At 52.2% G+C, this 137086-nt stretch overlaps 5 protein-coding genes and 4 non-coding genes across 34 annotated transcripts in view; 5 read left to right on the top strand and 4 right to left on the bottom strand.

Annotated features, from left to right (window-relative positions):
- The window catches only part of LOC104011740 (mucosa-associated lymphoid tissue lymphoma translocation protein 1 homolog), a 28099-nt gene extending 4669 nt beyond the window's left edge, over positions 1–23430 (bottom strand). The window contains exons 1-14 of one of the 5 annotated variants that reach the window (XM_087738245.1): positions 23296–23430; positions 22412–22512; positions 21996–22114; positions 21514–21667; positions 20686–20864; positions 19099–19195; positions 16963–16989; positions 15955–16158; positions 10241–10418; positions 6461–6535; positions 5732–5859; positions 5342–5473; positions 5045–5196; positions 2030–2101 (exon numbers count right to left, since the gene is read on the bottom strand). In XM_087738245.1, the coding sequence (XP_087594371.1) occupies positions 2030–2101; positions 5045–5196; positions 5342–5473; positions 5732–5859; positions 6461–6535; positions 10241–10418; positions 15955–16158; positions 16963–16989; positions 19099–19195; positions 20686–20864; positions 21514–21667; positions 21996–22114; positions 22412–22421 (1527 nt within the window). In that variant the 5' untranslated portion in view covers positions 22422–22512; positions 23296–23430. The other 4 variants (XM_087738243.1, XM_087738247.1, XM_087738246.1 and 1 more) reach the window with 4 other exon arrangements.
- A 5133-nt stretch (positions 23431–28563) lies between these two features.
- ALPK3 (alpha kinase 3) lies at positions 28564–62477 on the top strand. Of its 3 annotated transcripts, XM_087738224.1 has the most exons (15): positions 28713–28850; positions 36408–36519; positions 37980–38018; positions 41227–41348; positions 49508–49625; positions 50950–51982; positions 55541–57389; positions 58206–58353; positions 59795–59922; positions 60195–60230; positions 60353–60627; positions 60949–61037; positions 61285–61502; positions 61702–61750; positions 61921–62477. In XM_087738224.1, exons 5-15 carry the CDS (start codon positions 49552–49554, stop codon positions 62240–62242), a joined length of 4221 nt encoding a protein of 1406 aa, XP_087594350.1. In that variant the 5' UTR covers positions 28713–28850; positions 36408–36519; positions 37980–38018; positions 41227–41348; positions 49508–49551; the 3' UTR covers positions 62243–62477. The 3 variants fall into 3 exon arrangements, with proteins under 3 accessions (XP_087594348.1, XP_087594349.1, XP_087594350.1); XM_087738222.1 differs by lacking the exon at positions 36408–36519 and having other exon boundaries at positions 28564–28850; XM_087738223.1 differs by lacking the exons at positions 36408–36519; positions 37980–38018 and having other exon boundaries at positions 28564–28850.
- Positions 62478–63852: 1375 nt separating this feature from the next.
- Positions 63853–74540, bottom strand: LOC104011720 (sodium/nucleoside cotransporter 1). Of its 3 annotated transcripts, XM_009464014.2 has the most exons (18): positions 74521–74540; positions 72728–72857; positions 72558–72655; positions 72009–72100; positions 71370–71559; positions 70863–71004; positions 69960–70073; positions 69485–69562; positions 69029–69109; positions 68628–68708; positions 68366–68491; positions 66977–67107; positions 66599–66767; positions 66206–66403; positions 65673–65754; positions 65046–65144; positions 64484–64595; positions 63853–64390 (listed from the first exon to the last, which is right to left on the bottom strand). In XM_009464014.2, exons 2-18 carry the CDS (start codon positions 72794–72796, stop codon positions 64267–64269), a joined length of 1986 nt encoding a protein of 661 aa, XP_009462289.1. In that variant the 5' UTR covers positions 72797–72857; positions 74521–74540; the 3' UTR covers positions 63853–64266. The 3 variants fall into 3 exon arrangements, with proteins under 3 accessions (XP_009462289.1, XP_087594351.1, XP_087594352.1); XM_087738225.1 differs by lacking the exons at positions 63853–64390; positions 64484–64595; positions 65046–65144 and having other exon boundaries at positions 65180–65754; XM_087738226.1 differs by lacking the exons at positions 63853–64390; positions 64484–64595; positions 65046–65144; positions 69960–70073 and having other exon boundaries at positions 65180–65754.
- Positions 74541–75644: 1104 nt separating this feature from the next.
- On the top strand, positions 75645–75716 carry TRNAH-GUG (transfer RNA histidin (anticodon GUG)). The gene has a single exon. It is a non-coding gene; the product is annotated as a tRNA-His (tRNA).
- A 305-nt stretch (positions 75717–76021) lies between these two features.
- TRNAH-GUG (transfer RNA histidin (anticodon GUG)) lies at positions 76022–76093 on the bottom strand. The gene has a single exon. It is a non-coding gene; the product is annotated as a tRNA-His (tRNA).
- An 11604-nt stretch (positions 76094–87697) lies between these two features.
- Positions 87698–111862, top strand: SHF (Src homology 2 domain containing F). Of its 2 annotated transcripts, XM_087738241.1 has the most exons (7): positions 87702–88356; positions 95822–95951; positions 97022–97240; positions 98871–99008; positions 102244–102415; positions 102793–102912; positions 106427–111862. In XM_087738241.1, the coding sequence occupies exons 1-7, from the start codon at positions 87877–87879 to the stop codon at positions 106611–106613; spliced, it is 1446 nt and encodes a 481-aa protein (XP_087594367.1). In that variant the 5' UTR covers positions 87702–87876; the 3' UTR covers positions 106614–111862. The 2 variants fall into 2 exon arrangements, with proteins under 2 accessions (XP_087594368.1, XP_087594367.1); XM_087738242.1 differs by lacking the exon at positions 98871–99008 and having other exon boundaries at positions 87698–88356.
- Positions 111863–115445: 3583 nt separating this feature from the next.
- Positions 115446–128496, top strand: LOC148051252 (mitotic-spindle organizing protein 2-like). Of its 17 annotated transcripts, none has more exons than XR_015700232.1 (5): positions 115448–115633; positions 115703–115848; positions 118023–118057; positions 119070–119934; positions 120024–122680. XR_015700232.1 is itself a non-coding variant. In XM_087738229.1 (5 exons), the coding sequence occupies exons 1-5, from the start codon at positions 115494–115496 to the stop codon at positions 128379–128381; spliced, it is 594 nt and encodes a 197-aa protein (XP_087594355.1). In that variant the 5' UTR covers positions 115448–115493; the 3' UTR covers positions 128382–128496. The 17 variants fall into 17 exon arrangements, 12 of the variants coding, with proteins under 12 accessions (XP_087594356.1, XP_087594355.1, XP_087594359.1 ...); XM_087738229.1 differs by lacking the exons at positions 118023–118057; positions 119070–119934; positions 120024–122680 and adding exons at positions 123466–123586; positions 127087–127112; positions 128221–128496; XR_015700231.1 differs by lacking the exons at positions 118023–118057; positions 119070–119934 and adding an exon at positions 122687–123459 and having other exon boundaries at positions 120024–121409.
- Positions 128497–134702: 6206 nt separating this feature from the next.
- On the top strand, positions 134703–134774 carry TRNAM-CAU (transfer RNA methionine (anticodon CAU)). Its single transcript has one exon. It is a non-coding gene; the product is annotated as a tRNA-Met (tRNA).
- A 162-nt stretch (positions 134775–134936) lies between these two features.
- TRNAI-AAU (transfer RNA isoleucine (anticodon AAU)) lies at positions 134937–135010 on the bottom strand. Its single transcript has one exon. It is a non-coding gene; the product is annotated as a tRNA-Ile (tRNA).
- Between the last annotated feature and the right edge of the window lie 2076 nt (positions 135011–137086).

Genomic DNA, 137086 nt, shown 5'->3' with positions numbered 1-137086 from the left:
TGCCTTGACCAATGTTAGAATGTGGCGGCCTGGCTTTGGCCATGGCAGCTGAGCAGCCCAGGTGGGCTCACTGCAGCCAGACATAAAGCCAGCAGCACGTAAGGCGGGTTTGACCTTTGCAAAACTTTCTCGCTGTTGGCAGGAGAAGTTGTACTGGGTGATGAAGGAGGCTGTTAGGACATTGCAGGGAGGCAGAGATTAGAGAAGCCCTGGGAGCTCTTGCTAGCCTTTACAGATCTTCCCTGAACTGCTGCCTACAAGCGGCCAAAGCAATTTGTTTCTGGCCAGGAGAATATCAGGAGTAGAAGCTAAAATGTTGGATCCCAAATGCTGGCTTGGATCTGAAGGCATCAGGGTCACCCCTGCTTGCAAGGCTGGCAGAACAGGAGTAAACGCCATTGCTCATCCAGTAGGTCCACTGGAGGCAGGCTGAAGAAATACCATTTATCTCTGTACAAAACAAAGCCAAATCCCATCTCTGTACTTGGCAACTCATTACTGGAAAGATAAACTGGAGGGAGCTTAGGGAAGATCGAGGCAGTGAATGGAGCTGGCAGAAAGGGAGATAGGTGTGCCAACAAGTAGAGGACACGGCTCACAGGGGGACGGAGCAGCTCTCCTGCTCAGGGAGCCTCATCCTGGTTCCTTCCACCAGCCTGAACTGTGCTTGGAACAGGAGACAGGCTGCAACACAGAGCACCTTCTGCAAATGAACACTGCTCTCTCCTGCTCTCTCCTTCCCTGACTCATTGCATCAGGTACCTTCTCCCAGCTACCCTGATGCTGTCACTGCTATGCTGAGCCCAGCAGCCAGGTTAAACTAAACCTGGAGACCAAAGAGAGAGACACAAAGCAGATCAGCCTGGATGCCACTAACACAAAGCTTTGGCAGGAGGACTGCAATAAGGAGCAGAGTGGCCCTACTGTGTCAGCCAGCTCCATCCTCCAGCGCACGCTTAAGGGAGGACAGGATGCACATGCCACCAGCCCTGCCCAGGGTGAGCCTACCCTGCCAGCCTCCTGCGATGGGAAAATCAGTGACTTTCCAAGTCAAAGCAGTGTCTGTGCTTTCAACAGCCCTTATGGACTTTTATGAATGTGTCAAAGTTATTTCTGAATGCTGCTAGACTTGTAATACCCGTGACATCCTAATCACTAGGAGGAAAACGGTCCATGGCCAGAAGTCCTCCTCATAGTCACCCACCACTAGTCCCCTCTCTTCCCCATATCTGATGATGCCGTAGTGCTCTCCTCCAACCTTCTCCATAGCCGACTCATTGCTGTTTCCACACACGTCTTTTGACTTCTGCAGTCCTGCCTTCCCCTGGTGCATCCCCCCATCTGCGACCTCTCCAAGAGTGGCTCCTCCAGGGATTCATCAGCCTGTCGTAGCTGGGGTTGGGCCACATCCCCTTTTGTCTCCTTGCAGGCACGGATGTGCTCTGGATCAGATGACCTCTAAGTACCTGCTTTTGCAATTGTGTTAGCAGCCTTTGCAGACACTGTGAATCTTCAGCAATTAACATCACAGCTGGGTTCATGCTAGCAGGGCAGGGATGCTCAGATCTGTGCTAATGCACTGGACTCTTCTCCCAAACATCTGTTTATTGCTCTGCAATTTTGAGGCCCTTGAAGTTGGGCCACCCTTTTTTTTAGCCTAAGAAGTACCCAGTGTACTACAGACATGACTAGCACAAATATAACAATATTACATCACAAGTTAAACCATAGCTCATGAAAAGCCAAGCAGCATCAGGAAGTTTGGATGGGGTGAAGCACACAGCCTCCCCAAGTGGAATGTAGCCAGTCCCAAGTGCTGAACAACCAAAATAGATGTGCCATTTCTCTCTGGCATAGACCTGGGAGCATCCCGAAGCGAAGGAGCAAATGCTCAGCACTGTGGGGAAATGCCCAAAGTCCCTTCAGCATCCACACAGGGAGGATCTCCCAGCAGCCCAAGAGATTAACTGATTAAATGACTGCATCATTAAATGATTTTGTATTTGACGGCCAGCCACATGCTCCTTACCTGCTTCTGCACATGAGGTTGAGCCTGCGTCCTGTTCCTGAGGCTAGGACCCTCACCACCAGGGTATGGACCCTACAGGAGAAGGGACCAAAGGCATTGCGTGGCCCAGAGCACACAGATTTGGCGACACACGTCACACCTGACACATGCATGACCAGATGTTCTAAGGGATCCACATAGGTGGTGATTCTGCAACACCCTTAAGCAAAACCCCTCCTAGACATTCACTCTTTTTACCATGAAAATGTCATGGCCAACCTGGATCTTCCTTACTGAAATTCAAACCATTACTTCCTTCCAGATTGGAAACAACTTTTTATGTCTTTGAAGGCCCCCTTACCCACCAATTTTTGCTTTTCTTGCTTAAACCACAATTCTCTTGCTCCTTCCTTGTATTACTTTGGATGTGCTTTAGTCGTCTCACTTTTTTCCATGAAGCATGGATGCGAAGCTGGACTCAGTGCTGCAGCCTCAGCAACAGTGAGGAGAGCCAGAGAGGATCTTGTACAAATCTCAGAGCTCTTGTTTACAACCTTGGCACAGTTTTCTGCCCTGCTTTTGTTGCACTAGCTATTGTGGACTTTGACCAGAACTGGTACCCCAGTTGTTTCACATCCTGTGTTTACACTACTGCTTATTCCTGCCCACATGCAGGAAGTTGCATCTCCTCCTAATGCAGCCCAAGACACCATTCCTCATCTTTGCTGTGAGGGCACATTGCTGACTCATGGTCAACCTGGTGTCCACCATGACCCCCAGGGCCTTTTCTGCCAAGTTGATTACCAGCCTGTCAACCACCATCTGTATTTGTACATGGAATTATTCCTTCCCAGGTGCAGGACTTTGCACTTCCCCTTGTTGAACTTCATAAGGTCCTGTTGGCCCATTTCTCCAGCCTATCCAGGTCCCTCTGGATGTCAGCACAACCCTCTGGTGCATCAGCCACGCCTCCCAGTTTTGTGTCAGCAGCAAACTTGCTGAGGGTGCACTCTCCCCATTATCCAGATCATTAATGAAGATGTAAAACAGTATTGGTCTCAGTACTGATGCCTGGGGCTCCCCATTAGTGGCCTCCAGTTGGACTTCATGCTGTTGATCACAACCTCTTGAGCCTGGCAGTTCAGGCAGTTTTCAATTCACTTCACTCACCATCTACTTATCCAGTCTGTTATCTCATCAGCTTGTCTATGAGGATATTACAGCAAGCTAAATCAAGATAAACAATATCCACTGCTCTCGCCTCATCCACCGAGTTAGTCATTTCAACACAGAAGGCTATCAGATTATCAGGCATGGCTTCCCCTTTGTAATCTATGCTGACTGCTCCCAGTCATCTTCTTGTTCTTGCTGTGTTTGGACATGGCTTCAGGGATTATTGGCTCTGTCACCTTCCCAGGGATCAACGTGAGGTTGACCAGCCTGTAGCTCCCCAGATCTTCGCTCTTGCCCTTCTGGAAGGCAGGAGTGACACTGACTTTCTTCCAGGCCTCAGGAAGAACACCATGAGCTGATGGAGAGCGGCCTTGCAGTCTCATTGCCAACTCCCTCAGCACTCATGGGTGCACCCCATCAGGTCCCATGGATTTCTGAATGTCCAGTTTGTCTAAGTGCTCCCTGACCTGGTCCTCCTCCACCGGGTGTAAGTCTTCCTTGCTCCAGACCTTTCCCCTGGTTTTAGGGGTCTGGGAGTCCTGAAGGCTGGTCTGACCAGCAAAGCGCAAGGTGAAGAAGGCATCAAGTACTTCGGCCTTTTCCATGCCCTGTGTCACCAGGGACCCTGCCCCATTTAGCAGTGGGCCCATATTTCCAGATCCTGAAAGAAGCCAGGTGCCCTCCTGCAGACACCCATGCATCTCTCTGTGGTCCCACAGGCAAGAGTGGGTGGCCTCGCTGTGGATAGCTAACATGAGGCAGATGCTAACATGCGGCACATGAATTGCAACCGGGTGGGAGGATGTGCTGCCACATCAGCAGACACCACTGGAGGTCAGTGTGAGCTAGCACTGCTGTGGAGCAGGATAGGGACGGCGATCCTACTGCCCTGGTTCCACTGACATCCCTTTTTGGTCTCCCCAATCCCTCTTGAGCCAGCTCCAGATGCAGGAGCAAGCAGCTGGGTCCCCCTTTCCCCACAATTGCTGATGTACGGTAGATGCACACAAACACATGCAGACACAGACACAGAGACACACACACGATTTTCATGCATAGTTAGGGAGCTCACAAGGGTAAACGATGCTCCAGCTTGGTAATGGGCAGGATCAGGCTCCAAACCTCCTGCTGGATGCACCACTCTGCATCAGTGACCACAATGTACTTAGGGGCAGTGTCCCTCCACGAGCAACAAGGGCTGAAAAATCCACCACAGTCATGCTATGCTTCAGCAAAAGGACTACAGAAAATGAGGAAGATGGTTAGTAAAAAGGAGCAACAATTTAAATCCTTAGAGGTGGCATGGAGACCACCAGAAAAGACCACAGTGGGCACATGGTCTGTTAGGAAAAGTGTGAGAAAGTGTGCAAGGAAGCTGGCATGGCTCAACCGGGAACAAGTACAGGAGGATAAATTGTTGCATTCAGATACATTAGCACAGCAGGCTAAGAAGGCACCATTCAAAAAGCCAGATCTGCTTCCAAACACAGAAAACAGAAAGGCTCTTCATCTCAATCGGATTAAATGCAATAATTTAACCAGGCAGGCCAGAAATCAGTCTGAGGAGTAACTGGTTAAAGGCATCAAAACTGACACCAAATCTATTTTGCAATGCAGTAGGAGCAAGGCAGGCAGTCTGCGGGGCACTGATATGTGGAAGGAGCACTCAAAGCAGTGTTTGCAGAGTGGATTATTTGCATCAGAGGTAAGAAAGAAGGGGATCCTTTTCCACGTGGGTTCAGCCTTTCCCAGCCCTTGGGACCCCTTGAGCTTGCCATAACCCCTCTCCCTCATCTGCCCTGGGGAAAGGAGCCAGTCAGGAATTGAGGGGAAGGGGATCAGCATCTCTGCCAGAGGACTCACGGGAGGCTGGCAGAGCAGGAGACGGGCATCAGCGACATGGGCTGGGGTGGGCTGCAGCTTGGCACATACGTACACGACGTTGGAGAAGAGCCGGTGGAAGCGGAGTTCCACCCGTACCCCGCAGGGGAAGGTCACCATTTCACTCACCAGCTCTGGAAGGGAAAGCCCAGCAGGGTCAGCTCCTCAGAGGGTCCCACCAACACCTCCCCACAGATTTTTGTCCCTGAGGGGCACGGGGACCCCTAGCCCTCTCCTCCCCCTCACCTGGTAGCCCTCCCTGTGCCCTGCATGGCTCACCGTGGCTGCATCCCCAGAGCTCGGCAGCTGCTCCCAAGGGATAGATCGGGTCTGTCAGGGACCGGGCTTCCTTCAGAGTGTGTTTGATCTCCATCACCTGCTTCCCAGTGACCAAGGGATCCCGGCCAATGTCTGGGAAAGAGATTTTGGAGGCGCAAGGGTCACTCCAGGTTCCTTATTTATCGCCCTGCCTTTCAGATGTACATGAACATCTTGGTACTGCTACTGGATTACTCAAAGCTTGCACAGGGCATGGCCTGCAATTTGTTTTTTAGGGATGGATGGCTGGCTGGGGTGGCTGGGATGGGGTGGTGTGGAGCCACTTGGTTTCTGCTGATATCTTTTCTCACCCCTGCTACTGAAGCAAGTGGTTTCTAGCTCATCCCTTACCTTCTAAGACATCCTCCAGCATGTGTGTAACTTTCTTCTCCTGCAGAATATGTTTCTTCAGATATTTCATGAAGATCCCAGAGCTGAACTCTCCATCCTGCAACTCATAGGCTTCTGCATCTTCGCTCCTGCAAGAGTAACTTGTCCTCACCTTTCTGCGACAGAACAAAGCCCTGAGGGTGACTCAGGGCTTGCCGACTCCATCGGCTGAGTCCGAGTTAGCTCCTCACGCAACAGCGTGAAGTGCTTGGTTTTGGCCCAGGACAGGGTGGGAAGGGATGGGAAAAAGCAGTGGAGAGGGACAGGAGAGGAGAGCACAGCCTCTTTTGCCAGCCTAGGTGGGTGACAGCAGTTGAAAAGCCAGTGGAACTGGCACTGAGCAGTAAGCAACACTCATCCTCATCTCAGGAGGCTCTCAGGTGACATGCTCGTGGCACATGTGCCTTGGGAATCAGGCTCAGGCATGGAAGGACATATTACAGGAGCTGATGTAATATGTCCTTCACACATAACCTGTAACTGATGCACAGGCTGCCACTAGCGATGTCAGAAAGAAGAAAAGAAGTGTCTCAACGGGAAACACTAGAGATGGAGGGTAAGAGCCAGAGGAAACATGAGCAAAGCTCTCTCAAGCCTCCAAAGACACCACGCATGAAGGGATGTGAGGAGATACGGCTGTGCCAGCATTTGGTCCTGTGTCATGGTGCGGGCACAGCAAAGTGCACTTACGTGGCATAGCCGTAAACGGTATTGCCCCAGGGCTCCAGAGGCTCTACCTGGGAGAGGGCACACTCCGGGTTGTACCTGGAAGAGGAGACGAAGGCATGAGTCAGTGTCGAGGATACCCGCTGGTGTGTGCCTAGAGGGGACAGAGCCCATGTGCTCCAAGTCCATCTCCTATGGATGGCAATAAGATCAACCCTCACGTCAAACCACCCATGTTACTTGGGCAGCAACAGAGGCTAAAGCTAGGAGTCCTACAAAGAACCCACACCACAGGAAAATCAGTAGATAGGGCCAGCTTTGACCTATCTGCGCTGGTGAGCTGCTCCCTGCCCTACAACCGAGCCTGGAGCTGTGGGTGCAACCACGCCTCCTCACTCCTGAGGCTGGTTTGTCACAAATCCAGGCAGCAGCACAGTGCAGAGCACATATGGGTTCACTGTGACCCAAGGGACGACTGTCCCTAAAGAACTCAGAGGTGTGCACATTGCATGGCTACAGCTCAACCGCCTGTCCCAGGGGTCTGGGGTGCTGCACAGCTCCCTTCCAGACCATGCACACACCTTCTGCCCCAGGACACCAAAGCACGCTACAGCTGATACACCTCCAGACCTCACTGAGAGATGGGATCAGGACACGCACCCATGTCTCGAAGCCCAAAACTGGTCCTGGCACCCTGGTCTAGATATAGCTCAATGAGCACAGACCCTGTTATTTTCAAGATCAGGTAGATCTGGGGTGACAGTCCTGGTTTCCACCAAAAAAGATATCATGGTTGCACTTAATGGCCAAGCCTTGCCCATCTGACTGCAGCCAGACTGAACAGCATGGGGACCAGCTGCCTCCAGTTTACACCAGTGACTTGGAGCTGTTCCCAGTCGCACAGGGATAAGAACCATGCACAGAGGCGTCGTTATTTGGTGTTATTCAATTCTAGCACAGTTTCCTGGGGCTGAAGCTGGCATGCTAAGGAGAGCAGAAGGGATGGTTGTATCACCAGCAGCCAGCACATTACCAGTAGGTAATGTGCTGGTGGCAGTCTGGAGAAGTTTAATGGCAGTGTTCATGTGGCTTGTGTAAGTTTTCTAAAGATGGTCAGAAGAGAAAATGTGGAAAAGGAGATACGCTTCTAAATATGAACATTGAACAGAGATATTTATCTGCCCCTCAGCTACTCCTAAATGAATGCAGAAATCTGGATTCCAGGTCCGAGGAAAAACAAGACGTGGGATCCTGAAATAAACTGAGGTCCTGTTGTTCCCCTCCTGGGGACATGCACTGGAGGCTGTGCAGACACAAGTTGATGCAAACCTTTCGTGATGGCACCAGCAGGCATCCACAGCTCCAGCAAGGCTGGAGCTGCACACGGCAGAAACGCTGGCTATGGTCCCTGGTCCCCTGCCCCGGCAAAAGACAAGCATCAGCAGGGGCTTGAATTTCCAGGGGCATTTCCAGATGGTGACTGAGCACAGGGAGAGACCTGACAGCAGAGAAGCTGGCAGCGCTCACTCCTGCTTCAGGCCCCCAAAAAAGTCTCATTTGTCCAGTACATTTCAAGCAACCCAGTTCTGATCTGCATCCCAGATAGGAGATGACGTGCTACTGTCCTAAGCATTACACGCTAGAAACCCTCATAAATCAGGGAATTCCTGGAAGAAGCTATCGCATCCACCCAAAATCAGCACATAAATGTATGAGGCTATACACAGGCTCTGTGTTCCTCGTTCCTCCTCTGCTGAAGCTGAACATCTGCTACCACTTGGCAAAGGAAGATGTGTTTCTCATCGTCTTGGCATTTCTGATGCCGACATATGGGGTGAAGAGATGCTCCGGGTGAGATCCCTCTTAGAACAGACACAGCTCCTCCCAGTTCACGCACAGCTGAGTGAACCGTCGACAGACTCACAGCATCAGTCCAACCAAAAGGGCGTTGGGAAAGGAGGCCCCAAGAGCCCAAGAGCAGTGTAAACACACACAACTATGAAATCCAGACTCTTTACTGAGCTGAAATTGTGACTTCTCAAGGAAAATGAGCTCAGAAAAGAGCTTCTACAGCAATCCCCCACAAGCCCGGGGATAACACCTACTGCACTAAGTGCTGTGCTTGCCATTTGGAAAGAGGAGGAAAGAAGTGTGAGAGCTTGGGGTAAGAGAGAAAAAAAGAGCCACACAACCATGCCTAAACATCACAGCAGATCTCACATTGCATCCTTTTCCCAAAGCACCGTTAAGACTCCATTAAGCACAGAAACCACTGGTGACACAAAGAAAGGAGACATCAGCTCAAAAGCTATTTCATAGATCATCGCCATTCATGTTAGCAATCCCCATGCAGCCTCCACGTTGCCACACTGCCCTTGGATGGGCTACCAGCAGCCCAGAGGCACGCTAGCCTATCATCTCCACCCGTGCATCCACAAAAACTACATGCTCCTGCTCGGCTGCAAGCCGTCCCCTGCCTGGTATTGTGCTGGGGAGAGCAGCAAGGTGCTGCCGCATGTGCTGGTGGGGTACTCAGCAGGGCAGGGAAGCAACTTGCTCTGCTCTCAGCAGCAGCAGTGAGCCAGAGGGAGGAAGGGGATGCTTCGTTATGGGGCGTTCAGGGCAGGTATCAAGACACAGCAAGATCCAGCAATGCCAGCAATTCAGAGCTGCAGCAGCAGGGTAAGTCCCAGCGCAGCCAGCTTGTAAGCTATTCAAAGTGAGCATTCCCACCTCTGCAGCTAAAAGGCATCAAAGATTTAACATCTTTCCAGGGGCTGGCAGCTCCTTCAGGGCAGCAGTATCAAAATCCCTGTCATCCTTCTGGTTCTTAGGGCAGAAACCACAGCAGGAAGAGGAAGACTTTTCTGCATTTGCACTCCGGGTCTTTTCTGACCTGTAAATCTGCCTCAGGAGAGGCAAAATAAATGAACTAATGACAGCTTCTGCTGTAGAATACTCTACCTGCCTTTGCTGAAAATGGACAAGTAGTAATTTTCTGCAGCCCACAAGCTGCAGGATAGAGATATGCAGGCCAAGGGATTATGATGGGCTTTTCATAGACAGAGCGAAAAAGCTGATCCCTGACCTCAGCAGCAGCCTGGATCCCACTTCATGACATGACCACTTCAGAAGCATTTAAGGCCAGTAAAAACCAAGTAGTACGGCTTAAAATATTTTCCCCATCATGTTGCACTCTTCTCACAGAGACGTTAACAAAAACGCATCTAGGAGAAGAGAAGTGAGCTAAACAGTCCCAGCCTGAGCACATGGGGAAACACGTACCGTGAAAGCCCAAGGTCAGCGAGATGCTGCTACAGCCTGCCAGGGCCGGGAGGTTTGGGGCAGGGCGTTGAAACACAGAAAGACAAACCCTCTGCTGAGTTTCAGCCAACAATTTATGCCAGGGCACAGCCAGCCCTCTGCAGGCTTTAGGCAACTTGCCTGTATTTGCCAGGCTTCTTCACCCCAAAAAATCAAGGGAGGGTCTCCATCCCCTTCTCTCCAGCAGATCTCAGGCAGCATCTGATGCTCTCTGCACCTAGTACGTGACCGACTGGGCTTCCCAGGAGATCCTGCAAGACCTGGCAGTCTTGCTGATTTTATGACACAGCCCGATAAACTTTGACAGAGGCCTGGGCTCAGCCACACAATGGAGGATGTGGCCCCAGCAATCCACGGGAACACCCCACGTGGCTGTGTAGAACACCCCACGTGGTTGTGAGGCTGGCAGCTGTTTCCCCCAAACCCTTGAAACGCCATGCTCTGCCCATCCCAGGCAAGGAAAGGAGAAGAGTACCCTACCATTTCCTACAGGTGTCCAGCAGGATGAGGTTCAGGGCCGTCTGCTGCTGCTGCATCTTCTGGAGGATCCTCTGCACGCTGATGCAGTTCTCAGGAGCGTAGGGTTGTGGAGCATCAACAGGGACCATGTAGTTCCTCCCTGAATGTTCGTACCCATGACCAGCATAGTAGAATATAGCTGGGAACAGAGAGAGAAGAGGATGAGTCACAATGCGAACATGCAGGTCTGTAACCAGCTCCCCATGGCCATGTCCCACCCCCAGTTCTGAAGGGATACTGGTGCAGGGCAGACCTAGACCAGTAGCACCTATGAAACTGGAGCTATGTGGACCTCACAATTTCAACTTTTTTCCAGTCCATTCCCTTCAGCAGAGTTGGAAGCAGCCCTGAGAGGCTCTCCTGTACCTGTGGTTTCCAGCACTGTTCATCAGGAGACCTCAAAGTTACTGGGTTTACACGTTTCCATAACCATCTGTACTACAACACCCAAGCTCCACAGCTGCCAGGCTGAATACCACCTTTCTTACAAGTTTCGGTTAATCATCAGCTCTTTGCAAGAATATGACAATAGATAAAGTATTTTACCATGATGAAAAATACATTAACAGCCTTTTAAATGAGAAGCTCCTCAGCATCCTAGTTTTGGAGGAGAGACTAGCAATGGATTAGGTGAGGAGAAACACTCTCCAGCTTTCAAAGGTCTGCCTGTATTTACACACATGTAAGCGGTGAAAAAGGAGACAGAGACAGAGAGAGATGAGTTCTCCAGATGTCCAGAACATGTGGACCACGTCCTTCAACAACCCCAGACCGGATACCACCCCTGTAAGGCAGGAGAGGAGTCAGACTCATCCAGGTGTTGGTGGGAAGTCCAATACCCAACAAGAACTTTGGTTTCGAGTTTTACTCTTAAGCACGTGAAACTTAGTAATGGTTTCTGCCTTCACAAGAGATGGCAATACAGGGACATCCAGCTTGGAAAGCCAGCAGTGAGGCGCTTGGCATGGCCCAAGCTGGTGCTTCTCTCTGATCCCTGTGTTCAGCAAAGGCCTTTCCTTCCACACAGGGATGCCCACGTGGGCTGCAGCTTCCTGAAAGGAAGCTGCACAGTGGCTGGCTATTCTTTCCCAGCACCAATACAACTGCTTGGGGGATGCTGGCGAAAGCCAACTCGGGGAACTGAAATGCGTTAAAAATATCTCTGTGAGGTGACGCAAACAGTTGCACTACTGCATTTGAGGGACAGTGAAGAATGAGAGGTCAGAAATGGGAACAAGTGGCTAAAAGGCAGAAGCAGGAGAAATTCTTCAGTCAGATTCGCTGCCAAAGCCCACGCCTCATTGAGTAACCTCCCCTCTGTTTTCCCTCGACCGTTCCTGCCCCTGTAGTTCGCAGGACACTCACTTTGACCTCTGATGCTGCAAGGGATGCAGTGAATGGGGCAGAAGCTGAAGGACTGAAAGCATGGTCTCATAGCAAAAAAGGTCTCAAGTCACCTTTGGTTTCTATTCTCAGGGGACAATGGAAAGTTACTCAAATAGCTGTTTTCACAAGTGCCAAAAAGGTTTGGGTTCCTCTTCTTGTGGATTGCCAGCCAGAGACAGTGGGCTCTGATTTGCAGAAGTTTTAAACTTTCATAACTTGCAAATCAAAGCCACAAAAACGTCCCCTGAGACTATAAAAGAGTATAAAATAGGAAGCCTTCTGGAAAAATCAGATGCAGGCACTTCAGGTTTGGCCCCTCAAGTCATCGAGCACTGATGGCTTTCGTCCCTCTGCCTCTCCTCCTGTATGTGAAAGGGAGGTGATGACATCCATTACCAGGCAGTGTCACTGACACTTGTTAAAAACTAAAATGATACAGAAAAGCCCACAAAGAATCATTCAGTCACTAAATCTTCTAACTTTTGAGGTCTTGCTGTGCACCTTGAATGCACTGCCAAGTGCTCCCCATGCTATATAAACCACAAAGACTCGCATTCAAATCAAAAAAGATGTGAGTTTCACATCAGCTGAGCAACTTTGCAAACCTCTCCTGGACTTAATCTCTCCTCCTGAACAGGAAAGTCAACAATTTGCCTAGAGAACGAAAAGGTTTTTTTATTCCAAACTAACATTTCAACGCTCTTCCAACATCTCGTGAGTCAGAACTGCTGATCAGAGACAAACTTCTAAGTATGAAATTAAAAAGGGGAAGCTCCAGGCACTGCTTATAATACAGGAAATGTCAGCATGCAGCTTAATTAAGGCATGACGGCATATTCCTAATATTTCACTCATAACTTTCTGCTCTCAGTGCATTTCTGACTTTTTTTTGACTCGGGACTTTTTAGGACGCTCAAAGTAACATCTGGGGGGATTCCTCGTTTGCCTGAGGGTTGCATAATTAGACCATTCAGGGGATGTTTGAGGCCTTCAAAAATCCTCTGCAGCTGTTCTAAGAGGAGATCTGGAGGAAAAGCAGATGAGCCACCACCTACGGTGAATTAGAGAAGCCTTTTGATCACCTTGAACATGCAGCCATACAATACCCGTGCCTGAAAACAAAGCCAGTTTTTGCTTTGGGCTTGAGAAATCTCAAGAGAAGGTCCAATAATAAGAAGGACAAAGTCCTGCACAGGGATAGATAACCCCAGGCAGCATTTTGGCTGGGGCAGAGCACTGGTTGAGCAGCAAGCCTAGGGTCACAGCGGACATCACACTGAAGATGAACCAGTGTTGACTGGGGACAGAGCTATGCTAGGAGATGAAGGATCGCCAGGGAACCTGTCACTACTCTCCTTGGCCCTAAGTAGTCCCCACTTAATCCTGTGTCCAGTTTTAGGGACCTCAGTTCAACAGGAAGGTGGAGAAGCTGGAAAAAGCAGAGGCTACCAAGATGTTGGGGCCCAGGGCCTGGGAGGAGAGGAGGAAGGAACTGGGTTGGGATGGGCCAGAGATGTGGAGGAGAAGGGAGGTCTAACAACAGCCTACAGTTCCTGGAAGGGCAGTTACAGAGATAACAAAGCCCAACTCTCCCTGTTGGTGTGGACCATACAACATGGGGCAACAAGCACCAGCCCACAGAAGGTCTTGTTTGACAGGAGGAAAGACTTCCCTCAAGGGTGATGCAGACCTGGGATGGGCAGGTGGAGAAGTGGGGGGCTCCATGCCTGGAAGTCTTCAAGACCTGATAAGAAGAGCCACAACCAACCCCAACCTTGTGTTGATGACTCCAAAGTCCCTTCCCACCAACCCCTGTCGGAGTGTAAATCACAGACAGGTCAGTAAGGACATGCAAGGGAGGGCCAGCCATCCAGAGAGCCCCACAATAAGAAAGAGGTCTAGGGAGGTCAGATACATCTTCTTCAGCTCTCATCAGCATCCTGATAAATAAAACTCTAGCAGCAACAACAAGCACTGTGCTCAAACACTAAGCCACATGGCTATGTCCTCTCTTCTGGTCTGCACCAGCAGAAAGATGCATGAATGCCCCAGCATCTCTGCTGCTGGAGTTAAACTTCAGAAGACAGCCATTATGCTTCTCTAGCATGCTGACAGGTGTGTCTCTGTTACACCAGTCTCCCACTTCAGTCCAGTTGACAGTCTTCACCAGCCCGACCTCTCCTCCCAGCTCCCTGCTTTGCTCTGTACATCTCTTCTGATTTCAGCTGTGGTGGTTGCAACATGAGAGACAGCACCTCCAGGTTCCTTGAGCAAGAAAAAACAGGTGGAAGCATCAGGATGCCTCTGCGCAGGTGCGTGTCTGAGACACTCATGTGGATGTACAGGACCGGCTATCACAGCCATCCCTGGAGTCTCTGCAATTTTAACAAGGCTGCCTAGGTTTTTCCTGGAGCTGCTGTCTCACCACTGTCTTGCCATGCATATGAGTTATGTGAATCCTAAACCTCTCTCAGTCAGTTCTAGATGCTTATCCTGGAGCTAGTACCTCAAAAAATTGATACGTAGGGCTTAGGAGGAGTTGTTAACTTCTTCTACATGTGTGTTTCTATTAAAAATACAAGTTAATTTCAATGATTTGCACTTCATCTGGTTCTTTTAATTTTATGTAAGGAAAACAGCTGAAGAAATGCTGGAAGATGCATCACAGCAAGAGGCAGCACACTTCAGATGGAGAAACCCTGGGGCAATCAGCAGGCAGACCGACCCAACACCCCACCATTAAGTCTGGATGCCACCAATTATGGCAAGAGTCCTCAACTCAATCATGCTGCTGGGACCAGCCTGCGCTGGGGTTCACTGCCTCCAAATAATAGTAGACCACTCAGCTTAGAAAGCTGTAAAGAAAACCACCATCCGGTGCAGGCTATGCCTAGCAAACACTTGAGGCTTATCAAGGTTCAGTAACTCAGCTGTTAATGTTTTCCCTGCCAGTGCACAAAATCAATTTTGCCAGGAAGGATCAGTGGCCACGAATGCAGAAAAGCACTAGAAGTTTAAGTAAGGCATGACAGCATGAAAGGTTTACCGTTTCCAAACCTTTTTTCTCTCCAGTGCTTATGAAAACAAGGGAAGGGCCATGGACAAAATGCCATTGGTCCTCACGCACTATGGATAGAGGGTAGGAACGGCAGTGCCATGCGAAAAGCATAGCAGCCCCCCAGGGATGACTCTGGCCTGGGAAAGGAGGTAAAGCCTGAGATGGAAGGGGATTTCGGAGAGCAACCACAAGAGGAAGCTGCAAGTGAAGTCACAGGAATATGCTGTCATCAGATGACGTGCTTGGCCAGAGTGGTGACAACGGTGTACTGCCCTTCCCTGCCAGCTCAGCCTCCACAAGTGAGTCAGTGCTTCCTGGAACGAGGTGGCTTTGCAGCATTTCACTTGTGGCCATGTCCCTATCCATTGCACAACCTCCAAACCTCATGCTGAGCGACAGGCTGGAATTGGCCTGTGTTGACTTTCGCTGTCTGAGTGCCCTGGTATGCCATGCAGCTGGAAGGGCACTGAAGATAAGTCTCACGCTAAGGTTTGGAAACAAAAAAAAATCTGCCAGATGTTTTCAGGGTATCCATCAGGCCGGGAGAACCTCAGAAACCCCAAAGAAGCCACTTTCACCACCAAAGCTGAACACCTGCTTTAAGACCCACAAGATCTGCCGGTTGGTTTTGTGTTTGAAGAACGCTTCCTGCTGAGGACAGCGTGCAATAAGCTCAAAGCCCAACCTCAAAGCCATCTGCAGCTGGGAAGGTGCTTCTCCAAAAAGGCTGTCAGAGGCTCAAATTAGACAATCAGGAAAGAGAAACAAGGAAATCATGGCTGGCTGTAGCAGTCACGGCTCAAAAGGAGCTCCTCTCCTCACAAAGGAGCATGGTGGGGACAACTGACAGTCAATCTCCTCAATTTTTCATCTAAGGAAAAACCAAAATACCTTGTCCCATTTGCCATCAGAAGTGCTGGGTCCCCAAAACCTCAGCATGAGACCATGCTGTTGGAGTTGGAGGTGAGCCACGTGATGGAGAAACACCTACTTTGCCTGCCTGTAACCTGACCAAAACTGAACGTTTACCTGGGGGCTTCTGCCAAGCCTGGCACCGCTGCAGACTGTGCCACAGGGCTCCTCTGCCCACCCCCCCCCCCCCAAAGGAAAGTTCAATTTCTTCTCTTTTAATTCAACAGCTGTCTGGAAAATTGCCAAATCCGTGCTCCTCCCTGGCATTGACTGCTGCTACCCACACATTGGCTACCTTACCTTACTGGCTTTGCCTTACCATAGACTCCCTTCCCTAGGAGCTGCAGGAACCGACTGACCGCTGTCACCATCTCAGCCTTGTTCAGGTCCAGAAGGGACACAACCTGGAAGCCCAGCTGCTCCAGAAGAAGACTCAGCTCAAACACATCTGTGACAGGAGCCATCAGGTTGGGATGATGCTGGTAGCGGTTGTTGCCCACTAAAAGCGCTATCTTGCCTGTAGCTAATGGAAACACCAAGTGACAAAGCTGTAAATGCTCAGGAGGCCAGGTCTCACCTCCTCTGGTTGAGTGAGGATACGGGAAATCTAGGCAGAAAGGATAGACCCTATGCTGCTACAAGCCTGGAGCGCCCTCCAGAAAGCCCTCAGCTTTCTGAACACTTTGACAAAATACACAAACCATCATTTTGAAAGAAAGACTTGAAAAGTTTTCACTTGACAACCAAAATCCCAGGAGTACAGGAGGATCTGCACTACCAAGGTTATTTAGCACCTGCCCTACTGTGACTGCAGGTCTTGCGTGCCAGTGGTGCCTGGGACGGGGATGCACTAAGCCAGGCAAAGAGGTCCTTTTCCCCACAGGGCTGAAGGAGAGAAACCGTGGGCTCCTGCTTTCATTTTATCCCCACCTTCCACTGCAGGAAAACCAGATTTATGGCACTCAGTAGTGGTGGGAGCAAGGAGCTTTGCCCTGCTCCGAGGCAGTATTTCAAGGAAGGGAAAAGGTGTCATGTGAACAACATTTTTAAGCTCATTTGGCAGGCATGGAGGTCAAGATTGGGTTACTCATTAGGAATAATCTTATTCCACTTGCTGAGACTGATCAGGGCTTGGCAGGGGATGGGACTCATCCTGTGCCTTGCAGCTCTGATTCCAAAAGCACAGAGCCCATGACAACGTGGGCATGAAGGCTTGAAGCGGTCTCTGCAGGAAAAGCACTCCTGTGCCCTGTCCTCCCATCCACCCTGGAGCCTGGCTATTAGTTAAGGGAATAATTGCTCCAGAAGAAAAGATGACAGTACTCACCAAAAAACTTTTCAGGGTGACGCGTACCTGGAAAAGAAAGAGGGAAATGATAAACCTATGCCCAGCAACCAGTGCCTCAGTGCCAGCTCCCATCTCAGGTCTGAAGCCTGCCCCAACATCCCCAAGCAATGCAGAGCTGGATCAAACCCCGCAGAGCATCCGCACAAGCAACACTCCTCGTGCAAGTTCTTCATAGCCTGATTGCTAACCTTAGAGACACTGGTCTGGTGATTTTGGGAAGATTTATGAAATCCTGAGCAGCTGGAAAGCAAAGCTTGGAGAAGGGGCAGGCCAGGGTAAGGAGGGCCAGCACAGAGGAGCAAGTCTGTGCTGCTTGTACCAGACCTGCCTGGGCTGCTGTGCTTCCCGAGATGACTTGCCTGCTCCCTTGCTGCAGCAAAAGCAAAGGAAACACAACAACTCAAGATCAACATAGCTTCAAAAAAAGAGAGCTTCTCCCCATGAGCAGTCAGCGCAGAGGAAGCTGACTGTTTGCTTTTGATTGTGGTACTATTCCCAGAGCCTTTCACCACTCTGCTTTTCCTTTCCCTGCCTTTTAGCAGTTCCAGCTCAGAAAAGCCACCCTATGTGACTCACTTTCATGAGCTCCACAAGCTCCCCTGCCCAAGCACTCCCAGCCTCCTAAAATCACCATTACCCTAACAGCTCCAGCTTTTCCTATTTAAATTAAAAATAATTTTAAAAATCCAGCCCAGGAGAAAACCCTAAAGCCCTACAGGCTCTAAAAGAAGAAATTAAGGGCGTATTTTTAATTGCATAAATCTCATGGGTCTGGAAGACCTTTAGCACCTGAACCAGTGTTGCTAATGCTCCAGGGATGCCTGGAAAGCCATCAGAACAAGCCCATTCATCCTTTTCTGCCTCTGACAGGGCTGACTGTTGCACATTAAAGCTACCCAGCCACAGCATTTTGAACTAAACCTAATCCTGTGCCCCCTTCTCGCTGCCTGTCCCCCCTGGATGCTGTTTTGCCAGCTGTGAGGAGGTAGGGAGAGTGCTCTCTGGCTATACAGGACCAATTTGCACTCTGGAGCAATTTTAAAGCCAGCCTAAATGGTGAGATGAGAAGCTTATGGCATAGAAAATTCTCTAGATGGAGTAAAGAGCCAGCAAAGCTAGCCTGTGCTATTCCTGTCTCACAGCAGGGCAAAGGTAGAGGGCCAAAGCGGTTGTCACACCAAAGGTGGAGCATGCCCCAAGTTCTGGGGACCCGCCTTCTCCCTGGGATCCATCAGCTCACGCAGCATCAGGCCTGGGCTGCCAGCCTGAGGGGCCTGAACCTTCCCGAAATAAAGACCATCCTTTCCAGTTCTATGCGTCTGAGCACATCACTTCATCTCGGCAAGACTGTAAATGAGTTTTAGCAAAGGACCCCACTGCGATTTGGATGGGGAGCTAATAAACCAGGACCTTGGCAAGGCAAGAACACCGCAGCGAGCATCTGAGAGTGCTCAACCTGCTCTAATGCAGCAGGTTTCCAACAGACTGCAGGACCCAGCAGCATCCCATGCTGCAGTACAGTGGATCACCGGGTTTTTGGTTTTTTTCTTTTACAGATGCTGCTTCCCTTCCTACCTCTGAACTCTGTTATGAAGGAATCCTGTTTATCACAGGGCTGACAGATGCCTGTGCCTGGCACTCGTCAGGGCTTGCGCAGCTTTGCTGAGATCATTGCATCCAGTATATCCAGGGTGTGAAACTGTGCTCTGCAGGCTGTTCCCATGACAGCTGCTGCAGGACTGCCAGGACACTCCAGCTTCCCTCCAGAGCCCCATGCTGCTTTTCTACTCTGAAGTGTCTTACCTTCGGCTCCCTGCAGAAGTGGTATTTAAAACCAGTGGCCTTTCTTTTTGTTAATAAAAGCATGCAAGATCCATCCAAGCCAGGGGAAGGTGCAAGCGTCAGAGCCAAGCATCCTACTACTCCTAATCCCACACCCTGGAACCCAGCTTCCCCTGCACTGATTGAGCCACAGGGTAACATGCCAGCACTGGGCTCCTTGTTCACCAGCCCGGCACTTGCAGGCAAGAGCACTAAATTCCTGTCTGCCCTCTAATTACTTTTCACACTAGAAGGTGATTTGCAGCAAAGCAGACGTGGGTTGGCTCTGCTCACCTATATGAATATCCACGGCGTTGGTCCAGTGCTCTCCGTGGCTATTGGAGGCACAGCAGAGGTACGTGCCGGAGTCACTGACCTTTGCGTGGGTGATCTAGACAGATCAAAAGTTAAATCACATTATTTATGGTGAAAGTTTGTGGACCCCTGCCGGTATCTGCCAAAGGCACCCATGTTCCTGGAATAAAGTCTTTTTTCTTGCTGTTCGCTGAGACCTCATTCTTTGCCTCACAAAGGTAAGAGATTTCCCATGACTTTTGCCTTTCTAAGCAGCTCAGTAAGGCCACACACTAAGGTCTGCTGCTGACTCCAGCTTCTAGAGCACAAGAATTCTCTGCCCAAATGCCTTCCCTTCTTTTTCCAGCAGCCCCCAAACCCTGTGTCATAGCCATACTCTGCCCCAGGAGCCATGCTGGGAAGACAGTGCAGGGCCAACATCAGAAGGTTGCCTGCTTTTCCTCTTAGGTGACATTTTCTAGATTCATGCCCATTGCTCTCTTCTGGCAAATTTTCAACTCTTATCCATCTGTCTTGATGTGGGACAAGAATCAGAGCAATACTGGCTGGCAAGGACCTCTGTGGTTCTCCAGCCCAGGCTCCTGCTCAGAGAGGAACTAAAGCCACCACTGGGTCAGGTTGGCCATAGCTTTGTCTAGTCAAGTACTGAAAAGCTCCAAGGACAGAGATCTCGCTGCCTTTCTGGCTCCAGTGCAGCACCACCCACTTCCAAATGAAGAACTTCTTCCTAATCCCCAGCCTGAACTTCCCTGTGAAAAGTGCAATCTGAGGCCACTGTCCCCTATAATATCAGCTACCACTACTGAGAAGAGACTGGATCTCTTGTCTTTGTTACCCTTCGTGATGCCCCAGAAGAATATCTGCCTTTCTTACATCAAGGAGACACCACTGATTTACATTCAGCCAGTGACCCAAAATAAATCCAGACCTTTTGCTGTCTCCCTGACTCTCTTCTGTTGGGACTAACCACTTTTCCTTCTAGCTCTCCCACAGGCAGACAGCACTCCTGGAGCTCCATCACTCCGCAGTTCCCTGCGCAGACATACAATAGCTATTCTTGTGCCACTGCTACAAAAAGGCATGAGAGACATGCTGAGAGACCTTAATGGATCTATGGATCAGTTACTTCTTAGAGAAACATCCACAGGTTTGAAAGAAGCCCATAAAACTTATTCCTTCTTCACCTGGAGTCCTTCAGTCAGCTATCAAAGCAAAAACGGTGATACGTGGAGTGCTTTCTCACAACCCTGCAACGCAGCAGGGAAAGATAGCTGAGCATGATGCTGCTTCTCAAAGGCTGGAGAGATGGGGAGGACAGGCAAGGAGAGACTGCTTTCTGCTGGCATTCACCTGATCACACAGATCAAAGCATGCCCAAGCCTTGACAGGCAGATATGAGCCAGGCTTAAGGACTGCCACCTGTCATGTCCAGGATGACAATAACACAATTTTCAGCAGTCTCTCCAAGGCTTCTGAGGCTCTCCCACACCCACCATCCAGCAATGAGCTTCTCCCATCACCCACCTCAGCAGCCAAAGTTTCTGAACTATCCCAAGGCAATGTTACCCAGAGTTTTTTTTTCTTCTGGTGTTCCAGCAGGTTCCCATTCCGGTACCACTGGTAGCTGGGGGCTGGGACTCCCATGGCAGCACACTGCAGCTGTAGTGGCTTCCCCACCTCCACCCTTTGCCCAGTGGGGTTGAGGACAATGACCGGTTCTCCTCGCCACAGCCGAGGCGGCAGTCCTGTAAAGCAGTGGCACAGAATTGGTCCTCCCTCCACAAGGACAGCAAACAATGGTGATTTTCCCTCCCTGTATAGGACTCTGTGCGTATTGTCAGAAAAGTGAGCTTTTTCCACCCGCACCAAGAGATGCCACCCCACAGGACGTCACTGCTGTGCCCTTCTGCTCTGGAAGCAGGGAATCCTTGAGAGCGACGCCCACAATAGTAAAGAACACACCAAAGCCCTGCCTCTGGCTTCCTGACCTGATGCTCTCCGTTTCCTGCCAAGGGCACAGTCAACCTGCTGAGGTCAACCACACCCGGAGTTATTTTTGCTCAGATTTGAAATAGGCAGATTGTCTCTTCCAGTCCCTCTGCCCAACTCAAATGGGCAAACACTCAGTATAACTCTGGGAAACCCACAGCAAGTAATCAGCAGGAGGAGCAGGTACATACAACCAGGGTTATTGGGACCATGACAGTGACCTGACCATCCAGAAGATGGACACAGAGGTCTGGCTGAGACCTGCAGGCTGACATTGCTGGAGCAATCCTTCTGTATTGTGATTTTTGAGCTGGGAGGACACACTGCCCCAGGAACTGCACAGGATCACTGTTGCAAGGGTAGGCAAAGCATAAAATATAGAAAAGCTAGAAGACATGCTCATACCTCTGGCGACACACTGATGGACCTCCACCTTCACCCAGTTAGAGAAGATGGCATTTTTGTAGAGGTCATTGATTCTGCAGGTGTAGAGTTGGGTCTGCTGTGCAGTAATGGGCAAATCTTGATTGGTGGCACCAGGAATCTGGTGGCAGACAGACTAAAGGGAAAACACAGGCAGTGGGCAGCGAGTCCCCCCCCTCATGGCTGGTAGCAGAAGGCACCAGCAGGCTCCTTGTAAGAGCAGGAAAAGTGGAAAGCCCTGGTTTCCTCCCCTCCTCCAGCCACAGGGATGCAGAAGGAGCTTTTCCATTGCACGCCCCCTCCCAGCACCTGCAGAAGCCCTTGGCATGCACACACATCCTACCCCCGTCTCCTTCCAGCCTCATGGTTCCAACCAGGTCTGCCCACCAAGGGCCAGGTCCATCACTGCGGGCAGGGACCCAGCCTGGTGCCATACCCAGGGCCACCTCTGCTCCCACCATTACCTGGTGCTGACAAAACCACTGGTACTGCAGCGACGTTCGTCCCTCAGCTCTGCACCGCAGGGTGAAGGAGTATCCCACAGGGACGGAGACAGAGACTGGCTGCTCGGCGATCACAATGGCTGTGGAGAAACAGGACGCGGAGGTGGAAACAACCTGGCATGTGCAACCCAGAGGTTCGCTCCCACACGGTGGCCGGGCACGCTGGGCTGCAAGAGGGGGCCCCCAGCATCCATCCCGGGAGGAAGGGAGATTTGGAAAAACAGGGATGCGCGGCCTCCCATGCCCAGGGGATGCCACGAGGCTTTTTGGGGTGGTCTCTTGGGGTCCAAATGCAGGGGCAGAGGCACTTCTTGCGCTGCAGGGCAAGGGGGATCGCCCACGCCGAGGTGTCCACCGACTCCCAGGTGGCCGCTCACCTTCCTGCATCGCTTTGCCGGCGGCTTCTCTCTGGCCTCAGCGGCTGCCGGCCAGGCCCGCGGCGGCTCCTCTCCCGGGGAAGCGGCAGTAACAGCAGCACCTGCGGCGGGCGGGAAAGCAGCGCCCGGAGCTCGGGGGGCGGCTCGGGCCCGTCCGGCGGGGCCGCTCACCCGGCGCGGCAGCGGGCGGGCATGGCGGCCTCCGGGGCGGGGTAGGCCAGGGATCCGGGCTCCGGCTCGCCGGGCCGGGGCCTCGGCGGGCTTCCCCTGCGCGGGGCCGGCCCGCGGCCCCGCACTCACCTGCCGCCGGCCGCCGCCGCTCGGGGAAGGCCCCGTCGGCCCCGCACTTCCGCACCGCCGGGCCCGCCCCGCTCCCACAGCGAAACCGCGCGGGGCGGTGCCGAACGACGCCGGGGCTGCCCCTCGGCCCGGCGCGGCCCAGCACGGCCCGGCCCGCTCCGACGGGGGCGCGGCGGGAGGCGCCTCTCGCTCGGGTACCAAGGCTGCCCGTGCCTTCCCTGCCCACGGGTGACCTCGCTGCCGTCCCCACGGGTTTCCTCACCCCATCCCTACAGCTGTCCTCGCTCCCATCCCCACAAGTGTCCTCACCCCATCCCCACAGCTCTCCTCTCCCTCTCCCCACAGGTATCCTTGCCCCCCATCCTCACGGGTGTCTTCACCCCCGTCCCCACGGGTGTCCTCACCCCCCACCCCACAGATGTCCTCACCCCCATCCCCACGGGTGTCCTCACCTCATCCCCACAACCACCCTTGCTCTCATCCCTACAGCTGCTCTCATCCCCATCCCCACAGCCACTCTCACCCACTCCCCACAGCCGACTTCCCCACCGCCCTGGCACCCCACTCCCCACGGCTGCCCTCACCTCTTTCCCGGGGGCCGCAGCCCCAAGGCTCATGGTGGAGCCACAGCTCTGCTGCCCCTGCTCCACCAGGCGGGTAGAAACCTGCCGGGCTGCTTCCTCCGAGAAATCACTGCCGGCTGGGCCGGGCATCACGAGGGCCCCAGGGGAAGTGGTGCTGGGCTAGCCCGCCGGAGGTTGCACAAGCCGCTCCGGGACGGGGCAGAACTGGGACGGCCGGGACAGCCTGCTCCCGCAGGGGAAACGACGTGGTGGTGAACGTCAGGGCAGGTTACTGCTGTGCTGTTACTTTCATTTACAAAGTTAGGGCAAGTAAGACCAGACTCATTACACCAAAACTCGTCACCTTTCAAGAGACAGGAGGACCACGTGAAAGGAACTGGAGGTCTGTGAAATGGCAAATGGAGAGGACAGAGGGTGAACAGGGAGCGACTAGTTGTCGCTTTGCTCCGAAGTGACTGGGCAGGTAGTGTGACAATGCGCATGAAGCAGGTCGGAGCTCAGGACCTGGGAGGCTCTGCTGATGGGTTCCCAGCCCCATGGCAGACAAATTCCCACCAGATGGGCTTCTCCCCAAGCCAGTGGTCCTGCGCAGTATGTTCCTGCGGTGCCAGGAGTGATGAGGACCAGGACTTCAGCATGAGGGGGACCACGGACTGTCTGGAGAAGAAGCTGTAAGAGACACCCTTGCTTCCCTGCTGATATTTCTCTTCCCTTGGGGCTGCAGCAGTGGTTTTCACAATAGCGATGATGGAGGTTGACCAAGGAAAAGTAAGACCACCAGGGATGTCTCTCCCAAGTGCCTTCAGGGGCAGAGTGGAAAGGTGCAGGCAGGTTTCCGGGATGACGGAGAGAAGCAGTCATGGCTGAGAGCAATCATGGATCACCTCCATGGGAAACCCAGGTCAGAACTGAGCCATGCCATAGGGTCAGAGGGACTAAGCAAGGCTGAGGGATGCGCCTCTACCTGCTGCTTTTCTCTTATAAAGGATGGTGAAGAAGATGGTAGGAAAAAGCCAAACCCAACACAATTGGTGGATGGAGGAAGGATTTTCTCCCTCTATGTCCTTTCCTCTGTGTAGGATGGGACAGTCACACTGCAGTCCTGCAAAGGTAGGAAAACATGCTGCACCCTTTCCATCTAATATGATCCAGAGCAATCCCTGCTCCTACAGAAACTCGTCCTATCCTTTCCTTTCCTGGATACAGGGAAGGTGATGCTTAGCATAGACTCATAGGACCTTTCTTTGTGCTCATCTCCCCAGCTGTCTCTGAGATCACACAGACTCTTCTTTTTCTTAATTTCTAGAGGGTCCAGTCAAGCATTTGGAAATATTCCCTTGCAGGTTTAAAATAGACATATTTATGGATTGCAAAAGAAGGTTTCAGCTGAATATGTGCCAGTAGCTCTGTGTCATGCCTGTGATGCAGAGTTATTATAAATGCAATGCAGGTAGCTAATAAAAATGATCATTAAATTAACCCCAGCACTTTCCTGGAGCTAAAGATGACACTTCTGGTTGATGCAGCATCTCTTCAAACAGCTGGAGGTTGCTGCGTTCCCCATAGACGGCTTCTCGGGGCTTCAGAGAGAGTATCCTCCATTAAATACCTAGACAAAAAGTCCGTTGTGCTTGTCCTCTGTAAAAGCCCTGCCCTTGTACAGTCTGCATGAATATTTGGTGAAGAACCAGGGGTGAGAGCTTGTTCACGTCACACTGGAGAGCAGGAAGAAGCCTGTGATTTTAGAAAGGAAGGAACCTATGGGTATACGTGCAGGCTGGGAAAGGGAAGGATATGTTGTGTGAGAGGAGTGAGAAAACATCTGCTACTCTTGCTGTGAATCAGCACTGGATTTGCAGGCAGAAGACGAAAGCTTTGCTAACACGGATTGAAGCCTTGTGGCTGACTAGCTTAGGCTTCAAAAACTAAGTGGTGAGAGAGCACGTTTCCAATTAGAGACAGGAGCAGAGGGCACTGTCACTCTCTGCGAACAAAATGACGGGAGAGCAGATGCTGTAAGAGGAAGCTCTGTCTCAGCAGGGCGACGGGCACAAGAACCATTCAGACCCTGAAAGGGCAGAAAAAATACATCCACCGTGTCTCGGGGAAGGATCCAATACGACAACAGGCCTCGTCTCACCACATTTGAGCTAAACCTGCACTCACCATCCAGGCTTCCCTCTGCTACTGGGGTAAGGCACAGAACCATGGTACGACTACGGTGGGAAGGGACCTCTGGAAGTCTCTGGTCCAGCCTCCCACCCCGAGCAGGATGTCAATCAGTTGCTTGGCACCTTGTCCCATCCACAGCTGACCATCTCTCAGGATGGAGATTGCTCACCTCTCTGGGACCTGTTGTACTGTTTAATCCCCCTCACAGGGCAATTTCTTTTCCTAACATCTAATCAGAACTTTCCTCCTTGCCACTTGCATTTGTTGCCTCTCAGTCTATCACTCTGCACCTCTGGGAAGTGGCTGGCGCTGTCTGGTCTGCACCCTCCCATGAGGTAGTTGAAGAAAGCAAGGTTTCCATTTAGCCCTCCCCTGAAGACTTAAACCCAGTTTCTCTCATTCTCTCCTTCTATGTCATGTACCTGAGCTCCTGTAATCATCTTGGTGGTCTTCACTGAACTCACTCCAGTATATCAGTGTCTTTCCTGTACTGGGCAGTCTGAAACTGGACACAGTTCCAGGCCTGACACAGAGACCCACCTGTTCTGGACACTCTTCTCAAGATGGTCTGGGCTCTATTCTATCAGATCAACACCCCAAGAGATAGGGCTCATGGTGATGGGATGGTAAAATAACATGTAATTCATATGCAGGGACTTGAATTCAGGTTTCCTGAAGCTGTGGGACCTGAAAGTCCTCTTTCAGCAAAAGAGATGGGAGCAGCAGAATGCCACCTTGGGTCCTCCCAGCCTGCATTCTGCCTCCCACATGGGGCAGCAGCTAGGGTGCAGCGAAGGGTGTGAAATCAGGGCATGTGCACATTGAATATTCTTTTGTAGCTTGGAGACTTCTGGAACCAAAGGTAGTGTCTTTGTCCTGAGTAAACCTCAAGAGATTTTCCTTCCACAGATTTGTCCTATGGGGTTTCTTAACCCCTATGGACATTGAGCAGCCAGAGCAATGTGTGGAAGCAGCTTAATGCCAAGGTGAGGGAGGAAGCATCTCCCTTTCACTTATTTTACGACCTCCTAATTTCTCTTGATGCCCCTGGTCTTGTTCTCCTTGTCCCTCACAACTGTGTATACTTTGGTCATATGCACCTCACTTGTTTCTTCCAGGCTGAAGAGTCCCAGTCTCTGTAGTTATTCTTCATGCAGCAGCCAGTCTGGACATCTGGTCATCCTTGCTGCCCTTCTGTGAGTTTTGGGTTTGGTTTTTTTTTCAGGTCTACTGTATTCTGTTTGACATGGATTATTCCTGAGTGGCATTAGCCCATGCAGAGCCCACTGCTGCCTATGGAAAATGAGTATCGTTATTTCCCCTATAGATCGTTATGTTTGTTTTATGCGATTTCATCTGCTATTTTACTGCCTGGTGAAGGTGAGATCTTCAGTCAGCCCCCTGAGACCACCTTCTTTCCCCATATTTCCTAGGACTACATTCAAATGTCTTATGAGGTCCATCTCCTTTGCATTTGCCAAGACCAAGTATCCTCTCTGGTATCACAAATTTACATGCCTGATAATGTAATCACCTGCCATGGTAGCCTGCAAAAAGCAAATAAACTCCAATACCTACATGTGAGATGACAGAAGGCTCCTTCCAAAACACTGGTTTGAGTGGACAAACTACAAGTCTGATCAGATCACTCTCAACCAACTGGATAAATCTGGATTTGGAGTGCTTAGGACCACATGATAACTACTGCAACCATGAAAACCAAATTGTTGACCCAGTATACACTGACTCTGACAGGTCAACAGGATCCAAGAAACTTTATATGAGAGTAAAATTCACTTGGGGGTCCTGGCTTTAGATCTGGTGGTGTCTGCAAGCACTGCTCTACTAGATTGCATGGCTGAATCCCCCCCAGTCACCGCCTCTCCCTGCAAACTTCTTCCCAAACCCCTGGTCCAGAGATGTCACTGCCCTCCCTTATGCCCAGGCTTGGGCATCTGCTAGGCTTGGCAGTGGTCTTGGTAGATATGCAGGTCCGGCTCAAGTTGTAACCACCCCTTCCATTTGGACTGAGGTTTGATATACCAGTGACAAGAACAGCTTAGGTCAAGGCTGAGTTATATCAATCTGATGCGCACACTGTGTGCGTGTCTGTGCACACACCGTGTGTGTCCATGCACATCCCTGTGCTCATGCGTAGGTGGTGCACACACTGTGTATCTCTGTGAACACCCCTGTGCCATCCCCTATCCAAAGTCACCTTCCAAATCACAGTGTTTGCTGGGGAAGAGGAATCAGGGTGTCTTGCACCAAGTGATCCACATGGCCATCACCTGCCCCACTGCTTGCTGCCACATTCATTATCTCTCCTGCTCAGGGAGGATCAGCTCAAAGCCTGTTGTCTTTCCCGGTCTGGAGCTCTCTACCATCATCTTCCCACTTCTGCAGCAATCGCTGCTGTGCAGTCATAGGCAGACAGTCGATCCACAGCAAATCTGTTCCATCCATCAGTCCTGTGCCGGAGAGATGCGATGCCACCAGGGACGTGCCCGTGGCGCACGATGCAACAGCTTGACAGGCAAGACGAAGGTAAGAATAAATTCAACTTTATTACGCGTTATGTTTTCATTTGGTATTAAATCACTGCTGGTAATAGTTTGTGACATGTACCCACCTTTTATAGCCCTCTTTTGTGCTGTCCTTTTCATGGAGACCGAATAAATACCAGCGCAGACGTTCTCCTGGGCAGGCCAGGATAAAAACCAGGCTGCCGAGGTGTGAGATGCTCCTGAGGCCGACACAAGGACGTGACCGCCGTGACTGCACTGAGCAGTGCTGCTGGCCAGGGCGGGAGCCTTGTGCTTTCAAGAAATAGGGGAATGTTTTAGCTGATCCCGAGACATCTTTGAGGCACGAGAAATCCCCCAAATCGAGGTGGGGTGTGTGGAGGTTATTATAAAAAAAAAAAAAAAATACACTGTCTCCCAAAAAGATGAACTCGAGCCGGCAGTGATGGAAGGAGGAGGAGGCCAGGCACCCAGCCCGGGGGCAGGCCGGGCCCCCAGCCCCGGGGAGGCCGGGCCAGGCCGGGCCGCGTCCGCCGCGTCACGTCGCCACCGCCCCCGACTGACAGCAGCATGTGCGGGGCGGCTATAAATGGCCGTGGTGACTGACAGGGCGCGCAGCGGCGGCGGGGCCAGGGGCAGCCGCAGCCGCAGCCGCAGCCGCAGCCGCAGCCCCAGCCCCAGCCCCAGCCCCAGCCCGGCCGCCGCCATGGGCTCGCCCCGCCGGGCTCTCGCCGGCCTCTACGGGCGGGGAACGGACAGCATCGAGGGGGCGGAGGAGGCCGAGAAGGCCGAGAGCGCGGCCTGGGCCTCCCGGCCCGACCGGCGCAGCTACCTGCTGAGCATCCGGCCCCGGAACAGGTGAGGGGGCCGGGGGGCCGGGGCTGGTGCGACGTGGGTGTTCCGCCGCCCAGCCGCCGCCGCCATGGGTTCGTGGTGCCACCAGGCCCTAGGCCGGGGACACAGCCCGCGGGTGACATTTCAAAGGCAGGTGGAGGAGTGAGGCGCAAGGGAAGCGGGGACAAGCTCTCTGGAGGTGAAGCGGGAGAGGAGCAGGCTGGCAGCGTCCCAAGCTGTAAGGCAATACCCGGCCCCAAACGGATCGAGCTGGAAGCAGCATGGCCACCTTGGCCTTTGCCTCCCTGGAGATGTCCAGGGTGGAAAAAACAAGCGATGGCTTGGGCTCTCCAAAACAGCTTGTTCGCTGCGGGCCAGCCCCTCGCTTCCCAGGAAAGGGATGTGTTTTTTTGCGGTTGTTGCTGGAGCAGGGGTTGTCAGCATCGCACATCGTTTTATAGCAGGGCAGGTGTGCAAGTTGACTGCCACGCTGTGAAATCCTGATGGACATGCACTTCTGCGTCTCTTGAGTTAAACTTGCGTGCAGGATACCGTGCTGACCTTCCTGCCTTCATTGTAGCGAAGCTGCTTGTGTTATCGACACCAGACTCCAAGCAAGGGGCCCGCTGCGCATGTGCCTTATCTTATTGCCAAAAAGGTATTTCTACAATGTAGATACAGGCCGAGCAGCAATGAGAATGGCATTCCTGGGTCAGAAATGGCCTTAAGCAGGGGGTCTGTGGTAGGAATAAGGCTTTGTTCGCATGGGGGAAGGTATGATAAACATGTTGTCCACTGAGACTGGCTGAGGTTAGCAAATACGAGGCAACGTGCCAGCAAAGGCAAAGGTGTTGATGATTGTGTTAGTCATTCAAAATAAAGCCTATAAATTACTTTGAATTCACTAGGAATGCTCTTCAGTCTGTAAGCTCTTGAAATGAGTGTGCTTCGTCCCTGTTGATGGTTTATAAATGATCCATTTCCAGCGTGTCAAGGGTTGATGCCTCAAAGAATCTGAGATTTGTAAAAATAAATACAGGACCAAAACAGATAAAAGCGTGCTGCCTGGAAGTCAGATGTTAAAACTGGGGTAATGCCAAAGTTAAGTTGCCTTAATTCAGTTCTTTTGTGCTTGCATCATAGAGTGCAATCTAATTGCAGTCAGTCTGCATACCGTGGCATCTTCAGTACCAACAAATGCCCATACAGCATCCACAACCAATCTGTGACCTCAGACCATACCATGCAAAGGAAATCTGTAATCGAGTCTGACAATTCCATTCAGCCAATTACAAGTAGAGAGGCTCTTTCATAAATAAGATGTTGAGGTGTTTTGTTTGCCTGCAGCTTGACTTTTATTCCCCTCCTGAGTATGTTCAAACTGCAGCTTTAATCAGTTCAGCCATAAAGGAGGGTTGTCAGTCCTGCAAGCTGGCGTTCCCGCTGGCTTCCCCAAATCGCAGAAGTTTTGCTCAAGGCTGCTGAGGAAGGCACAGAGCGATGTAGCACTTGCATGCAGTGAGCTGGCTGGGTCAACACTGCGGCTCAGGCATAGTAAATCCAGCCTGTGTCTGGAAAGGTCTGAGTCCTGAACACCCTGAACTTGTCAGGCTAGTGCTGTGGGTGGGTGCACCCCAGTTTCTATCCACTGGAGCCTAATGCTTTTGCAGGCAAAGGGACACTGTATTGCCACGCTTAAATCAGCAATGCTTTTGTTTTGCACAAATTGTCTAATCCCTTTTTCAACCCACTTATGTACTTGGTTGTCAAAGCCTATGGCATGATAGTTTCATTTTGCCTGTTGACTTAAGTGGCTGCCCCTTCTGTTCTAAGAAGCAGTGAATAAATGTTCGCTGAATAGCAAAACTGAGCTTTCCTTGTGTTCATGACACCTTCCAGTTTCTCTAATGAATGAAGGAGGAGTAATATAAAAGTCTCATTCCCCACACAGCCCTGAGTGTGCTGAAGACTTGAGCCAGGGTGTGTGGAAACTGTGGTGTTGTCTATGATGCAGGGCAAGGGCTTGAATGAAGTGGGGCTTTTTGTCCTGTAATTAAATAATGTATCAAAACAATTCTGGAGAGCAAGTGAGTGGAATGGTGTAGCAAGAAGACTTTCAGAAAGTAATTAGGAGTTTAATTAAATCCAGGAACATCTGGAGAGCTTGCCTGGGAGAACTTGAAAAGCAAGATGAGCGACATGCACAATGGCAGATAATGTTCAGCAGTTCTCTTTAACGCAGAACATATTTGAATTTGGTGAGTTTGGAGCTAACAAAAGTATGGGTCAAGTGATACAGACACAGAGTTGTGGTGGGAAGCTGCTGTGGTGGTTAGAAAGCAAAAATGGGTATTTTGATCCAAAAATCAATGTGTGCGTTTTTTCAGGCTTCTCTTTATGTGTATTTATCAAGTGTGTTTAACTGAAATATCTGCCTGCTCTCTTCACCCATTTTTTAAAGCTGTAGAAAGTATAGTGACATGATAGAGGTACTTACAGACATGGAAATATCTTTATGAAAAGAAACTGAGGTTAGGAATCCCTGCTCCTGGGGTGATTCATGAACATGTTTCACCTATGTGCTTGCATTCATGACCCATGTAGAGAATAGTCTGGATCATCTTACTAGGTCTCCCTAATCCTATAGGAGGAAAAGGATGTTGTGTAAATTGAAGGATACTAATTTAGAAACCAATACACTTTTTTCTGTTTTTTTTTTAACTTGTAGAATTTGTCAGAGGTGGTGCTGCAGGGGCCAAGAGAATAGAGGTGTTGAAAATGGCCGTAGAGAGAACATCATCCCTTTATTAAACAGAGTATTCAGGATATTTAGTTTTTGTGCCCTTAGGAACTGGTCTTTAGGAAGAATCTTCCCTGTGAGCAGATAGCTCAGTGACAAGAGATTACTGGCTTTCCTTTGTCAGTCTTTTAACATACCTGATAATGGACAATGTGATGAGCAGCTTACGGTCATGGTGACTTGCCTTCTGCCCTGGCAGCTGACAGAACTTTTTTATTTTGGGGTAGGTGTTGTTTTTTTTTTTAAACTCTTATGCCTCAAAGCACTTGACTATAATTACTTCACAAAGTGAGAGGAGAAGCTGTCAGTCCTGTCCAGGGTCTGCCTTAGCTGCATTCATAAGCCACCTCTTTAGGTGTCCTTTTTGTAAGAACTAGCTGAGTCTGGAGAATGTCTTGTGCAGAGAGATGCAATTATATGTAAAATCTTACAGCAGAGGCTTCATCCGAGTCCTAGGCAAACACTTCTGTTGGAAGTGATCTGCACCTCTCATCCAATGCAGATGTCTGCTCCTCGGTCTCGTTACAGCATTGCCTCCTTGCTTAAATGTCTTTCTACTGTCATAGCTTCATCATATGCAGATATTTTAAGAGTAGAGTGACATTGCGTCTGATCTTTTCTTGGATGGTTCTCTCTGGTTGTCGTGGCAGTTGAGCTCAGGAGAGTGCCTTGCCACCTGGCTTTTCTGGCTAGAAACCATTCCCAGTCTTGTACCTCTTGCTTTGCACATAATATCAAATTAAGGTGAAAGATCTGTTACTATAATAAAGTCAGCTGAAAACGCAGGAGTACTTTGTTCCTGAAAAGCATGTTTAGCTTTTTTAGTTCAGAGGAGTTCCCTCTTCAGCACCTGTAACTTCTTACAGGACCTTGCTTTTGGCAACAAGTGGTGTAAATCCCTGATAAGAAATGAGCTGTGGCATCTGGGGAGTTCAGTGCATCCATCTTGTCTGACAGAAATGTTCCAAACTCTGAAAGGAGGGACATCCAGTACACACTTGAAAGGCAAAAGTAAAGGCATTGGTGGGTTCATCTCCAGGGTCTCTTTTCTACCAGGGTAGAGGTATCTTTTTCCTATTGGTGTAATTATCTGCACAGTGGTGCCCTGTTTGAGTGGGGCTCCTTGCCAGTTGTGCACAGTGAATAATAATACCAAGCTGCATTTTTTGGGTCTGTTTCTAAAGCTTCCTGTCCATATCTCCTAGAATGTCAAGTGGAGCTGAGTATGTAGGCTGATTAACTGATAACCTAGGCTGGAGCTGGACAAACAGTGCCCTTCAGGACCACTGTTAAAATATAGAATATATCACATGTGTGAACTCTGCTCTTCTCTGGAAACCTTATAAATGGAGACGTTTCCGTGGCCTGGGATCCCATCTGATTGCATGGAGGGGAGAGCCTGGTTTCCTCTGAACCACACACCTCTTGTGCCACAGCAGAGGCAGCTTCCAGGAGATGGATTTAAAACCTGCTCTGTCCTCGCTCTGTTTCAGCAAGGGGAGGAAGGTCTTGGGCGAATGAGGCTGTTATCTTACACTGACTCAGTCTCACACTTTACAGCATCGCCTGGTCCAAGAAGAGAAAGGCAGAAGAGCTGTTAGGAAAAACTATATATTTTCACCTTGCTGAATAACCCACAGCTACAAAAATCTTCTGTGCACAATGAGTTACCAGGAAGATGTCAACTTTCCTGGGCATCTATTGCCCAATATTTGCTTTGCTTTCTTTTGTCCTTTCTCATTCCTTGATGCCTTTCAACTAGCTGCCAGTTTCGTTTGGACCATAAAGGCAGCAATAATTCAGGGTTAAAATACACAAGATCTGAGCCATCTTCAGAGTGTTACAGAGGCTGATACAGGAACATGTAACTTAATTTATTGTTTTCTGCCTTCTCTGTTAATGAAATCTAGCTCTAAATTGTTATGTGCAAGTCTATGTTCATCTCAGCTCAAAGTAAATTACCTGCAGAAAACATGCCATATTTCTCCAGCTCTGACATCAATTTGTTCCATGACCTTGACAAGCAAAGACTCAATACATCGGTTTTCCAGTCTGTAAAATAACAATGTGTCTTGTGCAGCTCCATAGCACTCACAGCTGCTTTATCACAGGATTGCTGATAATTACTGCCATGGTATATGAAACACAAACACACTTGCTCTGTGTATGCATGAAGTGCTTGATAAGAAGCAGGACACATGGCAGGAAAGAAGCCTTAAGCATAACCATATGTACATGAAAGCTTCATTGTTGCCTTTTAAATGTTGAAAATGGTTGGCTTCTGACAGCTGAGAAGACATTCAGTGAGGCTTGTATTTGTCTCAAGTAGTATTAACCTTGGAGGCAGAGAAGTTCATATGAAATCTTATACTTGGAAGTCTGCATGTACAAAACATGCCCAATAATATCACAGGTCAGAGTGCCAGCAAGAGGGAGTGTCTGTAGGGGATTGCCAGGGCCATCCCTCTGTCCTGCTCCTGGGATGGAAGGGCTGCCCTCTTGTCAGTGGGATCTTCTGAGGAGCTTTTGTGCAATGCTGTTTCCATCAAAACTTAACTCGGAGGTCTCAGCTTTGCTGTCATTGACACGTTTCACTATTTACTTGCTGCACTGGACAGCTTGTGTAGTTTTCATGCTGTGGAAGAGCACTGAAATATATTAATGACAGTTGCAGCTCAAGCAGATCAAGTCCGTGTACTTGTACGTGTGAGGATGGAGCCACTGTGAAGCCTATTTCAGGGTCTCCTGAGCTCTTGTCGACTTTCATATGAGGACATGAGCTGGAAGGAGAAAGATCTCTTTATCTCAGGAAGAAGAAATACAAAGAGAATTTCATGCAGTTAGAAAAGGTACTAGATTTAAAATCTATGTTTTTCAAGCAGTTAACTTATCAGTGCCAGTGGGGTACCAGAAGTACCAGCCTAGGCCGTCAACTTGAGCAATATTTTTAGTGATTAAAAAAGTGAGTGTTGTTGACAGTTCTGCCTCCTGCCCTTGCAGCAAGACTGAGATTTGGCAAGTGCATGAAAAATGGGGAAGATTGTGTTCACGTCTGAAGAAAATTATGAGTAGTTGAAGGGATAAAACCTTTAAGTAGATGATAAATGTCTGAAGGAGTTTGAAAGCATCTGATGAAACAGAAGTTAAAGAAGAAATGAGGCTGGTAGAAGGTACATAGTAGAGGGGTTTAATTCTCATGGTCCAGTGCAGCAGTGGTTAATAACCAAACCTGTATTTTCAGGGCTAGCTTTTAACAAGCTGTGCTTCATAGATGTGAGATACCTGAGGATGCTTCCTCCCACTGATGCTGGACATGCCTGGAGCAGACCTCTCTGAGCTCCTCTTCTCCAGTAGAGAGAAACCAGTACCTTTAGACCTCAATTCACCTGCTTTAGATGTGTTTCTTAGGATAAGATAAGCGTTTGCCTTCATCCAGTAGCTATAATGGTCCCAAGCTTGCTTGGGGGAGACACATCTGCTGCCAGTGCTGCATTTCATTAGCAGAGTCCTCTACTGTGTGCACAAACAAGTCTCTGGAGAGCTGAGGACACAGACAATCCAGTCCCAAAGCGTATCAGACTAGGCACGCTGGGGTGTCTATTGTGCCTTGCTCAGGAGTCCCATGTTTCTAAGTGGATAGATTTGGTTTAGAGTCTGATGTAGTTATGCTGTTGCAGCTCTATGCAGGTATGCTGTGAATGTAATTAAAATGAAGTGAAATGCCAGCTGCCTGCAGGCAGGACTGTTCTGGCTGAAGTGTTCAGAATTTGATCTTGCTCTCTCTGGGCTTAAATATCTAGTCTGTAAAGCAAATTTTGCTTGGTTCCTTAGCATATTGAGGTTAAACTTTAGTTAATATGTGGATCTTTGTGGTGATGGCCTTTTTCTTTTGATAATATCAAGGCTCCTCAAGAGACCCTCAGTCCGGTATTCAGCACTGTGTTTCAGGATGTGCAGTGAATAAAGCCCAGGTTGTGTGCTCAACACTGGAGATTAAAAAAAGTACTGATGATGCTCGGTGTTTGATCACATTCATGAGCACAATGAATTCGTGGCACAGGCATCCTTCATTCTGGCTCTTGTCTATTTGAGTGATTTTCTTTATGTCCAAGCCAAGACACCTTCCCATTTGTCTTATGAAAGAAAGCATGATTAAAACCACATTTTTGCCTATGCTAGCGTTCTCTGGCAAGTGTTTTAGGATCTTTGCTGCTGGCTCCTCAAGCGATGCCCACGTCCTTAGTGTTCCTGGAGGCCAAAAGGACATTTTTCCCTTGCAGTGGTATGCAAAATGTTTTTGGGTTCCTTTGCTGTTGAAAAGCTGGGAGATGAGACATAATTCTTACTTATGCCCATGAGTTGTGTTTCCAGCTGGACAGAGCTGCCTGGGGGCAGCCCAGAGCACAGGGACACAGTGCATCAGTGCCGCTGTGCTGGGATCACCTGGGGTGGCTGTGCTTGGGGAGGGTTGTGGGGAGGAGGAAGCTCGATCCTCTTGGGAGGTCAGGGCAGGGCAAGAGCAGCTGGAGGCGGAACTTGAGCTCTTCAAGCTGGTAGGGTGGCTGGGGGTGATGAGGACAAGGTGACGCACTGGTCAGTAAGGCAGGTAATGCAAAGGCATGCCTTGCAGTGCTGGAAAGGACATGGGGCTCAAAGGGATGCCCCGGGTGGTGGGGCTCAGCTGGAAAGACAAAGTTCCTCTGTCTGACTTCTCCCATGGGCCAGCACAGCACATGCAAGATGATCCTCAGCCTGTTATGGTTAGTGTTTGATTTTTCCAGCTGGATAACGCCTGATCTGCTCATCCCCTGGCTGAGTGAACTGCAGCTGGCACTGGGGAGGAATCAGGATTGTGCGGCTGGGGGTGGAGAGGGTGAAGCTGCTGCCAAAAGGGTAAGTGCCACCCATGTTTGTTGGGTTAAAGCTACTCCTGAATGGCTGTCTAAAACATCTTCTGTCTTTGCTCTTCTGATCTGAAGGAGAGGAGTCAGTGAGCTCTTAAGTGCTGGGTTTTTTTTTCCCAATGAAAATGTGCAATTATTTGTGTAATGTGTCAGGTCTTCAGGCTGAACTAATTTTTAATTATTATTCGCATGGAGATTCTGCCTCCACAGGTGGAAGTGCTACATGGTTGGCAGGAGTAGTTTTGAGAGACCCTCTCTGGTCATTTTTAGGGCAAGGCTTGAAGTCCTGCTGACTTCTGTGCGATTAGGACTTGCACAGAGCCTGGATGTGGTCATTTGAGTAGGAGACCTGAAGAGGTGCACCTTTCTTGGTTCTTCTTGCTGTCTTCTGTAGCATCATCATAAAGTGCTGAAGTTTGGTTGTTCAACAGTGGTCTTCAGTGCACAAGGCTGAGAAGGTTTGACCTGTGCGAGTCTGACTTCTTACATCCCAGAGGGGGTGTTTACACTGCAGTCACTTCTGAGGCTATATGGTGAGGTTTTTGCGTAGGCATAACTTACATGTATCTCAGTGTGATTAAATCACTGAGCTTACGTGCTGTTGACTAGCTGGTACCTAGTTAGTTTTAGGCTTTTGATTGCCATGTGGGTGAGCTCAGGGTCTGAGGAACTGCTCCTGACTGCTGCGGGTCAATGCCAAGAGGTTATTTCCTACAGCCTGCAAGGGGCTGGTGCCACAAAATGGCAATGTGGCCTTTTGGCTAGAACATGAGTCCTTGAAGACAATTCTTTGGGAGAAGTGGTGGCTGCTGGTAAGTAGTGCATCTGGGTGTCCCTTGTGTAGGACTTGGGTGTTTGATTTTATTCCCTGAATTGGTTAATGTTATAACATGTTCCTGCAAAGAAAGCAAAACGTGTAGACTCTTGTAAAGTCTACTTCTTTTATTTTATTTTAATTTTTTGCCGGACCTTAGTGATTTGGTTGGCAAGCTGGAAAGCAATGTATAGTGACCAGAGAATTTGTCCTTGGAAGCACAGAGGGTGACCAGCTCAGGCCATCTGCTTGCCAGCAGAGAATTGGGCTTGCAGCAGTCTGTACTCCTGCCTGCCGTTTAATTGAACATCTCCTGGGGTGGAGTTGCCTGCTTTGAGCACAATGCTGCGGATGGTGCATGGAAGGCTCAGGTGCTGCTTCTTGGAAACCTACTTGTATAAATGTCCTTACACTTATTCTCTGACCATTTCATTTTTACAGCCTTTGATTTCAATTGACAATGTGGCTTGCTCGTCCTGGCAGTCAGCCTGAGTAAGGCAGCTGTACCTTCTTTTAATAGGAACTCTGACCTGTGCAAAACAACTCATCATTAATATGTCTTTGTAATGGTTTGTTTATTTCAGCTCCTTTCCATGCTTCTCTGTCTAATGGTTTTTATGCTGTTTTTTGCTTAGCTTATCAAGCAGCAGATACTCTCCCTCCAGTTTAGGAAGGTAAAACTATGTTGCATTAAACTGCTCTGACCAAACACTTTGCTGAATCTGACTGCACATGATTAATCTGCAATGCTTTGTTACTAATTAATAGAGAACCCTGAAGTGATTGAACAGCCTTATTCTGCATGATTGGATCCCTAATACTTGCTTGAACTGCAGGCAGCAAAGTGAATGTTCATCGTAATTCCTGTTAAGGTGCAAGAAATATTCCTCTTTCTTAGCCAAAGGATGGGTGTTCAGCTACTTCTTGATGTTAAAGTGAGACTTCCATACAGAGACATTAAAAATTAGATGTGCCTGCCCTGAGACTTTCAAAGAAGAAATTTTCTTTTCTCCCTGCCATCCTGTGCTTTATTGTGAAGATCTTAATTCATTTGGACTGCACTGAGATGCACTTGTAGGGCTGCACTTTGCCTCTGGCAAAATAACACATTTGGAAGTCAGTTGGCATTACTGGTTTGCTGCAGAAGCAGGTAGAGGAATGACCACGGAGGGAAAAGCCTCTCCAGAACGTCCCTATAGCTGTGGGATTGCTAACCAAAAAGTAAGGAAAAGAAAATCATGATGAAGAGGAATGCACTTCTCACATCTCCTTTTCCTGCAGACTGCTTTTGTATGGAAATCCCTCTTTAATGTAAAAAGGCTACTGAATTGCCTGTGTCCTCTTCCTAGGCTCCAGGGCTTTTTCTGCAACAAAGATGCAGCTTCAGGAAGGCCTGGAGGAAGAGCAGCTGCCACCTTGTATCAGATTTCTTGAATGTGCTGAATTACTGGTTTAGAAAGCAATTTAAATTGGACAAGTCTTGTTGCAGCTGGAGTGAGTCAGCTGAGAGCCCCATAGAGCTGCAGTCCCTAAAACCCCCCTGTGACTAATACAATGGTTTCTTTGAAAGATTAAATAGACCTTCCAGGACTTCCTGCCAAGTGTACATTGGGCAAATCTCCTCTGATTCATCTGCTGTGCCTGTGGAGCCCCCAGCTTCTGGTGACGCTGCTTTCCTAAAGCATTCAGTAGCCTTTGCTGTTATTTCACCTTACTGTGGGATTTGCACTGAATAGACCAGACTTATTCCTTGTGTTGCCTGTTGATATCAATGGCATGGTACTGGGATTAAACTTGATCACGAGTGTCAATATGTGTGTGCGCATCACTTTTTTTAAGATGCTGATCTGGTTGCTCTCCTGCTGCGGTAAGAAATGTTCATTGATGCCTGGGAAGTACCTTATGTGGATCTAAAAGACATTTATTGGTCTAGGGCTGGGGATCTGTATTGAAGGGGCCATCAAAACCCCACCAGTAACTGCCTTGGTACTGGATTGTCTGCCTTGCTCTTTGGAAATGGGATTTTTTTCTCCTGGGGTTGGAGTATGTCAAGGTTTCTCTGGTTTGAAACAGCTGTTGGTTCCCACAGCCCTTTCCTGGCCCTGTGAAGAGTTGCTTGCCAGGACCAGTCTCTCCTAGGGACCACTGATTTCCACAGAAAACACTCTGAGCTGTGGCTGGTTTTTACCCCATCCCACACATGTTTGGATATAGACAGTAGATGCAACAGCCCTAGTTGCCCCTGTCCCGTACCCTTACACAACACGAAGTGCCTGGGAGCTAGATGAGGCTCCTCCTGCATCCCAGTTGTTTGTTGCTCAGGGATTCATCTCCCTGTGTATCTTACAAACCCATTCTAGAAGGAAGCCAGAGTGAAAATCATAGAGCACTGCAGCCTCCAGGTAAGTTTTCTGGGTGGATGAAACAGGCAGCTGCTGTGGCTGGAGCTATCCTGGCACCTTCAGCCATGCATGCAGTTCAGTCCCTGCTACAGAGCCTGTCAGTGCACCTGACCTTACTGGGTTCGTGCTAAATGTGAGGTTTTTTTGTTTTTCCTGAACAAGTCTTCTTCCTCAGCAGGTAGAGCATGAGTAGCAGCAGCACCAGCATCCTGTCTGCAAGCCAGGGGCTGCTTGTGAGGCTGGGGTCCTCCTCATGGAGCCCTCAACATGTGCTATGAGCCCTTCTGCTCGTGGTGGAGCTGTGTCAGGAATGGTTTGGGGACTTGTTCCACCTCTTGCATGTCTCTGGAAGCTGTTCACTTCTTTAAGGAATGTCTTTCACTGGTGAAAATGATATAAGCAGAGCTACCAGCTACCAGTTCTCTTGCAATATTTGCTATTTCTCCTAAGTTCCTTGCATTTGAGACCTTGGGGTCCTCTTTCCTAGTGTAAATGTGTAGTGTTTTAATTGCAGAGGGAAAAATGAAAGAAGAAGCTCTTCCCTTCCAAGAGCCCCAGAGCACTATCCAAATGAAGACCCAACTTGGAATGAAATAATTTTCCTTTATTTAAGAAAGCCCAGATCTTCTGCAGTGTCTCTTGCTGGTGCTCCAACAGGGTTGGCAGTGCTGTATGAATATACTGATTTATTGCTACCATTGGATAGTGCTTAAATGACTGGAGAATCTAAGGTCTATTTTTGAGCTTTACAGATTGCACTATTGGGATAGTTCTGGCTATTTGAGTGTCCCAGCCTGAACTTCGAGGTCAGTGCCTGAACTCATGGAGTATGTAGTGTGAGTGCCTACCTGCAGCAGTGAGAGGTTAAACAGGGAATGGATGTCACCTTCACATAAAATTCCTGAGCTCAGAAAGCTGCAAGCCAGGCTCAAGGTCTCTTTCAGTGAGCTGTCCCTGCAGCAGGCAGCTTTTCTTAATTCAAAGCTTTCAAAGAGGGCCGCTGTGTTTGGGAGGCATGTTCAGTTCACACTTGGCCTGAAGTTACAGTGTGAAGCCTTCACAAATAAAGTCAAATCCCAGTGAACAGAACAAGACTTGAAACACTGATGGTGCAGTACCGGGAACATGAAGCTGACTTTGTTAGGGCCTTGCTTTGAGCCTGCTGGCTGATCAAAGAAATATTCTGTGTCATCAAGAACTAAAATCGTTCTTGACATTCATTACCCTGATAGCCATAAGGGCTAAGACAAAGGGAATGTCTCCCAAATGACACTTTAAAGTGACAGAGTCATCTTAGGATTGACAAAACAGTCAAATACCCTGATACTGGACTGGACTTGTGAACAACCTAGTGTAGGGATGATGGGAGGGAAGGAGGGCATTTACAACAAGAACACAGGCTTCTGAGATGAGATAGGAAGGGGACCCTTTGATTTTTCTAGTACTTTCATCTCTAAGAAATGCTTCTTGAATCTTCCAGGAGCACCTTCTGCGCAATCATTTCTCAGCTGACGGAGGAAACCCAGCCACTATTTGAAACCACTATCAAATCCCGTTCTGTGTCCGAGGACTCTGATGCTAAATTCACGTGCATAGTGACAGGTAACAGTGTCTTCAGTGAATAACCGGGTCCTGCCTCACTTGCTGGACATGTGCTAGTTAAACTCTAAAGCAAGTGATAACAAGGCAACACGTTAACAAGTCTGCTGTTGTCAGACTGCCAAGTAAAGATTCAGCAATTGCATAATGATTTCAGATTTAATTTAAGGGTGGGGGGGGAGGGTGGAAAACCACCTGAGATTGTAAAGAGGCAAAGGCATAACCTAACATCTCAAACAAAGCAAATTAAAGACCAGAAAATGGAATATGCTGGTTACTGCTTGGGCCAGCTACATTTTATTGTCCTAATCTCTGCTAATCCTGGACTCCATAACTCAGGAATGTGCAGTTTTTGCTGGCTGTAAATGGTTAGAGTGCAGCTGCATTTGCATCAGTGATAAACTTCTGTGTTTGTCAACATCTGAAATAAAAGCCTCTTTCTGCACAATGAGCTAAAATCTAACCTTGGGCAGGAAGGGGTTAGGCCAATAAGAGGAGAAGGGGAGGCTGAAAAAGAGGGCATTGTTGTGATGTGTGGCATGGCAATGCAGTGGTGTAAAGGTAAATGGCTCCTTTGCTGATGAGCTTTTGTCCTTTAAATATGGAGACTCTAAAACTTCTTTTTTCCATAATATGTACTTGTTTACAACTCTGTGATCCTTCCTGATGTTGCACATGTTTTTTATTCTAACAGGTTACTCAGTGAGAGGCATTAAACAAGTTTGTAAGCTTTGGGAGGAGGAGGGTATCTCCAGTGAGCCTCTTAGTCACAAGAACCAAGACTTTCTTAAGATTTAGAAAATCTAGTTTGCCATTAGAAACTTGCTGTAAATAGGCTGTGCACCAGGAAACACAAACTGAGCCCTTCTGAGAGTTGCTGGCTTTGAATTCTTGGCTCTTCTCATATGGATTTACTTGTTTTCCAGGTCTGACTTTCTGAACTTGCAGGGATACAACAGATACATTGATTTTATTGATGCTTAACTTAGCAGATCACTTCCTGCTTCTAGGGCAAAAGTGGGCTGCTAGGGAGATACCTTCGAGCCATGCCCCTCAGTGATTCATTAGAAGAGTTTTTTTTAGAAGTTTTCTAAAAGCAGAAGCTTGACATGTTGTGCAGTAGCACAGAACTCACCATTCTGCAAGCCAGGAGTGTCAGAGGTCAAAAAATTAGTGATGTTTAGATATGCTAGGAAATCCTGAATAAAAGCAGATACAACTCTCTCTTCTACCTCCCCTTGCTGGAAAGTGTAGAAGTGCTGCAGACCCACAGCATGACTGCTTACTGCAAGGACAGGGGGTAGTACTGCTTTCCCTTTCAGGATTTCTTGCCCCTTTTAAAATGCCTAGTCCTGGCTTCTCCTACTGGCTTGAGTCTTCACCAACTGCACCTTGAGGTTGACAGTTCCTTCTAACAAATGTCATCATCGCCTACAAAGTCCAAATAATACTATGTCGTGGTTTAACCCCAGCCAGCAACCAAGCACCACACAGTCACTCACTCACTCCCCATTCCCTGGTGGGGTGGGGGAGAGAATCAGAAAAGTAAAAGTGAGAAAACTCATGGGTTGAGATAAGAACAGTTTAATAACTGATATAAAATAAAGTAGTAGTAATAATAATATACAAAGCAAGTGATGCATGATGCAATTGCTCACCACCCACTGGCCAACACCCAGCCCATTCCTGAACAGCAATCCCTCCCTCCCAGCCAACTCCCCCCAGCTTATATAGCATGAGCATGACGTCATATGGTGTGGAATAGCCCTTTGGCCAGTCTGGGTCAGCTGTCCTGACTGTGCCCCCTCCCAGCTTCTTGTGCACATGGCAGAGCATGGGAAGCTGAAAAGTCCTTGACTAGTGTAAGCACTACTCAGCAATGACCAAAACATCAGTGTGTTATCAACCTTATTCTCATACTAAATCCAAACCACAGCACTATACCAGCTGCTAGGAAGAAAATTAACTCTATCCCAGCTGAAACCAGGACATACAATCAGCTCCAAGTGGGCTTTGTCAAGATGAGAGATGCATTTGTGCAGCTGAGCTCTAGTTCACCATTAGACTGGATGGCTGACAGGGTGGGAAGTGCCCTGCGTGTGTGATGCCAACATGCTCAGTTTCCACTCAAGAGGAGACAGGAGAGATAATTCAGTCAGCCCTATCAAGGAAGCCTGGTAAATGCCATGTCCATGTCCTTTCCAGCACCTAGAAAAGCTAGAGAAACTCTTCACTGTATATTGTGCAGGAGACATGCTGCCAAGGCATAACCTCCTCTGCTTGTACCAAAATCAAAGTATCAACGTCTAGAGACAGATATGCTCTCTGTCCAGTTTGTAGACCTTCCTGCAGTCAACCCTTGCTCTTGGTAGGCAGGATGCTGCCTTCCAGTTTTGGATGACCTGCTGTTGCTGTGTAGCACAACTTGGTGTATTACACCAAGGTAAAAACTTGACCTGATACTGGTCTCATTTTCTACTCAAGTGAAGGAAACTGTCAAATGAGCATCTTCAGCATGTAGCCTATTGCAGTATTTTGGTACCTGGTAAACTAGACTGAGGGATGTCTTTGTGCACTTAAATTAATAAACCTACAAAATTAGGAATTTTCGTGGAAACATCCTTAAAAGCAGCCTGGACCACCTATGGTCACGTCTTGCATGTGGACTGCTTTAGGAGCTCAGGATCTCTTTGGGAGAGAGGGGCATGAGGTGGAAAGCAAACTCTGACTGCAAAGTCTGATCAGTAGTTCAGATATCTCCTGCTGCCATGATGTTTACATTCAAGTGGGAGGCATTATGGGGAGAAAGGAAGTGGTGGTTGCATCCCTGGCAAGTGACCAGAGTGGAACCAGCTCAGTCCCACTGCTGTGGCTGGAGTCCAGGGACACTTTGGTTCACAGACTTGCAGGAGGCAAAGGGCAGACTGTCAGCTGCTCATGTTTTGACTCTCAAGCCCCAGATATGGACATATGACCTACAGTAACATCTTAATATTTTTTTGCTGCTTCTTGACCAATATTGAGAGTTACAGGGTAATCCCACATCTGTGAATACCAGTGACTTGCTGGATATGTCCTAGGAAGGCAGCAAGATGCAAGTGTTTGAAGAGCCAGTCTCCAAAATGTGCTGGGTGGTGCAGGCAAGGAAAAAGCAAATCAGGCAGAAGCAGACTTCCTGATGCTCTTGGGTGGTTGCACAAATCCTCCTTTCCTCCTGTGGCCTAGTTCTGCCTGCTACCCGTGTCCCTAGTATGTCTGATTTGATTGTTTTGGGTCAAATCCTGCATCAGTTATGGCATGTTTTCTTTTTTAGACAAAATTAGTTCATCCTTTGTTCTCTGAGAGACGTGAAAAAGGGAACGAGAACATTTCCATTTACTGTGCAGTTTCTTACAGAGCAGAACACACCCTGTTTGTCTGCACCAAGTGTTTTCCTTGTCTGGACTTCAGAATCTCAAAGGTCATCACAGATCCTTCCCAGTGAGTGGATATTGGGCTCTTCTATTCAGAGTGGCCCTTATTGGAGGTACTGCTACAAGGATTTTACAACTTTTCAGTCATTTCTGTATAGCGTTGGCTGGGAAGAGATGTCAGCTGATGAAATGTGGGGGCTTGGATGAAGGGGCCTAGGTCTGTGACTGCTTGTTAGGGAATGAGGCCAATCGGGAGAGATGATGACTGGATCTAGCCAAGACCATCATATGTCAGTACCAGGTATTGCCTGCTGTTGTACAGCTGCCTCTTCAGCACCATTTCAGCCCTCCTGAAAGGAAGGTTCAAGCCCTCTGACCTGGCTACCTAAATCATCAGCTCAGGAGCTAGGTCCCATCACTCCCTTCATGAGTCAGTGCTTGTGCTGAAGAAGTGTCCAGCCTTGTACCTCTCCCATGCTATGCAGGTGCTCGATCAACATGGGCTTCTGCACTGTGTTGACTAACACATCCGCAGAGGGGAAGTGAACAAAGCAACATGCCCGGAAACAATATGGTTTTATTGTAGGGCTGTGGAGGGGAAAGGGCTCTGCTCACGGCTTGGGGAAGAGAGTTAGGATAAAGGGAGTAGATAGTCTCATGCTTAGTGGATGAGGATTTTAATAAGCATAAAGGAGGTCAACTTGTTGCATCTGTGGTGGCCCTTTTAGGGAAATGTTTGAAGGACAAGAGTGAAGTGCTTGGATGAAGGATGTCTGGAGAAATGCAGGGGCTGCGAGAGGGGTGGATGGGTGGGTTTGGGGATGGGGTAGTGAGTACAAGAGCAGAGAGCAGGCTGGTGGGAGATGAGGGTGCCTGGGTTTGGGGCAGCCAGGGCAAGAAAGGGATGGAGAATGAGCACCGCTTGCAGGCCAGTGGCATGGGGAACTGCTGCTCTTAGTGAGTATCTGTCCCTCCTGTCAGCATTACTGGAAGTTTCCTTGTCTTCAGGTGATGGGGAGGTGTAAATCCATAAAGCCAGAAAGGATGAGATCTTACCATGACTTTTCCTCCCAAAACTGCCTGAAGCCCCCACTCCACATAGCTTGTGTAGAGCAGAAACAGAAAACCATGGAGATTATGTGTAATTGTTCTAAATTGTTTCCACTTTCCCAAGTTTCAGAAGACTAACTCCCCCCACCCCTGCCTCAAAATATCAAAAAAAGTAAGTTCCTTTAAACAGAGTTTCTCTGGGTGATTTTGGATAGTTATTGCAAGAACTGTTTTGGTTAAGGTCATCAAAGCTTTGAAGACTTCTCAGACTTTAACAGCTTTGGGAAAAAGAATGTTTGATCTAAATCTGGCAATCTCCATGAAAAAAAATCCTTGCTCAGAGAAGTCTCCTGGGTCCTGCAGTGGCTGGCCATCATGCTGGAGCAATGCTACTGGAAGACATGCTTCCCAAAAAACTTGTGCTGGGCTCGAAGATGTGCAGTGGACGCCTTACCGGCTCCCCAGGAACGCCTGGCACTGCTCTGTCTGTAACTGCAGGGCACTTGCTGGTGGATGCAGGGGACCAGCTGCTGGCGAATCCCTCTCGGCACCAGCTGCACAGGGGGTCCGCAGAAGTGACAGGTTTTGGAAGGACGAGTGCCTGATGAATGGCTGCTCTGTCTTGCAATGCGCTTATGCTAAGGGTGGGCAGCCGGCACCCTGCAGCATGGGAATGCCTGCCCATGGAGCCCTCGGCTCAGCCACCCCATCCCACCCGGACCCTTGAAACTGGTCTGTTGCAGCAGCTGGGCAAGCTGTGGATGTTGTGGCTGCAGGGGATGTGTTGGCAGTGATGCCTGCCCTCCACCCCACCCTGGACCAGGGGAATTTATTCACTCAGCAGCCTGAAGATGAATGCCTGCAGTGTCAGCAGCAGCTCCACTCCCCATCGAAGTGCAGGGCATGCCAGGGAGCCTTGTCCCTGCACAGGCATCTCTCCATCCCCTGCTTGGCTCTGGTTACAGCCCCTGGGGATGGACGGCTGGTGTTTGAACAGGCAGCTGGGGCCACTGTTTCTGTGTGGGAGGTGGGAAGCCTTTCGGCCTCCCTCTGCCTGTGGGTTTCCAGCCACCACTTGCCTGTAGCTCCCTCTCACTGCAGGCTGGAGCATGCAGCAGGGGCTAGTCCCTCCTTGCCTGCGCTGGGCTGGTACGGCAGTAGCCCCTGGTAGAGAGCAGGTAGCCTCAAGGACACAAGTGCTACAGGTCAGAGAGTTTAGGCTTAACAGGAGAAAAAGCCTCTCATCGAGGTACATCATAGCTATAGAAATTGCAGCTCTTTCTGGCAGATGTCAGCTGGGAATGGGAATCAGCTGCAGAGGCCATGGGGGGACATCACAGGGCTTCTCGGAAATTATATGCTTGCAGTTCCCAGAATGAAGTGCTGTGACTGCTGTTCGCAGGGTATTAGGAAAATCTACCTGCCAGCTCTCTGTGTCACAAACCGTGGGGGCCTCCTGAAGAGGCTGTCTCTGCAGGCTGTCTCGCCTGCAGAACAGCCCTTGGGAAGGGTAGGATTGCTGTGGACAAAGTGTGAGCTGTGTGTGGAAATTGTTTTGTTCCTCGTCCCTGGAGCAGAAAGAAACCCCCACAGGCTCATTCAGCTCAGGGTCCTGCTGCCAAGTACAGTCAGTAGCTAATATTTATGGAAAATATAAGCAGCAGCGGCCTTGGTCCCTGGTGATCCCATCTCATGGCCTCCTCCAGTTAGCAGTTTAGGGCTCATTTGCTTCAGCCACAAGTATCTGAGGGCTTTGCACTTCTAGAAACTGGTTTGGAGGGCCAGAGCAGCAGCAAAGAGCAGACTGTGGTGAGACAGGGACTGAAGGCGAGGATGGAGAGCCTTGCAGGAAGGGCTTCAAGAGAAAGTAATGACTTGGCTTCCTGCAAAAGAGGAGGAACGAGGCACTAACCGACAGAAAGCCAAAGCTGCCGATGGCAGCAGTGTGAGGGGAATGAGGCAGCAAAGGATGCGACAGATGTACCGGCAGTGAGGATGGAGAGGGTAGATGCCAGGGACAGTGCAGAGTAAGAGACCTCAGTGAGGAAAGGAAGATAATAGAGTAAAATCTGTTCTGCAGGGGTGTCTGGGCTATGGGGATGGCTAGTGTTCATGGAGGAGAGCAGGAAAGGAAAACTCTTCTGAGACTCTTTCCCTAACCCTGTCTGGTTCCAGTGGGCTAAGTCCCTCGAGGGGCCAGAGGACACTGGAGACCCCCAACAAGCAAGGGATGGGGACAGGGAGTGTATCAGAAGAGCAGATTGGGGCAGGGGGAACCAAGCAATACATGAGGAAGAGATTTGACATATGCTGCTTTTCTGATCAAAGGCATTTTGAATTGGCCAAAATCAGGGTGAACTCCTGCTGATGAGTCTTTGCTCCTGGTCTTTTGCTCCTGCTATGGGACCTTCATGGGAACAGGGATAATGGGGTCAGGCATTGCTAGAGGCTGCCAGCATCTCTGGCTGGTGCAAGTAGGAGGCTTCTCACCCCAGAGATGAAAAGGGTCCTAGTGAGGACCTATGGGTTGACAGCTGGGAAGTATCCGGGACAGGTGGGTAGTGCCCTGTCCCTGCCCTCGCGCTACTTCAGAGCCATCGAGTCTGGACGCTTTGGGTATTCCTGGAGAGCCCTTGCTGGCCCCATGCCAGGGTTGTCCATGAGAGCTGACCCCCTGCTGCATTCGGGAGTGCCAGGGGCTGGTGGGGAGACCCTTGGGGACTGGTGGAGGTAAGCAATGTGCCGGACTCCTTCACTTCGGCAGCACAGAAAGCCAGCAGGGGCATTTGCAGGAGATAAGCTTCAGATATCTACCCTGGGGCTTTGAACAACTGTTAAGCGCATGGACTTAAGTGGAGGCTTGACGCGATCATTGAAACTTTTATCCCATGCCCTTAGGGTCAGCTTGGCTGTGCCGGGAGCCCCATGTGAAGTACGGGAACCAGTGCTGGCCACTGGCTCGAGCAGTTTTCAGAGGAAAACTGCTCTTATTCTGAGCTAGAGCCACTGTCGGTGGGAGATGAGGGCTATGGCTATCACTGGTCCATGTGGGGCACTCATGCTGATCCACTACTGCTGTCAGTGGTGGGGAATGTGGCTGCGTGCCCAGCTTGCTAGCCAGCCAGTCACACACATCATGATGTCATTCTACTGAAAAGGCAGGTGGCATCTGTTGTCAAGTGACATTTGTAGGACACCAATCTGGCTGTGATGCAATCAAGGTTGTTTCTGTTCAATGGAAACTTTTGGATCAGCTTACAGGCTGTGACACTTAGAAAAATGCTGTGAGCTCCATGGAGGGGTGAATGCCTTTTTTCTAACCTTAGCCTTAGTCTCATCAAAACATGCCTCTTCATATAAAGGTGACAGTACGCTCACCTTCTTTTCCCAGCCAGTGTTACAGGAGACAATCGTGTGATCCACTCCCCTCTGTTCAGGAATGAAGTGCTGGGATTTTTTTCACAAAAATAGCCCTACTCCTAGGAGTGATAAAAGACTTGGATAAGTCCATCAGGTTTCCACTCACAATACTTATTCTGCTGTGTGATTTAAAGAATGCAGTGAGCCCAGAATAACATGTATCCTATTCTGCCGGAGCGTTTCGTTTTGCTGTTGATACCTTGTCCCCACGGGAGCAGGCTTGCTGTGCTACTGGTTGCAATGTTTCACACCCTGATCTACCATCCATCTCCTCTCCAGGATACCCGCAGCCGGAGGTGACATGGTATAAGGATGATGAAGAGATGGACCGCTACTGTGGCTTACCCAAGTATGAGATATTCCGTCATGGAAATCGCCACACCCTGCAGCTGTACAAGTGAGTAAAGAAGCTGAAGAGTGGTTGGATTTGGTGATGGGAGCTCTGAGCATGTTTTCACTATTTGGAGGAGCTGGCTGTCAGCAGTGATCTTCCCCCAACACCTGTGCTGGCCCCTTCTGCTCCCCATTGTGATGTTCCCAGCTGTCCCTTCCCCTTCAGCTCTTCGCTCTGATGACTCCCTGATCACATCAGTATGAGATCCATTACTGCATCCAGGGATAGCTGCCATGCTAGAAGCAAGAGGAAGGTCAGGAGAAATTCCTCTCTCTGCAGCCTGCCACCGCTGGTAGCAGTGTGTGCTATGGCTGCACCAGACAGGAGCTGATCATTAGGGCTGGATGAAGGTGAGCGAAGGGAAAGCACTGGCTGCCTCCAGGATGCGGGTCCAGGGAATCAGACTTGACAAGGACAGAAACAGTTCACAGGAGTGTCCTAAGCAAGACCAAAGAGGGGAAAGGGCTGCAGCCCTGTCCCAGCAGGGTCTTTCCTAGCTCTCACCATGAGGTCAAGGAAGGAAAGGGCGGCTTTGGCACTTGGCTGATGGAGCCAAGGGTCTCCTTTATTCAGCCCTGACTACCAGCTTCTTTTAACTTTAAATGAGGACTGTGTTTCTGGAGAGCCAGGCACACTGTGTCCCCAGCAAACAGAGACCTGTTGCACCTCAAGTCCTGGATTTGGGATGTCAGACAGGTGCGGCACTGTCTGAAAGTGCAGAATATCGGTATTGCTGGTAGTTAGTCAAACTCGTGCTTCTAGCCTGGGTTTTTCTGCTGCCGCAGGTGTGCTCCAGGTTTCCATCAGAGGCTGGCTCACCTCTTGCAGGAGCAGGGATCTCCATGGGCCAGGCATCCCCAAGGGGTGACAGTAGAGACAGCATGCATGTGCTTGTGCTGGTGCCTGTGAAGCGGGGCAGGAAGGCTTTGGTAAGGCAGTAGGGTGGAGGAAGAACAGAAATGTCATGTAGGCTGTGAAGAAATGAGAGGAGAAGTTCCTGCAGAGGAATGTGGCCAAGAACAGTCAGGAAGCCTGGTGCTAGCTGTTCCTCCTCCAGCACAGCCCTCTCTTATCAGAGTTACAGCCCAGAGGGGAGCTGGGCACTGATTTAACATCCAACTTGCTTATCTGTTAGAGCTGAGAACAGGCAGAGCCCGGGGAGGGAGGCCAGCCCCAGGCCTCCAGACCTACTGCGGGCACCTCAAGGGTCATGTCTTCATCTTCTGGCCCCTCTGGAGCAAGAAGTGGGAGACCGTGCATGCCTCTGTGCCCAGTGGTAGTGCCTGGGGAGGACGGGCAGGTCTCATGCAGAGCTTTTGGTTTCCAGGTGCCGAGAAGAAGATGCAGGCATTTACCAAGCCTCAGCTAGAAACAACAAAGGCATCGTGTCCTGCTCTGGTGTGCTGGAAGTGGGAACCATGACGGAGTTCAAAATCCATCAAAAGTGGTTTGACAAAATTAAGAGAAAAGCTGAAGAAAAGCTGCGAGAGATTGAACAGGGCAAGAAACGAGGGAAAGAAAACGTGGAGGTGGAGAAGTTGCAGGGAATGAGTCCTGATCGGCTCCAGAGAAAGCGGAGGCTGGCCAGGGATCTGAATCTCTGGTCGGGAGCCTCTCTGTGGGAGAAGGAGGATGCAGCAAAAGTGCATGTTGCCGATTCTCAGTCCAGATTACATGAGGATATTGCTGAGCCAAAGGAGCAGCGGGTCAATGCAATGATGGGCTTTCCAAACAAACTGATAGCACCTTTGAAAGCAGAAGTGACCACCAATGGAGATGCCTCTTTGGAAAGCGTGGAGGAGAACGGGAACAGCTTTCTTGCGTACATCTACGAGACAGTGGAGGACCTAGCAACTAAGCCAATGGTGAAAGACTCTGCAGCTAAAAAGAAAAAGAAGGTGAAGGCTCCTCCAGCAGCAAAGCAGGAAGTTTCCAAGCGAGAAGAAAGTGGGCGAGACAGGGCCAACCCCTCTCCAAATCCAAGGTTTGCCCCTCCTGTCCCCTTACGCAGGAATGCACGTTTGAGGGTGGCAAATGATCAAGAAGTAGAAAACGGTCCAAAAATCAAAGAGCCCGGGAAAGCTGTGAATCAGGACACTAAAATCAATGGCGATGTGCACTTCTCTTTGAAAGAGATGTATTTTGATAAGCAAGCAAAGCCAGCAGCAGGGAAGGAGGAGGCAGGAGCCAAGGAAGAGGCTGCGAGCGAGGCTGCCCTGCAGCCTGTGGCAGTCAGCAGACAGACGGAGGATGCTCCGTCGTCCTCAGAGGTGTCGGAGGCAGGACCTGTGCCGTCTGAGGGACAGAGAGGCCAGCACCAAGCACAGAAGTCAGAGGAAAACAAAGCCATCAGTCCAGAGGTAACTAGGACAGAAAGCAGCCAACGCAGGGGTTGCAACAAGAAAATATTTGTGCCGCACAGTTGTATTGTGGCAGCAGCCTTGGGAGGCTGCGTGTACCCCACAGGATCTGCTGCCGAGGCTTTGTAGGTCTCCACTGGCAAAAGCACCCAGGAAAAAGGGCTTTCTGGACTTTGTGTGCCCAGGCAGCAGAGCTTCCACCCCATCTCCAAATAAATGTCAGATGAGGTGGTGAGGAGAGATGTACGTCAGGGCCCTCCGGCTGAGCAGCTGATCTCCGGGTGGCCTGGGGCATGCTGTGGGCTCTCCTCTTTAATTGGCAGGCTGACCTCATGCAAAATGTTTCCAAATCAGTTAAGCAGAGAGCACTGAATGGCTATTTAAAGTTGGGGGTGGATGCCTTGTGCATACAACAGGCAGCGAGACTGATGACATCTGTTCAGTTTAGCAATTGAGCCTTAGCTTCAGCCGGTGTTTAATGAGCCCCCCATGCAAATGAGTGCAGTGTGCCAGGTATGCCACATGAGCTGTCCTGGGCAGGGCATTGAATTTTGTTTACAGTGCAACATGTATACAGTAGATCTGGACTATTTTTTTGGCTCTTCCCTGTTGGAAAAACTCTGTTGCAAGACTCATTGTGGTGGTGATGCAGCGCCAGGGCACAGCACCTGCTCCTGACCCTCACTGCATCTTTTAGTCAACTTCTATTTTTGTCGCTTAACCTGAAGCATTTTCCATGAAAATACTAGACTGGAAGCTACCAGACTTTTTTTTTCCTTTTTTCTTTAATGACCCTTTCTGTGGTAAAAGGTTGTCTGAGTCCAATTTGCAGGTGCCGTCAGGATTTGGCATTTGAGCTATGGTAGGTGCACGCTTTCAGTAGAGACTGAGGCTATCAGAGGAGGCACTCCGGGTGCAGCACGTCTCCCTTGGTAGGTAATGCAAATACCTCAGGATGTGGGAACATCCATGATACGAAAAGTGGGACTGCTGGGTGCTCCAGTTAAAAAAAATTCCTTTCTTCCTCTTCTAGATTTCTTTAGCTGTACGTAGGAGCACCATTTACTGGTAAGAAACCTGCTGTTATCCAGTGAAGTGAGCATCTGGGTCCTGGCCTCGCCACAGTGCAGCGCCCTGAACCCATCTTTAACCTGATCCATCAGCATCACATATTGCTGCAGAAATTATGGCTGTGCGTGCAGGCCTATGGCAAAGCAATTCTTTTTCTCCCTCTCTGCTCATTTTTACACCACTTGCTCTTAAGGAGGGTGGAAAGTGCTGGTGTGTAGCAGCCAGGCTTGGGCTGTCATCCCTGAGCCTTTGACATGCATCAAGGTATTTTCCTCTTCAAAAACCCACTCACAGAGGGAAACCTGTAACTTGTCAGCTGGTGTGCCTTTGAGTAGACAAAAGAGAATGCTTTTGATTTGAATTTGAATGCTTCAGCTAGTTGGTGATGCTGGGGAAAGTGCTCAGGCTTTTGTGTGACCAAATAAGCTATTTTAAAGCCCTTTAAAGCTGACTCCCGATGTGTTTGAGGATATTTTCACTCCCCAGGACACGGGTTGCTTGTCTTTTTATTTTTTAGTCTTTCCCTTAAACAAGACAGGGTCGTAGCATGAGTGTTTTCCTGGCCTTGGGACCTTGCTGGGCCTCATGCTCAGGACTTCTCTTTTGAGCTGGATTTATCTGTAGCAGAAGGGCTTTGCAAAATGCCAGACCATAGCCAGGCTCTGAACAACCTCACGCACAAGAGCAGAGAAGAAACTGGATTTGCGTGATGATCTCTCTTGCCTAACTTTGAAACTGATGATTTTATTATATTTCTTTTATATGCTCCTAGTTTGAGTATTTTCCGATTACTTAAGGACAGATGCTTTTCTGAAAAGCTCCCAGAAAGCTTTTCTGAATAAGCTTTAGTTTGTGCACGAATGATAAGCAAATTTCTCCCAAGCCCCAAGTCCTCTTCAGCCAAAGAGGTGTCCCCATTGACCAGCATCATTGCGTAGAGCCACCTCTGTGCATCCATCTGTGAACCACCAGCCCTGGTCCACCTCCAGCCCCCTTGGGCATTGTGCTGCTCAGCCCCCCAAGCAGAGGGACCAGGGCTGGCCCTGCAGTTAGATTGGGCTGTGTCCATCCCCATCCCTTTCCATGCTACGGAGGACCAAATACTGTGGTAAAACCCAGGGGGGTTTCACTGCATGAAGCCTGTCTGTCTCTTAAAATAAAACCTTTTAAGCCTGAGCGCTGGGGTCCTCTGTGTTGACACTCAGCCCGTCAAAGCAGGCTAGGTATGTGGCTCTAGGGGAACAGCAGTAGGGACGTGTGGCATTTGGGGGTGCCTGTGCAGCCCTGTGAACTGGGGCCCTATTTCTGCATGTCCTGTGTGCAGAGACAGAAACTGCCTGGCCTTTGGCATCCTCTGGAGTCTACCAAGGAAGCAGACTTGAATTTTGTGTGCAGGAATGGCCCCTGCTAATGCTGCTCATCCCACCCCAGTCCTCTGATACTCACATTGTCATAACAGTTGCTTGGGGAAGGGCTTGCTGAGAGGCTGCATTACCTTTCCTGTTTTTTCCAAGCATTCAAACGAAGCTGAAGTGGCACAAAATAGAAGGGCTAAGTGCCACAGCCCTCCTTTCCCATGGACCTCATTTTGGAGGCTTAAAGCTCAAGTCAAAGACCTCAGGAGAAAATCCTTAGCAGCAGATCCTCTGGGACAGAAGGGGAACCTGTTGTGTGCATGCCTTGTTCCCATGCAATTGTCCTGATGTTGCTAGCTGAGCATCAGCCAGGCACAGCATGTATCAGTGGTATCGCTGCCTCCCCTGAGCCTTATCCTACAAAAATAGATAGTGCTCCTTGGCTGGAGGATTTCACCAGATCTTCTTGGGATAAAGCTCAGCCGTCACAGCGGGCAGCTTGCTGAAACGTCTGCTGGTGTGCAGCTGCAGTCGGAAACATTTGAGCTTCCCGAATGTCAAAGAAACAGGATGGTCGAATAGCGCAGATAACGTCACGGTGTACAGTTTCACTATAAATCACTTGGACAGCCTCACCCAGATAGTGTGTGACATACTGATCGCCCCATCTCAAGGTGGAGATTGCAGATATAGTATAGGGGGAGCACTGAGTCTTAAAAAAGAGCAAGGAAATTATACAAAGTCTCGGCAATGGCTGGTGAAAATGGGAAAGTTTTGCTCCTTGGGAAGGTGCCGTTTCAGAGGACATTGAATTAAAAGCCACTGAATGTTTTAGAGAGGCAGATATCCTGCCTCTTTGTGCACAACCAAGGCATTGAAAGGCAGAAGAGTTGGAGCCAATTAAAGGAAAAAACGTTTTGCGCAGCATGACAGGGGGCTGTGGGACCCACTACCGTGGGACGATGGCGAAGCCAGGAGGTCCTCAATGAGTGAGTATCAGTGATATCAGGTTAATACTTAGGATTCAAGCAGAAGTTGGGCAGTGCCGTATGGTACAGATGGACCACAAGCACCGCTGAGCAGACCCAGGCAGTAAAATGATGCTATTTTTCTATTTTCTTTTTTTGACTAGGTTGCAGCAACAGTGGGACAGTCTGCTAGTGACCTAAAATATCCAGTGTCCACTCCAACTGTAGAGACTGGTCAGCAAGCCAATAAGTTAGAGGAGCTCAGGAAAGAGATGCCTGTCTGCCAGGAGGCCAGGGGGGCTGGGAAAAGGACAAATCCTCGGCTGAGGCCTCAGGAGCCACCAAAGCCATCACCACCTTCTCCAGCCCATGTGCAGTCCAGCAAGGAGCACCCTCCCTCTAGGAAGCAAGCAGAAGGATGTTCCTGTGCTCTTGAGGGCAGAGAGGCCCAACAAGGACTGTTAAATCAAGAGGACAAAAGCCAAGGTGAGGAAGAGCCATTGCTAAAGAAATTGAGTCCTCCAGAGCCTGGAGAAAACGCTCCTCTTGAGCAAATCACCCATCAGACAGCAGTCAAGGATGGGAAAAGCAAAGAGGCAGGAGCAGAGCTGTCCGGGAGCCATCCTGGTGCAGAGGCAGGAGGGAGTGGTGAAGCAGAGCCATCTCCTGGGGCTGCGCACAGGGAGGTGGAAGGGACACCTTTGGGACATCAGGAGACCGAAACGCCAGCTCCTGCTTCAGTTCGACTTGCCAAGGAAGAGCCACTTCCTGCTCCTGCAGTGGAGATGTCAGTGGCTCAGGAGGCACCGCTTGCAGCTCACAGTGTCCCAGGGCTGGAAGCCACAGCAGGAGAGGTACTGTCTGGAGCCCAGCTGCTGCCTCCTGCAAGCAGAGAAACACAAATCAAAAAGACAGATGGATCTGCCCTGCAAGAGAAGTTTTCAGCCAGTGTGTTAGGGGAGGAAAGTGCCAAACCAGTGCCTGTGGGACCTCAGGGGAAGGAAGGAGGAGAGCAAATAGCCACAGCTCCGCTCCAGGAACCAGCAGCACCTTCAGGCACTTTTGAAGGAGGTGCTGAGGTTCAGCCACGAGTACCACTGGTCCTGCCTAGCCCTGAGAGACCTCAGGAGATGTCTTTGGAGGAGAAGATGCAGCACAAAAAACTTGTTTCCTCCTTGAAGAACTATCTGCTGCTGCTTTTAAAAATGTCAGATAGCAGTAAGGATGCCACAAAAGAAGACACTGATCCCAGAGAGAAGGAGCAGCCTGATGCAGAGGAAGTCATGCTCCCAGAGATAGGCATTGCAGGCCTGAGCCCCCGCACCTCAAGGAGAGTTTTGGAAAAGGTACAAAACAATCAGCTCTTCCAGACAGCAGAGAGCTTGCCGCTGACCCCCAGGACATCCAGGCGGATCACAGGCATGATTAACGAGGAATTCATTACCAGCAAGGAGATGCTGGCTTGCAGGCCTGTGCCACCAAAGAGACGTACCCGGGTCGCTCCTGAGGCGGAGGAGCAACCCCAGCTCTCTGTGCCCTCCATCGTGGTGGGCAGCATGCTGACAGCAGGAGCAGAGCAGCCTCCTAATAATATTTCTGATTTGCCTCCAGTGAGCCCTAAAAAAGACAGCCCTGGTGACCAGGCAGTGCTACCTTGTGCCACACCAGAGGAGCTTGCTTCCGGGGCCCGGCGCAAAATATACCTGCCAAAAACCAAACAGGTGGGGGAGGAAGAGGAGGCAACCCCAGAGAGCCCAGGGCATGTGAGAAGTCCTACCGTTTCACCACGGCAATCCAGGAAGAATGCAGCCCTGTTGCAATCGCCTGCCCTGGTTCCGTCCCCTCCCGCAGAGCAGCACTCTCCAACCCTCACAAGGAAGATGGCCACACTGGAGGTTCCTAAGCTGTATGAGGAAACAACAGGTGACAGCAGTGGTGACCACGAGGTCCCTGAAGATGCAAAGCCAGAAGCACTGCCAGCAGAGTCCAAGAAAGCAAATAACCCATTTAAAGGTAAGGGAAGAGGTAATCCCCATGAAGCATGTTTCCTTGGTCCTTACCAAAGGAGCCTGGCCAGCTGAGCCGGTGATAGTCAGCTGAGGCCACGTGAGTTTTGTGCATTTGCAGGGTTTTCAGCACCACCCTTTGGCCATGTGAAAGCCAAAAGTCTGCCCCAAGACTTCTTCCCTAGCGCAGGGAGGGCAGAGGAATGCAAGAGGCAGCAGCGCTGAGACTGGCTGTCTCCACAGCCTCAACTTCCCTGGCCAAAGGAATCATATAATCCTCTTGTTCTCAGTCTGCATGTCCTGGTCCTTACCATGCTTCATGCTGGTCGAGGGTCCAGTGGGCATCAGCGGGGTGCATGCTCCTTTTCCGCCTCCATGGTCAATGTTAATTTGATCCTTTGTGGCATCAAATTAGAAAAGACATAATCCTGGTGTTGAAGTGCTTGCAGGAACCAGGTGATACGCTCACAGAAATCAGCACTCTTGGAAGAGTAAGGGTAACCTCGATAAATCCCTACTTCAGTAGAAAAACGTTTCCTCCAACATTGCATAGTGTTTTTCTGCATTGCCTCTGTCCAAGCCCCAGTAGATATTGCAGCGCTGTGCTGTTGAAGAAATTTGTGCCACTTGTATCCCACTGTATGTATCCAAGCGGAGCTCTGAGACCTTCCCTGGGAAGGTGATGTTATACTAGGCTGTGCTGACATATGTGTGATACCCAACACCAAAGTCCTAAGCAGCAGCACTGGGGTAGGCTGGCCTCTCCCCGGAGCTGCAGCCAGCACTGTGTCTCACCATCAGTCTCTTTGTACCCTGTCCTTAGCTCCACAGGTGATTCGTAAGATCAGGGCAGAACAATTTTCCGATGCATCAGGAAACCTGAAACTTTGGTGCCAGTTCTTCAATATTTTGAGTGATTCTAAGCTGCTGTGGTACAAGGACGAGATCCCTGTAGCAGAAGCCCAAAGGAGGTAATCTGCCAGCTCTGCTTTCTTGTAGTCCTTGTGCATAGCCCTGGGTTTGTGTGTTAAATCCAGCTCCTTGCGTTTACTGGGTTGAAGGTGCCCCTTCTGTTAAGGCTGAATGGGAAGCTCATTGCATGGCACGGTATGTTGTGAACTTTATCTTCTCAGTGTCTGGAAAGGGAGGTGATGGGGAGCCTAGATGGGGAATTGCTGCCAAATTTGTCCTATTGATGCTCCATCTGGAGCCTGGCTTAAGGGCCAATGCTTTGAGTAGCAGAGCCCTGGGGAGAGCAGGGGCTGAACCTGAACCTCGGGGAGGGCAGGGAAGGTGCTGCACCCATCTCAGACTTTGCGAGCTGGGTGTGAGCTGCAAAACCGGGACCCCAAGTGCTGGGAGGGTCTGCACGCTACACCCGAGCAGGCACTTTCATGCAACTACCACTGGCAAGCACCAACAGGGAAAAAGCAACTCTGGCTGTGCCCTCTCTATCCCTTGGCACTGCCCTTGCACAGGGAGGGCATGTTTGGATAACTGGGTGGCTTGTTGTATCCTGGATGCTCCTTTGGGTGCATTATGGGGAGCAACTTGTTCTCAAGCCCAAGGGAGCTTGTGTGGGAACATCATCCACATGGGATAGGACTTGCCTGGTGCCTTTGAGTGTCCCTTGAGCTCCCTTTATAATGAGCAGACAGAAAGAGGTGCTTCTGGGGCAGAAACAATCTCCTACGGCAGATGTTTGAGCTGGGGCAGATGGACCAGGAATGGCCATTGCCTTCTAGCTGACCAGAGCAGAGCCTGCTGAGCCAGCACATCTCAGGATGAGGGTCCCACCTCTTCCCTCTGCAGCCTGTGATTCCCTTGCTGGTTCACATTGGCCATGCGGGCCAGAAACAGGCTTTTGGTTCTTGTGGAGACCCATCTGCCCGGTGTGTTGCCACCTTGGCTAGAGGAACTGCCAGCCCAAAGCTTGGTGTTGCCAGCTCATACAGAGCTTGTGCTTTGCCGGTCCTTCAGAGAGAGGCAGGCTGCAGGATGGGGAGTGGTGTCTGCCCTCACTCATGAACAGCTGAAGATGAAGCTGGACACCTCTGTGGCTGTTTGGCTTCCAGCCGTCCCAGCCAGATGTGGGTCTGTTAGCCCAGGCACAGCCCTGACCCAGCCACATTCAGAGGCAAGTACCTTTACCAGTCTGTAGCCCAATCCTGGCCAGATATTGCAGGGCTTGCCTGGAAGATGAGCATCTCTGTGAGTACAAACTGCAGGGCAGGACTCCTAATGCCATGAGGTGCCAGGGGACCAGCAGGGATGCCTGTGGGCTGGCTTCCTTTGTAGCCCTCTTCCAGCCCTCCAAGGGCAGCACGGTGCCCACCCGCAGTGCCTGTGATGGGTCTCCCATGTGCCCCCACGCATCACACAGGGCTGAGGCCATGCTCCGGTTTCTTCCAGCGCTGGCGACGAGGGCCAGGCAGCCTTGGCTGTTGTACAGGCATCTCAGAAGGACTGCGGAGTCTACCGGTGTGTGATCAGCAACGAGTACGGCACTGACTCCACTGATTTTCTGCTCAGCCCAGAAGGTGAGGAGCCCTCAGCAGCCTGGCAGCTTTCCTATCTGCCTGGGTGTGCTGTGGGGTGGCGTGGTGAAATGCGGAGAGGGTTTGATGCCAGGCTGTGGAGGGGGAGCCTTGCATGCCCCATAACACCACCTCTGTGATGTCCACCTGCCTCCATGTGCTAATTTATGAGCGATTCACACCATCCTCCTTGTCATCCCTTGGTGTGGAAGTGCATGGGGCAGGGTGGGATCCTGGCAGGACCTTGACAACTCTTTGCTTTCTGTCTCCTCTAGTGCTGTCAGGATTTATCTTACGGGAAGAGATTGAAGGTAAGGGCCACGTGCTGATGAGCTGCAACTGCTGCCCCTTGCTGCGCGGGGGGCAGGCAGCTGTGTGGTGGGGGCAGGACGTGCCTGTGTTGTCCCCTCTCACCAGCTCTTCCCTCTGCCAGTTGGAGAGGAGATCGAGATGACGCCCATGGTGTTCGCAAAAGGTTTGGCTGATGCAGGGTACTGGGGGGATAAACTCTTTGGGCGCGTGGTGAGTGAGGATGTGGAAGTGGGTGCTGGTTTCCTGCGCAAAGCCTGCCGTGCCAGAGCCATCTACGGCCTGGAGCCCGTCTTTGAGTCCGGCCACACCTGCATCATCAAAGTGCACAATTTCATTGTCTTTGGGACCAAGAATGAGAACAGCCTCATTGAGAAGAACTACGATATCACCATCCAGGTGGGCATCCTTGTGGGTCTCCTCCCACACCTTCCCTGTCTGTCTGTGCCTACTTTCTTTATTTCCTTCCACTTTTTGAATGCTCTGGAGGGATTGAGCCATGTTCCAGTGGGCTGGCAATGTCCTTGTTATTCTTGGCTTCAGCTCTTCTCTCTGAGCAACATGGAGCTGCTCGGAGCTTTCCTGTCACTTGTCCTTTGACCACTAGGACAGGGAAACAACTGGCAGTGGTCCCAGGGGATGCCTGGCCAGGCGGGGGGTCGCAGGGAGGCGTTGGTGCAAGACAGGACAGGTCCTTGACTCTTCTGTTTTCATCTCCAGGAATGTAAAATCCAGAACTCCAGCCGCGAGTACTGCAAGATCTTTGCTGCTGAGGCACGAGCTGTCCCTGATTTTGGAGCAGTGCCCGAGTAAGTAAGGTGCTGCAGCTCTGCTGGCTTGACACCCCGGCAGAGCATCCCAGGGTATGGTGACAGGGTTCCCCATGCATGCTGGGGACATCCCAAAGGGCAGCGTGGTTTTCTCCCAACCTCAAATGGAAGGGATATTGTGGGGGAAGGCAAAAGTCAGGGTTGCGTACCGCAGTGTGAATCTCCACTTGCTGTGGTGGGAGAGCTCACCAGCTGATGCTGACCCCATCTGTGTGCTCCCATGCAGGATAATTCCTCTGTACCTGATTTACCGACCGGCCAACAACATCCCTTACGCCACAATGGAGGAGGACCTGGGTGGGCCCTGTGAGCAGTACTGTGTCACGGAGAGAGATGGCAGCTTGGTGACACGAGGCACCTCAGAGATCGTGCTCAAATGCTGCACCTTCCAGCATTGGGTCTACCAGTGGACAAATGGAAACATCCTCGTGACTGACATGGAAGGTAAAGGGATCTCCCATCTGATTCCCATGGCTCCTCACCACCCTCGGGCCTGTGAAAAGAGGAGAAAAAGCCACAGCCTTGCCCTCCTGCCTCTTTCCCCACATGCCACGGAGCCCAGCTCCCTGGGCGATGACCTGCTCTTGGTGCCGGTGCCTGTCTTTCTGTGGGCAGAGACTGGTTGTCCTCCCTTTCATTGCAGGAGTGGGCTGGAAGATGACCAATGTGCGGATTGCTACCAACCGGAAAGGGTGAGTGACCCCGAGCTGCTGGGGCAGGGTGGCCCCAGCTGTCCCCAGCTCCGCTGCTCATGTGGCAAAGGGCTGTGGTAGTGAGTGCAGCCGGGCTCCATCCTCGGCTCCCTGCTCCGTCAGGATGTCTTCTGGTGCAAAGCAGGGGCTGAGAATAGATGTGTTTGCAGGTACCAGGGACTGAAGGAAAGCTGCTTCCCTTCCCTGCTGGAGCAATTCACAGCCGCTCACCAGTGTAACCGTTACTGCAGCATCCTGGGCCTGAAGACGCTGGAGGCAGCCAAGCCCAAGGGCTCCAAGAGCCCCTCCATGGGGAGGAAATCTGCCCAGTCCAGCCCCCAGCTCCAGAAGAAGGGGCTCACAAGTCCCCAGGGTACCCGCAAGGCTGCTGTGAGCCCCAAGAGCTCCCGGAGAGCTGCAGAAACAGGGGAGGCCCCAGCAGCCTCCAAACTCTGGTCAGGAGAGAGCAGCAGGTCTGGCCGCCCACAGTAGCAGGAGCCGCCGTGGCTGGGACCCCCAGCTCCAGACCCCAGCCTGAGCAGCCTGGAGGCAGCATATGACCAGGCTGGAAAGGAGAGACCGTGGCAGCGGCTGCTGCCGCCGCTCTCCTCCCTTTGGCTCCCACCCTAGCCTGTGGCGCTTGAGTTGTGTGGTGTGTGCTAGTGTGAGTGGCTCGGCCAGGGTCGCTGGGGGGCTGTGAGCCATGGGCAGCACAGCCCTCCTCGCCAATATCTCTCTACAAGAGCTGCTGCCGGTGCTGGAGCCTGTGGGGCCACGTGCCCCTCCACGCTTGGGCTCGCTTTCCTCTCTCGACTCTCTCTGTTTGCCTTCCTTAAGGCAAGGGCCGTCAGACCTGCTCCCTCAGGCTTTGCAGGCGCCATGCCCTCTGCCTGGCTTCCCCGAGTAAACTGGGAGTCTGGGCTGCCCTCCTGGCTCCCAGCACCTCATGTCCCTCTTTGTGTCCTCCATAAAGTGACCGCACCAAGCCCCACCAGCACTCTGTGTCAAGGATGTGAACCCCAACAGCGCCCAGGTGGTCTCATTTGCCCTGGCACACCGTGATTTAAAAGGTTTTGCTGCAGAGGGGTTTAGTGGTGAGCTGCAGGGCTCCTGCTGCTATTATGTGGGGCCAGTCCCATGGCGGGGCGCTGGCATCAGTACTGGCAGCTGCACAGGGATGGGATTTTGCACTCCTGCCCTCCTGGCCTCCCCTGCTCCCCAGGGTGAGCCTCCCTGCCCCTTACTGGGCAGATGCTGAGGGAAGCAGTGCTGCTATGGGCACCGGCCAGCGCCATGGTAAGGATGCTCTACCTCACATGGGGCACTTGGGAGTGGGGCGAAGGGGAGACCTCCCCTCCATGCCAGGCGCTGCTTTGGCACGTGTGGGTGTCCAGCCCACAGGACTCACCCCTCCTTGCCCACCTGCCATACAGAGACCTTGTATGCCATGCCCAGCCCCATAGCATGACGTGGTCATGGTTGCTTAGCATCACCCCTGCTTGGCACATGCTGTACCCCAGTGGCAGCTAGCAGCACACGCTCCAGATCCCGCTGCCCTGAAGTGGGAGGCAGTGATGGACAGGCAGTGATGCTCATGCTTGGAAAGTAAAGCACCTTGCGTTGCATTGAGCCTCCCTTGTGCCCATCAGCTTGCTCAGGCATGCAGCAGCTGGCAGAGCATGGCAGTGGGCAGCAAGGCTTGCAGAGAGCCCCAGTACTACCTGCTTGGTCTTGCCGCAGAGCATCGCCTTCCCTAGGGCTTTGGAGGAGGATGCCCGGTGCCAGCAATGCCACCCCGCATGGTGGTGTCCAAAATGGTGGCTCAGTGCAGCCTGGAGGGGGAGGGAAGGGAACGGGCTGGGAATGTGGCATGCTCTGCGGTCCTGGTGCTTTATTGTTGGGTCATTGTAAAATAACAATGTACATAACATGGCCATGTTCGCAAATGGGTGCTCTTGAGTGCAATAAAGCAAGAAGGACTGGCCTGTTCGCTGGCACTGTGGTCCCTGCGGAAAGATGCACCCAAGCACAGCAGGACGGGGTGGCTTTGTGTTCAGGGGAAGGAATCATCTTCAAGTAATGGCTTTACCACCATCTGTACCCCGCAGGGGAGAAGAAGGTGGCCGGGGCTGGACCCTAAAGCTGGCACCTGGTGGAGGCTTGGCTTACAAGGTCTGCCGTGAATGCTGGCTACGGTAGCTGGGGTTGCGGGGTGCAGCCTGAGCAAAGCACGTCGTGCCATGTGGGACAGCCACAGTCAGGGGCCAGAGCGGGGCTGAGAGCAAGCACACGAGGATTTCCATTATTTATTTGGGAGCAGTTCCCTTGTGTCTGTGGGGCCAGCACCTTAGGATGCTGGTTGCAAGGTGCACACGGCTGTCTGTCTCATCAGTGAAGCAGAAAAGACCAAATGCACAGGTCTCTCCTGGGATTTTTTTCTACCTTTGGGGCCAGGCCTTGCAGACCCTGGTGCTCCCAGGCCCTTGCCCCCAGACCAGACAGCTGCCTGCACATTTCTAGGTTGTCCCCATGCAGGATGTGTGATTGTAGTGCCCACAGCACTGCATCAGGCATGGCATGCTCTCTGCCAGGCCAGCCCAGGCTCCTGTGAAGGAGAGCGTCCCGTTCTCAAGCACCGAGCTGGAAGGAAAGAAGCATGGTCAGGACGAGCTGCTGCCTCACCACCTGGGTCCCCAGGCAGGACCATAGGGCTCTTGAGCCCTTCACACCCACCTGGCAAAGAGCTGCTTGCAGCATGTGTACATGGTGTAGCTGGTAGAGCTGAAGTTGGCGGTGCTGAGGAAGGTCACACAGTCACCCAACTCCGTTGGCACATGAAGGAGACCTGGGGGACAAGGTCTCCTGGTTGGGGCTCTTGAGGGACCGTGCATGCAAATCCCATACCCCGAGCATGCTTGCAAATCCTGTACCCCAACCCTGCTCGCAAATCCAATGCCCTGACTATGCTTGCTTGCAAGGTCCCATGCACTGTCCCACTTCAGCCCCAAGATGGTTGCAGCAGTGACCCCAGGGAACTCCTTGCAGTGCCCCAAAAGCTGCCCTTGAAATGTCCCCAGCCCAGATGAGGATGAGGGGCCCCAACAGAGCTATTGGGCTTGGGCAGCCCCTGGCAAAGCCATGAGAGGAGAGCAGAGGGTTTGGAGGCCCTGGCAGAGCCATGGCGAGGACAGGCCAGCCATCCCCATCCCTGCACCTGCATTTATAGGGGTCTTCAGCCCTTTGCCTGTCCCTCCCTGGTTCTTTCTGGCTCCGCGGGCTGTGGGCAAGGACCTACCTGCCAGGCAGGCATTGAGCATAGAGACGCAGATGCCAGTCAGCAGGGCTCGCAGCACGATGGAGGCTAAGTCGCCCTTGCGCTGGGGTACCATGGAGGCTGTGGGGACAAAGCAGAGACTGGGGTGAGTCAGATCCTTGCTCCAGCTCTACCCTGGGCTGGGGACAGATAGGGATGTGTCCCAGGTCCCCAGCTAGCTCTGCCACATAGTGCCCTGCCCACTCCAACCCCTGGTGTCTGGGGGACATGGTGATCCCAGCCAGCGCCCAGCACGCTGTCTGCCCATCCTGGCAGTGGTGGGTGCTGCCAGAGCACTGTGCCAACCCTGCACCCATGGATGATCAACCAGAGAGCCCTTGGTGCTCTCAGCACTGGAGTATCTGCTCTTTGCCCCATGGCGGGGTGGCACCTGGGCTTGTGGGACATGCACGTGCAAGAGCCCATGAGTGCAGCGCAAAATCATCCTTATCACATCATGCAAATCCTGTTTCTTATCTATGTGCTGGCAGAGAACAAACATGGAGGCTTGAGGGCAGCAAATTCCTCCTGCCCCAGCTGAGCCCTTGCTTCCTTGGCCAGGATCCCCCTGTATTGTGCACAGGCACCCAGGACGCGGGTGACACTCACCCAGGCCTCCCAGCATGATCCCGATGGAGCTGAGGTTGGCAAACCCACAGAGTGCAAAGGTGGTGATGGTCTCGGCTCGCTCCTGGAGGGCACAGCAGCAGGGGACGGTCACCTCCTCCCAGGAGCAGCCCCAGAGCACCATGTTGTAGCTCCCAGCCCAGCCAGACATGATGGAGATAAGTCCCCCACCCCAATCCTTTTTCCTTCAGCTATTTTTTGGAGCAAGGATGCAGATGGTAGGCAGCCTGCCCCTGGGAGAGGCTGGGCTAGGGGGACAGGGGGCCCTGTAGCACCATGATCTGCCCCACCAAGGTGCAGGATAAATGGGAAAGGGCTTCACTGACTCCTTCAGGAAGACCCTATACCCAGCAGTTAGTGAACATCCAAGTCTAGTTGGCCATAGGTGCCCTCCCACCCCCAACACCATCACCTCCCTGTCTCCCCACCACCCATCTGCCTGGCCAGGTCCCACGCCCAGTTTTGGCTGGCTCCATCCCTGCCCTGTGCCTGGCAGGGCGGCAGGTGCCCCTCACAGATATCCACTGCTTCCGGCTTCCATCCCACTCCTCCAGGCCCGACAGACGGTTCTTCTTGTATGTGGCCAGCTGCTGGTACGCCACAAACTCGTTCAGGAAGATCTTGACCCCCAAGAGCTCAGCCACCAGTGGTGAGTCTGCCCAGTCTGCCCCCATGAGAAAGGCCACGGGCATGAGGACGTAGGAGCAGATCACCTGGGAAAAGCATTCCAGAAGGGAGCAACTCAGAGCTGACCATCTGCATAGCCCCTGGCTTGGGAATCCGCTGCCAGCATTTGCCAAACACCCAGCAAGGGTCTTGGCAGCCTACTGAGGTGGTGGGCAAAGGTGGGGATGGGTGGGGGATGCAGGATCTGGCAGCCCAGACCATGGGGCTGCCCTTGGGGATACCTGGAAGGAGAGCCCCTCGATGTCTACCATCTCCCCAAACCAGCGCAGGGCAGCATTGATGAACTCCAGCACTGCCAAGAAGGCAATGAGGTTGGCTGCAATGTTGGCCACAAGCCCCACAGAGGCGGCAGCCCCATTGCTTGCAGCTTCCAGGATGTTCCGCTCTTCCCTGTGTGGAAAAAGACCTCAATGGGGTCATGTGGCCAGGCGTCCCCTGTGCAAGATCAGCTCTCACTCCATGGATGTCTGCACAGCACAGGCTCTCCCAACCTGGGGCCACCCGCGATGTCCACTTGTGCCCCCAAATTGCCCCCACGGCTTCCCCACACTGGCAGGATGCATGTAGCCCCACTCCACCATCCCTCTCCTCACACTCACCCACTGGAGAGGCAGATGCTTGCCTTGCCCTTGAACTTGGACTCTTCCACTTCAGGGTAGACTAGTTTGGACATGGCAAGGGCGCAGGGCGCAGCCATCACGGAGGCTGCGATCAGTGATGCCGCATCTATCTGCAATGCACAGACCATGGGCTTAAGCACCTCTGTGCAAGGCTGTGCCTCATCATGTGCCACCCCACGGCACAGGACGTGGCTAGCATCAGCCAGTGATGCTCGGAGCAGTTCAGGGCTCTTCGTTTGCTCAGGGTGGGAAAAATGTCTCTCTTTTTCCCACCTCAGCTGGCCACAGCACATAGGGCAGCTCGCCTGGACAGAGGCATTGCTGGAGCTGCAGCAATTGCGGCCTCAGAGATGTTACTCTCTCCTGCTGTTTGACCTAATCATGATGATTCTTTTCCCTTCCTTGTTCCTTTTTATCAGTATCAGAGCAGTAGGTTGTGCAACATTGCAAACTTCTACCTGCTGATGAAGAGCCAAGCTCCCAGTCTCACCCCTTCCCTGCCCGACGAGTGGCAGCATCTCATTCCTCTGACCTTTCACCCTTGGCTCCCCATTTAAGAAGACTAATTAATGTTTAAATAGCAGGAGCTCAGCCAGCAGGTCGAGGGGAAGGTTTATTCCCCATTACAGAGCACTGATGAGGCCACGTCTGGATACTGTGTCCAGGGCTGAGACACTGATGAACTGGAGAGGGCATCCCCAGGGGGGTTGGGCCACAGGACCGCCAAGGCGATGCTGGAGGAGTGGGGCTTGTTCCGCTGGGAGAAAAGAGGGCTGGGAGGGTTGTAGTTGCTGTTCCCAGCTACTTGAAAGGGGGTTGGAAGGAAGACACTGCTCAGAGGTGCGCAGTGAAAGGGTGAGAAGCAACGGCACAGTTTCAGGGGGGAAATTCCAGTAGGATATAAGGAAAAAATTGTTTCCTGTGACTGAGGCACCTGTGGGGTGGACCAGAGAGGTGGGGGGAGATTTCCATCCATGGGGATGTGCACCACCAACCCAAACAAGGGCCTGGGCATCCCTTGGGTTTTGCCATCACCTCATTCGGGCAGGAGGGTGGATCAGAGACACCCAGAGGGTCCTTCCAGGCTAAATTATCCCATCATTTAGTGAGATTTGCCCTGCTCACTGTGCAAGGACATGCAGTAAGGGTCCCATGGCACTGCCTTCTACCTGGCAGAGCTCTGGGCTTTTGGCCAGGCCAGTGAAGGTGAGGCTGGACATGAAGGCACCCTGCCCTCATCCTGCTTATGGAAGGGGACCCATGGGGCACCTGCTGGGGGTCTTCTCCCACCTGCAAGTCCAGGGCAGTTCTTGCATGTCACGACCCCATAGCAGGGAGCATGTGGCATACATCTGCTCGTGCACTCACCCCAAAGGATATGTAGGCACCCATCACGCTGCCTGCAATGGTGGAAAAGCCACCAGTCATCACAGCGTGGATTTCTGAACGGGTCATGTCTGCAAGGTATGGGCGGATGAGCAGCGGGGCTTCGGTCTGCAAGAAAGAAAGCCCTGTTGTCCTTGAGACAGAGCCATGCAGGGCTGCAGGTCTCCTGGGAAGATCCCCCCTTTCTCCAGGGCAGGCTCAGCTGCAAGGGCTGAGGAGCTGAATCCCCTGCCCAGGACCTTACCTGTCCCACGAAAATGTTCCCTGCCACACTCAGGGTCTCAGTGGGAGTGGTGCCCATTGAGACCTGAAGCAGCCAGGAGATCTGGAGAAAGACAAGGCCACCATGTTCACAAAGGCTCCTGGCACCCTGCCACCCACCCCATGAAGCAGGGCACCGTCACGGAGGTGATCTTGGGAAGCGCCCACAGATCAGGTAGCAACATCAACTCCAGGGCTGGGCTTTCTCAGGAGGACATGTGAGAAAGAGGGGGGTTGTGTCTATTCTTTTAAGCAGGACAAATCACCCCAAATTAGTACCATGCCCATTTTCCCAGGACATCCTTCAGCTGATCAAGTAGTCAGAGAACCCACCAGGTTCTTCTCCTTTCCACCACCATCCCAGAGCCAGGTGTGAGGCCCTACCTTGACAATGAGCCACTGCATGACACCGAGGTAGTAGAGGATGGACATCACACAACTGAAGAACACAATGATGGGTAGAGTCTGCAGGCAAGGCACCAGGGCACAGGGTTAAAGGAGAGCTGAGCAACACATCTAAGTACACTGGAGGACCAAGCCCCTCTGTCCCATGAGCTGGGCGTGGTGTGGTATTTTATAGCCAGCCCACGCTATTGGGGTGCCACAACACTGGGCCAGGCTGGCAGAAGGGACAGAGACCAGTGCAAATCCCCCATGGCACTGAGGAGGTCCACAGGTGGGTACAAAGCTGAGGGAGACCTATCCTTGAGCTGGTTGAGCTCTGCTGCAGCAAACCTGGCTGCGTTTAGTTCCGTGCTCTCCAGGACCCAGCAAGGCAGCCAGACCAGAAGAAAACCAGGCTCTGCCTCTCCCTCCCCATACCCCATTCCCCAAGCTGACCTGAAAGGCAAAGACTTCTTCAATGAGTGTGTTCCCAAAGACAAAGCTGGAGCCAGCTGTGGTGTAGCCCAGGAAAAACTGCAAGTGGAGAAGTTACATGGTAGGATGGAGATCTCCATTAGCTCTTCCCCTGACATCTCACTTCTGCCTAGCAGGGGTCTGCATCCCCTGCCTCACAGCTCACTTCACTACCCCGCCAGAGAATTGCCCTCTGAAACCTAAGGTGGGGACACTGGTGGGCTGTCTCCAAGCCACAGGACACTGCTCCAGCCTGCAAGGGAGACTGCACCAAAGGTTCTGGGCTGCTGCAGAAAACCAGGAAAGAGCTGGCTTTTCTCCAGTCCCAAACAAAAATTTTTGTGAGCATGCAGTCCCTGCAGCTTTTCCACCCCATGCCACCCTCTGCTCTTCTTGCTTATCCTGGGGGGGCTACGTGGAGGGCGCAAGCTCAGGCTGGGGCAAGCAGATGCAGTACCTGGATCTGGTCACCCAGCCACTGGAAAGCTTGGACGCCAGGGGTTGTTCGGAGGACAAAGAGTCCAAATAAGAACTCCAAGCCAAGACCCCAGAAAACAGCTCTCCAGGACACCTGGGGACCAAGAGCAGAACGAGGACTGAGATGTTAGCAAAGCCTACAGACTTCCCTCTGTGGCTTCTTGCCCCTTCGACAGCTGCACATGGCAAACACCATTACAGTGTGTCCTGGGTGAGGGTCATGGGGATACTTATAAAGAAAGTGTCACAGAAACCCACAAACATAGGTTGGTGATAGAGGAAGAAAATGAGCTGGTGCAACTCAGGAACTGGCTGGTGGAACATAACTTGCCAGGCTTACCCAGGAGGAGATGAGCAGAGAGACCTTCTGATGGTTTGACTGGTAGTACAGACTTGCTAGATTAAAACTTCTTGTTCATTAACCGTTTGGATGAGGCAGATGGAGGGATAGCCCAAAATAATGAAGCAGGTTGGGTTGGAAGCCACTGGGAGTTCAATCACTTCTGTCACCCAGGGCACCCAAAGCTCAGGCCCACCCTCCACCCACAGGCACCTGAAGCTCAGGCATGGGTCTGGTGCTGGGCCTGACTCACTATGAAGGACATGGTGAAAAACAGGATGAAGGCACCCTGGGGGAGCCCTGGGTTGAGCGGTGGGAAGGAGAGCAGTGAGGTAGCTTTGGGGTTCCATCCACCTGACGACCTTGGCTCCCCAGGCTGTGCCCAGCTCTGCCCAGGAGCCCTGCGGGGCTTCTGCTTCCTCCAGGGAGCTCCAGCAATGGGCCATCAGGGGATGCCAGTGGGAAGGAAGCACTTGTTCCCCAGTGCTGGGTGGCCACCTCCTGCGAGGGACCAATGGCCAAGCCATCTCCTGAAACACATACTGCGCCGTGGTGCTTGGAGCAGGCAAACAGGAACAGCACCAAAAAGCAGAAGCCAGCTAATGAGATGAGCTGCTCCGGATTTCTGGAGGTGTCCAAAGCCAGCCATGTGATCAGGCCTCCCAGGAGGGCCACCCACAGCAGCCTGCAAAGGAAATCCCAGACTGTCACAGAGAGGATGTCCCCATGGGGAGAGCAGCTCATGAAGGGCACGAGCTAACTGTGTGGGAGATGCCACCATAAAGTCCATGCATCTGAAGAAACCTGGGGCTCGGACACAAATGAGGGGTGGGAATAGCCATCATGCTACTGCGGCAGAGTAGCAAGACATTTCTGCCATGGCTTTTAAGTGGTCCCCAGGCTGGGCTGTGCCTCATCATTCATGAGGTGCCTGCATGGCACTAGGGCATGTGCCCATCGCCACCAGCTGTTGGTCACGCTGGCAGGGCAGCCATGGGAGGTGGGACCTGGGCACTGGGAGGGATCTGGCCCTGCCTTTTCCTGACTCACCATTTCAGCCATGGCCACGACTTTTGGAAGCATTTCCAAACGGGGCTGAGGAGCAGCAATACCTTTGCCCCACAGTGCTTCTTGAAGAGGCTCCAGCAGATGAAGAAGACAACCACAGCAGTCATGACAACCAAGGCAAGGGCTCGCTGGAAGTTGAGCCAACAGGCCGCAATAAAGTAGCACAGGTAGGCTGGAAGAGGCACATTGCGGGTAAGAAACATCAGGGCTGTAGGATCACAGATTCATAACACTACCCAGGGCAAACAAATGAGGTTCATTTCCTCCAAATGTCCTTCCCTGGCCACCCTTGAGGCTCCCATCTGTGCATGAGGAAGACTTAGGGAACACCACCCCAGCAGCCAGGCTCACTGGTGACAGCACCTCAGCTGTCTGGGGGCACATGGAACAAGTAGAAGAGGCACAGCAAACCCTTTGGGTAGGTGGAGAAAGGGGAGGAGGACAGTGAGGTGCAGGTAGCCCTCATGGACAGGAGTGGTAGGGTGAGGAAGGGGCGGGTAATGGGGCTGGTGAGAGCAAATACAACCTCCACACAGGTGGTCATGCCCAGTGCTTGGAGGCTCGGGGCACAGCCAGCCAAAGGGATGCGGAGATGGGGTCTCAGTGTTAGGAAGTCCTCACCTACTCCAAGGACTCCCAGGACGACCCTTCTCAACACCTTGGCATGAGCCTTGCAGAAGTGCTTTGCTTTGGATGCCGGCTGAAGGGCCTTCCTGGGGAGAGTCACATGCCAGAGATGTGAGAGACATAGAAGATGGATCCTGAAGATCAGCCCAACCCAACTCAACAGACCCAGGTCACGACCATGCCTCCCAGAGCGTGCTTGTGGCAGCAGCACAGTGGTATAGGTGGGCGATGGCCTCTAGGCTCTGCTGCCTGCTCCCCGGAGGAGTGAGCTGGCCTGTTATGGCAGGAGACACCCCACCACATACCCCAACACCCTGGGCAACATGAGTGGAGGCTTGCTCTGGGTAGCTGTGCTATGGGGACAGAGACCTGCCTCTGCCACTCTGCACAGCCATATGGCACTGTCCCTGCTATGTGGGCAATACGACCTTACTCTGTTCCCAGATCAGGTTTGGCTCCAGCAGAATTGCTGGCCCAAGGATTACAGGCTTGCTATGACACTGGAAATACCCTACATACACGCTTCTCCAGGGGGTATCCTACCTGCAGTAGGAGGAGAATCTCCCTTTCCCTTCTCCTCTCCTCTCCTCTTTGTTCTCACCCCATGGACCATCATGTTCCTCATAGAGTCTCTCCTCCCCCTGGAAAACATCATTAGCTGGAGCACCCTGAGCAGCTCCTGTACCCCGACGGGAGGGGAAGGGGGGACTTACTACGGAGGTGAAAGCTGGATTATCTGCACCCTTCTCAAGGTTGTCCAGGGTTATCTGGTTTTCTTCCATCTCCAGAAGTGCCGCAGCTTCAATGCTTTAGAGAAACAGCACGGTGAGCGACCAACGCTGGCTGGGGAGAGAAGGAAGAGATCAGCTCTGGGAAGGACAAATGTCCAACCACACTTTTCAATTTTGGGTCTCCGAGAGGAGAATGCCCTTTGCAGTAGGGATTCAGAGCAGTTCCTGCATCAGAACATCAAGGGACCATCCCATGGGGTCCTCAAGCCATGGGGCTGGTGTGCTGACTTCCTTGTTCTCCTGTAACTCTGGGCAGGTCTTTGCTCTTCTGTGCTTCAAAGGGATTACAGGAGAGGATTAGGTGCAGCAGGGAGAGCTGGTACTCCTCCTCCAAGTTGGTGGCAGTGGCCACTGGCCTCCATGAGCCCCTTTGCAAGTGGGATTTTGCAAAAAAATAAATCTGGCTGCATCCCTCATTGAGAGCTCTTGGTGCAACTAAGATAAGGAAGAAGGCCCTTTCATGTTGATAACTAGTAGAGTGCTGGAGCAATGGGTAGGAATCAGTGGTAGTTTGCATGGGGCCTGGTCCTAAAGGAGGATCATACTGGGAGAACTGTTCCAGCAAAGCCATAAGAACCAGTGTTATGCCAGGGCAGGAACCCTTGGAGCATCCCATTTGGACACCCTCCCAGTTCCTCTACCTGGAGAAAGATGAGAGAAGAGCAGAGAAGCCAGAGAAGGCAGCTATCGACCATAGGAGCACTTCTGTGTGAGGACAGAGAGAGTAAGGAGTTGCTCTTGCTTTGGAGAAGAGTCATAGAGGTTTGCATGGAGAAGGTGGAGATAGCAGGGTCATCGCCTGCTTCCCACAGTGTGAGAATTAGGGTCCACTGAAGGGAACGACCCAGCCTCAAATGAAATGAGTGGAAGTCAGGAGTTTTGGAGAACATCCCCCTGAACGTGGGACCTCATGGCAGCTGAAGGTGGCAGTGGGCTCCACAGGCCAGTGTAGCCACCAAGGGGGACCACTGAGGTGTGCTGACCCCCAGCATGTCCCTGGGATTGTGGCTCCTCGGCAGCAGAGCAGGACGCAGGGCCATGATAGGAACCCAGGACTCCAGAACTTCTCCAGGGCCTTCAGCACCCCTGGTGCCCCCCTGGGGCTCAGGGACCCCTCACCAGGACCCTGGCAGGGATCAGGAGGACACCCCCCCTCCCCAGGCCCACTACTGTTTCAGGGATACCTCCCCAGGATCCCTCTGGGCTCAGTGACCCCTCCAGCACCCCTAGGGCTCTGGCCCACCCCAGGGCTCCCAGCTCTCATCATCCCTCCCAGGCTCAGGACCCTGCAGGACCCCATGGCTGATGCCACCTCCATGGCCCTCCCCAGTGGCATCCTCCACATGGCTCACCTACCTTTTGTTTTGTTTGGGGGTGGGGCCACGTGGTCAGGCAGCCAATCAGTGGGGCAGCAGCTGAGCACCCCCCATGTGCCCCCTCACCCCATCGCACCCTGTGTCCTCGGGCTGTGCCCGTGCCCCCCACTCCCTCCTGTCCCCTGTGGACCCCCATGGCCTCGTGGTGCAGTGTGGCTGCACGCCCCTCTGCCCTCCCCACTGTGTCCCTGCACCTGACGCCCTCACACCCCCCATGTCCTCGTGCCCCACACCCTCAAGTCACCATGCCCAACACCCTCACGCTCCCCATGGCCTCGTGCCCTCCCCATGCCCCACAGCTCCCCGTCGCCCTGGCACCTGCCAGCCCCCCGTGCTCACCTGCCAGCCCCGACGGCCACGCAGCTCCCGGCCCCGCACCCCGGTTACCGATTAACAGCTCGGTCCAAAGAGCTGGGCTGGGTGTTGCAGGGCCGAGGCTGCCCCGGCTCCTCCCGGGGATCACGCCCTGGTGCCCGGCCGCCCATGAGAGCCTGTGGGGGAGCCCAGTGGGGCAGCCATGCCGAGCACCGTGCCACCCAAAAAAGGTTGCCTGGGATACTTTCACTCGCAGGTGAAACGAGCCTTGAGGGAAGATATTAAAAGCAGAAATCCAACCTTTACGCCACCCCAGGAAATGCTTCCCAGAAAAGAGCCGGGCACATGCGGCCTCCAAAGCTGTGGCAGTGCAAAGTCGTGTCACCTGGTCCCTGAGCAGCGCGGGATGGATGGGGCTGCAGCCAGCAAAAATGTTGCCTGCCAGTGTGTGTTGGAAACCATTTTTTCATGTGGGACAGTGGGAGTCGCATCCCCATGTGCGTGCACCCAGCTGGTATCTCCCTGCTTTTTTTTTTGCACAGGGAGCAGCGAAGCGATGTGGCTCCGAGGGTGCCAACACTGGGGAGTAGCAGGAATTGGTTCAGGGATCACTGATTAATGACACCACAGGATGCTTGGGGTGTCCACGCAGCACATGGTGCCCCTATGCAAATGCTCCTTGTGCCAGTTCCTCAGCACCCATGAGCAGCGCTTTCTCCCTGTGGATTTTATTCAGTCCTTCTGCTAAAGCTGCCTAAGTTTGGGGTTGGTGTAGCGTCAGGGTGCTCAGCACCTGCTCACACAAGTCAGTGCGTGGATGCCAAGGAGTAAAACCTTGAAAGTGGCTTGTGCAACGCTGGTGTAAACCCATCCTGGTATGTGCAAGGCTCCTCCAGCCCGCTGTGACACTTGTGGGCTCCTCGTGCAAGCACCTGTGGGATGCCCACAGCCCGGGCACCGCTCGCCCGCTCACCGCCTGCTCGGCCAGACCCAGCGCCTCACTTGCCAGCGCAGAGCGGGCGTGAAGACACCGCGCCCGGGCGCCACGCATGGGGAGGCGGCCGCACCCCGCCCCGCGCCGCCAGCTCGGCGCCGTCACGGACAAGGGCCGCCGGGCCGACCACTGCGTCCCAGAGCTCCGGTAGCGCGCCGTGATCGTATAGTGGTTAGTACTCTGCGTTGTGGCCGCAGCAACCTCGGTTCGAATCCGAGTCACGGCATCGCCTCGGCGGTACCACGGCATAGGGGCTCCGGCTTCTTTTTCCACCTTATCCCCGACGCCGCAATTATTTAATTTTATTTTAATTCCTCGTCGCGCCGTTACTTATCCCCCCACCGCCCTGCAGGGTCCTCGGGCTGGGCGTGCGCGGCCCGGCCCCGCAGGACCGCGCCCCGCTAGGAGCCGGGGAAAAAAAAGTGAACTATCGGCGCGACGTGGGAAAAAAAAAAAGATTGAAATCGTCGGATTTAAAGAAGAAAACCCAAAATATTTGGAGCCCCGTATGCCGTGGTACCGCCGGGGCGATGCCGTGACTCGGATTCGAACCGAGGTTGCTGCGGCCACAACGCAGAGTACTAACCACTATACGATCACGGCGCGCTACCGGGGCTCTGAGCACCCTACGCCGCGCGGCGGCCCTTGTCCGTGACGGCGCCGAGCTGGGGGCGCGGGGCGGAGCCGCGAGCCTCTCGCTCCGCCCCCGCTGCGCCGGGTCTCCGTGGCGCCGCGGGGCGACTGGCGGGATCCCTGCTGGGCTGTGTGCGCCTGCGCGGGGCTGGCCGCGGCGGGGAGCGGCCCCTCGGCTCGGGCCCCCTCCGAACCCGGCCCCTGGTCCCCACCCGGCCCCTAAGCGCGGGCTGTGGCCGTGGTCCTTTCCACGCCTCACACCCTCGCCTGACCTTAAACCCCGACTCTCTCCCATCTCTAATCCTGTCTTACCTCCTTCCCTGACCCCAGCCCCGATTCTTACCCCAATCCTAAACCTAACGGCCCCTGGTTTTAACTCTCTCTAACCCTACTCGTAACCCTATTCCTTCTTCTCTGGACTTGGCCCAGCTCCAGCCTGTGATCCTGACCCCGTCCCTGCTTCCGGCTGTAACCCTAACCTCCGCCCAACTCTTATCCCAACCCTTCCCTCCCCTCATCTTGCCCCGTATCCTATCCCTCACCGTGTCCCTAACCCTGACCCCAACCCCTGCCCTGCTGTAATCCCACCTCTCACCCGTGGGTATTTCACAGGGAATAAAGTTTCTCTTCACCACAACATTAAGGACTCGGCACACCAGGGGGGCACCTGCGGAGAGGAAGGCAAGGGACTAACGATGAAATTGTCTTTGTGGCCCAAAACGGTGGCAGGTATCAGTCTGTGCTGCCATTCCTGTTTCTTCCTGGTGAAACACACATTAATAGTTAATGACTGTTTGCCATCACCACTGTCGCTGTTTTTTACAGTGCTCCAAGTATTAAAGGATCTTTTATTTTCACAGATATGCAAAGAATTCAAAATACCTGCGATTAAAAGGATTTCTTTGTGTAAAATATTTTTAGAGCAGTCATGGCACTTCAAGGCACTCGGGTGGCCCAGATGACTCACACCTCTGTGCTGTGTCACGGGGAAGATCTGGTCACAGAAACCTCTGTTCCTGCATGTGCAAGGAGCTCATCACTCGGCATCATGTATACACACCTGTACGTGTTTTGCCTGCATGTGAGAGGGTGCTGGAAGAAGCAGAGGTCTCCTGCTGCTGTGCTGCCCATTCTGGGCAGGGGTATGTCCCTGCACCACGTCTGTCCTTGTGTATCTGCTGCAGCTAGTGAATCCTAAATCAAAAAGAGTCTTCCTGAGGCTTAGGACAAACCAGAGGAAGGCCCTGTGCACCTTGATTACTCTGTGAAGCAATTACTCCTGCCACCCTGACCTCCTCATCTTGCTCATATCCAACCCAGAAGAACTCAGAGTGGTGGAGAAAGACAGAATGGCCTTTTGTGTCCTCCCTTTGTCTACGCTCACCTCTTTCTTCCCTCAGCCCCTTGCTGTTGACTTACCCTGGGCACTGGTGTGCATGCTGGTCCCTCAGCGATGGTGGGAACCTTTGCAATGGGAGATGCTCTCCACATCATCAAACCTGGCTGGCCGGGAGATGGTGGAGGAAGGGGCTCTTTGGTGGTATCCCTGAATGAACTGGGTGTCCATGTGGCTTTTGGTACTGCCCTCCTGCCCCAGTGCTGTCCTTCTCCCTCCCTTGTCTGCTCTCCAAGGATCCCGATCTGTCCCTCCCAGCTGCAGAGACACTGCTCTTGCTCATCTGTGGCCAACCCTGTCACCATCTGTGTTCTCATGCTGGACCTAAAGTGTGTGCAGCATCACTAGTAGGAGATATGTGTCTCATGTCCAGGGAGTTAACCACCATCATCAGCCCCTTGGCTGCACCATGGAGAAAGATCTGACCACCCAGACATCTGCAGGACAGAGGGCAGCTGAGCTGTAGAGGTGGGGTCGTCACAATCTCTGAATCTCAAGGCACGAGCTTGTGGAGGAGAGAGGTCCTTGTGCTGCCCTGTGCCTGGCCTCTTGTGCCTTCCTCCACACTGAGCTGGTGGTGACACAATTCCACTGAGCTGGGTCGTGTCACCAGTGAAAGGACAAGCCCAGCTCCATGCCAGCCTGCTCTCATGCACAGCCCTGGACAATTGCTGTGTTGAGTCTGCACAGCCATGGTGGAGAAGAAGCACCCAAGGGAGAAGGTGGGATGGTGTGGAGATGTGGAGCACCTCTGGCAGAACATGCTGACCGTGCCCAGCGGGGACAAAGAACCTACAGTGAGCATGCAGTGACCAGGGGATTCTTCCTCCAGCACTTGCATGGGCAGGCAGAGCAGGACCCCTGAGGTTGGTGTCCACCATGGTCTTGATCCCATTTCTTGGCCTGGTGTGGTGCAGGGCTCACATTTGTATTGGTGCGTGCTGGGTGCTGCTCACACGGTGTGCATGGCGCAGGCTCCTCTGTGGGCAGGGAGGAGGTGGTGAGGCTCATGGTCTGGATGCTCAGCAGACATTTCTGGAAGGGGGAAGCTGGCAGAATAACAATGATCTCAACTGCTGGAACAGGCGTGACTGAGATAAACACTGCAGCGATAAGGAAGAGTTGGCCAAACATGGAAGTGAGCAGGGAGGTGGCGAGTGGACATGGAGATAAGTGGCAGGGGCCTGGTGGGTGCAGAAGAGGAGGCATGAAGCTGCTGCTACCCATCACTGGTGGTGGTGGCCCTGTCCCAGCATAGCTCCCTACCCATGGGCTGCCTTCCCTAACAGGATTCGGATACGACTGCTCCTAATGAAATTGTGCCAGGTTGTCAGGGCCCCAACAGCCCTTTGCTGTGTGGTTTTGTCCACAGGATGCTGCTGGTCTGGCCTGGATGGTTCGGACCTGCCAGGACATGTTCACATGGCGTGGAGGAAAAGGGATGAGCTTGTGGGGGCATTGGGGAATGTCTGTCTGCTGGCTGACCTGATCCCTTCGAGCTCTGCTCAGCACCTGGGAAGGACAGCTGCTCCAGGCAAGACTCCTTTGCTCTTCCCACCCTGCTCTGTTCTTTGGTGGCATTTCTCCAAGCTCTCTGATGCCTGTGGGTTGCATTCAATGGGATTTTAAAGGTGTCTGCAATGTTGAAGTGCCGGTGCAGCCAGGCAGAGAGTGCTGCTGGGCCCAGACGTTGCCACTCCATGGCAAAAACATAAATCTTCTGGCTGGCACAAGGACAAGAGCAATTGATCACTGTGTAGCTGTCTTGGCTGCTCTGCCCCTTGAGTGGTCTCTCCAGCTGTTCCCTCACTGGGGCAGCCCCTGGCCTCCTTCCCCTGTCTCAAGGAGGCTGATGGAAGGCAAAGTGATCCCCACTGCCTCTTCTTTTGGTCTCAGATCCCTAAAACAGGGTCAGGAGCAGCGCTGGTGCCCAGGGAGGCAGGACGGATGCCAGTGCTGCAAGGAGGTGCTCTGTGTTTTACTGGTGATAGAAAACCATGCACTGACACAGGCCAGCACTGTTATCTCTGGGTATTCAGAGGTGATAAATTCAGCTTGCAATTTGCTCTGCTGCTGAAAGCCCACCTTCCTTCCTAAGAAAACCAGAGCGACTCCACTGAGTTATACCATCTAGCCCAGTATCCCATATTCCCATAACCACAGGCACTGCCGGGTCAGTGCAGGATGCTGGAGAAAGGGCAGGCCAGGGAAGGGTCCTGGGGCTGGAACAATTTTGGAGGTGAAGGTTTAGGTGGGATTTGGGGGTGAAGGACAGCACGTCTGAACTAGGAGACAGTTGCAAGCAACCTGACACAGCTCTGTCCCCACCATCCACCTCCCCATGCTCTTCTAGCTCATGAGACATGTGCTCCAAGGACTGCAGGAGAAGGACTCAAGTATTTTGTGACATGAATGTTCAGCTGTGATGCTCTTGAGAGGCTTTATGAGCCCACAACAGTGCATGAGATGGTCCTGGTTCTTCTAAAGTCCAAGCTTCAAAGGGCATTTTCCAGTCTGCCAGCACTATGCAGGGCAGGCAAACAGGATACAACAGACTGATTTTTCTGCTTTGTTATGTTTTGGGATCCTCTTGCCTGGCTCCGGTGTCGAGAGAGCAAGGAAAATGGTCCTCAAAATGTATGGAGCAGGGATTCACCAAAGCTGTCCTGTCCGACCTCCAGGGAGCACAAAGCCTGGATCAGCCTCTTGAGCCCTTTCCTTGTGGGTCCAACATCCAGCTGGGGCTGGGATGTGATAAAAGCTTCCCAGGGGAGAGTCAGCCACCCCACAGCCCTATATAAATGCTGCCACATATTCGTGTGTGCCCTGCCTCATTCCAGCTGCCAGCCCAAGCTCTCACTCTGCCTTTGTCTGCACCACGAGCAGGAGCCTCCTCCCGCAGCAGGGATTTATAGCCTGCACACAGGCACCTCTTAACCCCTCTTTGTGATGCTGAGCAGGCCAAAAACAGGCAGCCACACGCTGCCAGCCAGTCTGCCCAGCCCTTGCCTCTCCAGGTCTTGCACTCCCCTCTGAATTTGACTTCATTTTCTGCCTCCCAGTCCTTTTGGAGACACAGCGCTGGGTTGGTGGCAAAAGCACTGGTTCCTCTCTGTGTGTGGGGAATAGCCTCTGTTTTGCTCTTGTCCACCATGCCCATCTTCGTGATGGTTGATGACAGCCCTATTAAGAGATATAAGGGGGATGCCAGGAGTGGTTCACAGCTCCTAGGCAACGTAAACCCAGTGAGAGTCTGTCTGGAGAAGGATTCAGCTGTGTGAGTGTGGCCATTGCAACTGGATTAATCAAACCCACCGTTAACACTTTCCTGGGGCACAAAGGTCCCCTGCCAGCCCCAGAGCACAAGCCTCCAACTGGCACGTCGCTCTGATTGAGCTGCAAATTCTCCAGCTCCTTAGTTTGCTCTGCCTTAGATCAATGAGTGCAGGCAGCTCCGATCAATTCCACTTTACTGCTTGCTATCGAGTTCAGATCTGCACTCTCCCAGCTGGTCCCGCTTCCTTTGTTCATTCAGAGGAGGAATTCAGGCATCTTGTCCCACCTGGAAACCACTGTGCCCTTGCAGGGTCAAGTCCCCTGGTAGGGGCAAATAATACCCCACGGATGCAGATGTTCCTCCCTGCTCTCCTCACCGGAAGGCTGGTGATGAAGGGGTTGAATTTGTGCTACGGCTGGAGCTCTAAAAGCGTCAACCTGGCTGGGCAGAGTGTGAAAGCAGGTGGCTGGATGAGGCCATGAGATTTGCATGATATAATATAGCTGTTGCCACCAAGCCGGCATCTGTCATGAGGTTTCCCTGCCACAGGCCTGGTTTTGCTGGGAAAATACCGCTGCAGAGAGCTCTTGTGGCTTGGCTCCCCTGTCCCCATGGGCACCAAGTGTGGCTTCAGCTCTCTGGGGCTTGAGCCCATGCAAAACGATTTTATGGAAAAAAAATAACACAAAAGAGTTTACATAGTGGCTGTTCAGAAATTTCCCTCAAACCCATACCTGGCATTTGTTGGTGAAAGATGTGTTTCTCACACTCTGTGTCAGTCCTGAAGTAATTTTTTTCTCGTATCTGTCACCCAGTTCTCTTGCTGGCCTGTTTCCAGGCTGTGCCTGGATTTGTGGAAATGAAGTTCCCCATGGCTCTCCACACCTCGTCAAGTGTTAATGAAATAACGGATCACACCATAGAGCAGTTATGACACTCAGGGTCGTGGATGTGCAGAGGGCTGTCAGTGCTGAGCGCAGAGGCAGAAAAGGTGCTCGGCACAGCTGAGGCGACGACCGATGTATCTGGCTCTGAGCTGGCAGATGTCTGTCAGTGAGTTGTCATCTCTTCTTGTGGTCAATTAGCATGGTTTCAATTATATTATCAACTGCATAACGATTTCTTTTGACAGAAAGGTTGGGGAGCTGCAAAAAGTGTCTCTAAGAATTTGCTTCATTTGATAAACGCACATGCTTTGGGCATATCCTGCATGTCTGGACAGACAGAGTCCAAGTGGCCTGAATGCACTTACAAAGCCCGGGTCTGCATCATGTGTGCAAGTGTTGATACAGAAATGTCCTAGTTTGTGATACTTTGGAGGAGCAACGTGTCACATCATATATGGGACTTGGCGTGGGCCCACATTCTCCATGTTCCTCCTTGCTTTCCCACAACATATTGCTTGTCTTTGGCCCTTGCCACCCCTGTGCAACTCATTGCAGCAGGCTGGGGTGAGAAGGGGCTGTAGAGCATCTTGTGCAGAGCATCCCTTCCATGCCAGCCTGCTCTCTGCCCTGGCAGCGAGCTGGGATGGGTGGGCATGACCTCTCCATGCCATTTCCTTCCAGCCTGATGGGAGCTGGGATATCTGGAAGGCATGAACAAAGCTTGCAGGCTCCTAACTGCTGTGGAGCAACTGGTGGGGGATGTGCTTGGTGTGCAGAAAAGGGGCTGCAAGAGGGACGCTGCCAGCCTGGGAATGGCTCGCCAAACGAAGGCATGCTGCCTGGGAGCAGTATTCCTGCACATGGGCAGCTGCTGCAGTGAGAGCAGCCCATCTCACCCACTGCCCAGTCTTTGATGGTGTCCTGGTGCAAATGTGTAGCAACATTTCCCCTGGATGTGATCCCTGCCTCTAAATATTTGCAAGGTTACTTGTGCCAGTCTTTGTATTTATCAATGCTTGATGGATTTCTTTCTGTGGATTTGTCCGATCTTGTTCCTAAACCACGTAGCATCTGCAGCGGCCCGTGGCAGGGAGGGCTGCTGTGTGCTGAGTCACCTCCTTGTGTTTATCCCTGATCTACCGGTCTCTCCCCACCCTCCCCCAGCCACGCAGATCTCTGCCCTGTGACCTCAGTTGTCTCTTTTCTATGCCAAAGAGCCCTGGTTCATCATGCACCCCATGTGCACCCCATTGATCATCCTGTTGCCCTTCTCTGCGCATTTTCCAGCTCTGCTGTATCCTTGGGATGGGGGGACCAGGACTGCAAACAGAATGGGACTGACCAGTGGCACCTCTGACATCATCTCTACCTTTTCCTAACCCTTCCTATCAGTTTTGATGGACAGGTTTTGCAGTTTTGACCTCTGCTGAATGCTGAGGGGATGTATTCATGGACAGAACTCCCAGTCTCAGAGCCCATCACTTTAGACATGAGGCAGGGCTTGGTTTCCCCATGTGTGTCACTTGCTGACACTGGCTTTCATCTTGTTTTATTGCCAAGTAGCTCAGCCTCTGAAAGTCCTCCTGCAATTCTTAGTTTTCATCTGCAGTATCCAGAATAATTCAGTATTATTAGCAGACTTTGTCACTTCTCTACTGACCTCATTTCATCAAAGGATCTGCTTGTGAAAATGCAGGTGACCTCTCTCAGCTGGATCACCCTCAGGTGCCTGCTGGCTCTTTCCAAGAAAGCCACTAGCTTTAGAAAAAAGACATTCACTTTAAGAGAGCTGTGTCAACTCTTTCCCCATATGTCATATTTATCCATCTGTCCTCTTCTAACGATGCCAGTTTCCTGCTCCTTATGCCAATATTTGTTCATTTGTAGAGAACAGATGTGTCATTTATCAGTCTGTGGCTCTTTGGCTGCCTCCTGGGAAGCATTTTTGGTGTCACTGTTGCCATCTTCCAGTCCTCACGTCCCCTGCTGTACCCAGACTTCGGGAGAGGTTAGGGTGTCACCCAGAAGACGTGACATCCTCCTAGTCCCTTCTGCGCTGCGCAGCAGGGCTTGTGTAGGGTGGTCCTGAGAAGGGAAGGGGCTGGAGTCATCACAGACATTTCTAAGCTCCTGGGGATGGCTTTTATTCGAAGCTGTGGAAGAAGCGCCTGGAGATTCAAGGGGCTGCATGCTTCCTTGCAAGCCAGGGGAGATGCTGGCATGAGGGGTAGCAGCTGACCCAGCACTTGACTCAAGTGACATGTTGGCAAGTGTCAAATACTAAATTCAGCCCCCACATCACCAGTGGGTGAATCATCTTCCAGCACCTCCTCAAGAGCGTGCAGGAGCAGAGACCTTCTCCTCTGAGTCACCAAAAGCTGCTACCTGGGGGACGCTGGACTGTGTCCACACTGCCCAGGGTTAAACTGGAAGGGAAGGTTTGCCAGGGCCATGAGTGGCCTGAGACCTCTTAGACTCAGGGAAGGTCCCCTGTCCTGTTCTTGGCCTGGGCTGCCAAACAGGGCTCCTGTCCCCAGCCGTGGGTGAGCACAAGGAGCACTCAGGGTAGCTGCAGCAGCGACTCACACCCAGGAGGATGGGTGAGGGCTGAGGACACACACAGCTCCCTGCAGGGCTGGCAGGAGCCCGGAAGACGTTGCCTGGCTTCTTCTTCCTGGTGCATGCTCCGACCTGCCTGGGAAGTGTTTACCCAGGCAAGCAGCTATTGCTGCCTTTGGTGAGAGGAAGGGCCATGAGCTCCAGCCCAGAGACGACAGAGAAGAGCATCTGGACTCTCCAGAGATGGAGTAAAGGGTGGGAGCAGAACTCCTGGTGCAGAGGTCCAGCCCTGGGTCCTTGCTGGCCACTGCTGAAGGCCTTCTGTCTCCCCTGTTCCTGAGGTCCGTAAGAGTGAGCCAAAAATCACTCTGTGCAGCCACAGGTTGTTCTCATCCTGACTGAGGACTGTGTGCACAGCAGCTCCACTGTTGTCCTTCCCTCCTTCCTGGGGGCTCTGTGGGTCGCGAGCAGTGCAAGCAGCAGGCAGCCCCTGGGGCTGCGTATCCCGCTGGGGGGGTTTCCTGCCACAGCTTCGTGAGAGAGCAGCCGAAATGTGGAGTCTGGCATGCAAGTGGTGCAGCCTGTGCTCCCTGATCCTCTCCCGTTTGCCAGTCCTGCCCTGCGTCCCTCGCCAGTCCCTACATGAGTGATGCTATGTGACAGCCATCTGTCATGGTGATTCGCTGAGCTGTGGGGACTTGCAGGCAGAGTGGCATCGCGGCCACAGCTGTGGCATCAGGGCCAGTCTCTATGGTGCAGGCATCAAACCCGGGTCCCATCGTGCATCAGATATGAGGAATGAAACAGTTGGGGATTGGAGCAACACCAGCTGTGGTGTGAGACACAGATGGAGTTTGGCTTTGGTGGTGCGAATGCAGAAATCTGTCGCTGCTTCTTCAAAGCTGAAATGAACTGCTGTGAATGGAGGGATGTCACTGGTGTCTCATCACAACTGCAGAAAAAATATGAGCAGCCCATGCCTGTGCTGAGCCACGTGGGGTGTAAGGATCTCATTTGGTCTCCTTCGGGACTCCCCTTCAAAGTTCTCCAAGCACAAAGAAATCTCCCAAGGGGGGGTCCCATCCTAGCTATGGTCTCCTCACCCTGCTGCCCCATGTTGCTGTCTGGGTGGTTTGGTCCAGGGGAAGCCAATAACATGCTCAAATCTGAGCGCTCAGGCGGGTCCAGGGATCTTCTTCTTGATGCCCCTCCAGGCTCTGCTGAAGCCTCAGGTGAGGACAGGATGTCCCACAGGGCACAGATCAGAGAATGGGGCTACCTTGGGCCAGGTGTCCACCTACCAAAAGGACACAGAGTAATTTGGAAGAGAAACAGGCCTATCAAATGGTGAGGAGGTGCTGGGGTCTTAGGTGGGCTCAGACCACAGACCCTCTTCGATCCCCAGCATGGCCCTGGTGCAGCTGCCTCACCAAGGAGGGAGCGATGGAAGGGATGCGACAGGACGGGATGGGAAGGAAGGACCTCTGCAATTCCTCTGCCATGGTAGTATTTTTTAAAAAAAACCCACCACCACAAGTTAGATCCCTCCTCGGTCACCTCTCAGGAGATGCTGAGCGTGTGTTTTCCAGGCCTGAGATTTTAACAAGAGCCATCACCAACAGATGTTGCTGAACATCCTCCTTGGTTACTGACAGAGGGTGGAAGTACTCTCAAGCTCATGTGCCATCAGCCCTGCATCCTCCTTCCTTCCAAATGCTGGACAGACAGATTTATTGAGAACCTCTGTCTTTTCTGCATTTTAATAACAATCTCATCATCCCCATCTGCCGGGATTGAGGTCTGCTGCTAGACCTCAGACACTGCCTTGTATTCACTCTGTTCCTGGCAGACACTTTTTCTCCTCCTGATGCCTTTTGTGTCTTGCATTCCCTACGCTCTGAAATTTCCAGTCATGGTTTCTGGGTGCCATGGCTGTCTTCTCCCTAGGGAGGAAGCTCTCTTGATGTCTGGTTGGACCTGGGGGGTGTGGCTGGGTTTCTTGGGCAGGAGTGTGCAGTGTGCACATACTGAATAAATCAGCAAATCTGTGATTTGGGCATGTCTTCGGCATGTGCCGTGCCACAGCTGGCACAGGAGGCTCAGCTCCTCGGCAACCCAATCCCAGCTCTCCTCCTGTGCAGGGGCTGAAAGGAAGGGGGGTTCACCACAGGAAGCTTCTCTCTCCAGGCATCCTCTCCTCCCTGCAGCAGGTACCTTGACAGCCACATCCCAACATCTGTTCCCATAGTGGGGCAGGAGCCCGGCTCACAGCGTGAGGACAGGCAGGACCACACTGTGGCATGTCTCCCCCTCACTGCATGCCCCTGCACAGCTCCACCTCTGTGGCGGTCCCACTTTCAGAGCATCATGCCTCTGGCCCCCTTCCCTTTCAGGCATGGTTGACCATGGCCTTTGGGGGATTCAGACTGAGAGCAGGCCTGGGAGCAGGTTTGGGTGGATGGTGTGTGCTTAGGAAGGGGTGTGGAGGATTCAGGGGTGTAGGTGTGGAGGCAGAGCTGTGCACAGTGGCTGCTGGGAGTTAGGAGGGCACGGTGAAACAGCCGGTCCTGGGTGGTAGGTGAGCAGCGGTGGTGGTGGTTGGTGATGGGTGTGTGTGCAGAGATAACAGTCAGAACACGTGTAAGCGTGCTATTCTCCGCTGCGACGGCCTCAGCCTCCGCTGCCATGCTCCAACACACCACTCCAAACACTGCTTCCCTGCTCTGCATGCTTGTCACTGCTGGCCCCTTACCAGCAAATCCAGCCCTGCCTGGGCTGTACCCGAGGGCACGTCCTCCAGCCTGCATCCTGGCCCCATGCGTCCTGGGGCTCTGCACACTTGCTCGATGTCCCTGCACACCTAGCCTCTGCTCAGACTTCTTCCTGAGCACCTTCCCTTGGCTTGTCCCTGCTTACCCCGGTCATGCGGTGTTTCTTGTGGAGGTCCATGGTGCCAGCCTGGTGTTTTGATGGCTGTAGCTGGAGCGATCTGCTTTGCAGGTCCTGCAAGGGGCTGGTTCCGTGAACACCTCCTAGGCAGTGGATTTGCCACCGAGGGACCCTTTATTGCTGCTATCTTGTTAGCAGCCTCCCCAGCGGCCCTTCTCCTGGTCCCGCCGCAGGCACCTTTCCTCTGCTCCCGGAGCCGGGCAATGCTCCGGGGGAGTGGGCAGCGGCGGCAGCTGCCAGGGCCGGATCAGGCCCGCGGTCTCCAGGCCCCGCAGCAAGAGGAACGGGGCGGCGGGCACCCCTGGGGGGCCGATTCTCCCCTGGGGCCGTGGCGGGACGCGGGGCCGCTGGGAGGGAGCCGAGAGCCCGCGGCTGCCTGGAGCTCAGGGCGGGGGCGGCCCGGAGCGCCAGGCAAGGCCGGGCCGGGCGCGGCGGAAGGTGGGCCGGGCGACGGGGGAGTGGGGCGGGCCCCGGGGGAGGCGGGCCGGGCGGCGGGGAGGCCGTGCCGCGCCGTGGGGAGCGGGTCTGGGGAAGCGGGGCGGGCGGAGCAGGGGGGGGGAAGCCCCGCTCGGAGCAGCCGGCGCGGCGGCTCCGGCAGGTGGCACTGGCCACCTCCCCCGGCCGCCTCCCCCGCTCCCCCCGCGGCCTCGGCTCCGCCGCCGCCGCGCTCAGTCCGCCAGCGCTGATGCTGCTGAGCGGAGCGGCGGCCGGCTCGGAGCGCGGCGGCGGCGGGGCAGGAGCCGGGGCGGGGGCCGGCGGAGCTCCGCAGTGCGTAGGCACCATGGCCCGCTGGCTCCGCGAGCACCTGGGCTTCCGCAGCGCCAAGCCCGCTCCCCCCGCGCCGCCCAAGCCCGACTACCGCGCCGGGCCGCCGCCGCAGCCGCCCCCGCCGCCCGGGGGCGCCGCCGAGCCGCTGGCCGCCGCCCAGCCCGACATCGTGGCGGCTTACCGGCTGCAGAAGGAGCGCGACTTCGAGGACCCCTACAGCGGGGCGCCGCCGCCCGCCGCCCCCGACGGGCCCCGGTACGTCTCGCCCAAGCACCGGCTCATCAAGGTGGAGGCGGTCGAGAAGGTGCCCGCCAGCCCCCCTCCGCCGCCGCTGACACCCGCCGCCCCCAGCTCGCCCCCGGCCGGCCCCGAACCACCCGACGAGCCGCTGCAGGAGGTGAGTGGCCTGGCACAGGCACCCCGCCGCCTCCCCCGGGGTGCCCCAGCCCCACGGCCGGGGGGATGCTCTGGGTCACCCCACCAGACCCTCAGCACCCGCTGCGAGGAGCAGGGCCGGGACCCCTGGGGCAGGTGGAGTGCAGCCATCGAGGGCTTGCTGCAGCAGGAGCTCGGGCCAGGCTCTGCGGGGACTCCTGCTTCGTGTCCCCCCGTGCCCTGGCAGCACCGACATGCTGGTCACACGTCAGCAGCAGCGGCGCTGCGGAGGCGGCCTCGGCTTCTCCTCTGGCTCCCGTGGGAGGCAGATATAGTCCCCAGCAGGAAGCGTTGCTTGCCAAGGTGTGAGAGCGGGCACCTTCCCCCTGTCCCTTCTTGCCACTTCTTTGCAGCCAAGTGCTTGGTGCTCTACAGAGGTGAAGACCTTCCAGCCCAGGAAGGCCCTGCATGGCACAGGACTGTCTCCAGTGGCCTCTGATGCTGGGGTCAGCGGCCCTGGGCCTCCTTCCACCCCATACTCGGTGGATCTCCCTCTGCCCACTTGCCAGGGCCTGCTGGTGCCAGCAGTGGCAGACGGGCCCCCCTGAGCTGCCATGCTGCTTTGTCAGGGAGCCTCAGCGCCTCTTTGTCTGCCGACTCCCAGCTGGCTTCTCGGGGGGTGAAAGTGGAGCCTGGTGCTGCTGGTGCAGAAAAAGAGGCGAGAAACATCCCTGGTGAGAGGCAGGAGCTGGGGAGAAGCTTCCCACAGGAAGATGGGCTCTGAGCAGCACGATGACCCGGTAGAGAAATAAACCTGCTGGGGCTGTGGCTGTCAGTGCCGGACGTCTTGGTGGAGAGGCTGATGCGGGGACTGCGCAAATAAAGGCAGGAGGGGTAATTAGTGCCTGCCAGCGCTGCTGCCTGCAAGATGGGGCTTGTCAAGCGAACTTGATGGGATTGCAGATCTGGCTGGTGGGGGGAATGGTGGATACAATGATCCCATCTGTGGTTCTGGCATTGCTGGGCAGCACAACAAAATGAGCACTGGGCAAAACCTGCTTGGGAGTATTTTAAGCAGATAGAAAAACTTGTCACTGGTGGATCTTGGAAAGTTGCTTGTACTGACTAATTGCTTTCCGGAGGTTTCCAGAGGGGCCTGGCAGAAACGCCCTTTTGAGCCAGGATCCTGTAAACTGGCTGCTGCAGGCAGCAGACAAGGAGGAGGGCACTGCCAGCGGGAACCGGAGATGCCGTTGCGGTGATGCACTTTGCTGAGGCAGTCTGGATGGTTTTTCTTCTGGAACATGTGGTGTGGGATCAGAGGGACCAGGAGTGGGTGCTGGTCATAAAAAGGACTCAGACTCTGATGTGTAAAGGGCTGAGCAGGAGCTGCGGGAAGCAGGGACTGCCAACAGGTACAGCCAGGGCCGTGTGGGCATCCAAGGGCTAGGGAGATGCCGGGAAGTTTAAAGAGCCAAAAGCTGGGATACATTTGGGGAAACCCTGCTAACAGCACGAGGCCGAAGAAGACCCTTCATCTTATTCAAGATAGACGGTGATTAGATTATTTCCTGATCTCCTGTGTGGCTCTGTGGGGAGGCGGTTTCTAATTCTTCAGGGCTCCAGTACGTGATGGACACAGGTAGAGCTCCGGAGGCTGGGTGAAGCCGGAGATAAGGTGGGAATATTTGACAGTGCATGCAACTGTCCATTAAAACAGTTTCCCTGGAGGACCTGGGAAGCATCCACCACATGGAGCATCTCTGTTGGGCTTGAGCACCCTTTGCTGCTCCTGTCTGCTGGCCTTGACGTTGGGCTGAGCGGTGGGAGGGTTCCCTGGCTGCTGCAAGGTCAAGGTGGTCCAGGAGAATGGAGGTGCCTGCTGCAGGGTTGCGGCTCTTGTTCTTGGTGACAGTCTCAAGATGTCCTGGAGCAGGGAAGGGGGGCGAGGCTGGAGCCTCTGCAGAGCTTTTCAAGCTGAGATGATGATTGTGGCAGGTGGCTCAGTGCTCCCACACTTAGGAAGAGGTGCTGGGCACTGTTCCCTACCTGCTGCAGGGACTGGGACTCCAGAAAGCCCATGGGTGTGGGCCTTGAGTTGTGGTGATTCTGAAGATGAAGGGAGAAGTACAATTCTAGGTACAGGCAAGGCTGCTGGAGCAGAGAGGTGTTTTGCTAATGGTTGACAGTGAAAAACACTCTAATAAAAAGTGCAGCCCTTCCAAATGGGGAGGACGAGGATGGACAGAAGCGGAAGGAGCAGCCACTAGTTCCTGGTTGCGTGGTTTGGCCGAGGCTGTGTGGTTTGCGGTACGGGTGCTGCATTGAGGTTGGGGGACTCACCACGTTCCCTGGGAGCCCTGTGCCTGCTGTAGCTGTTCTGCCCATTCTGGAGAACTGAAGACAGACAGGAACATCTTGGCAATGGCATCCCTCCTGCCTGGGCCACCCGATGCTTTGCCATCCTAGCATGAGTCGTCACATCTTTCTACCTTGCATGGGATCTGCAACATCTTGTGGGGATGTGCTTAGAGTGAGCTCTGCAGTGGCTCCTGCTCCATTACAAATGCTTGCTGGACATAGTGGGGACCAGCACAGCTCCTTCTCCATCTGCTTGGTCTGGGCAGTCCTTTCCCTACAGCAGTGGACAACGGACTGGCCCTGTATGGCTCACCTGACCAAGGCAGATACCCTGTAGATGTCTTCTCTGCCATGTTTGGATTAGGCATGAGGAGCAATGCCACTGGGATGCAGTGGGGACAGATTTGGTGAGGGACCATACTGCATGGTGACACCTGTGCCCAGGGCACAACGTGCTTGGGGACGAGGTTGGGGATCTGCCTGGGGAGGGCTTTGTCTCATGCCCGCTGGGACTGGTCGCTGGCATTTTTGCTGGGAGCACAGGGTCAGTGCTGCGGGGTGTGGGAATAGCCAGCCAGGAAACTCTTGGGTGTGTATCTTTCCTGCAAGAGCCTCCCCGAACTGAGTCATCCTGCGCGATGCTGTGCTGTCCACCCTGCACTCTCTCTTCCCGTGCCACAGGTCCAGCCGTGGGGTCACCACCTGGCCCAGCCATTCACCTCGGGCAGGGGACCAGACCCTTCTTGGAAGGCCAGCACTCAGTTTGCTTTTGCATTTGGCTTCAGTGTCCACCAAAAGGCAAGCTGCAAGATGGGTAAAACTGAGGAAATTTGCACCTGATAGAGAGAATGAACTGAGTTTGGTTGTAACTCAGAGTGACTCCAGTGTGAAACCCAGCAATCCCCTGGGGGGGACCCCAAACATGCTTTATCTCCAGGGCAAGAAACTTGTTTATAAAGGGAAGGATCATCCCAGGTGTCCTCTGCGAACCTCTCTATAGAGTGGAGCATCTTGTTGTGGCAAAAGGTGGTGGCAAGTGGGATGTTTGTAGGCAAGATGGGGTGAAGAGCCCTTGCTCTGCCCTGGGATCTCAGTGTCTGAACTATGAACTCCCTTGAAGAGCTGCTGTCTGTTGCCTTCCCTGGTGGGCAGCGTAAAAACTGTTTCACTATGAGAACCCAGTGATGATCTGGCCCTTTGCCTTAATTTTCTTTTGGTTTTCTTTTTTTCTTACAGTTGGCATAAATAATAGAGTGACAGCAGCCTCGGTACTGCAGCAGGGATCTGGGTATGCATTGCCATGGCAGATAAATGTGTGAAAAACACTCACGTGCACAAAGAGGACGTGTGTCCAAGTGCCGGTGGTGCCTGGCTGCTCTCTGAAGGACTGCTCTGCACCAAGAGCTGTCCCAGGTCGGTGGCTTTGCATGTCAGGCGTGTGCTTTGCACCCAAATTATTTCAAATCTAGCAAAGTTTGTGCTATATATGAGCAGGCAGTGCCTTGGTACCTGGGCATCTGAGTGGCGTGCTGGGATCGGCTCCAAGGTGGTGAGAAGCTGTCTGTGACATGGGATGTGAGCGAAGCATGGAAATGCCTGGCCTTTGGCTGGACCAGGGTGGGTCTGGGGCAACCCTGGGAGCTGCTGCGGCTACAGCCCTCCTGTGCTGGGGGAGCAGCTGTGTGCACCGCTGCTGCAGAAAGCCCCGTGTGGCTAGTAAAGTCCAGTGCTTGGATTAGGAAATGAGATGCAGTTTCCTGGGCAGCCTTAATTCGGCCCCACGTGCAAGGGCATTAGGATTCAATCAGTAATTGTGCGATCCCTGCCGTTTGCCCTCTAACAGCCCTGACCTGTTCCTGACACTGGCTGGAGCTTCTAGCCCCTCCAGCCTCAGGGCTCGGAGTACTGTTCTGGCTTGCTTGATTGTGCATCCCGAGCTTGCAGTGGTCCTGGAGACAGTTAGGAGTTGCCTTCCCAGCTTTTCCATGGCTCTGCACTGTAATATTTGACCATTTAAAAAACGAATGGGTTTACGTTCTCAGCACCCTATGGTGGGGAGGCTCGGCTCCTATGAAGAGACATCCTTGAGATAGTGAGGGAGTAAAGCCTGTGTAGCAAAACCCCACCAAACCTAGGGACCTCGGAGGCTCAAGCCCCTGATCTGAGCCATTCACTCTGGGTCTGAGCTAAGCCCAGAAGATCCCGTCTAATTGCTGCTGAACACCTCTGTACCCCCCTGCAAGCAAAATACCCAGTTTTAGGGCTCTCAGCAGAGACATGTTGGGATTCCCCACCATCCTCTGCTTTCTAGATCTGGAGCTGGAGGCACCTGAGTGGGGGCCACCCTGTGAGCTTGCTGGAGCTCATGTGTCCCTCCCTCCCTTCCCAGGAAGACAGACTCAGGTGCCGAGGAAATACGGAGGGGGCTTTCCTCCAGTTGGGAAGCATGACTGCCTCGTGCAGAGCGGCCTCTCGACTGCTGAGCTTCTGTGCTGGTGCCCTGTCTTGTCTGAAGCTGCTTTGTGTTTATGGGGTGGGAGAGGGAGGGTCCAGAACTGGTGCCAGCAGCGAGCTGGGTCTATGTCTGTGCAGCAAAATGCATCTAGGAAATAGGGTTCATGGCAGATTTGAATGCGGGCAGGTTGGGCTTGGGGCAGGAGGAATGTGCAGGCAACCCCTTTCTGAGCCCAGGAGGGTCAGCAAACCGTGTTTCACAGCCCTGCAGCACATGTGGAGCTGAGAGCTCTTTGCAAAGGGTGAGCAATAGGCATGGCGCTGCCCATCCGCCCATCTCGCAGGCACTCACGTGTCGAGCCTGTGCATTTGTGCGTGTCGGGACGCCTGCCTGCGTGCTTGTGCCTCCCTTGGCACTACAGCATGTGCGAATGAGCTGTTGCCGGCACGGGGCTGTGCTCTGCAGATGTTCTTGCGGTGGAGCAAAAGCCTCTTTGCAGCTTTCTGAAGCAGCCCACGGGATCTCCTGGCTCTTCGGAGCGGTGGGCGCTGATCTACCCCTGGGATCTTGCAGGCAGTGGGTGGGAAGCATCTGTCTGCTGCAGGCTGAACCCCTCTTTGCCTTGGAGAAGAAAAGGGTGTTTAGAAAACAGAGGGGCTTCCCACAGTGAATTTGCAGTTGCTGTCGCTCATCTCCCCACCCCACAGGCATTAGGTCGGGTCCCAGCAACCAAGCAGCTGCAAAAGTCACCGTCAACTTAGATTTCCCTGGGTGGTTTCGCCCCAGCGGTGGCAAGCAAAGGGCTGCAGCCCGCTGGGCTCAGCGTTGCCTCTTGGTGTCTCCAGTGCCTGGCGGGGGCTGAGTGATGCCATGTCTCCCTTGGATGATGGAGGTGAGAGCAGAGTTCCTGTCTCGACTGCAAAGCCAGGGGCTGGCTGTTCCTGCAGCCCTGTCTCAGCTTGCTGGCACCAGGCCCTGCCTGCAGAACCAGCGGGAGGTTTGCTTTTTCCCTCTCATCCAGTGGAGGCAAGTACCCCGAGCAGCATCTGTCCTGCTGCTGCCTTGCCGAGGGGTGAGAGCGTCTGCTTGCTTGCACGTCTGAACCCCCTTTGTGCTCACCCGGGATGGCTGCGAGGACTGTGACTGGCAGGGTTTGCTCTGGGGATGATGCTCTGCTGCTCGCTCGTGTTCCGGTACGGAGGGGCAGGGCTTGGAGAGCTGCCCCAGCTCCTCACTGCATCGGCCACATGGGGAGCCGGGAGCCCAGACATTTACGGAGGAGGTGGTGAGCCGGGGTGGGGGGAGCCGCGTTCCTTCCGCGGCTTGGAGGGATGCAAAGGCCTGGGGCTGCACAGAGGTGTTTACAGCTCCAGTTCCTGTTCCCTTTTCCTGCTGGGTTTTGCTGCTTAAGTCTATTGTTGGGCCATTTTGCACAGGAAGGAGGAAGAAGTGTTTTGTTTTAAGCTGTTTATGGGAGCTGGAGAGGAATGCGTGAGCAGCCTTGGTCTCCAAGGCTGGCCAGGAGCAGGGACAGCATGGCAGTGAGGACAGAGCCTGGTGCCGGGTGGAATTAGGTAGCTGCCACACCGTGCTCGGGTCATTTGGTCCTTGCCGTAGGAGCTCTCGTGGCTCACGTTGTGGTTGCAAAACCCATCTTGCCAGATGCTCCAGCCTGGGGTTTGCATCCTCGTGGGTGAGCAAAGGTGCTTGGGTGCACTCGGACCCTGCTGGAAATATTGCCTGGCCCCATTTTGGAACCAGGCTTTTGGGCTGGAGGTGGGATGTACAGCTCCAGGCTTGCCAGGGACTGCAGCATGGTGCAATGGGGTGCTGCAGCCAGGAAGCTGCTGAGGTGCTGGAGCAGGCATGTGGCTCCAGCGCTGGAGGGGATCAAGCTCTGGGACATGGCCCATATCCTACTGCAGGATCATCTCCTTTTCACTAGTAAGGGCATACCTTGGGCTTTTTGTGCTGTCCCCGTGACATGGCACTTGAGAGGCTCGTTGTCCTTCTTCCCGGTGACTCCTGATCATATGGAGGAGCCCTGTTCTGTGTTACTTGGGACACATGTGGGGATGCTGCAGGGACCTGGGAAGGAGGGGAGAGGAAGCTGTAGGCTGTTTGTAGCCCTTTTGTTAAGAAATGTCTTCAAATGAGCCTGCAGGAGCCTTGGAAAATAACCAGTGAGTTCCCAGTCATGCCAGTGTCAGCTGACACCCCTGTACTAGGATCTGTGCCCCTTCTCTGCCTTGGGCAAGGAAATGTGGCTGCATGCAGGGAGAGCATCTGCATGCCATAGGCAGGGGACGGCACTGACGGCAGCCCTGCACCGCAGTGGGGGCCTTGCCAGGGCATCTGTGTGGGCACTGGCAGTGCCAAGCTGATGGTAAGGGAGGAGACCGGGCTGCCTTCTGCTCTGCTTGGCTTTGTCCCAGCTTTTGGGACAAAGGCTGGAGCGTTTCCACAGCTGAGTGCCGGTGCCTGGAGAGCTGCTGGCTGCCAGCACCTGCTCTGAGGGGCTGCCATGATGTGGGCTTGGGGTCCTGGCTGCCGCTCTGGTTGCTGCTAGCAGAGCTTGTGGTGAGGTTTCAAGGGGCTTCAACTGGTCCCTGACCCCATCCAAAAAGGCAGGGGGTACCCTAACCCTTCTCCTACCCTTCCCCTCTTCCAGCTGGCTGTCCTGGAGGACTACGCAGATCCCTTTGATGCGGCGCAGGTGGCTGTTAGCCAGGCAGGGCTGGAGAAGGTGACGGAGAACGATGGATATATGGAGCCGTATGAAGCCCAGAAGATGATGGCTGGTAAGGTGGAAGGCTCTGTGCAAAGGCCACTCTTCGTGCCTGCTGTGTGAATTTGGTGGCCACTGTACTCTGTTTCTTGCAGCCTGTGATAGCACTGAGTCCTCCAGACAAGGCAAACCTGGGCAATCGCTGTGGTGGTGCAGAGCCACTTTGCAGGCAAATTTTCACAGCTTTACCTGTGTGTGATGGGCTTGTCGTAGCCAGAGCACTCACAAAGGCTACCTGAGCAATAAAAGCACCTTGATATTTCTGCCTGTGGTGCTGCTCCGCAGGACCATGGTGCCTGCCCACCAGGCTGAGCCAGGAGAGACCTGACATTCGATGCATCTGGCATAAAACTAAGACGGATATGGGAGCTATTTAATTCGGTTAGGACTGGGCCAGAGTGTGCTGTTGTCTGCCGCAGCAGCGGAGTGCCCAGTAGGCTTGTTTATGGCTGGAAAGAAGGTGAGGTGAGAGCATGGGCTCCCGAAGGCATCACTCTTACCGCTGCGGCACACACAGGGTCGCTGTGCTGGCTTACGTGCTCCAGGCTCTGGCTCTGCTTTGCAGTCCCATGGTTTTCCTGGAGCAAGTGGTTTCTGGAAAGCTTGTGCAGCTTTTTGGACTAGACTGTTGCATTTCTTGGAAAAATGGGCAAGCGGTGAAGAGGCTGCTTGTGTCTGTGGGAGAGACTTTTGTTTTGTTTGAGGGAAGGGCATTTTATTAAACTAGCCACGCTGGGTGTCCAGGGAAGAAACCTGGCCTCACTGCTCACAGGGAATCAGGTTCTGGGATGCTTGTCCCCATAGACCCTGCTTTGCAGGGCTGCCCAAGAGTGGGGATGTTGTACCGTGGGGAGAGCAGGCATCTTGGTGCTATGGACTGCTCAGGACCATGGCTGCCCAGAAGCTCCCCCTCTTCTGGCAGGCACTTGATGGAGGTTTAGGGGGTCTCCTCCATTGCTGATTCTCCCTACCCCATGTCACCTTTGGGTGAAATTGAGCCTTTTCATCTAGCAAGGCTTTGGGGACCATGGCCAGGCTGTGTTGGGCAAAAAGCTCATGGTCTTTTCCCTCTTCTCCGGCTAGAGATCCGCCAGAAGGGCTTACGGGAGGCTCCCACCCGGCCACTGCACCTCTACGACACTCCCTACGAGCCTGTGCTTGGAGGGCTGGACATGGACGGTGACCGCCCAGCTTGCCCCAGGCCCAGGGAGTCCCGGCTGCCTGAGGATGACGAGCGGCCACCGGAGGAGTACGACCAGCCCTGGGAGTGGAAGAAGGAGCGGATCTCCAAAGCTTTTGCAGGTCAGTGATGGGAGCAGCCATAAAGGATGGGTAGCAGCCATAAAGCAACCAATGTTGTGTTGCGTTTTGCAGGGGGGAAGCTGGCTCCTTGGAGTTCCTTCGTCTTTTGGGGGTCAGTAGTGTTGGCCTCTGCATTTCCGTGGCTTGGGGAGAGCTTGTGCAGTTGCAAAGCCTGTCTCTCTTCAGCAGGGAGCCAGGCTGGGTGGAGTGGTGGATGGAGCTGCCCTGGCAGCCTGTCCAGTGCCCATCTCTCATTGCCTCTTCTCCCCTCTACTGACCACAGCCTCCAGTGCAAGTTGACCCCCCCAACCCCGAATTGTAGGGGAGAGGCTCGACCCTGGGCTCAAGCAGATCCCTCCTTCCTTGGGGCAGAAGGAGAAGCTGGGCGCTCCCCCAGGAGCCTTTGGCTAGGTGATCATCCAGCCCCCTGACCTATTTATCTGTGCTGTGGGATCGATTGTGTTTGTGTTTGTTAATGAGGAAATCCATGCTGTGCATTAGCACTGGCTGCTCCACTGGCGCTGGCTAATTGACACACTCTTATCTAGGATGCATTTTAATTGCAGCAGTGTGCGTCTGTGCTGCAGCTGGCATGCACAAGGCGCTTGAGCCGGTGGTTGTTTGTGCTGTGCAGGGATGCTGGCAGAGAGAAACATGGAGATTCTGGCTTGAGAGTGGTTCACCTGTTGGGTTTGGGCTCTGTGAGCTGGAGATCTGCTGAGCTTGACGCTGTGGTGTCTGCTCGTGCCTGGGGTTGCGCTCATGCCATTGGGACTCGGCCAGGTGCGGGGCTGGTGCCTGTGGTACTCTGTGCTGAGGATTCGACTTGTTGGGCTCCGTCATGAAACGTGGTGCGCTAGTGGGCTGGGTTTGTGCTGAGGTGTCTGTGCTCCGGATCTGGGCAGTTGAGCCACCTTGCTCAATGTCCCTGAGTGGAGGTGGCATGTTCACGGGTCTGGCTCACATGTGGATGCACATGGGCACTCCAGGCTTGCTTCAAGTCCCAAGGGTGTCAGGTTGCTGTGCCCCGGGCCTCATTAGAACCTGCTGCCCATTTTCTTCAGGAGCCAGAGCAGGTCCTGCTGTGGCTTGCAGGGCATTTCTCCTCTCTGCGATGGTGGGATCTCTCTGCTGGCCCTTTCCCCCTTTGTGGGGCCTGTGAGACCCCTGGTGATGGGCATCCAGTACCGACACAAGGCAGGCACCTGCTGGTGCCTGGCAGGGGAACGTGGACCCCGTGGGGTGGCTGGGAAGCGCCCGGGGCAAGATGGATACATGGGCAGGACAGATGGCAATGGGATACTTGGCCAAGGTCCCCTGGATGGATGTGCATGTGGGATAGGGGTGATCGCAGGCTCCCCCCCACCCCCAGAGAGGGTCAGCTGGGAAAGCTGATGGAGGAGCAGGGTCTCTCCATTGGGAATGTGCCCCGTGTCAGGCCTGTTCATGCTCGGTGCTGGGGAGGGGACGAGATGGTCAAGCTGGCCTAGGGTTCCCAGGAATTTGGTCCTCAGGTCTTTCCCCCCACAACTGCTCTCCTTCTCTGTGGGCCTGGTGTTGCTGACGGTTTTTCCTAAGCCCTTTCTTTCTCTCTTTCTCTCTCTTCCCCCTCCCCCCCCCCCCCATCCAGTTGAAATCAAGGTCATTAAAGACCTGCCATGGCCACCACCGGTGGGACAGCTCGACAGCGGTGAAAGCCCCCTGGACGGTGAGTCCAGTGCCTCCGTCCCTCTGCAGCATGGCCAGCCCAGCTACGAAGATGCCAATGGTGGGTCTCGCATGACAGTGGCGTGTCTGGGGGGGCTATGGCTGGTGCTTGCTGTGACCCTGCCTTCCTGCCCTGCCAGCGCCAGTATGCTGCAATGCCTCAGAGCTTGCCTGGACCTGGCAGGGCTCTGCCAGCTGCCTTCGGGCGCTGCCAGACATCCACCCCCCCACCTCCTCCTGTCTCATTCGCTTGTCCTGTGCTGGACGCCAGACGTTTGTCCTTGCCTCTTCTGCATCTTCTCCAGCTCCACAATGCCTTTTTGCATGCAGCAGTCGAGCTGCACCAGGGGATTATTCAGTGGCAGAGTTATTACCTTCTCTTTTGTTCTCTCCTCTTTGCCTCCAAATTCCCAACATTTGATGGCTGCTTTTACGGTCTTCTTGAAAACTGCTCTGAGCATTTAGTTAATGTTTTCTTGCTACTCTTAATACCCAGGTCCCTTACAGGTGTGGTAGCAGCTAATTCAGATCCTGCCACTGAGGTTGAGCTTGGTTTTTTCCCCATGTGCCTTGCTTTGTCATTTAGCACTGCTCCGTTTCCTCTGCTATTTTATTTCCTTCCTGCTCAGTGGCAGGAGGTCCCTCTGGATTCTTCACTCTCGTTTTTGCTATCCTGAACAGCTAAATCTCCCAGGCACACTTTGTCATCTCAGGTTTGCCTTGTTGTGAAGCCCTTTTTGTGTGTACTGAGCAGCAGAGCCCCCATGTAAATCCCCCTTGGACTCTGCTGGCAGTCTTGCTTATGAAAGCCAAATATTGCTGCTTCTCTTTTAACCCATTGTTAATATTTTAAGGACCTTGTTCTTATGCTGTGGTGGTTTAGGGTTTTGCCAAGAGCATTAGGTGGGGGGGTTTGTCGAAAGCCACCCAGGCTTCTGGGGTTGCGCTGGCCTCGTTCACGTGCTGCTGCTCTTGTGGGGAACTGGGATGGATCTGTGAGATGTGACTTTTTCTCTTCAAACTGGCAGCTGCGCCATGGCGTGCCATGTCTGCCCATGCGTCGCTAACGCTGCTCCTGGTAGACACTGTGACGTGCCAGGTGCAGACGTCTGATTTTCTTATCTGCAGTTACCCAAATGCCTACAGAGCTTTGTAAAAAAACCCAACAGTATGGCTTTTGCTGCCTCCCAGGTGGGTTTGAGCATAAGGTTGCACGTGACAGCTGATTTCGCTGCTGATCATAGGGGCACCCCCAAGTGATGTGGCTGCTCTGCTGGGGCCGCATTGGGGTACTGTCCCAAACCTGCAGGGATGCTAATGGCTGAGATTGGTCCTGAAAAAGAAAGGTCTTGGCAGGGGGAAACTTCCTGATCCTCTTCCTACAATGAATGCAGGTGTCAAGAAAAATTAATTTCTTTTCTACGCAGCCTCCTCTCTTCCTCCATCGTTTATTATCCCTGCAGTTGCTCTGACATGCATCCTGCTCCTGATGAACACATCAGTTTGTCATTTTTCCTGGTTTTAGCAACACAGAGTCTTTTCTTTCCTGACTTGCTTTGTTGTGTTAAGTTTATCTTGCCGAGTTTTGTCTCGTTTTCTACTTCCCTTGTCTGGGGGTGACTTGAACTTCTTGAGGGATGTCTTCTTACTCCTAGGGGCTTGTTTTTAATATCCTGTTTAATCATGCACATGCCTCTGCCTCTCTCTGACAGGTGCAATGCATTTTTTTCTGAGCCTCTAACACCATGACTTTGTGCCGCCAGCACACACTTTGATGTTTTGATTGTCTGGCTTTTTAACGATCGCCTCAATTTTTTAAGGTGATGAGTTGAAATTGAAGCCTGGATGTTATGTACAAGGGTGAGCTGGGCCAGTGAAAAGCCAGACCACTGCAGAGGCAAGGCTTGTCAAACCTTAATGCCAGGCACCTCCTCCCCGAGCTCTTTCTTGGGGGGCGGGGGGGGGGGGGTTTAAGCCATGCTAAGCTGCAAAGGATTTTGGCTGGGTTTCCTTTTGGCTGCCTTCCTCTCTTCTTGGTGCTGGGGGGGCTGGAGACCTGCTCTTCTGCGTAGGGCCCAGACAAGGTTCCCCTCAAACGGTCACCTTAGAGGATGCCCTGCTAGAGAGAAAAACATCCCTCTCTGGGTATTTTTGCCTCTGCCCTGCAGGAGCGTGTCTTCTGCGTCACCCTGCTTTGCTGCCAGGGCTGGGGTGATGCTGGAGCGTGCCCTCGCTGCCTGCAGAGATGGGGGTGCTCCAAAAGCCTTTGCCCCTGCCTGGAGCCCTGATGGTCAGCAGCAGGCAGGGGGCTGAGCCAGGACCAGCATCCCCCTGCAGCAGGTGGGGAGGACAGCAGGGGGAAACTGCCCAGCTGGGGAAGTCCAGCTTGTCCTGGGGGCGAGGGGAGCTGCAGCACTCGGCCTCCGGGGCGCCTGTGCCTCCGTGACATCAGCCACCTGCAGCCTCACATCAAGGCAGCTCTGCGCAATCAATAAGTAATTTGTGTGAGGGGGTTTGCATTGCACGGAGCAATAATGAACTCTCTGGAGGAGGGAGAAACAACATTGTTAATGCTGAAATCATCGGGCACAGAAATAACAGTCAGCAAGAGGCTGGGTCCCTGGGGCACGTCTTGGTTAATCCCCCGCCGCTTGCCGGGTGGCATGCACCAGGCCACCATGCTTTGTCAGTGTGTGGGGGCCTGTGGTTGGGCTGGTGCCATGCGGCTGTGTCGGGGAGGCACCTTGCAGTCAAAATGTCCCCTTCCCACCTTGGAGAATTATTTTCTTCACCCCAGGAGGTTTACTTGTGCTGGCAGAAATGTGTCCATCGTTTTCAAACTGACTGCTCCCTTTAGCTCCATTTCCTCGTCCTGTTTTTTTTGTAATTTAATTTTTTTTTCCCAAGATTGGAGAGCCTCTCCTTGCTGCTTCTCACAACTCTATGCTGCAGCCACTGAATCTCTGGTTGCATTAGCAAAACCTCTATGAGCTTTTGAAACCTTTTGAAAGTATTTGAAAATATTTCCAGGGGCTCGGGTGCTGCGAGGACCCTAGCCCTGGTGTGGTGGGGACCCGACCCTTATCTGTCCTGGGGCGCTGCCGTGAGCAGCAGTCCAAGAGCTGCCCTGTCCTTGCTTAAAGCAGGGGGATGGGGCAGTGCAAGGGGACTCAGCGTGATGTGATGTGATGTGGCTCTGGCTCTTTCTGTGAGCTCCTGCTCCATGGGGGGAAAGCTGGGAGCCCAGCCTGTCTGGCTCTCCCTAACGTTGGGTGCGACATGTGTCTGTCTTGCAGGTCCATCAGAGGGGCTGGGGTATGGCCGCACCTCGCCCTGCAGGGAGGAGAAGGCCAGGGCTGCCCTCAGGCATGGCTCCAGCAGCCTCAAGAGCACGAAGACGCTGATTGCTGAGCCTGGCCCCTTCGTCGGGGAGAGGATTGACCCTGCCCTGCCCCTGGAGAGCCAGTGGTGAGTCCTGCCTGCCCCGAGCACTGCCCAACCCCTCCGCCTGCTCCAGGATCCCTGTGGCCACGCCACAAGGAGCCCTGGGGTAGACCTGCTTCTTCCCTTCTTCCCTGGCACCGCGTTTCTGCCTGCTTGTCCCTGCCACCCTTCTCACAGTCGTGGTGTCCCCATGTGCCCTCTGAATCCCCCTCAGCTGCCCAGTGGGAGCCCTGCCCCTTGTCCTCCAACCCTGGTGGTGCCACCCACATCCCTCTCCTTGAATGTGGCTGCTGTCCCTGGGGAGGTGCTGGGGGTGCTGGCGTTGCTGCTGTCCTGGGGCAGAGTCCTGCCCGGGGTGTCCACTCTCTGCCTGGCACAGCCGGTCCCTCTCCTGCCTGCAGCTGGTACCACGGGGCCATCAGCCGGACAGATGCGGAGACGCTGCTGAGGCTGTGCAAGGAGGCCAGCTACTTGGTGCGCAACAGCGAGACCAGCAAGAACGACTTCTCCCTCTCCTTGAAGTGAGTGAGCCCAGATGGGGCTAGGGGGGGTGGTGGACCCACAGCAGAGGTGACCAGTGCCCACCAGTGTGGGTGACCCCTTGCGGGTGGGTGCCCCACGTGAACATGTGCCTGTGCCAATAGGGTAACTCATCATGGAGATGACCATTGGGTGGTCAAAAATGGCTGGAATATGAAGTCTGTACTTCTTTGCAGTGTGGCACAGGCTTCTGGTTTGGTGTCTGGCAAAAGTATCTCTTGGGAAGGCTTGTAGATCTGGAGCGACACTGCCCTTCCCTTGGCAGTGCTAGTAATCCCTTGGGTAGATAAAATGGTGTGCCTCACTGCTCAGAATGTGTCTGGTTACAACTTCCAGCTCTGGCTTCTTGTTACCCCATTTTTTTTGTAGCTTAGTTTCATGGGAGAATAAAGCTTGTGTGATCCCGTTGTTGATGGAAATGTGGGTACCCATCCCTGCCTCCCCAGCCCACATATCCATTGAAGCCCTTGCTCAGCTGTGATGTAGAGAGGGCATTATGCTGCTTTGGTTTCCCAGCAGGGAAACCTCATCCCCACAGCACAGCTTGGTTTCTGCTTGGTTTTTTGGGGGGGATATTTGCACTGTCCCCGATTTTTCCAGATTCCCTTAGTGCCAAAACTGCATGAAGCATTGCCGCACGTGTCCTGCCAGGGAGAAGCTGCCCATAGCTCCTCATTCAGCTCTTTCAGGACTCTTGGGGCAGTCCAAACCCACAAAATCAAAGCTGTTACTGTCCTGAAGATGATGATGGATTAGCAAATACCTTCTTGCCCTCCTGCTAGGCAAGTATATTAGCTCTGTTCCTGGCAGATGTGAAAAAAGTATTTATTGAGCACTTCAGTCATGTCTGCCCAACAACAGGCCACGTATCCCTACGCTTTTCTCAATATACTTTAAATTTCCCCAGTGGTCTCTGTACCTGCATTGCTCCCTGATGGTTTCAGCCTCCCCTGTTTTTTTCCCAGTGACACAATTGTGAACTAGATTGCTCTGTCTCTCTCTCTCTTTTTTTTTTTACACTTTTTTGCTCTCTTCAGCACCAAACCAGGGCAGAAGTTTAGCTGAAAATATTCTTTCTTCCTTCTGCACTTGTAGCTTTCAGATTAGACAACAAGCCTTTCTGGAAAAGCTCCCTCCTTTCCTTTTTTTGGTCAGAATTTTTACTAATGTTTTAATTTTCTCAATATTTTTTCCTTGCCCAGGCTCGCAAGCAATTTTGAAGCAACAGCTTCTGCTGGTTGATGAGTCATATTTAAGGCTGCGAGAGGTCCTCTCAACCATTGCCTTGTGGGTGGCATTAGCCAGCATGTATGTTGGAGAGCCTGGGAGGTGGTGTTGGGGTTGTGGATGGGCTTCCTCCCTTGCCAGCATGGGTGCCCCTTTCCATCACCTCTCTACAAGTGAGTCACCCATTTCTTTTTTTTTTTTTCCCCTTACTTCTTACTGCCCATCCTTAGCCTCATGGCAAAAATGGCCAAATTCTCTTCTCAGAGGGCATGTGTGGCTAGGATGTGGCCTTGCAGTGGCGTGCCACCTCCCCAGAGGAGACTGCAGCCCATCTAGGAGCTGCTCGGGTATTGCCTGTCCACCAGCCGTGCTTACAGAGAGCCCACAGCCTCGGGAGCATGATTTTTACTCCATTGCACTGTAGACCCTTTTGAAGGAAAATCCCCTGGGACACTTTTTATATAGCTGTAAGCTGACTGTCTGCGTCTCTCTATTTTTTTTAACTCTTTCCTTTTTTCCTTGAGGAAGGAGGCACAGCCGAGAAGATGGTCTGAAAGAGATCTCAGGTGCTGACCTAAAGCCCTTTTGTGCTGCTTTAAAGGAAAATATGCACAAGAGAGAGCAGCAGGAGCAGCTGTACTCATATCATGTCAGGTAGCCGGAAGGATTTAACCCTGCCATGACAGTCCTGGCTGGTCCAGGCTAGGCAGCCCCACGTTGCCTGTCATGGGCAGAATTGTAGTGGTGTTGCCTCAAACACTCAGGGAATGAGTCCCTCTTGTCTTACGCCTCTGTGAGAGTGGCCGAGGCCACGCTGCAAAGGTTTGGGTCCTTCCTCGCATCTCGGCAGGAGCAGCACCTGCCCCTTGTCCTCATCCTGGCCCTGCTGCTGGCTGTGAGGCTGTCAGATTTGCAGCGTGCTCCTTCAGGCATCTCTCCAGTGGTCCGGTCTCAGTCACGTCCCTGAGCCTGTGACAGAGACCCGGGGAGTGATGTGGGCAAAACATAACCAACGTCACCTTTTTGTGGACCTGTATGGCAGCGCTCTGGCTCTGGACTGGCCCTGATCCTGCACTGGGGTCCTGCTCATCTCTCCCCTGCCAATGCTAGGCAAGGGCTGGGTCTGCCTACAGACAGGGTGCAGTGCCAAGGACAGCACCCATGGGCAGCTCTGCGTGTTAGCGGTGCAACCATGTGTGTGTGTGCAGGATAAACCCGTGCACCTTCACAGGGTGCCATGTGTGGTGCAGCCACCACAGCTCTTTCCCACACCCCACTGCTGGGACACAGGATGCGGCCGGCTATCGCTTTTCCTTGGCCCCTGGAAGGCGGCTGTGGCTCTCCCCCCTGCCCTCCCCCTGGGCGGCTGGCTCCCTGCCTGTTGGCGCTAAATGGATTGCAAACCCATTCTGCTAATGCAGCCGGGCTGTCCATTACGGGCACTGTCTCCAGCTGGGGGGATGGGACTGGCCTGCGCAGTGCTGGAAGTGGCTCAGCATTGCTGATGAGGTCCTGTCTGCTTTTAAGTCATCAATATTTTGCCGTAATGTGCATTCCAGACGCTGCAGACAGGCTGTGGCTCTCCTCGGAGACACAAATTAATAGCAACAGGGCCATTAGCCCGTCACTTGGAATCAGTGCTCGTGGCAGGATCTGCCTGCACAGCCTCGCGTGGCTCGGTGCCCGTGCTGTGCTGGGAAATGGCTTTGCTACGCTGAGCGGGTTTTATGGAGCCCACAGTGTTGGCATGGGGGGCGCAACAGGCTGTGAGCTGAAGGAGAAAATCCTGCTTTGCCACGGTGAGGCTGGAGGTACGTGAGCCATGCTCCTCCTATGTGAGCCAGGCGGTTGCAAAAGGGGCTTTGCCACATGCGAGGGGCGAAAGCCGCTGTCCCTACGTCACCATGCAGCAAGAGCCCCTGCTGCTCCTGCCTGGGCTGTGTCCTTGCTTCCCTACCTGCATGCACTCACCCCAGCCTCGGGCACCGTCCTTGTTCCCAGATGGACCCCTCACACCCCACTGCGTGGCTGTGCACCCTGCGGGGGGACACAGTGCAGTGTGGCCAGCCATGTCCCTCCCTTGCGCTGTGGACTTTGTCTGGAGTTGGCCAAGAGCAGGATGATGCGGGCAGGGCTGTGGCTGGGGACAGGAGCCAGCAGCATCACCCCCAGCTGAAGGGGCAGGCTGCCTGTCTCGAGTGGGACAGGAGCTGACGGGAAGCCATGGCCAGCTGTACCCCATAACCCTGCCTTGATCTCTCCTTGCAGGAGCAGCCAGGGCTTCATGCACATGAAACTGTCCCGGACCCAAGAGAACAAGTACGTGCTGGGTCAGCACAGCCCACCCTTCGACAGTGTGCCGGAGATCATTCATCACTACGCCAGCCGCAAGCTGCCCATCAAGGGGGCTGAGCACATGTCCTTGCTTTACCCGGTGGCTATACGTACCCTATAGTCCTCACCCACCATGAGCCAGGCTCGAGGCCGGGTGCACCCAGAACTGGCCCATCCGCAGGGCTGAGTGCCACCATGCCAAGGATGGGCTCCGGACCAGCAGCCCGCAAGCAGCTCACTGGGCACAGCCAGCACTGTTGGGGATTGCTGCAGCCGGACTCCTCATCCCGCTCTCTCAGGGGGCTCCCGTGTGCCAGTTTGCCTGCTGGGATGGCACCGGGGGGACCCCCCGTGTGAGGAGCTGAGCAGGGCTCGCTGGCTGCCCACTGCTCTCGCCTGCCTCCAGGCAGAGCTCGGGATGTAAGGACTGGAGCTGGGGCCTTGGAGAGCCCTGGGGGGGACGATGTGTGGGAAAAGGGGGAGAAATCATCCGTTAACAGGCTCCAGGTGCCTCCAAGAGGGTGCCTGGCTCTGCCAACAGGAGACAAAAAGGCTGTGCCTGCAGCCGAGGAGGTTGGCGGGGGGGGGGGTGGGAGGAGGCTTCCCTGGGGCTAGCGAGGCACAGGGGAGCCAGGCCAGCAGTGGCCCCCACCCGCATGGGTGCTCAGTACTTGCTGCCATCCTTTGCCAAATGTGACCAGTCTCGGCTGCGCGTGCAGCACCACTGCCTAATAAAGCGGTGCATGGTCACCTCCTGCTCCATGGGGACCGTGCACCTGCATCCCACCACCTCAAGTGGGGGATCAGTGTGGCAAAATGGCGGGGAGGGGGATTTTATTACACAAAAGCTCTAAGTAAATTGATTTTTCCTTTGCTCTTGCATACACTGAGACCTGTGTGCCTGAGCAGTCCAACCAACTCACTTGTCTGAGACACAGGGGACAAGGGATGCTGGTGGTCACGTCCTTGCAATGTCTTTGGGACTCTTCACGGGCAGCGATGAGCTGATTTTGGACTTGCCTGTTATTCCCTGTAGAAGGGGGTGCTCTTTGGGATCTTTTGCCTCTTTGTTTTCCTTCACCCCTGGTAAGTCTTAGGCAAAATCCCTGAATTTCACAGATCTCCTGTTCTCCTTTGGGTATTCAGTGGCTCCAGTCCTGTTCTTCATCTTCCTGACACCTTGTCTTTGGGCCAGCTTGCTCCTTCTCCTCATTTGGCTGAAGCTACATCTGGTGCTCTGCAGCATTTAATGCATACCTTGCCCTTTAACCTTGCTCCTGGTGTTGCTTGCTACTGTACCCACGCATGTACGTTTCTTCCATCCATGCTTCAGACTAAGCTCGCTCTCACTGTTAGTCCCCTGCACTGTGTTCCCTTTCCCCTCTGCTCCCCGTGTGGTCCTGCTGTGCTCTGCAGAGGGGATGGCAGCGGCAAATTTTCTGCTGGACCAGCAAAACCTTTTGCATCAGTGGAGCAAAGCGCTTGGGGTGTTGGCGGGTTGTTAGTGGTGGCTTGATGAAGGCTTTGTGAAAATCATCATCCTCCCCACTGCCTGCTCCCAGGAAGGAGCTGGTCCTGCAGGTTTGCTGTGGGGGATGGAGGTAATCGATGGGACTGTGGGGACCTTGCGTGGGTGAGCATTGCAGCCACAGCAGGAACCCTGCTCTACCATCCTGGGCTCTGGGGTTTTCCAGACATAATCTGTAGCTGGGGGATCGCTGTCCTGGCTGTCCATTATGGCTTTGAGCTGCTGTGGGGACCATCAGGCACAGCCAGTGTGGTCCCTGAGTGTATGCTGCGGTTGGGAGCCTGCAGAAACTGTGTTGGTTTGTTCTAGGATGCCTCAGCCTCTGCCACTCCTTAAAAGGCAGCAGTTTGAGCTCATTGGGTGTCTGGTGTCTCCTTACAGCCCTGCTTGGCTGCTGGCAGCTCCTGGCTGCCTCTCCATCCCAGGGAGGCATCTTGTTTGGTGGGAACAGAGGCGAGTGACTCCAGCTGGAGGGTTTTTCTACTGGCATTGCCACACCAGAGCCTGCAGAAAGGCCTGGAGATGCAGGCCACCACATGTTGTGGGTTTTTTTCTTGAGAAACTGTGGCAGGGAGCAAACTGCCTGGCAGCCAGTACTGGCTGTACCAGTGAGCTCACAGCCTTATGGTGAGATCCTGCCCAAGCAGCCTGGCTCCATCTCAGGGGCATCCCTGCTGAGTGCTAAGGGGTGTGAGACCTGTATGCATTGCACCAGCTCCCCAGAAACAGTTACGGACCAGCAGGACTGCTCTGGAGCTGGGCTTTGTGTCCAAGTGCTTCAGCTAAGCAGCTCTCAATCCTCCCTGTGGTGATTACATCCTTCCTCAGCCCTCTCTTCTCCAGGCTAAAGAAGCCCAACTCCTCAAGCATCTCCTTGTACAACACATTCTCTGGCACTGACCATCCTAGTGACCCTCTGCAGGACTCTCTCCTTGTACTTGGGGTCCAAAACTCAACACAGTATCCAGATGTCGCCTCACCAATGCTAAATAAAGGGAAATAACCACTTCCTTTGACCTGTTGGCTACACTCATATGATAACTTGGGTTGGAAGGGACCTCAGGAGGTCTCTGGTCCACCCTCCTGCTCCAAGCAGTGTTAGACCAGAGTCAAGAAGGGCTTTTTTTTGAGAGAAGCAGAACTGCCCTAAGCCCAGCTAGGTTTTTTTCCCCTCTTCATAGCATTACCAGGAGGGACTGGACACCAGGGATGAAGAGCACTGCCAATTCACTGCAACCTGAGGGCAATCCCTCCAGCCCAATGGGGCCTCCAGCTCCATGTGGGCCCTCACGTGGTGGAGGAGGTCCAACAAGAAAGAGGTAGGAGCAGGGTGCAGGATGCAAAGCCAGCCCACAGCTTGACATCGGGTCAGGGGATGGACATGATCTCAAATAGGGCAGATGCAAGCAGGTCTTGGGTCCTGTTTGGACCTGGGGAGGTCTCATTTTGGGATTCTCACAGAAAGTATATGACTCTGGGTCTGGCTGGTACATTGCATCCTCTGTTTGTGATGGGAGCTGATCGGGAGCTGAGAAAATCTGGATTGAATCTCTCTTGCAAGGTTATTTTAGTGCTACCTTCTTCTGTCCCATGACTGAAATGAGTGTTGTTTGGAAATAAGAGAGGGGGGTCAGCCATGTGACGGGGCTAGAGAGATGACGGGGGATCCCCATTCATGAGGATGCTAATCCCCAGGACAGACAAGGGCCTGAGTAACCTGATGTGGCCTTGAGGTTAACCCTGTTGGGAGCATGAAGGCTGACCAGAGACCTTCGTCTGTAGCAATTCCCAGTCCACTTGTCCCAGGAATCCCCTGTGTTCTCCCAGCTGCCTCTGTTTTCTGTCCCTCCTCCGTGCAAGTGAAACAGCTCTGTCATTCATTGCTTGATCTCTGGTCCCTTGCTAAGCCCTCCATAATTGCCAAGCTGTTGTAGCATGCTGCAGGCCCTGATAATGAAGAAGGAAGTTTGTTTTGTAATTGGATTAGCACTGCTGGGAACACGCTCTTGCATGGCAGTCAGGGCTGAGCTGGCGTGGCCCCCAAGCCCTGTGCTGCTCCTCCTGGCTGTGGGCCAGCCTGGGCTGCAGATACTCCTGCACAGGACTTCACTGGTCAAAAGATGTAGTCTTGCAGGAGGAAGGCAACCAAGAGGGATGAAAGGCTGAATCAGGGCAAAATTTGAGCTTGCCCTCCTTGGAAGCAGGGGTGTGTTTGCCAAAACTCTGTCACAGTCCCTAATGTCTCCCACCTGCTGGAAATGAAGCACTTGGGTTAGCCTCAAGCCCAGCATCAGCCTCACTACCCACCCCAGCACAAGCCTTCAGGTCTCCTGAACACCTCATAGACTGGAGAGCATCACCAGTAACTGATCCTTGTGAGACTGGGTAAAACCCTCAGATGTGTGTAGGGTGTGGTTCATCATCCATGCCTCCTCCCTGCCCCTCTGGCCTGGAGGAGTTCCCTTAAGCCCAAGCCTAGTGATTGGTTTAAAACCTCAGCCCTAGCAGTGATGCCTAAGTTGCTTGAATATCACTGAAAACACAGTGCCCTGTATTCTGTCTCCAACCACAGCAATCTGCAGAAGGATCAAATAACCCAACAACTCAGCTGCCAAAGTTTATAGCAAAGGAGAGAAATTTGTTCCTGATCCTTGCAGGCTACCAGCAAAACGTGCAGTGTAGCACATACACAGTGCACATATGCGTGTGGCACACACATGGCCCAGCTGAATGCCTCCTTTCAAATCTTCTTGTAAAGACGAACATATTTGACACAAGGGGCAAGTTTCAGCTCCTAATTCAGAGACCACCTCTGCCCAGTCCATTCAGTAGGCTTCCCCAGCATCATCTCAAACCAGTTACTTGCTCCTGGTACCCTGTTTGAAAATTGTCCCAAAATGTTTGGATGCCTCCACCTAATTTTCAGTCTACACTTGTGAGCAGTTCTCTCCTTTTCCTTGCACTATTTTGGAGGCATGTCTCCAAAACAGTATGCTCGGGCAGATCTTCCAGGTGAGATCTTTCCAGTTCCTTGCTAGTGACGTGGCTGTGTCCCTCCCAAAAATGCATCCCAGGCATGATGACTCCACACTCCCAGCGCTGCACTGCTTGCTATTAACATTAGTGGGGTCATCCCAAGACTGGGGTGGAGGAACACTGCTAGGAGCATTTCTTTGCTCAGAGATACCCCTTTTAATACAACCCATCATTTACTTGATCAGCTGGTTCCTCCTCTGCTATACCCATGACTTCCAGCATTGGAAACTGGTTCAATTCATACTGGGTGGCAAATGAAACTCCTTCCTTAAATCTAACCAGCCTAAATCATAGAATCATAGAATCATCAAGGTTGGAAAGGACCTCTGAGATCGAGTCCAACTGTTAACCTAACTGCCTGGTCCACCTCTAAGCCATGTCCCTAAGCACCACATCCACATGTTTTTTGAATGCTTCCAGGGACTGTGATTGCACCACTTCCCTGGGCAGTCTGTTCCAATGCCTAGCCACTCTGTCTGTGAAGAAATTTTTCCTGATATCTAATCTAAATCTCCCCTGGTGCAGCTTGAGGCCATTTCCTCGTCCTGTTGCTTGCTACCTGGGAGAAGAGACTGACCCCCACCTCGCTACAGCCTCCTTTCAGGTAGTTGTAGAGAGTGATAAGGTCTCCCCTCAGCCTCCTCTTCTCCAAACTAAACAACCCCAGCTCCCTTAGCTGCTCTTCATAAGACTTGTTCTCTAGACCATTTACCAGCTTCGTTGCCCTTGTCTAAGTTAATTATCAAAGAAAAATCATTATGGTACACTGAGAAAATGTGTCTGTGATAAATTCTGTTTCCATTTTCCTTCCTCTCTTGAATCTGTGTTTCCTTCAAAAAAAACCTCAGAAGGGTATGAAAGTCTAGATATGTTTTAATTCCTCTTTTCCTGTTTCTGGATGTGGGAGGCACATCTGCTGCATTTGTTTGCTATTTCAGCCATAGCCAGGTTATCCTAAATCTGGTCCTTCCTTCACAGTGAGGTGACCTTGCTCCTTTCCTCCCCGATCTCATGCAGCACCCCCCTGGTTGACCCTCATCTCATGCATTCAAAGTGTGTCCTCATCTGGTGGTCCTGCCTCAGGCATTCTCTGTCTTTCTCATCAGGCTCAGCCTGATGACCTGCACAGCTACAGTCTTTCTCTTAATTTCCAGGATAAATGTATGCATGCTGAATTTTTCTCCATTAAATGGCAATGCACAGCAAGTCCCAATCTGTGCCTGCATGGGACTGATGGGCTCTCTGCATGTGTATCCTCTCTCACTGTTCCTGTATGGGGTAGCCTTGCTGCGCATGTACAGCGCACTGTGATTTACTGCCCATATGCAGCATTACAGCCTCTCTGCGCATGCACAGCGTGTCCTGATTTACTGCACGCATTAAGGGTTACCTCTCTGCAAATTCACAGCACATCTGGTTTTAGTGCCTGCGCTCAGCGCGCTCTCTCTGACCATGCACAGCGTGTCCTGATTTACAGGGAAGGCTCTTGTATCTCATTGCCTCTGTGTAGATCACCTTGAGTCACTTCTCACAAATGCCACTGCCCCTCTCCAAGGGGAACAGTCTGCCTGATTTGCCCCTTGTGCATTCCGCACTCTTGGATTTACTGCATATGCAATGGGTAGGCACTCCATGTGGTGTAGCATGGTCTCTGTGTGCTCACAACATCCTAATTTATTGCATGTGCATTAGCTGCTTTCCCATGCATCTCCCTTGTGGCCCCTGGGCAGGCACATTGCAGTGGTGCTTTCTGCATGTGTGCAAGGTACTAGCATTGTGTCCTGATGTCTGAGCAACCCCCCAAATCTAGCTGGTAATTTGTGGTAAAGACTGTGGGCTCTGTGCTGCACCTAATTCCCTTTTCCTTCTGCATACACAGGCTGTCCAAGCCTCCTCTGCCCCCATCTGCTCTACCCCTCTCATAACCGCATCTTACAAGGGCTGAGATGCAGCCTAGCACCACCATCCTGAGCTGTTCTGCTCTGGAAACTGTGGGCTGTGTGGTGACTAGGTGTTAAAGTCCTGACAGAGGTAATGGAGGGTGCCTGTAGTAGGCAGCAAGACCCAGCATCCAGGATGCCATTTAAGCCAGAGTCCCAGGTCTTCCCCAGATTGCAGCTCCAGTAACTGAGGTCTTCTCAGGGGATGTTTATGGGATTCCAATGACTTCCTTTACTGACCTGTGGACTTGGGAGAGCAAAAGGGGAAAACTGGGATATCAGAGACTCCTCCCATTCCTTGCCCTGGGAAAGTCTTCAAGCCCTGTTTGTGATGCTAGTGACCAGAGCATGCAGGGAGAGCTGCCAGCTGGAGTTGGCTGGGTCTAGGAAGGAGGAGGTACAAGCTGAGACTTCTCCAGCTTGTTGTAGGGAAGGTGGTTCCTGGTTTTCTTCTTTTCCAGAGAGGGGCTGACCTAAAAAAGTGTCTTGGCCTCTTCTGCTGTGACTTGCAGCTAAGCTCCCAGATGCCATGGGCTGAGGGAAGCGGTCCAGGTGGGACCAGGAAGGGCTGGAGAGCGCATCACCCATGTGGTGAGCGGTCTTGTGCTTGCATTTTATTTCTAGCCAGTCCCAAAGGAAGCAGCACATCATATGCCAGAGCAGGCAAGAGAGCAAGCACAGGGATGTTGCCCAGTCCCCTCTGCATCACAGACCCCACACTGCCCTGCTCAGCTGAGGGTCCCTCTGAAAGTCCATCATTCAGGGCAACACCAGGCTTTGTGGCTCTGCCACTGCTGGCCCCGCAGACAGCATGGTAATTTGCGCTGGCAGCAGCTGCTCTGGTTATCAGCACCATGATAACTGTCCCTGCTGGGCTGGTCCCGCACAGGGCCATTAGCAGCAAGATCCTTTTATCATCATACATCTCATTCCCATCTTAGCAGCTGCAGTAAATGCCTGTCTGTTAGCGAGGCTGAACACCCATCAGAATGCAAGGTCGGGTCACCCTGTGGCAGGTGATGATTTTGAAACGCTTGCATGTTGCTCAGGGTGTGGAGTGGGAGCATCTCTCTCCCGTGGCTTGATGCAGGGATGAGACAGGGTCTCCTGTGGTGGTGCCGGGAAGGGGGACATCCCTGCATTGTGCCCCCTCCCCCCAGCTCTGCTATCCATTTGGCAGCACAGCTGGTCTGTCTGTGGTCTCAGCATGTGCCAGGACAGGGGGAGTGGGGACATGGCGGAGGTGCTGCTCATTTCCATTTAGATAGATAGAGGAATTTCAATCTCAGCTTGATGTCTCCTCACCACAGTGTGACTCAAGACCCAAATTTCCAATTTTCTTCCCCATGCAATGCCAGAGATGCTTTCTGCTGGCTTGGGAACTGACGCACATTACAGATGCTGCCGCCTGGCAGAGGCGGACAGTTGGGTACGTGAACATGGATGATTATCTGTGTGTAGCTCCATGGGGCAGCTGACATGTATGGCTTGTCCGCACCCAAATTTGCTGTGCTGCCGGCAGCCCAAAGCGCTCCCATTGCCTCTCATTAGCTCCATACCCTACCCCTGTCCAGGGACAGGGAATTAAAACCAGCATCCAGAGTTGGCCCCTGCGATACAAGATCCGAATCACTTGGGGGACACAGGATGGTCACACAAGGAGAAGTCACCCAGATGACCACAGCAATGAGGACAACCAGCTATTTTTGTCTTCCAGAGGAAAAAATGCAAGAAGAAATGCAGCAAGGGGGTGGGAGTGTCCTTGTTTGCTGCCTACATTGAGTACATGTACACCTGCCCACAGACAGGTGGATACAAGGAAGCTCATTATCCTCAGTGTGGTCTCCCCCACCATATACTTAGCATGTCTGTTCCTGTAGGAATAAAGAAACATCATAGTTTTGCTCAGCCAAGAATGTGACAGCTTGTGGAAAAGAAGCTGGAGAGTTGGTGAGGGGAACCACAACCTCGTGGGTGATGTCCTCTAGTTTGGAGGTCCAGGGCAGGCATCCACCAGCAACGAAGAAAGCCTCGAGAAAGGAGCTTGGCTTAACTATATGGAGAGGGAAGGGCAGGCCACTGAGAGGCATCTTCCAGTGAGCTGAAGGCATGTCCCAGTGTAAAAGGCAGGAAAGCTCGCAGGAGGTACACATAGGCATGCAGCAAGGCAGCCCACAATGAATTTGAAGGGCAACCTGGGGAAGACATCCGGAAATCACCATGAGTGCTGCTCTACGGACCTGGGGAGCGGGAACCCTGCCCGGAGGACAGCAGAGGAGCCCTCGGGGGAGCGGAAGGGTGAGAGTGGAAGAGGCCCGGGTGCCCCGCCGAGCACCCCCCACCCCGCCGGGCAGGCCTCGGCTGCGGCTGGAGCGCGGCTGCCACCTGCCGGGCCCGGGCGGGAGGAGCCGGGCCGGGGCAAAGCCCGCCGTGCCCAGGACTAAGCCTTGCAGCAGCGGAGGGGGGCGCTCACGGTGAGGCCGCGCGGGGCGCCGCCATGTCGGAGGCGGCAGCGGGGATGGCGGCGGCGATGGCGGAGGCGCGGCTGCGGCGGAAGCAGCTGCTGAGCGCGGAGGAGGCGGAGCTGTTCGAGCTGGCGCAGGCGGCGGGCAGCGGGCTGGACGCGGAGGTGTTCCGGTGAGCGGCGGGGGCGACCGCCGGTGCTCCCGGTGCCGCCGCTGCCGCCGCTGATGGGTATCCCCGCAGGGTGCTGCTGGACCTGCTGCGCATGAACGTGGCGCCGCTCGCCGTCTTCCAGGTGCTCAAGTCCATGTGCGCCGGGCAGCGGCTGCCGCCGGGACCTGAGGGCGGACCCCCCGCCGCGCCGGCGCCGCTCCCCGCCGACACCCGAGGTAGGCGGCGGGCAGGGGCGAGTGGCAGGCGGGGGAACGGCGGCGGCGGGCCCTAATTCCCGTGTCTCCCCGTGCAGAGCCCCCAGAGGATGGCCAGGCCCCCGCCCCCCTCCCCCTCGCCTCCGCCCTGCGGCCGCTGCGGCTCGGGGTCCGCCCGCCGCTCTCCCGGGCCTCTCCCGCGGCTTGCCCGCTGCCCCGCGGCCTCCCCGCCCCTCCCGCCGGCCGCGCCGCTCGCCCCGCCGCGGGGAGGGGGCCGCGGGCCGGGCGGCTGGGCCCGAGGCGGGGCTCGGCCGGTCCCCGAGGGGCCCGCTCGGTGTGAGCCGCGGGGCCCGGCCCGGCGGAGGCTTTGCGTGGAATCCTGTGGAGAGAGAGCCCCGTCACCCCCGGGCCCGGGCCGCTGCGCCTGCTGTCCGCACCCTTTTTTCTTAATTTTTATTCTTTTTACGCAGCGTAGGGGGCCGGGCGTGGAGGAGCGGCGCGGTATGTCGGGGGGAGAGGTTGCTGGAGTCACTTGCCCTGGATTTTGTAGCTTCCGGGCTCTGCCTTCCAAGCCTTTCACAAAAAAAACCCAAATCCTTAATACACAGTATTACACAATGCTGTTTCACTTGTATCTAACTCAAAAAAAGTAAAGTTTCTGGTACATTAGGAATGCCTGGAAAACGAGGGGAGCTGCAGTGCTTCCTCTGTTCTGTCCCCGTGTACCGTGGTGGCTTCTGCTGCTCCTCCAGCGGCTTCCATGCCCGGTGGATTGTAATTAGGTGGGAAAGTGAAATGGGAGGCTGTGTGGGATTGTTGGCTAAAATAGTGACTGCTTTTGAATGTAATTATCTTTTGTTAATGCTCTAATCTTGGTGGACGGTAACAAATGTAGCCTTGAAGCTGTGCCATATATATATTTTTTTTTTTTTTTTCCTAAACCAGTTCTAATAAAACTTTTACTTACTCCTTGAACTTCCTGAAGTGACTTTTGGCTGGTAGCTCACAATCTCTGTAGATTACTTCCAAAAGGTTTAAAAAGAGGTAACTAAAATAAGTCTGCTGTCACTAAGCTTGAATTCACTGTGAAAAGGCTCTCATTTTTCTTGTGCTCAGAAATACAGTAGAAAAGGGCAATGGCGAAAACAGCAAGGTTTTGAGATCATTGTCTGTGGTTGCCAAGAACAAAATTGCATGTGGAAAGCTTGGCTTGCTGCACACCTCAGCACTGCCATACCAGTAACATGGATGCGCTTGTTCTGCCAGTGGGAGCGTAGAAATGGCTGAGGTTAAGTTGAATTATATTGTGTATCCTGTTCTCCCTTCCTGTCTCTGTTTCAGGGTGAAAACTGTTGTAGCTGATGGGTCTCTGTTGACCCGTGATGAATTTTGAAGCAAAACTTGAGAAGTAACTGTCAGCAAGGACTGTGCTGGGAACACAGAGAATGGGGCAAGAAAGAAAAACTTTGTTGGCATAGGTAACTGGAGCAGGGTGGGGGGAAAGTAAGGTTTCCTTGTTGTGATAGTGTACTACAGCTTAGCTAGTCTCACGGCTGAGGCTGCCTTGGTGGTAGGAGGTGTTTATTCTCATGGCTGTGCTTGCAAGTCTGGTGGTAAGTCCTATAGAAAGTGAAATTGAAAGACAAGATTTGTTTGACCAACTATAAGCAGTCAGTTTTAGGGTAAGGTTGATAATGCCACGATCTGAGGCACCTTTACAGTAGCAGAGCCTGCCGCTTCTGCTGTGGATTCCCACATGGTAAATGGGTGAGAATCACTTCATTGAGCAGCTGAGGGTGTCTGCACAGAGGAAGTTTGCTAAAGCCCAAATGGGAATCGGAGCGTGTGGATAAAGTGTCCAGGACTCCATGGACTTCACTGTGAACAGGTTTCCCTTTCTCAAGAGATGCTCTTGATTAAGAATTTCTTGCAGAGAAGTTGGTTGTGGTAAAGAGACCAGCCTTACATGTGACTGAGAAGTGACTCTGAAGTTGCACAGGGGAAAAAGACGACACCTGGCTGACTGCTTTTTCCTGAGCAAAATGAGAGAGGTGCAGCACTTGGATATTTTAAATAAGAAGCAGCATGCTATTCCGGTACCATGTTGAGAGGAAACATCTCAAAAGAGCAGTGATTTTGAACAAAAGATGCTGCTAAATTTTGCTGTCTCTTCTTCTCCTTTGTTGGTGCTTCAGGTGTGATGGGCCACTCAAACTATGAAGGAACTTTGGTAAGGTTTTTGTTCCTGTCTGTCTTAATCTGGATTAGTTTTTGTTCTCTCATGTATGCTGTTTCTGTGGCACTTCTGTAAAAATGAGATTTTTCTAGCTCTGGGCTACTGCCATGGGCTAGCTTTGGCTAGCAGTAGGCCAGCTCAGATTTGAAACAGTCAGATGGCAACTTGTTTTGTCCGTCAGCAGTAAATTCCTCAAGAGGAAAAGCCAGAAACCCTCAGGTAGAGTCGATATGCCCTTAATCATTGCCTCCTGCCAGCTTGAGGTGCTGCAAGCACCTTAGAGAGGCTGTGAGTTTCTAGGAACTAGTGTCTGGCTTGCGAGCTTGATTCGATTGTGCCTGCATCAATCCAGGATGTTCATTCTGCATCTTCAGCAGAGCATCTCCTGGTCCAAGATGGTGCCTGCGTCAGATTGCAGTCCTAGTGTCTCTGGCCAGACTTTCTTCTCCATAGTTTCCCTTTAAAATCGACATGTTGAGATCCTTGAGTGCACTGTGACAAGCCCTCGGAACTGAGGGAGAAGTGTAGTGAAGTTCAGAGAAAGATGATGATAGCTCTGCACTGCTCATGGTGAATGTTCACAGTATTAGTTTGGCCTTCAGTGTCTCCTGTTGCTTATTTCACATCGCTGCTTTATTTCACAAGGCTAAAATATATCTTCAGGGCTAGTTGATGCACTGAGATCACCAGATCATATGCAGCTTACTGAGACAGAAGGATCATGCCCATCAAGCCACAGTTTCACTGCAAACATGTAGTAAAACATTAAATGCTGAACTTGGATTTGCTCTCTTTGCAAGCTGGTGCTCAGTAATGATGATGGAGGGGCACTTTGGCCTCCTCTCTCTCATCACACTCAGTCCTGACCAAATTCTAATCGGCAGCACTTGCATGCCTTCCTAGAAGATTTGGTCTTCCCAGCTGTGTCGGGTTTTTTTTTTGTTTTCTGGAAGCTTGTGTTATATTAGAGCTATATCTCACTTTGAATGAAACCTTCTCTTTTTAGTTTCTGTCAGCCCAAGTGACTTTGCTGTCACCCAGCACCCACTGATGTTAGACAGCAGCCAATTCCTTTGTGAATAAAACCACCATTGAAAAGCTAACTCTCTCAGAAAATTCTTTGAGCAGAACTTAAGCTCAGCGGTGGCTTATCACAACCTTAATCCTGCATCCTCGTTTCTGTGAGTATACGAAGTACTGGTAAGATCTCATTAACATTCAGAAGAGGACACATTTTGTCCAGCTCTCCTTGTGAGGATATGTTTCTGTAGCCTCTCGGATGGAAGGCAGATGTCTGCACTTGCTGTGATTTAGTCAAAGGAGAGTCTATGTTAGCTCAGTGCCCAGCCTGACCTAAGATGGGCATCAAGTGCAAGGGGACAAGCTTCTGCAGCTTTAGTTGCAGCTTTGTGCAAATTTTGGCTAGCTTATATCTGATGCCGCAGTGCTGTGTAGACACTTGGAGCAATGTGCCTGGAGTGTCTGAGAAAGATGTGCAGGACTCCTGGTTGAAGGTCATGAAAACAAACAGGTGTCCGGAGAGATGTCTCAATTCATGGAAATTGGTAATGATCTAAAGCAGAACTGGGCCATCAGTGCCAGTCTTGTCTGTGTTTTACTGGACCACTTTAGGCTGCATTAGGATTTGAACTATCTGTAGCTCAAGACAGGAGCTTGTTTTACTGTAGCCCTTGGGGGAAAGTGTGTTGCTGAAATAAAGATCCCACTAAAATCAGCATATCTACAGCAGAGTAATTTTCTCTCCTTAAATTGGAGAAACAAACAGCTAGCTCAAATTGAAGAGGAGGAGGAATCACTCCTTGTTCACTGAGCTTTCTAGTTCTGGGCACTGTCCATCATTGAGGAGTTGGGTAAGTGTTAATAGAGTGACTGGGGGTGTCCTCTGGGCTGGATCTGTTCTGCAGAAGCGTTTGGCTTGCCTTGCCTCCTTTCTCTTTAGGAGCTGCTGCGGGGAAGGGGAACCAAAGCTGTATCTGCTGTTGGCCCTGCCATCTCTTGTTGGAAGATGCTGCTTCCGTTTAAGAAGAGGATGGTGCGGCTTCCATGCAGGACCAAGCATTTGGAGATGGGAGATACCTCCTCTGCACAGCTGGGACTTGTGACTGCTGATAAAGCCAGAGCTCCTTGTGCTAATGCAAAGAACAGTGACTGTCCTATATAAGCTTGCCAAGCTGCTTCGCACAGTGTCCTTCAGCTCTGCGTGCCTGCTCTTTCTCCCGTGCTTCCTCCTTTGTCAGAAGACAGACAAGTGGCTGAAGTAATCCAGGTCTCACTAAAGATTAGCCAAGACTGCTCTGATCAAGTTTTATCAGTAACGATGAGATATTGGCTTAGGCTTCTCAGCCCATCATGGTGCAGGGAGGTTTTTTAAAGCAGCTAAAAAAAGTCTTACAGCATTTCTGAACAATGCTACTGGTAGCGGGGGGACGGTGTGGTGTGTGTGCCCCCCGGTAGTTATTTCAGCTTTTTTTACAGCTAAAGCAACAGGGAGTCTAATATTAATGACTTTATTTTGCATTTTCCTATAGAGAATAGCCATGGTGTTCTGCATGGAGCTGTGTTTGCTGGTAACTGAATTCACGATAGCTGGCTCAAAATTACTGTGTTTGAGTATTGGAGCATCCATCTGGCATATTTATCTACATACAGCTTCATGCAAGTTGCATTCAAAATGATTCCTCAACAGTTGTTGATTTGGGAGGGAAAGAGCTGATTTTAAAGAGAAAGGCTATCTGGGCAATTTCTTTCTGTGCATGCAAGGAGGGGGTGTGCATACCCGTTAGGACAGTGGTGTTGGTTTTGGCCTAGGCTAGGTATGTATATTGTTTGCCTTTGTGTAGTTACATAGGCCATTTTCCTGCATATTATTTCCATGCTTTCTGTTCCCGTCAGCCAACCCTCAAGCCCCTGGTGGTTTCCCTGCAGTTTTCTACCTCTTTATTGACATGCATATGTCAATGCTCTGCTCTTTTTCCTAGGCTGATGAATATTCTTTGATGCTTCTCTCACTCTTTGCGCTCCAACTGTTTTTTCCCCATTCCCTACTTCCCCAGCCCAAGTGTCTTCCATAAAGTTACTTCCTAGAGCTTTGCCCCAGCTACTAAACGTGGTGTTAACATGAGCTTGCTTTTCAAAATCTTGTCTCTTGTAGACCTCTCACCTGGTCTATGGATTTTAAGGCTGCAAGGAACCATTGCAGCCTCCTGTTCTGCATAGCAGGGGTCAGAATGCTTTCCTGCCCCGTGAAACTGCGTTGCATTTGGGTGCCTGTTGGAAATGGCACTGAGCCTACCACCAGCCATGGGCTTGGTGAAGGGTTCACGAGGTGTGCTTTCCTTGTCTGCATGGAAAATATGCTTTTTGAGAATCATAAGTTCCTTTTCTGCCCCTGCATTTGTTACTACGTTCTTCCTGTGTAAATACTTAGATACAATCAAGGTCTTTTCTAAGTGTTGCTGTTTAATTATTTCCTAAATATCCCTCTCGCTACTATGCAGCTTGTTGCCAACTTTGTCCTCCCTCTGTGTTTGTCTTGCCATCCTTGTGTTTTGTAGCCTTCCCTTTTCATCCCTTTTTCTCACTTCTTATTTCTTGCACTTTCTCTTTATTGTCTGTCTTTAGCTGTGGTGAGCCTTTTGGGATGATGACTATTGCTGCAAGGACCCACAGTGACTGGCATCACTCTTGGGTACTGCTGGCTGGCCATGCTAGCTGCTTTGCATTCCTCTTATACTCACAGTCCACTTACTCAGCCTCGCATTATCTTAGTGTTCATCTCAATGCGAGATTTGTAATGCAGTATTAAGGAGATAAGGTAGCTGACAAGGATAATGCTATGTGGAGCTTGGATAAGGTGGAGGGAACCTCCCCAGAGATGCTAAGGATTTCTCTTACATGTATTTAATCTGGTTTTTATACATCATACAGTGAATTTTCCTGTTGGTTATACTGGCTATTATGCTTTAAATGTAGATTAAATATATCCACGGTATCTAACTCATAGTAATGCATTCTTAAATCGTGCCACGCACCAGTAAATGTTGTAGTGGGATACTTCATGGTCTGTATGTCTTCCCTAAAAAAAAAATAAAAAATCTGTGGAGCGATCTATAGGTGACTTATGACTAATCAAAGGACCATTACGGTCCTGATCGTGGTTTTCTTACTTAGTTGCTTCACTCATACCCAGTTTTTTTTGGTACTTCATCAATACTGTTCCAATAAGTGGATTTCCTAAATTCAGTAAAGAGCAGTTAGATTGCCTTCCAGATCTTCATCTTGCAACTCCCGATCCCTCCAACTCTTTCTACCATAAGCAGTAGAGTTTAAACCTTTTGAGTTAGAGGCCTTTATTCTTGTTTTGTGAAATGATGGACATGCTAATTACACAGGGCAAGAAGTTTTATGTTCAGAGCAAGCCTGATGTGGAGGAGTTGCTTTCCTTCCCCCCAGGCTCCCATTCCAGAATACCCTTCTTTTAAATTTTAACTTTTCTGTATTGTAGGCATTTCTTTAGTCCATCAGCAACTGAATAGTTTCAATTTATAGACCTTGTTCATCTTGTGATACAGAAATTGCAATAAAGTATTTTCTGGTTTGCAGGTGCTGATGTCAGTTATTTTGCAACTGATTAAAAAACCTCTCAGCTGTACTGTGCTTTCTTGGATGGTTGGAGGTCCCTTGGTTAAAAGTTCCAGCTCCTTTCTTCTCCCGGGAGGTGATAATAAATTTTGATACTCTCAAAATACAAGTGAGAGGTAGTGAAGCAGTCTTTTTCTACTTCAGCAGAAACAGCAGACAAACAGCTTTTATTTCTTTTTCCTTATGCTGGGAATAACTTGCAAAAGGTCTAGGCTGGAAAGCTTAAAACCTGATGTGGACCTAGTCCCAAATGAATAGGTGGCTTCATCATTCCCATGAAAATATATTTTGCTCTGGGTAATGTACTTTGAAAACTAAAGTCTAGACATACTTGTTATTTTATGGAATCTTTACCTTTTGAATGGGGAGAAAGCTGTATTATGTGCCGTGATGCAACCTGCACTACTGTCTTTGGGGAAGGAATCTGTTAAAGACTTCGTCCTGTCTGAGTAACGTTTTTAAGGGAAAAAAATATTATTTAAGAGGCACATGCTTCTTCCATACTCTTTTTCTTTTAAGTGTCCTATGTTCTTTGCAGCGCTGTGTGTATGGTGAGATCCTGTTGCAAACTAGCCAAGTGATTTAGTTATAAGTACGTGGCTGTGTCCATTGGAGAAGCTGGTGGCTTTTGAACAGGCCACAGTTCAAGAGGAAACTGTGCAGATGTATTCCCTGAAGGTATTGGGATCCCTTCAGCAGCCTGGGTGGTTTTGTGTAATGTTTTTTTATATATATTCTAGGTGTGATGGACATGGATGGGCAAGTTAATGCGGATGGATGGCTAAAACCAGGACTCAGATGGCATTGGCAGCACTGTCACCATGAGCAAGTAGCAGAGAGGACTGGTGATCTCTGGCCAGTGTAGGTCTCTCTCCTATCATGCTTTCCCTGCAGAAGGTTTCTAGGTTTACCTGAGGCTGTGAGGCTTCCCCTCTGCTGGGTATTTGAGCTAAACACTGCACTGGGATAATTTTTTAGTATGTCTTTTCAGGCTGATTTTCAAGCTTCTTTTTCTTTTTCATGCTGTGCAAGGCAAGAACTAACAGAAAGAAAAGGGATTTAGAGGAATGCTGTAAATGCCAGACTTGTCATGTGCAGCTTTGTGGCAAAGCAATGAGATGTGAGTTCACGAGTGACAGCTAATTCATTCTTCACCCCCAACCAACCAATGAAAAACTCAGAAAATCTTATAAATATAGACTGAATAGAGCGCTTTGAGAAAAATGACGGACCTCTTCTCCATCTTCCCTTTCTGTAATCTGTGTGTAAGAGAAGGAGAGGAAAGGAGACTATCCCAAGTGTGGTGGTGAAAACTAGTAAAATGAGGAGCAACTAGGACACAGGAAGATTTGTCGGGAAAAGGCTGGTGCGTTTCATGCTGATCAGTGGATGGGAGAGGAGCTCCCGTGGCTCTGCTGAGCAGCCTTGAAGAGAGCCACGTCTCAAAAGAGTGGAAAAAGTGAATGAAAACCTTGTATTCAGTAAACCAGACACTTCATGGATGGTTAAGTTTGCAGCCTCCTAAGGTAACATGGATACTAGAGTAAGGGAGAATCTATCCATTGTGTAGATGAAGGATTATTTCAGAGAGTTGCCTTGGAAAAGGACTGTGAGATTCATCAGACTAATGAAGACCTCTGCTCTGGGAGGGGGGAATTGCTCTGTACCTTAACCCACCTTCAGACATCTTATTTAGAGGCTTCTTAGCCAATGTGTTAAACTGAGATATTTCAGCACCTAAGGAGGCTTGTCAGTGTCTTGAATAGGATCTGGGACTTGTTAATTTAAGCTTGCTTTTGTGGTGACATCTAGTAATGCAGTTGAATACTTAACCTGTTTTGAGGAAACAGGCTTACTGGAGAAGAGATGAGGATAGAAGTTCTGTGCAGGTGATTTGTGGGCCTGTGTAGGTCTCAACTTATTTGTGTTCTTTCTCCAAATCCTTCTCTTCAGATAAGTGTTTGCAAGAGGAAATGTGCTTAAGTAATGACCTTCTGCTCAATGCATACTTAAGGTCTTAGCTGCTTTGGAAGGTGCATTTGAAAACCATCTTCTTATTTTTTCCTCTTCCTCTGTTTCAAAACAACTCAACTGGGTTTGTTGAGACATATTCTGCCAGTCTTACCTGTCCTCTTTACTCTGTCTTCTCAGGGAGACTGCTTTAGCAGGGGTGATGTTTTGGCTCTGGCGAGAGCCCAATGTGCCATGTGTGTATTAGCTGTTAAGGATACGGCAGCAGCTTCGAAGACCTGAGAACCTGCTGGTTTGTGTTGCAGAAGAGGACTTGTGATAGTTATGTAGGGTTGCAAGGAAGACTGCAGGGCGAACCTGGCAGTCTGGCAAAGGATGGAGTTAACAAGCTACAGTCACATACTGGGACTGCTTTGGAGGGTGAAGTCTGGCTGTGTCTGAGATTTTTCCACGGTCAGGAGGTGATGAGATTTGAAGTGAGTCCCATCACTGTGCGCACTTCTGGTGATTGGGCAAAAGGTGTCTCTTTAGTCCTTATAGTAACACGTAGTGATTGCAAGAAGGAGGGACTTCTGCTCTTACAAGTTTTTTTTATTCAGACCTAAAACTGAGTCTTTGCTTGTCTAGAAAGGCCGGCTGGTTTACTGCGCTGGGGTAAGCCCTACTGTGAGACAGAAACAGGAGCAGGATTTTGGAGAAGTTAAATCTACCCTTGCGGTTGCTCTGGCCCATAGTTATTGCCAGTATGCACTAAGGGAGATATTTTGAGATTGTTGCAGTCCTGATATCCCGGACTGTGTTACAAGTAAATGTACCAATAGCATTTTATTTATTTATTTACCAGTGGGAGGAAAATCTGTAGTCCTTGTTACTGCTCAGAGGTGGGAAAGGATCCCCTGGGGCAAGCAGTAGGTTGAGCAGAGAGGAGACCGAAAGATAAGAGCTTTATATTTCCACTTCTAAAAGCATAACTGGGGGGGGGGGGAGGTTCCTTTCCTGAATCTAATAGGTCTTCACTTGCCTCCTGCTTGACACAAGAAGGTGCTTCTTCCTCCCTCTGCTACTTAAAGCTTTCTCTTCTTGCACTATGCCACCCTGCAGACTCCTGCCTCGATATCTGGTGGTGGTCCTCTCCTAGAGGTGGCTGTAGCCTTTCGGCCTTGGGTTTTGTCAGAGATGGTCAGCATCAATGTGTCCAGTGAGCAGCCTGGTCACAGAAGGCACTGCTGTTTTTAAATGGGAAGAGCTAGCAGTCAGAGGTAGGTAGGGCACACTTCTGCCACTGCTTGCATGCATATACTATTCTTCTCAAACTATGTCTGTCTCTTGAGGAGATAAACATGTAGCTGCTGCTTTTGGAGTCATCTCTGGGGAGGGAAGTATTTGATTAAGCTCTCTTTTGGCTTCACTCTTGCATCCATAACTATTTGGGCTGCAGTTGTTCTACGACAGCCAGACACTTCCAACATAAGGACATTTTGTGTCACCAAGGAAAATATCAGTGGAATCCGTCTGTAGTACTTGAATTACAGAGAGTTTCTGTTTGTTCCAAGTCTTTTGTGCTTTGTATTAATTGACCCTGTTTATCTCTGATAATGTTTTAACTGGCAGAAGTGCACAAACCATGCCTGTCCTTGCATGCTTCGTGAGCTGTTCTTGACTGGTTCGTAGGTCTAGATAGGATGCTTCCAAAAATACAGTTGTTTTTTATGCTGTTGAAGTAACTGGTTTGTTTTACTGTGATTTTGAGGCTAAGAGGATGGAGGACATATGCTTTGTCTGAGCACAGCTTCTCGTCAATAAAGTGATTATTTCTTCCCAAGTCATTTCAGCTAGGTCAGAAGATCAAGGGCCTGACTCCCAGTAGCACTTAATGGAACCATTGTTTGCATGTGCACATGGTTAGAGTTGTACACAGGTTGAGGACCTGTACTGTTACTGGATAGATACATGTGAGGGCATTCACATATAGACATGGTCCTGGATTGCTAAAAGCATCATGGTGAACTATAATGCTTTTTGTTCCTGCCAATTTTTCTCTCGAATACTGTGAGATCATGTATTGTCTTTGTGTAATTTGTTTGTTTTCATGGACAATACTTGCATTAGTGAAACTGCTTAAAGTGCTTGAGCTACAAAGAAAGATTGCAAGGCTGGTTGGCTGGCTTGGGCTGATAACTGCTGGCAGATCAGTAGTGTGGTTTACAATAACAGACTTTTTTAAGAGCACCTGACTTGGCTGGGATAAGTGAATGCATTTCTTTCGCCACCCTAGTCTGTCAAATTTTACAGATAGGAAGGGGCCACATACTCTTTGTTCAGAAGTTCTTAGGTTGTCTTTGTGGTTCTTTTTTTTTTGTGGTATTGATGTGAGCCCTGTTCTCAGACAGCTGCTCCAAGGAGACAGGAGAGTTTGGTAAGTAAAACAGACATGTCTCCAGTCTGTCCACTGTCCATAGCAGAAATGATCCAAGATGATGATTTCCAAACCATGCCCATGGAGACTCCAATGTGTGCAGTATCTGTTGGTATCCTGGAAGTTGCTCTGATAACAATTGCTAAAATGTCACTCTTCATTTTAATTGCATGCAATTACAGTAACTACAGCTCACTGTATTCCTGTGTTTTGTTTTCTCCTTGCTGCCATTAATTTTTTATGATGCTTCTTGGAGCTTGCTATCTTTAGTAAAAGCTATGACCCTTTTACCTCATGTTTCTTTTATTTTTGTTATCTTTCCTAATGTGAGTCCTACTTCTCATCTGAAGTAGTTCTCTCCAGTGCGAGGAAAAGTCAGTCTCCCTCGCTTATCCCCTCCTGTCATTTGTTTGCAGCACACCTCAGTCTGTCACTCTGTCCACTAGCTGAATCCAGCAGGGTGGGCTGTGTGCCCCTTGCTTCCCTCAAATTCTACTTTTCTACCCATTGCTTCTCTCTGCTGTCGTGTTGCATTTTAGAGGTGGTCAGTTGAGCCTACAGAAGGATAACTCTTACCTTCTGAACACAGTAAAAAAACTTGTGAATAGGTCCTGTGTAGGAGTCTGAACTCCTGGAAACCCCGGAAAATGATAGGAAATCCAAACTTGCTCATCAAGACACAGAAGTGATATGAAGACAAGGGTTTACTGGCACATTGGTTCACTCATCCCAACCTTGAGGTGTTAGATGCTCTTCATGTTCTTCTTGAAGTGCTGTTTGCAGTGCTGGTGTTCCTGTGCTAAATGAAGGCCAGTGTTTAAAGAACAAAGCCAGTGTTTAAAGAACAAAGTGGCTGGTTACTTTGTAGATTAAACCTGATGAAAATTAAGAATGGTCCTACTGCAGCTTGTTTTGGTTTTGTGGCCCTGATACTGGTTGAGCTGAATTCACAAATTCGCTTTCTGTGCTGGATGCTTGGATACATTTGCAAAATCAAATACAATTTTGTCTTTTGCATGATTTCTAAGGAACGCTTGCAGCTTAGATGCTGTGTGGGTGACACATAGGGTTGGGACTTGAAAATTAATGTATGTATGTGTTTATTCAGGGAGAAATAAAACCAGTTCTGCTATCAGCGGGACCCAGGTTCTAGCAGAAAGGAGCAGCCGGGAAGGATCTGCCCAGAGGATGCCTCGGCAACCGAGTGTGAGCCGGCTGCAGAAAGCAGGAGCTGCTGCAAAGAACAGTGGAGGAGGCAACAGTACCTAAATAAGCCCTTGGAACCAATGTATTTTGATACTTGACAATGTATATAAACCGTGCTTGTTAAAACTGCTTGTGTTGTGTGCATTAACCTGACAAACATGATTTGTAATACATGGAACAGAGCTGTTTGTTTCTTATTTCCAAAACTTCCTTTGGCAACGCAGACTACGGGGTGTTACCTGAAGGCACCTGGGACAAAGAAAGAGATCTGAAGCCTAGAAAAGCCTGGAATAGTGCTCATGTTGCTCCAGAGAAGTAATGACTCATCTTACAAGCCAATGCTGCTTGCTGCCTCTTTCCCTAAAATCCGTTTTGATATGTTCATGCTAGTTGTAGCAGCAGAAAGTCTGGCAGGCTGAATTATGAGACGAATAGTGCTGAGGTAGGTCATATATTAATATCACTGAGCCCTGCAGTGATGGTAGCTTGCACTGGAAACCTGACTGTCTTGTGGGGGTATGTTCTTGTACTTTGACTGGTGGTTGCCCTGTTCCCTTCATGTGTGTGCTTATGTGGGTTTTAGCACCTTAATCTGAAAACCAGTTTGACCTATCACATAACATAATGACGCAGCATTTAGTCCTTCCAATGATGCTAATGCGATTATTCATTTATAAAGTGTTACAGAGCCCTTTGCCTAATGAGCCAGGTTAAATGAGGAGATTATGCCAGATAAGGGAGAGAATAGCTTCATCACTTAGTGTAAGATACATGCAAGTAGCTAAAACAGGTAAGTGGATTTGTTAGAGCTTAAATCTTGCTGTTCATCATTCCAGAGTGTATCCAGGCAGTAGGTGTGCCTGCTATGGCCTTGGTAGCTCAGGAGGTGTTAGTGAAATCTGTTTCCCTAATTAGGGGAAAGTGCCTCCATTCTTTCTGGGGGATAGATGGTGTTTCCTAGACTCAAGGAGGTCTCATGAACCTGGTTCAACAGGTGCTAAAATCTCTTTCTGACCAAGAGGAAAAAATGCTGGAGAGTACAATATTCTTTTGCACAAGTTCTTGTGCAGGATATTAATGATGCCTAGATAATCCTACCTTATAGATTCCTCTAGAACAGTATTGCAGATTAGCCTACTTCCCCCCCCGCCCCCCCCCCCCCCCCGACTAGGTCCAAGGCTGTTGTTACTTCAGGAAGATGGTGTGTTCACAGCACATGGCAGTCAAGAGAGACTACTCCAGTGTGGGCTTTCCATGGACTGCAGTTCCTTCAGGAAATACTCACTTGCAGGGGCCCCTGTGGATATCTGCTACAGAATATCCTCTCCACAGGCTGCAGGGGCCAATCTGCTCCAGTGCCAGGAGTACCTCGTGCCACTCTTGCTGCTCTGCCCTTGATATTAGTGGGAGTGTTTCTTGCATATTTCTTTTCCTCACATTGGGCAGCGTCTTGTCCTTTTTTAAATATGTTTTTACAGAGGTGCTGCCAGCTTTGCTGATTGCTCAGCTGGGGCCACCCCTGCAGCACCCCCCCTCCAACCTTGCCATGTAAACCCAATATACCCATCTATGGAGATCAGAATTTTTCAAGCGTGGGAGTTAGAAATGGGAGCAAAGTAGCTCATGGCTTGCAGTAACACGTTGAAGCTGTGCTGTAGGAAAGGCATTCAAATGAGAGAGCTTCCAAGCCTTTTTTTTTTTTTTTTTTTTTTTTTCCTTCCATTTGCAAGGTCTGGGTATCTCCTGCTCTGATCTTGTAGGAAAGTGCACCTACCTTCCCCCCCCTGCCCCCCCAAAACAAAACAAAAAACCCAACAAACTGAAAAACCCCAAAGCCCAAACTGTACCACACCAACTGGGAAACTGTAAGTTGAATTTGCTGGTGAAAAAGAGCAGCTGAAGGGATGCTTTTTCTCTTAGAAGAATTATTATTGGTGCTCTTTGTCCCTAGAACAGGGGTGAGCAGACTTGAGATGTGACTGAAACCTCCGCTGTGCAGTATGTTGACCTTTCTTGAGAATAGATGTACCTAACAAACATGGTTTTTGCCTGCATGCTCACTGCCTCCTCTCTCTAACCAGTTCCATACCTCCAGTTCTTTTATTTATCCCTGTGCAGCTTGGGATACCTCCTGTGTTGTACCTACCCACCTGTCTCCAAGCCTCCACCACATCCTCTTGAGCTCTACTGCACACTCCTCAATCTGCAGATCAGTGCTCCTTCTTCCCTGATGTCCAGTTTTCCTGGGCAGGCTGTCCTGGTCTCCTTTCCCAACTACCTAGCTGAATAAAAATGCTCAGTGCATGCTTTTATATCCTGGTCCTTCAAAACATCTGCAGCAGGTGAGGCACCCCTGTTGCTGCTGTTGCTTTTGAGCTTTTGGAGCACCTTGATCTAAGGGGTTCTCCACTGTGCTCTTTTGCTCAACCTGCCCACTTTCTGTGGTGCGATAACTGGCTTAGTGGATGATGTAAGAACAGTGTAAGTAATTTTCCTTGGCTTTAGGAGGCCTTTCAGTGTGGTCTCCCAGAGTGACCCTGCAGCATCACTGAGGAGATAGGCCTGGATGGGTGAACTACAGGATGAATGGAAAATTGGCTGAGCTGCAGCTAAGTTGAGAGTGCAGCTGAAGGGTGCAAAGAAGGAGACCTCATCTTGGTTCAGACCAGCCTAAATCTTCTCAGGTTTGATGGTGACACAGCACAGGGCACATTCTCCAGCAGGTGTTGGAGCAGCTGTCCCTGCCAGGGCAGAGGCTTCAACCCAGGCAGTTTTGGTTGGTGGATGAAGCCTTGCAAGTCCCAGGCTGCAGTGAGTGCCTGGGACCTCCCCCTGAGGCTGGCAGAGATGGTCTTCCCTGCTGTGGTGGTGTTGAAGACCTGTGTTACTAAGTGGACTAGTTATAGGAGGAAGTCAGCAGGCTAAGCAACATCAGAGAGCATGAGAAACAGATAGACAGGATCTTCTCAAACCCTACACTTCAAGATCCCTGGACGTTAGCTGCAGTAGGGTGACAGGCAGAGTCTGTAGCAGATCATAAGTGGAAACTATAAGGAAGGCAAGGGCTGGAAGCTGGTGTCTTCTGGCACTGAGAGGAAGGCTCCTGCTCCACCTGAAGGCTTGCAACAATGGAACAGGTTCACTGTCTTCAAAGCTGAGGAGGAGGTGGGTGTGCTTTCAAATGAACTGTGGGCTAACTGATCCAAGCCATGCAAGACCACCAGGAGGAAGCAGCAAGTGATAGTAGCGGGTGACTCCCTGGTGCAGGGTATGGCTTGACTTGTCTAGGGAAGAGTGCTGCTTGCTGTGGGCCCAGATCTGGGGTGTTGTGGAGAGACTGCTAAAGCTTGTCTGACCCTCTGACTATCATCTGCTGTTCTTCCATGTGAGTACCGGTGATACTCTCAGGGGCAACCTGGAGAGTGTCAAATGTGACTACAGAGCTCGGGGGCACCATAGGCAGGGGTATGGGAGTGGTGGACAGGGCTGACAAGCAAAGGGTCTGGGGTGATGTGAATGAAAGGGAACACAAAATCAGCAAAACGAGGCTTAAGTGGGGTCACCTTCAGCACTTGCATGCAAGCAAGAAAGTGCCTACAAGGCACCGTGATGGAGAAATTCCCCAAACCCTTTCTGGGCAGTCAGCGTGCTGGGCTGCCTCTCTGACATGCCTGTATGCTAATGCATGCAGCATGGGGAATAAAGATGAGGAACTGGAGATCTGTGTGCAGTCACACGACTGTGGTCTTGTTGGAATCATGGAGATGTGGTGGGACAGGTCACATGACTGGAGTGTTGCAATGAAGGGACACAGGCTCTTTAGGAAGAACAGGCCAGGAAGATGAGGAAGGGGAGTTGTCTGTTATGTGAGACAGCAGCTGGAGTACCTGGAGCTCTGCCTGAGGATTGGTGAGGAGCCAACTGAAAGCTTATGAGTCGGGATTAAAGAGCTGGCCAGTATGGGTGACATTGTAGTGGGTGTCTGGTGTAGGCCACCTGACCAGGAATAACAAGTGGATGAGGCTGCCTACAGGCAGCTGGAAGTGGCCTCACATTCACAGACTCTGGTTCTCATGAGGAACTTCAACCACCCTGATACATCCTGGTAGGACAACACAGCAGGGCATAAACAATCCAGGACGTTCCTGGAGAGCATCAATGACAACTTCCTGACCCAAGTGATAGAGGAGCCAATGAGGAGAGGTGCTCTGCTGGACCTCATACTCACCATCAAGGAAGGGCTTGTTAGGGATGTGAAGGTCAAATGCAGCCTTGGCTGCAAAGACTGTGAGATGGTGAAGTTGAGAGTCCTGAGGGGAAGTAGCCGGGCAAAAATCAAGATGACAATGCTGGACTTCAGGACAGCAGGCTTTGGCCTCTTTAGGGATCTGCTTGCTACAGTCCATGGGATACCGCCCTGGAGGGGAGAGGGGCCCAAGAAAGGAGGTTGATATTCAAGGATCACCTCCATGCTCAAGAGTGGTCCATCCTGACAACCGAGAACTGCATCCCATGCCTGAGCTCCAACTGCATCCCTGACACCCGCTCTTAGAGCCACATCCCCATGTCTGACCCCCAAGCCCATGTTCAACCCCTCTCACAACCTCATCCTCATTTCCTTCAGGCCCTGCAGAGCTGAAGATGCTCCTGGGGGCTTGCAATGAAGCGCAGCATCTGGGGCCTGGCTGGGGTGTAGCACTTTGGGGCAGGGGCAATCCACCATAGCACCTCAGCCTCAGGGTCCTGGGGTACCAGAGGTCAAGGCGGTGCCAGCCCTGACAGTGCTGGGAGCTTTGGGTCCGCTAAGGCTGGTGCAAGGGGCACTCTGGAAGGGACAGGACAGGATGTGGGATGGGACAGGAGGTGTCAGGGTCAGCCATGGCTGGCACGGAAAGGAGCAAGAGAGGCTAGGGCTGGTAGGTGCAGGGGCTAATGCTGGTCTTTCCTGTCTGGTTCCCTCCCAAAACTGCTGCAGTGGTGGGAGAGGGAGGGATCAGACCTGGCTTTGTTGCAGAAAGTAGTGTGTTGGGGAAGGCACACTCTTCCTGTTGGAAGGGTCTCTGTGGGTTGGCTCTTGCAGAGCATCCTCTATGGGCACATCCCTTGGGGCTGGTGGATGCAGGCAGGCTTCCCCCCCAGGAGCATCCCTCAGGGCTGGGGTGCAGGCAGCCCCCCCCCCCCCCCCCCCCCCCCCCCCAAGACAACATTATGTGATTAAAGGCTGATCTCCATGAATGAAGAGGAGCAGAAGAACAATGAGAGGCGGAGGAACCCTGGGAACCTCCGCAGTGCCAGGAATCCCCCGACCTGGGTGCTCCCAGGCCTGTCCATGGGCCAGGAGGTAGCACCCATCATGATGGTCAATGGGTGCAGCTCTCCAGATCACCTCTTGGGCTGAGGGGGTGACTGCCTAGGGGAAAGGGACACATTATGGGATGCAGGGGAAAAGCATTTTGGGATTGTACAAGATTTATTATGGGGTGTTCAGGGGGGGAACCAAAGATGGGGAAAAGGAGAGATCAATGTGGTTTAGGGAGCCAAAAATGTGGGAAAACAGAGGGATAAGGATATGAAAGGGGCTGTGCATCATCTATCTAACTACCCATCTACCAGTTTGGGGTGTATGTGTGTATGTGCTTCCTGGGGATACATGCTGAGCCCTGCTGCTGGCTGAAGCTGGGGATATGGATCCATGGCAGCCTCGGCCATGTTGGGCTGCTGGATATGGCAGCACCTAATAGAGTGTCCCACAGGTGTTACACAAAGGGCACTGGTACAGGCTTGCAGGCACAAATAACTACTAGCAATGTCTGTAGCTCGTGGCATACATTGGCTCTAATGACAAACATTTATTATGGGCAAAAATTAAAAAAGGGAGAGAGAGAGAGACACAAAGGGGGGGAAGGGAAACTTCTCCCCCAAGGCCAGCTGGCATGAGAAGCACTGAGCTCCCAGATGAGCAGCAACCTTGATCTCCCCTCTAGCGCACCATGCTGTGACAGCGGTGATGGTGATGATGTATTTTGTGTATTTTGCTTGATCCCATTTCTGATGCTATTAGGGTGCTTAATCAGGTGCACGTGTTGCACACTGACTGGTTGCTGACTTCCTGTGCAAAGCTGTTTTTCGACAATTCTTCACTGTTGAAATGGGCACTGTTGGCTGTAGCATGCAGTGAGGTTTGTCCTTGAATACGAATGAAAACTTGCAAAAGAAGGAGTAGGGAAACCGTGGGGGGAGACTAGAGGGCGAAGCTCTCTCAGGGGATCATCTCCCAGGGCTGAGGGATGCAGGCAGGACCCCTATGAAAACACCTCAGAATACAGGCAAGGAAGGCACGTACCGGTGCCTCTAAATAGGCAGCGCGGCACAACATATTGACAGAGCAGAGTGGCGCAGCGGAAGCGTGCTGGGCCCATAACCCAGAGGTCGATGGATCGAAACCATCCTCTGCTATGAAAGACAGCTTTTTCCGCTCCGTGGCTCGGTTTGCATTTTTTTGGCCCTGCCTCTCTGCACGCCCCGGGTTGCGCGGCCCAAGTGGGATCCCTGCACGATCACTGGCGCGCGGCGAGACAAAACGGAGGGCCGGAGGCGGATAAAAACGAAAACACTCTGTGGCCCGTACGGGGATCGAACCCGCGACCTTGGCGTTATTAGCACCACGCTCTAACCGACTGAGCTAACCGGCCGCTGCGTCTGAAGACGTTCCGTGCCGTGCCCAACTCCTCTGCCGGTGCTGCGGGTGAGTGGCCTCCAAGAAAATGGTGGTGGAGAGGGAGTACACACTAGACACACACCGCTTCGCAGCGGATGGTTTCGATTCATCGATGGCTGGCTTAGGGGCCCAGCACACTTCCACTACGCCACTCCAGTTAGTTATTTGTAAACACACATGGGCATACATCCTCCCACCCCAGCCCTGGGGGGATGCTCCCATGAAGGGCTCTGCCCACACCCCAGCTCTGGGGGATGCTACAACGGGGGGGGCCCTGCGGAGCTGGGCGATCAGTGGTGGTACCCTCATCCCAGCAGCACACACATCCCGTGCAAGGTGACGTCAACAGCCCTGATGCCCTTCTATTTTTCAGCCAGCCTGGTAGGAGCTGCTATTCACCTGTTGGATACAACTGCCTATGCTTAAGATTTTGGGAAAACAGTCAAGTATCCTGTGGGGAATGTACAAGAATGAAGGTGGGTGTATTTTTGCACAAGTTTCTCACAAATTTGGGGGCCAGGACTGCAAAATTGCTGGCAGTTGGGAGATTTAAATAGTTTTGAAAAAAAAAAAAAAAAGAAAGAGAACATAGAACCCGGGACCTGGGCGACTCAGCACATCACACACCTCATATGCACCTCAAACTCCATCAATGTATTCACACCAGCTCCGTGGGAGCAAGACTCAGGCGCAAAAGGAGGACACCCTGTCAGCGCTGCGACTTGGCTCCTCATTTTGGAGGAGAAGCTGAGGCTGTCATCCACATGCTTATTTGGCACAGAGCCTCTTTGGCCTTGTGGTGGCTTTCTGGCAATGACTGCCTGTCTTCCTTCCTCTTTACTCCCACAGCCCATTTCCAATGGGTGCAAAAGAGTGGGGTGGACCCCCCTGGGGGTTGGTGTCATGCCACATTGGTGGTACACAGATCTTTTGGCTAATCCCTTTCCTCTTCTTGTGTCCTGGGATGACAGTCCCCAAGAGCTGCCAACCCTATCAAGATGTTCCTGCCTTGTAGCACACCTCTGCTTCAGGCATCTTGTTGGATTTTATTGATGGACTTGACTGCTAGCATCGTCAGTGGGGTAACAGTCAGACCTTGTGCTGGTGTCAAAGTCAGGCCTGTCACAAGCCACAGCTCTGTCCCCTGGTCCTGCCTGCTTAAGCCACCTGGGTGTGCAGCACCTGCTAGGGCATTGGGATAAGCAATAGCAACACACTGCCTCACAAATACTTTGCCTTGATCTCCCAAGGAGGTCAGCCAAGCACCCAACAAGGGCTTGACAGAGGCTAGTAAGCTAGCCTAGCTCACAGGGCACTTCCTGCCTGTGTGGTGAGAGTCTGTACCTTGCCCCATGGGGGTACTGAGGTGTGTACTGGGGCCATGCTCAGCAAAAGGGATCTCTCATGTTGAGCCATGTCTGAGTCCAAGAACTGGGCTGCTGCAGAAAGTGCAGATGGCAAATAAGGGCATACTCTTTGACCTTGAAGACAGTCAAGCAGTGGAGCAGGTCATGCAGGGAAGTTGTGCAGCTTCTGTCCTTGGAAGTTTTCAAGACCCAGCTGTATGAAGCCCAAAACAGTGTGGTCTGACCCCAACACCTGACCCTGCTTTGAGGACGAGGTAGGACTAGTGACCTCCTGGGGTCCCCCCACTCATCTCAGGGTTGTTCTGTCTCAAGACCTGTGTCCATATGCTCTGCTCACCTGTGCCATCTGGGAGAACCTGCTTGCTCCTGCAGCCCTTGCCCATACCTTTCCCTTGGAGCTGCAGTGCTTGCCCTGCCTCTTCCCCATGGGAAACTCCCCACATTCTCCATTCCTCCACACTTCTCCCACTTGCTGGAGTGGCTGCCCCCAGCTTAGATTTGAGTCACCATATAGCAGATATTTGCAATTTTTTCTTGTCAAGACTGGCAGAAGATGGACACACAACACGGAACAGCATATGCTGACGTGAAAGGACCGGTATTTCCTGTGTAAAATGTGGGAAATATCCCAAATTTCCACACTTTTCATGTAAATTCTCCCTTCTCCAACCCATTCCCTCCCC

Source organism: Nipponia nippon, unplaced genomic scaffold, assembly GCF_047370975.1.
Source record: "Nipponia nippon isolate SJK-2023a ecotype South Korea unplaced genomic scaffold, ASM4737097v1 scaffold_62, whole genome shotgun sequence".
NCBI classification, from domain to species: domain Eukaryota; kingdom Metazoa; phylum Chordata; class Aves; order Pelecaniformes; family Threskiornithidae; genus Nipponia; species Nipponia nippon.
This window is presented reverse-complemented; position numbering and strand designations above follow the sequence as displayed.

Coding starts and splice junctions, on each gene's coding strand:
- ALPK3 (XM_087738222.1), top strand. CDS start 28,582: ATGGCCGTGGTGACTGACAGGGCGCGCAGCGGCGGCGGGGCCAGGGGC. Junction 61,503..61,701: donor CCTCGTGACTGACATGGAAG/GTAAAGGGATCT, acceptor CTTTCATTGCAG/GAGTGGGCTGGAAGATGACC. Junction 61,751..61,920: donor ATTGCTACCAACCGGAAAGG/GTGAGTGACCCC, acceptor ATGTGTTTGCAG/GTACCAGGGACTGAAGGAAA.
- LOC104011720 (XM_087738225.1), bottom strand. CDS start 72,796: ATGGAAGAAAACCAGATAACCCTGGACAACCTTGAGAAGGGTGCAGAT. Junction 70,074..70,862: donor GCTCCAAGCACCACGGCGCA/GTATGTGTTTCA, acceptor CTTGGTCCCCAG/GTGTCCTGGAGAGCTGTTTT. Junction 65,755..66,205: donor GCCGGAAGCAGTGGATATCT/GTGAGGGGCACC, acceptor TGTGCCCTCCAG/GAGCGAGCCGAGACCATCAC.
- SHF (XM_087738241.1), top strand. CDS start 87,877: ATGCTGCTGAGCGGAGCGGCGGCCGGCTCGGAGCGCGGCGGCGGCGGG. Junction 99,009..102,243: donor CAGCTACGAAGATGCCAATG/GTGGGTCTCGCA, acceptor TCTGTCTTGCAG/GTCCATCAGAGGGGCTGGGG. Junction 102,913..106,426: donor GACTTCTCCCTCTCCTTGAA/GTGAGTGAGCCC, acceptor CTCTCCTTGCAG/GAGCAGCCAGGGCTTCATGC.
- LOC148051252 (XM_087738229.1), top strand. CDS start 115,494: ATGTCGGAGGCGGCAGCGGGGATGGCGGCGGCGATGGCGGAGGCGCGG. Junction 123,587..127,086: donor ACTGGTGATCTCTGGCCAGT/GTAGGTCTCTCT, acceptor GTTCTCAGACAG/CTGCTCCAAGGAGACAGGAG. Junction 127,113..128,220: donor CAAGGAGACAGGAGAGTTTG/GTAAGTAAAACA, acceptor GTGTTTATTCAG/GGAGAAATAAAACCAGTTCT.